Raw genomic sequence first — 125,395 nt, 5'->3', positions numbered from 1 at the left:
TATGCTGGCACAAATCGCATGAGAGTGATTTATTTATTTAGTTACATAGAGTGGATTCCTGGATGAAAATGATCAGTCTCATACTATCAGCTATCTATTCTTTCTCATTAGAGGCATACATATAAAAATGACAGAAATGAAACACTAAGGAATTAAAAACAATTAAAAAATAAAAATAAAACACAGCAACGGTAAAACAAGATATAGAAGGGACACACAGAGAGAAAATAGGGAAAAATAACTAAAGTGAAAAAGTAAACATTAATTGATTTTAATCAGAGAATTGGGAAAAATAAAAATAAACATTGGCTGCAGTAGAGTAAAAGACATTTAGAAGAATGCAAGTAATGAGCAATTCATGGAGGTGAAAACAAATTTCTAGTCTCTCAAGAATACAACTTTTCTCTTTCATATTTCTAGCAACCTGATTTTCCCAGTTGAAGACCTTATATTTATATTCATTTGATAAATGCATGTCCAACATTATGTTTGTGAAGGAAAGTTTTTGTTGCTATTTTTAGGTGGGGGAAAAAGATTATACAATTGTTTAAGCAGTTAGACACACACATCATGTATCTATTTTTTTTCTGTTTGTGTGATTGGTTTGATTTGGTTTGGTTTGACATGAAATGTGTGATCCCATCTATTGTGGTTTGTAAACAATACCTTATGATTTTATGTAGTATATTTTTACTCTATTCTGGTTTATTCAATAAGCCATGAAAAAAGCAATTATTTTCATAGGGCAATACTTGTGAATTCAGTCATTTCTTCACAAATGTGAAAGAAGATATTTGCGGCAGGAAATCTGATGGTAGATCTCTACACACACATGCATGTTCCACTTTCAAATATCTATATTCACATTTAACTCTTGGCAAGACACCAGTGAGACAAGTGATGTGAGACCAAAACATTTCTTATATCATTTGTCATAGTCAAATAAATGTACAAAAGCAAAACAAAAGAAAGTGATAATGTTTATTCAGTGTGAGTTAAAAAAACTTCACGCTGCCAGATAAAAATATATATAACACATATTTAATAGGAAAATGAACATAATAGATTTCATGAACACAATCACCACAGAGGCACTTTTAGAAGAACAGTACAATTATATAAGGCACAATCACAAAACCCATATCTTGCAATTGGACTGTCACTTTAGTTTTACAAAAGGCAAACATGACAATAATCGAGGAGCAAATGGCTCAACAACAGTTTTAGGACACAAGGTATTTCATTTAAAAAAATTAAATCTTATTTTGAATATTTTTTAAAATTTCCTTGAATGGCAACATATTACAGAAGAAAGTTTTAGGGAAGAGATGCTGGAAGGAACATTACATTTAGTCACTTATAAAATTTACTTAATGGAAAATTGTAATTTTTAATTGCACTGTTTAGAATTGCAAAGGCAACTGCCTTGTCTCTTGTGAATTCATTTTTGCAGAACAGTTTAAGTACATGAAGATTTCTCTTTCTTAGACTAAATATTTACTTTTATCACTTAAAAAATGGGTCTTCGGTTTTAGAAACCTGCTTCTTGATATGCTGTGGATACAAGGGAAAGGTTTTACCCAAGTTTTTCTTACGTTGTGGGCTGTGAGCACTTTCTTTGAACAGAGAAAAAGAGACTTGGCAGAAATTAAATGTGCTAGTTTCTTGGTACATATTTTGACCTATAGACATCCAAATCAGGATACCAGTATATAGTAGAAATGGCTTTTAAAATTATCATGTATATTTGACTTATAGTCAGAGTGTATGCATGTATATGTGAAGCACATAATTTGACTCCCTCAAGAACTGTTGGCTTCAATACTCTGCATAGGGATTTTGTTTGCTGTCCTTTCTAGGACTAGATGCACACTTCAACATAAAAAATGTTTGCACACTGACCCATCAAGACCTATCAAAATGATGATTCTGTAGTCAAATGGAGACCAGCATCCTGATCAAAAATATATAGACATAATCCCACTTGTTTTAAAATAAATTACAACAGCATACAGTATATTGTGCTTTTCTCACTCAATGAAAGTTTTAAAAACACATTTCTAATAATATTTTCCAAAGAATAGTCACTTATTAAAATATTATTTAAATTATGCCTTATGTTAATTGCCATTAATAGGTTATTCAGAAGAAATAATTGTTCTTAGTTTGAAAAGATAGGTCTATTCTGCCTTTTCTATGAACTTTCTGAAGACATCTAGCTAGTCAATTCACATCAAGAGACTGCTTGACCGAATGAGCCTTCTGGAGATCTAACAATTTATATGCATTTTTGCCTGTCAAGTGAACAAAATAGCTCAAAATCTACCATTGGACTAATAAACAATAGGACTATTTATTTTACATAAAATAAATCCTGAAAGTTGTGGAAAGGAGAACATTGGGATAATGTTTAACTGATCCAAGTAGGATAGATATTTCTAACCTATTTTATACTTGTTTCCAAAATTTCCATGAAGCTTTGCTGCAATATATAGTTTAAGAGTTCAATTACATTGCAAAGATAGTTGTCATGGTGACAAAATCGGGAACAAGAATTAATATCTTTGATGCTTCACATAAAAATCTTGGTAAGGAGGGGGAAATATCAGATTTAGTAATTAATATATCTCTTAATGAAGCTTAGGATCAATCCAATTGTAGCCTTCTGGATGAATGGCAATATCATGAGAAATGGCAACAATGACAAAATTTATACATAGTATTACTTACAATTACTCCTTACTGCCCTCCAAATTTTGTTCTCAGGTTGTGATATCACTGACTCCTGTTACAAACTGTAACCAATGTATGTTTGGTGATGTTATCCTCATTCCTATTCTACTTTGTTCCTCCTTCAGTTAGTTTCCAGGCTATATTTCTTCTCATCCTTTCCTTTCCTTATCCCTTACCCTTACCCCTTCCCTTCCCAGAGGCTATAATTTTCCAAACACTCTAGTTACTTTTTAACTCTTCTCCATTTATTTTCTCCCAATCATTAATTAGATTCTGCTTTTAAAATCTTATAAAATAAACAATACAACTGTGTGGATGTGCATGTTTCTTTGTTATGTTAGTTAAAAAATAGCAGGATGAAACAAACATTGGACTCTGTTTTTCTTAACTCTAACCCTTTAGAGGTTAGAGGATATCTTAAGTTATTTCTAAAGTCAAAGAACTGCCAGGAAGCAGGTTAGTTGGTTCTGCTCATCCCAAATAAAGCCCTGCTCTTCTAGCAGTTCTGAAAGATGAATTGCCTGGCTTCAGGGAAAGTGACAAAGAAGCTATCTTTAGATCCAGGTCAGCTTCTGATTTTGTTCTTTTCAAACAAGAAAAGAAGCCAAGCAGTTGATGAACTTTTGCCTTTGGTTTCCCCACATCAACCTTTTGTATTCTTTCTGTTCCTTGGATTCTTGCATTGGATTGCAATATAAATTACCATTGAAGTATTGGACCTGCTTCTGAGAAATATTATAAAAACATAGAGTTAGGAAGGCCAAAACTTCAATCGGTTCAGCCTTTTGCCTAAAGCAGGATCTTCCAGCAAAGCCCATAGATTAGATCACTTTATTCAATCCAAACTGTACATCCAAAACTAAGAGCTAAGGGTTTTTTTTTGTACAGAGTTTCATTTTCTATTTATTTATTAATTTCAGCTTTCACCCATCTCATAGAATGAGGAAGAAAATGACAAATAAAATGAATAACGAAATATATTCTCAATAATTGTCCACTATTTTAATGCATGGGTGGAGGCATTGTTGTGAGTGAATTTTTATAATGGCAGTCTCAGAGCTTAGCTACAAATGAAGCAGACTTCCTAAATACAATCCTATTTAATCATGAGAGTTATATCTGGGATCTATTTTTTCCTCAGTTCAGCTCCTGCCAAGAATTTAAAGGTTGCATTCTTACTCACACTCATATTCATTATAGGCAATTGCTTAATAAATGCACCCTTTGCCAACCTTGTGATGTCTTGATGTACACAAATGCCAGAATTTCCTACCACCATGTCTTCTCTTATGGCATTATAGAAGAACGAAAGGACAAACTGTAATAATCTTCAAGTAGTTTGTTCAAATTTAAAACCTTAGCAACTTGCAATAATTCTTTGGTAACTGAATGCTCTTTATTTTTATCCAAATTGATATTATAAGCAACCCCAAAATTATGTCTGCATACCAAACATGTGGGTTTCATTAATCAGTGACATCAACAGTTGTACATTTTACTACTCCTATCCCATGTCATTGGCAGACAGTAGGAAGTGCTCTGAGATAATAATGCTGTGATGTCATCACTAAAGCTGCGATGTTATTCCATTTGTTGCTTATGGTGAGTGTTTAACAGAGGGAAGAAAGAGGCACAAAACAATGCCAGGTTTTGTTAAAGTTTACTTTGATCCTTTCCTTTGCATTTTTTCTTGTTTATTTAAAATGATTTCAACCAATTAATCAATCAATCAGAATAGAACTGGAAGGCACCTTGAAGGTCTTCTAGTCCAGCCCTCTGTTCAAACAGGAAACCTACAGTGTTTCATACAAGTGACTGTCCAGTCTCTTCTTAAAAATCTCCAGTGATGAAGCATCCACAACATCTGGAGGTAACCTGTTTCACTGCTCAATTGTCCCCACTGTTAGGAAATTTCTTCTTAATTTCTCTCCATGATTAGTTTCCATCCATTGCTTCTTGCCCTGCCTTCAGGTGCTTTGGAAAATAAGTTGACCCCCCGTCCTCTTTGCGGCAGCTTCTTAATACTGGAATACTGCTATCATGTTCCCCTCTAGTCCTTCTTTTCTCTAGACTAGCCAAACCCAAATCCTGCAGCCATTCTTCATATGGTTTTGTCTCCAGGTTTTAATCATCTTAGTTGCTCTTCTTTGTACTTTTTCCAAAGTCTCAACACCTTTTTTGTAATATGGTGATCATAACTAGATGCAATATTCCAGCTGTGGCCTTACTAAGGCTTTATCAAGCAGTACTAATACTTCATGTGATTTTGATTCTATGTCTCTATTTATACAACCAAGGATTATATTAGGTTTTTTGGCTGCTGCCACACACTGTTGACTCATATTTAAGTGATTGTCTACTGGGACTTCAAGGTCCATCTCATGTAACTTTTACATTACATCATCTGTTACATGTAACATTGCATGTAACATATCTGGGAGAATCCTGTGTGAGAGACTTTGGAAAGCCTCTGCTAGTCAGAACATACTGTACCATGGGATAGCCCAGGCTCCTCCAGCCTGGCACTCTGCAGATAATTCTTGAAATTTCCAGATTTCAGCTATCTTCTAAAGTTACTGTTACTCCTCAAGCCATTAAAGAGCATAAGCCTATAAAAAGCTAAAGTGTTATTTTTATTACATGGTAACAGACAAGGCTTGTTCTTTTTTCATACTGAGAAGTAAACATGGGACCCAAACTAATCCTGACCTTTTATATCTACAACCAGCATGTTAAAACCACCTCACTGAAATTAAGAGGCTTCTGCCTTACTTCCACCCCCAAGTGAAAAATTGATTCTCTTAAATTTCTTGAGTCCTGATCTACACTATTACTTTTTATGAGAAAGACACTTGAGAAAAAAAGTGCTACTTATTAAATGAAGAGTTTAGTGTGACCCTGAGAAGGCAGACTTCTATTAAATACTGTATATATCAGTATGATGTCCACTTGTAGCATCTGATTTAAAAATACTAAACAGTGCAATTCCAAGTATCTTCATTCAGAATGAGATCCATTTCAATGAAATTGCCTTCTACAAAGTCTGCAGGCCCTCAGATGCAATCGTTTGAGAAGGGCAATCCAAGAAGAGTCAAATAGAAAGATGACAAATCTACTTTAGAGATTATATGTGCAAATCACATCATTGATATAAATCTATCTCTAGCAATATAACCCAAAACATTTTTTAAGAAATAAAATCAACTTCTCTCTTTCAACCCACTTAAATATTATCAAATGAGGAGTGAGCCAACAAATGATATTAAGAAATCCTTTCAATCTATAAAAATACATTAATGTCAGGTGGGAAATGAAGGGGATCTCATTCAAAAGCAGTTTGGAGGAAGCAGAAGACAGGGAAAAACATTCTAATACTATAGCTAAACATTTTTCAAAATTAAATCTCTTTATATCTGTCAATCCTTAAGCAAGATTTAGGCCTAATTATATTTTTAAGAAGGATATTAGAATCCTGAGAAAAGGTATTCAATTTTTTGAAAAGCCAACGTATCCATTTATCATATTTAAGAAAAAGAGAGTATGAAAGTTATTTCTTAAAAAGTTAGTGAAATCCTAGATAGCTGTTTCATAGGCCAGGTAGAGGTTCAAAAATTCTTCCATTTGCTCTTCACTGATCCTAAATAATGGGATTACTGATTAAGATATGCAAGTAATCCTCACTTAATCACCACAACTGATCCTGGAATTTCAGTTATAAGTTGTTGCAATTGTTAAGCGAGTTATCATGTCACCTAACTCAATTATGACATTTTTATTAAAGTCTCATAAAGTGAATCACTATAGTTATTAATCAGCAAAAACTCAGAAATCTGCAAAAACATCACAAACTGTGGTTATGTGACCACAGGACACTGCAAATGATCATATATGCATCTGATTACCACATGTGTGAAATGCAATCACATGACTGTATGTATGCACGTGTGTAGCAGTTATAATTTCAAAGACAGCTTGTAAGTAACATTTTTGGGTGTTTGCTTTTTGCTGCCAATATGACTCCCTTTAGGATCCAACTTCTGCCATGTCGATTTGCTGCACATTTGTGCTGCCATATTTTTTTTGAGCTGAATTTTTTCTTCAGCTCCTGAAGATAAATAAGCGGCAAAAAAATTATTTACTTGCTTCCTTCCCTTTCTCTACAATATTCTTCAGCCTGGTAGTCACTCATCAAGGTAACTAATTTGCAGATTTTGTCCCCCTCTTTCTAGACATGCAGTAAATTTAACAAATCAGATAGTTAAAGGGATTGAGATTGGAGGGCAGACAGAGAATTTAGTTTCAGCCTCTAATGGTGGGGGAAGAAAAATCAACAAGTTTATCCCAGGTTTTTTGCTTTCTTTCTTGAACAAATATAGATACCCAGGGCAGGATGAGGATGGGGATGGGGAGAGAGGCAGGAGATGCTGCAGAGTCTCTATGGTCAGACATAAGGGTGAATGAATAGCTCGAGGACTACCTGTAATTGGATTTCAGGCAACTATATTATTTTTATAGCAGCCAAATTGTGTAGTGCCTTTGGAAACAGATGTTGGACTCTATCACAATTTCCAAGACACCTTGAACTAATAGGCAGAATACAGATAATTGCAATCAACAGTCTAAATCAGGGGTCCCCAACCTTTGTAACCATGGCCTAGCTGGGAGTGGGGAGAGGGGAACCGGGCCACTTGAGTGGCAGGTCAGGGCACAGGCACACAGCTTGACTTGTGCAAGTAGCAGGCCAGCATACATGCACATATGTGCATAGCTTGACTTGTGCAAGTTGAGCTCTTTGTGTGTATGTGCGCAAATGTGTCATCCCGCTGCTCATGCAAGTCAAGCAGTATGAACACATGTGCCAGTTCCAATTAGGCCACAGCCCAGTAGTGGGCTGCAGCCCAGATGTTGAGGACCCCTAGTCTAAATGAGAAGGAAATGATTGTGTTAATGTATATAAATATGCAGACCAAATTGTATAGTTTCCTATTAGCATATCTGTTTTCAGTTTTGCACCAAGAGATCCTTTTTATAGGCAAAGAACCCAGCTGCAGCCACTGATGTAAAGAAAACAGAGAACCCCATCAATTTCAGTAGTCCAGGAACAGAAGGCAAGTTCCTTTCCCAAAATGTGGCAATTATTGGCAGGGCTGGCACATCCTGGATGGAAGAACATTCACAATTAATGGGGGTTATTTTTTTTTTCAAGATTGAGTGCCAGAAAACAACAAAACAGTTTTCTTATGTTAAATAATTACAGTTTTCTAATATTATTGGAGCAGGAATGATTAAAGTAGAGCGGTCCACATTTTTCAAGCAGAATACTACCCAGACTAATATATTAAGTCAGATCAGACCAGAGATTGGTTCCTACCAGTTCGGACTGGTTCGGGCGAATCGGCAGCAACCCAGGCATGTCATGCCCCCGAATTGATTCTCCAGGCAGCGTCATAGGCACCACCATCTTATTTTTTGCTTTTGCGCATGCACAGAACTGTTTTTATTGCACTGTGCATGTGCACGTGGTACGCACGTGATGCACACACAAGCAAACAGGCAGTAGTGCCTGTCGGAACCCACCCCCAGATCAGACCTGAGCATTTAAGGCCCCTGGAGCACATCTGGCTGTTTGAATGTCCCTATCTGGTCTGCATGAGATCAAACAGAAATTAGAAATCAAATGTAAATATGTGTATGTCATGCACATAACACAACTGCATTGCTTTTATTTTGAAGGTGACTGTTGGGTTTTTTTAAAAATTTACATAGGTGTGTCCGTGGGTGCCTATGGACCTTCACAGCCCTTTTGGTTCAGTCCTTTATCTTAGTTCCAGTTTCTCATGTGGCCTCTTGTGAAATTAATTGGCTACTTCAGGATTAGATGTTACTATTCTTCTGACTGCAAGTTTCATGTTTCAAGCAATTCTAAATATTTAAGGAGTTGTTGCAGATAATAATAAATGTGCATATGGAGAGAGAGAGAAAGGGAGGGAGAGAGAGAGAGATTTTCAATCACACTCCCAGACACCTTTAATCCTCAGAGGAATTCTGTTCTCCATTCCTGGGCTTTCAAAATACCATTAGGTGGCAACATGAACCAGATCTTTTCTGAGGTAGCACCTGCCCTGTGGAATGATGTTCATATTGTGCACAAGGCCAAGCACAGTAGTGTTGGCTTTCCCCAAGCAATGACCCTAATGAATGTTTGTTTTTTGTTTTTAATGTTGTGATTTATTCTTTTTCTAATTATTCCTTTTTCTTTTATTGCACTCTTATTCTTTGTTTTTATAATTCTGTAAAGTGATTTGGGATTTTAAAGATGTGCTATTAAATCAAAGGAGATAAATTTGTCCATTACTAGGTGAGAAATACTTTTCACAAATATGACAAATATGCATTTCACAGAAGAAATTCTAACAGAATGAAGGAATTGCATCTAAAGTAGATAATAGTAATGTAGATTAATTTTTCAAACCTTGCTCTTTAACAACAGGAAAAAGGACAATATTAAGAGGGACTTGGCAAATATTATATTATTTTAAACATGAAAAGGAATAAATGAAATTGAATGCTATGCTGTTAAAAATAAAAGAAAATTAGGAAATGGGTTGAAAACAAAATAATAACCACCAAATATAATTAGGCAAATCTATGATATGATGCCATATTTAAGATACTGCATCAGGATTGAGGTACACTATCTTAGGAATTCCAATCGCTATTGGGAAAAAATGTAGAAAGTTGTAAGAGCCATGGTGGCGCAGTGGTTAGAATGCAGTACTGCAAGCTACTTCTCCTGACTGCCAGCAGTTTGGTAGGCTCACCAGGCTCAAGGATGACTCAGCCTTTGATCTTTTTGAGGTGGATAAAATAAGGATTCAGATGGTTGGGGGCAATAGGCTGACTCTGTAAACTGCTTAGAGAGGGCTGTAAATTACTATGAAGCAGTATATAAGTCAAAGTACTTTTGCTAAGTGCTATAAGGATATGCAGCGATTTGGATCTGATCTTCAAAAGATGCTAAAGAGTAGAAGGGATGCCAATATAATGGCTGCCTATTCCTTTAAACAAGATCATATGGCAGATGCATGCAAGGTATCTAAAAATTATCCATGCCAGGATAGTGCATAGTGCAGAACATGATGTGAAGTGTTTCAGGCCTCATGTGAGCAACTTTGTTCTCTGTTAGATATTTTTTTTAGAATTCTGCATGATTCTAATATGGGTAGTCCTCAATGTATGACCACAATTGAGCCCAAAATTTATGTTGTTAAGTGAAATATTTGTTAAGTGAGTTTTGCCCCATTTTATGACATTTTTGCCAAAGTTGTTAAGTGAATCATTGCAGTTATACAATACAATACAATACAATATCAGAGTTGGAAGGGACCTTGGAGGTCTTCTAGTCCAACTCCCTGCCTAGGCAGGAAACCCTATACTGTTTCAGACAAATGGCTATCCAACATTTTCTTAAAGACTTCCAGTGTTGGGGCATTCACAACTTCTGGAGGCAAGCAGTTGATACGTTATTAACCTGTTTGCTAAGTCAGTCTTGCGTCCCCATTGATTTTGCTTGTCATAAGGTTGCAAAAGAGGATCATATGTCCCTGGGATGCTGCAATGGTCATAAGTATGACCATTGAGAGCCGAGGTGGCGCAGTGATTAGAGTGCAGCACTGCAGGCTACTTCAGCTGACTGTTAGCTGCAGTTCAGCTGTTCAAATCTCATTGGCTCAGGGTTGACTCAGCCTTCCATCCTTCTGTGGTGGGTAAAATGAGGACCCAGATTGTTGGGGGCAATATGCTAACTCTGTAAACCACTTAGAGAGGGCTAAAAGCCCTATGAAGCGGTATATAAGTCTAACTGGTATTGCTATTGCTAAGTATGAATCAGTTGGCAAGAATCTGAATTTTGAGCACATGATCATGAGGATGCTGCAAAGGTTGCAACTGCAAAAAACGACCAGAAGTCAGTTTTTTCAGTGCCATTGTAACTTCAAACAGTCACTAAATGAACTGTTGTAAGTTGAGTTAGAATGTCATCTAGCTCAATTTTATGACTTTTTATTAAAATCTCATAAAATGAGTCACCATATTTATTAATCAGCAAAAACTCAGAAATCTGCAAAAACATCACAAACTGTGGTTATGTGACCGCAGGACACTGAAATTGATCATATATGCAGCTGATTACCAAATGCGTGAAATGCAATCACATGATTGTATGTGTGTGTTGTGTGTAGCAGTCATAGATACAAGCTATTCAAAGATAGCTTGTTACATTTTTGGGTGTTTGCTTTTTGCTGCCAATCTGACTCCCCTTAGGACCCAACTTCTGCCATGGCCATTTGTGCTTCCATTTTTTTTCTTTTGAGCTGTTGTAAGTCGAGGACTACCTGTAAGGATTCTAAACAGTTTTTCATGGAAGCCTGAAAGTCAGGCTGCATCAGTGAATAATGAGAGAAGGTGCTGTGCTCACACAAGGTCCAAAAACCTACCTTCAAATCATGTTTGCATAACCATAATCTAAACACACTCATTGTGAAAAGTGTACTATAGCTTTTATTTATGTTGGAGGAGTGAAATCAAGCATTTATTTATTTATTTATTTATTTAAATCTGGGTGGCTTACAATATTAAACAATAAAATTTTACAAAACCTGTACACAATAGTATGTAAATACAGTGGTATCTTAGTACGCAACTGCTTCGAAACTCATCAAATTTGCTACTCAATCCATTTTGATGTGGAAATTTTGCTCAATACTTATCGTTTGTTTGGTATTCAACACACAAGCTAGAAATTGTTGGTGTCAGCTACCTTGTGACTCACTATATTATTCCTTATGGGAAAAATCTGGTACTCATCACACCTCCTGGAACCAATTAACAAGGAGTACCAAAGCACCACTGTAATAAAAAAAAGATAAATAAACAACCCTAAGTAAAGATAGGGAGGGAGCTGGATGAGGAGGGGAGAAGGTGGGATCTGTTATTAGTTTGTCAGCTATCTCCAATGTGGCAACCCCTCCTCATGGGAGCTCAAAGCCAGCTGACAGAGCCAGGTCTTAAGTTCTTGTGGAAGGTCATGTGGGATGGAGTTAACTTCACTTCAGGGGGTGTGAAAATCATATTTATTTACAAAAGCTATTCAGCAGGTCAAAATAATTGGTGGTTTTTACAATATGGGCTATCACAGCTATTGTTAAAGGCATATTGTGGTGAGATTTTAAATTGCATTCCTATAATTAACTTACTATACATGTAGTCCTTGACTTATGACTACAGTTGGGACTGGAACTTCCATCACTATGTGATGATGTCACGTTGTAGCTTTTAACAGTTGCTAAACAAATGGTCGTAAATCAAGGACTGCTTGTAGTTCATTTATTATGTTCAAAACAGAGTGAGAATAGCAATAGCAATAGCAATAGCAATAGCAATAGCAATAGCAATAGCAATAGCAACCAAACCATTCCTGTCCACAGCGTCCTTTCTCTAATTTTATGTATTGATTTCACATTTTCATCTACATCAAATAAAACATTGCATACTTACACGTGTCCCAAAGATGCTTCTTCAAGAGGCAACATTTTTTAAATGTTGTACGCTGCCCTGAGTCCTTTGGGAGAAGGATGGCATATAAATCCAATAAACAAACAAACAAACAAATTGGACTTTCTGGTTTTTCTTTGAAGATGTTTCGCTTCTCATCGAAGAAGCTTCTTCAGAGCTTCTGAGAGCTGAAGAAGCTTCTTAGATAGGAAATGAAACATCTTTAAAAAAACAGAAAATCCATTTGCCTCTTGAAATGCACCCTTTGGACAACCATGACCTGGATGACTGAGAATTTCCATAGACATACTTACATGTGATTCTGGTTCAGATTTCCATATTTCTCCTGAATATCTTCCCATCGACTGTAGTACCTGAAAAGAGGTGTTTTACGTCTTATATAAAAAGCAAGTGATCAAAAGCTTTTCCAATGGCCATTTTAAAAGATATTGTGCTTCTGGTCAAAGTTTGGAAATGATACATTATAGAGACTGTAAATATGCAAATATGCAAATCTTATTCACATAAATGGGAATTTTATAAAAGTGCAACTTCATTAAAAAAAAACAGTCAAGACAAGTCAGGTCAGATTCTTTTGCACAATTTTTTTCTCATCAACAAACATGAGATTAGATTCCTCATCCACATAGCAATCCATTCATTTTTAAAAATAGGCTGTTTTAAATGACTAATACAGAATAATGCAGCTTTATCTCCATTTCTAGTATTCAGTTTCATTTTCTCTTTTACATTGGAGATTTTTCCTTATCATCAGCATGCAAGTCATCCTATCACCATCAGAACTTTAGAGTCTTATTTAGCCAGACCAGGATATTCAGAGAGAGCTCAGTGAAACTGCCTCTTTTGATATTCTAATGCCTTTTTAAGAATTCTCTTTTTGCCATTTTCTGAGATTTATTTAAGTCCTAAATACACATATGACATCCAGCTTCTGTAAGTTTGGTTTTAGCTTTTCATATTCAATGCTTTTTGCTTGCTTTTGCCAAGCGCCAGGGAAATCAGGAGATTCAGGTAGTTCAAATGAGAAGAAAGATTTATTTATTGCATCATGACTAATGCTCTGTTTGACTCCTCCCTCAAGTTCAGCCTGGTCATCTTATATAGCTTGTTTTTATTACAAGCTTAATAAATAATTTATCTTTAAGTGGCAGTAATGCAAACCAACATGAGGATGCTTTGGGTTGGAAATCCATCCAAAGAATCATCATGAAAACCTAAGTAAAATTATTTGATGCAACAGACTCCCTACCTCTCTGGCTGCTCTTTCTCCAGCCTGAACAGCACCTTCCATGTAGCCACTCCATTCTGAAGCTGTTTCAGTACCTGCAAAGAAGATCTTCCCAACTGGCTTGCGAAGAATCCTTTGAAAGCAAGTGCAGATCATGAAATGCCAAGTGATACCTTTCTCTGATTATAAACAGTAAAAAATTATTCCTAACATTAGCATCTAAAAGCATCACCTATGACCTTTTATTTCTGATCAACTTGAAACTTGCTCCAGTATATTCAGGGCAAAATTAAATGTGGTATTAATTAAATGCAATAAACATGCACATTTCCCCAGGCCCTCGAAACTGTAATTTGCAACAGGGGAAAGAGTCTCTGTTGGCAGAAATAGAAACTTTTCTTTAATGCAGTAATATGTAGTGGGGATGATGCATTATAATACACAACCATGTTTTCCCTTACCCCACTTCGCCATCAATGAGCCTACTGAAAAACTGGCCAAAATAAATTCAGCTCTAGCCATTTCAGTGGAATTGAGATCTTGACAGCCCAAGCCCTATTTGTCATTTGTAAGGCTGTGAAGACCATTGATTTAGACATTCAGGACAGGAGGTTACCCTAGCTCTGTTGTTGATATGTTTTTATGATTGGAAGATGTTCTTTACCTGAGGCACCATGGATTATTGTTCTAATTGTTGGGTTTTAACCTTTGCATCTCACCCAGAGTTATTAGCGTGAGATAGATGGCCATATAATGAGTGGCCTTTCTCTGCTTTCTCTGCAATAAAGCAATATCAAGCCTATCAAGGTTTTGCTGTTATATAGTCCCTGAATATATTTTGCAGCCAAGCCTAGATTGGTGTGATAAGAAGCCAAGAGAATGAATTGCAGTCCTAGCTTCAAGAATTCTCTAAAGAAATCCATCAATTCCTGATTGAAGGAGGTGTAAATTTGGGCTTTTAGCTCTATCACCATCCTTTGATATATTGACGTGATTATTTGACTTCAAAGTACAGAAAGTTATATACTACAGTATTTATACAATTGCATTATATCTATAATTCTGTGTTTATAATAATATATTTTTTCAAATGTTTATTAGAATTAGTATTATCCTTTATAAGTAAGCCTTGACTTACAATAGTTCATTTAGTGACCATTCAAAGCTGCAATGGCACTGAAAAAAAATGAGTTATGACCGTTTTTCACACGACCATTATAGCATCTCCATGGTCATATGATCAAAATTTAGAAGTTGGCAACTGACTCATATTTATGGCAGTTGCAGTGTCCTGGAGTCATATGATCACCTTTTGTGACCTGCCAACAAGCAAAATCAAGGGGAAAGCCTCATTCAATTAACAACTGTGGCAAGAAAGGTCATAAAATGGGGCAAAATTCACTTAACAAAAGTTTTGCTTAGCAACAAAAATTTTGGGCTCAATTGTGGTCATAAGTTAAGGATTATCTGTTTTAAATACCGGTAGCCATAATATATTACTAAATTGTATTTTTAAAGTGTTAAAGTAAATTTTATTAAATACATGTCCAGAGACTAATCATGTTAAGCTTCATTAAAACTTTTAATTACATGTAAATGTAAACAAAATAAAACCATGTCGGGTTTTTTTGCTGGACCCAGTTATTACTTTTTGGATTTTTTTCAAAAGTATGTGGTGTGAAAGCTACATGTGCCCCAGTGGTAAGTTTCAAAATTTTTTAGAACCTATTCTAACCTATTCTGTGGCTTGTTTTGTGGGAGTGGCTCGGCGGTCATGTGACCAGGTGGGCATGGCCAACTTGGAAAATGAGGTGAAACTGTGGGGAAGCCTCTGCACAAGCCCGGGCGAGTGAGAACAAGTTCCCGCCATTATGAAGGCTCTGGGACGAGGGATGGAATCTTCACCATGGGACAGTAAAGCTCTGTCTGCCAGGGGCAGTAAGACCAAAGCCCATCTCCAAACTGGCCCTTTCTCCCTCTGAAGGTGAGGGACCCAGCTGCCCTGCTGCCTCTGGCTTCCTTCCAAGAGTCTCCGCTCTCCAGGACTGTAATTTGGCAGTGTGTGTGTGTGCACACGCCTATGTTTTCCATGGCGTGGAGCAACTCCAGAGCCCATCCGCGACCCGCCCCCATGGAAAACAATTGGAAACAAGGTGGCTGTGAAAGACAAGGGAGCATGACCTGCACGGCATGTACAAACAGCAAAAGAAGGAACAGGGGAGGAGTTCAGCTGTTTGAAAAGCCCCACATGGAACTCCTCTCCTGTTCCTTCTTTTGCTATTTGTACATGCCGCGCAGGGCGTGCTGCCTTGTCTTTCACAGATGTCTCATTTCCAATTGGGGCGGGGATCCATGGAGAGGGATGGAAAAGATGGATTCCCCCCCCCCCCCAATTGGAAACAAGGCAGCTGTCAAAGACAAGGGAGCGCAACCACATGGCTTGTTCAAACAGCAGAAGAAGGAACAGGAAGGGAGGATTCATTGGACAAGCCCATGCGCTGCTCTCTCCACTGACAGACTGGCTGAAACCCACCTCTGATGTGCCCCTCACATGGAAAAAGCTGTGCACAGTTTTGATAGGAATGTTTTTGCAGGCTGATGCTGCATGTAAACAGCTTTAATACTCTAAAAAGAATGATATTCAACTTGATTAAAAAAGAAAAAGGAAACATAACACTGATGATAAGGCTATCTATTTACTACCCAAACACTCGTATAAGGCTGAAAAAAATTATCCAAGAATAATTTATAAATAAGACTCAGTTATCTGATACATATATAAAATTTTAGAAAGAAAAGAAAACATAACAATAGACATGTACAATATCCAGAGATTATATCAGAGATATAATCACAGGACCGATTACAATTTATTAATAAAATGTTTTATTGGTGTTTATAGAAAACTGAGATAGTGGAAATATGGTGGAATTTGAGTTAATAATACTGTTTAAAGATAAAGAGAGGAAGAACCCCAACAAGTGGGCGGGGAAATAAGCACAAATTGGGGGAGAAAGTATTATATGTATTGATACATTAAAGAATATATTATAATTATAATGAACATGTTAAGGTTAGAAGTTGGAGGATAAAAAATATGTATTCGTAATTGTATTATTATTGTTAGCACTGTTTAAAAATGTATTGACCTAGTCATTACACTGTCCACAAAATATGTTGGCTGTTAAAGGAAAACTGCAAATAAAACATATACAACAAAAAACCTTTCTTTCTTTCTTTCTTTCTTTCTTTCTTTCTTTCTTTCTTTCTTTCTTCTCTTGTAGCTCATATTTTCTTTCTCTCTTTCTTTTTTCTTCCCTTAATTTCCTATTTTTATTCTTCTTTGTATTTTATAAATTGATAAAATAATGAAGTTATGATATAAAAAATCTTTTTCTATGAACTCAGGGAACACACGTGCGCTTTTCTGCTTTAGGGTGTGTTTTTCTGATGTTTTTCAGAGTACCATATTTTTTGGACTATAAGATGCACTTCTCTTCACACACACACCCCAAAAAAGTGGGTGGAAATGTATGTGCATCTTATAGACCGAATGTTGCCAAAACCCTGGCTACCCACCAGCTCTCACCCTTCAGCCTCTGCCTCCCAGCAATTTGCCTCCTTGCAGCAAACAGCAAACAGCCTGGTCCACATCAGCACAGCCTGATTCAGCATGAGCAGCTGATGGGTGGTTGGATCTGCCTCGCAGAATACCACCGATCAGCTATTCCAGGCTGCAGGGATCACCGTCACCCATCACCGCTGTTCCACCCATCGCCACTGCCACCTATCGCTGCCTCCATGTGCCCCACTTTCTGTCTCCACATGTCCATTTTTTTTTACCTCTGTGTACCATGTTTTCGGTGTCTGCACGTCATGTTTTCAGGCCATTCCAGGCAGCAGGGATCCCAGTCTCTGCCACCTATCACCACCCCCTGGAACAGGCTAAAAATGGGGTGCGTGGAGGCAGCGATGAGTGCCACCGGCATCAATGGATGGTGGGGAACAGCTGATCAGTGGTATTCCGGGAGGCAGATCCAACCATCAATCAGTTGCTTGTGCTAAATCAGGCTGTGCTGAAGCTGACCTGGCTGTTTGCTGCAAGGAGGCAAATTGTTGGGAGGCAGAGGCAGATTCTTTCTTATTGTTTTCCTCCCCAAAAGTTAGGTGCGTCTTATAATCTGAAAAATACAGTAATCTATCAATAAGGTTGAAGTCCTGCTGAACTCTGAAATTAGCTCCAAATCATTGCACAAGAAGGCTATACTTAACCTTTCATAAATGTTTCATGCATGACTTGCTGCAAAACATATCACTTTATGCAAAAATGATATAAAGCAAAATATTCTGTATATATGGCAAGAGTACAGAAACTTACCATGGCCATAAAAAACAATTATATTTATGTAGTCCCAATATAGTAGTTTTAGTGGTAAGTAAAATAGCAAAGGAATAAATGGATATAAAATCACTGAAATCCATCACTCTTACTGGATCAAGGCATTAAAAACAGTAAAGAATCTAGCAGTTTAATATATAATTAGTATTAATATTTAGTTCCAATAGTAAACCCATTATAAATATAGATTTTGAACTGAAAATTAATATACACTATTTTATAGGATGATACATAAATTTAAATAATTCCTAAATATATTTTCCAATTACAAATATCTTGATGCAGGGAGTATTTGTTATCTATATAGTGTATAGCTACAATTCTGGTAAAAATATTTAATTAATTGTGCAATTCTTTACACAATCACCAGAAGTTATATCTATGGAGCAAGTCTTTCATATTCTTCATTTACTCCTTAATCTTAACATTCCTACTTATGATTACCATACCTTCCATACTGAGTCATTATCCCAGGTGGAAAATAAGCTGTATAGCATCCTCCAGAATATTGCTCTTTACACCAGTTCTTCTCTTCATAGTGCACTGGCTATAAAATTGTCATTAACAAATAATAAAAGGAGACAAAAATAGATACTTTACAAAATAAATAGAACATTTTGAATTAACTAATTTCCCATGTCATTTCATTTCAAGGTGGCTGATTCAAAAGAATGTACTTTAATGAGTTGGGTGCATTTTCCTTGGTCTCTAATGGGCAATTCAGGCAGCCGTTCAAAGTAAGTGGAGCTTTCACCTAGGCATTTACAGGACTATTTTATTTTCAGTATTAAGATTTGGATATAAATAATGATGAAACTTGCTGAAACCAGAATGAACAAATCAAACTAGCTGCTTTGTCAAGAAAATTCCACCTTACACAGGAAATTCATTACTGAATATCCATCTGCTTCTCATACTTTAACTTTTTCTCACATGCCATTTTTAAAAATGTAATCATCTTTTTTTTAGAAAAGAAAAAAATGACTTCAGAACAGGTTCTACTGAAACTTACTTTTCTTCATATGAATATTCCCCACAAAACTATGTGAGGAAGCTGAATATTTATTCTATTATTAAAAACTTCATCTGCAAATCTTCTTATATTTTATATATATTGGATTTATATACTTCTTCATTTGCCTCTTTCCCCATTTCCAGATCTCTTGATGTATGTGAGTGGTTCAAGAATACCTATCAAAATTATCAACTGTTGTATTACTATTTTCATATTTTTGTAAGCTATTAATTTACAATGTTTAATTCTGAAGTGTATTAAATAATCTCTCACATTTTGAACTATAAAATAATATATGAACCTTCTTTGAATGTACACTTATCAGATTCCTCATTTACACAATTTACACAATTGGAGAAGACCCTAGAGATATTTTGACAGTAATAAATAATTATATTTGCCCTCACATTTGGCCTTTTGCTCACCTGGCCTATGACTGAAATCAATCATTATCTTGAAATTTAGCTTTAATTTGGCTTCTCCAATTGTAAACTCATATCTTAACATATCTGCTAAGGTTCATGAATTTTCAATGCTACTTAAAAAAAATCCTGATATATCAGAAATTAAGTTCTTACATGTAAGGCTTCTTGTGTTCCCAGCACCTTTGCATAGAGCTCACAGATTTGTGTTTTCCTGTGAAAGAAACATTAATGAGATATAACTTGCCTCTTTGAAATATCTTTTGTTTTTATTTTAACTCATCTTTTAAGATTTGCTAATGATTTGTGTTTGCAAGGATTAAGGCTATATTGTAGAAACTGCCTTCCACAGTCTTTTTTGTTGTTGTCAAAGCCAAGTCTCAGTAACCATGTGTGTGTGTGTGTGTGTGTGTGTGTGTGTATGTGTATATATGTATATACACACACACACACACACATACATACATACACATACTGTGTGTGTGTGTATGTGTGTATAAACAATGTCTGCAATTTGCATGTACTGTAGTTGTTAACTGGAATAGACATCAGAATTACAAACAGATCCTTGTATTTGCCTGGGACTTGGGATCATTGACAAAAATCTTACAAATGACCATTCAAAGACAAAAGATGAGGCATATGTCTTTCCCTACCAACAGCTGACCAGTGGGAGTTTCTATGTTCAAAAAGGATTTGACTTGTGCATCATAGGCTGCCTTTTAGCAAGAGTCATGTGCTTTCTACAAAGTAGTTCCACATATGGCTCTTTTTCAACTGCTTGCTCAAAAGAAATATTTTGTATCAATGCATGAAAACTGTAATCCCTATTTAGACAGATTTCCCAAATACTGTATGATTCTTGGGAGAGCAGGGTGGTCTAAACTATGCACGTGACATGGTTGTATGGTGCTGTTAAATATTATCAATAAATCCCCAGTCAGATAATTAATTATGCATCAGACCAAATATTTTTACTCTAGATGAGACAAAATGATCCACGGTCTGGTTTTAACTGCTAATCTTTTGAAATCACATGGTACCATGTGTGTGAGAGGGGGAGGGAGGGAAGGAAGGAGAGGGAAAGAGGGAGGGAGATTAAACCTCTCTTTACCAATAAAAATAGATACATATAAAGAAGTAATATTGACACTATAGGGAAAAAAAGAACTAATATTAAAATTATTGCTTTTTTCTTGTTTTCCGTGCCAAGCAAGAATTGAGAAAGATATGTTAATATGCTACTCTGTGAATAAATACCATGTAGAGATTTGAGGAGCTTGAAGCTATAAATGATTCTATCAAGAACAGAGATTCTCCTAAGGGTTTTACATAGCAGGTTGGTCATAGAGATGGGTCAGCCTCAATATAATCCATTGGAGAAGAAATTGGTGGTCCATTTCAATTTGTCAAGAAAACTCAATCAACATGTACAAGCAAGAGAAAATAGATAAGATACTAGAACAGGAGCACCTGAGGTCAGAAGATAGGTGCCAAACTACTGGACGAGAACAGATGACTGTGCTTGTAATGTAGCTGGATTAAAACAAAAACAACTTCTGCCTGTTGAATTGGCAAGAAAGAAATGGAAATTCTGATCTGCAAATGTATTTGTGTATTGATATATTGAATGTGAAAACCAAGAACCAAGGTTTGATGTTGTCAGAGCAGAAATCTATTCCTGGTGAAAGGTGGATTATGCAAGTTTGTAGCTCAATACTGAAAAAAGCACCATTATAGCAATAGGCAGTACAAATTGAAAAGTTGATAATAGCCTATTTGTCTAGGCTCAAAAAATTTTACTCCACCATCACAAAAGTAAATAGAGTAAAATGTACTACTCTAACATTAAAATAACTACCCCACAAAATATTTTTAAAAACCATATAAAGAGGGAGAAAAAAACAACATAAATACCTTTGAGTTTCAACGTCCACCTGTATAAAGTTATTTTCCCAGTATTCTGAAATGTCAGTAGGTGGGGAATGGTAAAGACCCTGAGGGTAAAATGTTTGAAATACCAAGTCTCCCATAGAGAAAACCTTAATGTGGAGATATGGTTTTGCAACTTTGATTTTTTGTGAAGCTGTCCAGATAGAATCATGATCTCCAACAAGCTAGAAAGTAAGAAAGGAACCTCTCCTTGGCTTTCCAATGAATGAAAATGGATTGGGGGGGGGATTCTCCCTCTTTTTTATTTCTAGAAATATAAACCATTAAGGGTTCATACCTTTCTTCCTTGGTGAGATTAATCAGTCTTCTACACTTTCGGGCAAGGATGAAACTGAAATTTAAAATAAAAATGGAAGAAATAAATATTATTTCTTCTACCATTTAATCATTTCAATGCAGGATCAATTTATGTCAGTTAAGTTTTAATTATTTTCTAAAACACATTTCTAAAATCTTCAGATTCCAATTAATAGCATATTTCCATATTGCAAAATATGAAGCAGTACTGGATTTTCAATCAATGCTTCCACATTTCTACAGAAGGGGATGTATTTTTTTCTCAATTAAAGGTGAAACCCATAAAAGCTGCACAAAGGCACTATATACAATTGCTAAATAAATATTGTCTGTTATTTGTAACCCACATATGGGTTACAACTTAGTTGGTGATTGTGCTGCAATTATTTTGATCTAGCCTTCTTATGATTTATTTTATTTTTTAATGGAAAACAAAAGAAAAAATAAGCTGTTTTATAAATTATTTAGTGCACATAGTAATATTCTTCATTTCTCTGCCACTTTAAATTAAGTTTGATGAAAAATAATCTGCTTTCAACAGAGAATATTTCAATAAAATATTCATGGATGTGGAAATATTTGAATCTCTTTGATCAAAGGATGGAAATATCTGTCCTTAATGGCTATGAAAAATATCCAGATGCAAATAAGTGTAGATAAACCAGATTCACAAAAGGAATTTGATTTGAAAGTAGCAGATTTGGTGGAGACTGAAAGAAATATGGATCTTATAGATCTTGAACTAACTGAGTGGATTGCCCATGCTTCTTTGAAGGTTCAGCCTGCATTCATTTATAACAGCAGAAAACTGACTGAGTGGATAAGTGGTAAAGGTTTAGGTTTCCCCCAGTGGTTGGATTCAGCCAGTTCGCACCACTTCAGGAGAACTGGTTGTTAACTTTCTGAGCAGTTTGGTGAACTGGTTGTTGAACGAAATCTTTAGGACAGAGAACTGGTTGTTAAATTATTTGAATCCCACCACTGGTTTCCCCTAAGAGGTTAGAAGAAGATTGAGGAATGGAGCTATCATACTTAATTGGAAAACTATTTCATCTGGACTTTTTTGGGTAGATAGATTGTACACCTGGAGAATAGACTTATTATAGTTAAACAATTGATAAAAGATGGTATTAAGAAACAAACATGGATATTTGATCCAAGACAAATCAGTGTTAACTGTTAAGATAATTTGGGATAGATAAGAGCCATGGTGGCACAGTGGTTAGAATGCAGTATTGTAGGCTAACTCTGCTCACTGCCAGGAGTTTGATCATGACCGGCTGAAGGTTGAATCAGCCTTTCCTCCTTCTGTGGTCAGAAATTGAGGGCCCAGATTATTGGGAGCAATATGCTGACTCTGTAAACCATTCAATGCAATAAAGCACTATGGGGCAGTATATAAATCCTAGTGTTATTGCTATAAGAAACCATGGTAAACTTTATATGAGTTGATTACAGTAACAGTTAGTTAACAGCGGGTTTTGAAATTTTAATCTTGCCCTTGTTATTGTTCTACGTTTGTCATTAATATAATAAATAGATGACAGGTTAATAATACACAAATAGAATTAGTAGCTTAAAAATGTTGGGAGCCTTTTTCATAAAGGGTGGGGAACTAATATTGTAGCAATATATTTACAATATTCAATTAGGGGGAATAATACGTGTATATATGTTAGTGTCTCTTTTTAAGACACCCTTTTTAATGTCTTTTTTGTTTTGTGTTTTTTCCTTTTATTTATTTTTTCTTGTTTGTTCCTGTTAAAAAATTTGGAGTTTTATATTTTAAATTTTTTTAATAAAATAAAAAATAACAAAACTACTGAGAAATTGCAAGACAGCTTTCAGTAAGGATTAAATATATGAACATTTATGCATTCTGTTTCAATATTTCTGTGTAACAAACATATTTTTACTTAAACATATAAAAAGTAAAGCATATAAGATCAAGACAATAATTATCCCTATTTAAAATCTATGAGACTTCTTCCTCTAGACACATTTTTACATCCTATTGTATATACTTTTATTGATGAATAGTCATGCACAAGTGTACAATATAGTTACAACGGTTACTCAAGACAGTTAATTCTCTTTTAGAGCCTACTTTTCACCCTTCATCTCTGAAGCAATTCTTACCCAATTATGGCTGGAAAGCTTCCATCAGGTTTAGTATCATCTAATGCCAACCCAATTGGGGCACCCTCATCTTCAATAATCATGGAACCACAATAATCTGGGGGAGGGAAAGAAAGGTCCATCCAGGTATTAGTATTTCTACTAGGTTTAGTGAATATGATACTCCTTTAATAAAAGCTCCCAAGTGCTTTATTACAATTATCATTGTGACAATAAGTAACATTTGGCATATCTGCAATTCTTTTGCAACAAAACAAATTACTGTAAATAGCACTATGAACTGTTAAGATAATCAGGAGTCGCTGCCTCATAGTATGATCTCACAAAGAACTGTTTCTCCATCATCCTAAAATCTACTCATATGTGGATACTGTGAGTTGAGCTCAGAATCATATAGGTGGTATAAATGATTTAGTCTTAGAATTATGCAGTGATAAAAACACTGGAGGATTATAAGAATGGCTTCATCATCACTGATTTTCTAAACATTACATTTCTATTATGCAACTGTGTTTTTCCTCTACAGTGCATCACAAACATTGTCAAAGATAAGGGGTACAACACCATCTTTAAAATATTCATCAATCTCAAGTAGGTCTCATTGAAATAATTGAAAATAAAAAAGAAAATAAATGACATGTATTTGTATGCATGTGTGTTTGTATATATGTGTGTGGGTTTTTATTAGTATTTTATGTTATTGACTCTGGCTGAATGATTTTACTATACATGGTCTGTTTTCCTATTTTTCTGTTCCTTGCTTGTTTTAAACTATTACTTAATTATTATTACAAACCACTTTTGAAAATGGCAAAATATTTGTCATTTATTTCAAGATCTTGTTAAATTAAAAAGTGAAAGAACTAGACAATAGTACATTGCAGGACAACTCTATATGTGCCCTCTTGAGTTTTTATACCTATGTAGTAGCACAAAGGTATACACAATATTATTTTCAATATATTTGCCCTAGGGATATATTTCAAAATTTTACACCAATGAAATATAGCATGAGATAAAGGCATGCTTTTGCGCACACAAATCTCTTGGAGAACTTCATAAAAGTAGGAACTGATGCGCTAAGCTGTAAATGCATCATCTTTTTGCCCTGCCCATTCAATTAACATGAAATACCTTTTTTCTTCCAAAATGCATCCTTGTAGTATACTATACACTTGATGACTGACCCCATAGGAATCCGATTAATCATCTGATTTCTCATTGAAGGCAAAGGTGGGTTAAAATGAATCTTCAAGCTAAGCACTGGAGGGATGGCACTAATAACATATTGGGCCTTTAAAAGAAACGCAAACAAAATAGTTGTTACATCACACAGCCACACTTCTGTGGCATGGAAATCCCAGTTATAACAGATCAAGAAAACTGAGTCCCATAATAATACACATTTGGGATGATTGAATTGGAATCTTTGGCTTGTTAACAAGATCTTGTCTTATCTTGATCTCATCTGATTGCTTGATATGCCTACTCAATTCACAAATAGCAACTCAGGGTGGCTCACATACAGTTAAGAAACAAAAAATATCTATGTCAAACACAGAAATACACAGTACAGTACTGTATAGCATAGCTAAGGCTAACCCCACATATTCCAAATTCAAAGCCATTACAGATCAAGTTCATCCAACAATGACCTAAAGGAAGCACTACTTTAAGTCTTCAAAGTCATATGGAAGGTCCACACAATTAGGTCCAACCACATCTCATACATTATGTGTCAAGGTATTGATTTAAGAGCTGACCAGTTGCTGCAATGATGCAATGATGTAATGATATGAATGAGTCAGCAAGGTTTTTTGGCTTATATCCCTTTAAAAGCCTGTATAATAAGAAGATGCCCTGTTAGGGCATCTCTCTTACTGTGTGTTTTTCCCTGCTGCAATTACTGATTGTTTGACCTCTGCCTATAGTGCATGTGTGTATAGTATATATTATTTTGTAGATAAGACCACTATTTTATAACAAACCTCTATTTGTTGTTATTGCTCCTGGGTTGTCTCACATAGCAAAGCTATGCACACTCTATCAGTATGCTGTTCCAAAGGGCAATTGCTGCAACAGTGAAGGCATCTTCCTAGGTCCTGCTAAGTGACATAAAAGAGCCCTGGTGGTGCAATGGTTAGAATGCAGAGTTGCAGGTAAACTCTGCTCACAGCCTGAAATTTGATCCGGATAGGGCTCAAAGTTGACTCAGACTTTATACATCTAGGTCAGTAAAATGAGGACCCAGATTGTTGGAGGCAATATGGAAATAATGCTTACACTGTAAGTTGCCCAGAGAATGCTATAAAGCACTATCAATTGGTATATAAGTCTAAATGCTATTGCTATAATTCTATAGAAAGAATCTGAAACAACCACCCTACAGAACATGTGGTATGGGCAAACTCCTATGGTTTCCACATACCATGAAACAATCTTCAATATATTATTTTTATGTTAATCACCATATTCTGCATGTCATACATTTTAATACAAATAAAGTATTTTTAATAATATTTGTTAGATTTAGCAAACATACACCTATTTATATTGAATTATAATCTTTCATTATTTATTTAATCAATAGTTTGATATTTTATGCCAGTCCCCATATTATTTAAGTATACTTAGTAATTTCATCATTCAAATTCTAATTTCCTCTCTTATTATTATTTATCCTTATTATATACAAATGTCTATTTTATTAATCCCCCCTCTCTAGTTTCCATCCTTTTTCTAACTTTAATTATGCCACTACTGTATTTAAACATATTCCCTTTTTAACCATCATCTCTTACCCACTTTAATACTTTAATTATTCATTTCTTAGCTTGCCTGCCATAATTCCTCTCTTATATCTTTATTCTTCTGGGGTTAAAATTTGAATAAAAAGAATTTTTTTCACCCAGTTCACCAAAGTCTGCACCTGCACTGTGCTTAGATGTTCATCTGCTTCCTCAGCTTCTTGGCAGCCATTTTAGACTGTCTCTTCTCCATGTCATGGCATAGAGGGGGAAAAGCCCTGGGGGTTCTGCAGGAGAGTTGCGATCTCCCCTGCAACCTCACAGAGCACCCCTCCTTAGCTTTGCCACCCCTATAAGGTGACTTTGACTCCTTTTGGAGCTCACAAACAAGGAGAAGCCAGCACAGAAATGGAGAGCTCATTCCATGTGACTGGTAATGCTGTGAAGCTCCACCCCTCTGGGTGTGGCCAGCTTGACACCTCTCACTGGGCATGGCTGACTGGGTGGGCATGGCCAACGTGATGCCACTCCCAACTGCTGACATGTTTCCTCTTTGTACTGGGTAGACCGGGCTGAAGCCACACCGGCCCAATGTTTCCTCTTTGCATTGGATAGACTGGGATGAAGCCATGCTGGCCTGATGTTCCCTGTTTGTATGCATGCCTGCTGGGATTGGGTAGACTGGGATGAAGTGATGCGGGGTGGCCCCTTACATTTTCCAGGACAGACCCGCAGGCCAGATCCAACCACATCATGGACCAGATCCATCCCGTGCGTCTTGTGTTAGACACCCCTGCAAAAGATGATCTCACAAAACAGCTTCATGTAGATATTAAATAGTAATGGAGAGAGGGTAGAACCCCAAGGAACTCCACAAAACAGGAGACTAGGATAAGATCTCTTTCTCCTATGCTATCAACACCTATTGTAACTGGCTCTGATAGGAGGAGATTCATCACAATATCTCATCTCCCTAACCCTAACTCCCAGTCCAGAAGGATATCATGATCAATAATACTGAATGCTGCTGAGAGATCAAGTAGTCCTGTCAAAGATCATCAATAAGTGTGATCAATGCTATTTTGGTACTATATCTCAGTCTGAAATTGATAGTAAAGGTTCCAGATAATCTGTTTCCTTGAGGAAAGCCTGGGTGGGGTGGGTGGAGCTGCAAACTGATCACTTCTAAACAACCTTTCTAAAAAGAGAGACACTTGATAAATATTGTTCAGTATTGTTGGTGTTTAGCCCAAAGACGAAGCTAGACATTCTCGGGGAGAAGAGACAGTGATTGATAATGCCGGTGTTGAATTACATACCAGCAAAGAAGGCTGACTCCGGAGCGAGGCTAGCAGCTACAGGAGAACTTCACAAAGCCTCCAGTGGCCATCTGCACACTGATGATGTCCCATCGGCTTGAAAGTACAGCCAAAAGCACTCCACATAGCTAAGAGGGGGAGGGAGTTGGGAGCACCAGATGGTGGCTTAGGGTTAGGGTGTGGATAGTGCTGGTAGGTGGAGGCTCCCAGTGCTGACTTTAAACTACTTCAAGTACTCGCTGTGTTCTAAGGCTCTGCCTTGTTACTGGATTTAAAAAAGCTTTTTGTTATTACCGAATCCTGGCTTTTTGTTCATCACACACAAGGCAGGCTTAGACCAGCCGAGAGTTGGATTCAGGGAGTGTCTCTTGAAAATGGGATGAGGCACTATCTATGGAGATTATCAATTATCCAGGTCATGGTTTGTGCCAAAGGTGTTTTTCCAAAAGGCAACTGGCTTTTCTTGTTTTTTTTCCTTGAAAACATTTTGCTTCTCATCCAAGAAGCTTCTTCTTGGATGAAAGAAGAAGCTTCCCCTTTCTGACTGAAAGATGGGGAATGGAAAGATGTATATTCTTTGCAGTCATCTTGTTGTATGAGCATTCAGAAGCATGCCTTCCTCATTTTCATTTTTATATTTGCCATTTTCCCAAGACAGATAAAAACCATGATTTATTCAAATTGATATGTTACTAACAAGTGTCTCAAGCCATAATTTCATGTTACTTTAGAAGGGTTCTTGTGTGGAACTATGATTTTTAAGTCCATAGTTTTATTGGTGCAAAGAAACTGGAGTTTATCAAAATAAGAAGCAAAAAACTTTAAGTTCTTATATTGGGACACTGCAGCTGTTTTTCCTCACAGTAACAATTTTTTGTGATTGGAATGCACCCAATTAATAGCTTTGCTTTTATAGAATGTGTGTAACACTTTCATTTCTTCTTTTCCTCATAAGAACAAAAACAAGGGTGCAGATCTTAAAATTCAAATATTTAAATTACCTCATATCTTTCATGGTCCAATGTTTCTACTATGACGTTTCCACCAGTCTGATCAACATACGTTACAGGCTTCTCTAATTTAACTCGTTTTCCCAGATATTCCATAATTTTTTCACTAATTTGTCCAGAGCCTCCAATGAACTTCCTCTCCTGGGAATAGAAGAAAATGTAAATAAAATAAGATAAAATGTAGGGTTTCACATTCTTCACACACTTACAGTTGTGTAATAATTTTGAAAGTAGTAACATGAATCATTTGGAAAGTATATTGGCATTAAGTACCCATTCTTAAAGGATTGAGGCAGTCATCTCTTTCAAAAGGAAACTACTTTCTTCATCTATTTGATCATGTAGAGCAAAGCAAATTGGTACTACATGCACATGCATGCAGTGACAACAAGAAAGCTTTCCAAAGGAGTTTCCTCAACCGTTCAAAGAAGCATATTTTGTGTTTTCTGCCAATTTGGTGTAATGGAACTAGGCTAGAAACAGGAAACTCTGAGTTATAATTCTATCTTAGGCAAAAACTACCCAGGTGATCTTAGACTAGTCACTCTCTGAAAAAGAAAAGACAATGGCAAATCCACTTCGCAAAATATTGCCAAGAAAGCTTGTCTAGGCAGTCACCAAGAATCAAGTCTGAATAAAAGCGCATGCACACACAAATGCAAATCCATTGCACAGCCATTCTCAGCAAGCTCAGGATAACATTTTTAAATAAAAAGGTTTTCTCAACTGCGAAGAAACATCAAGAATTGAACTACAGATCTTTAGAATGCAACATATGTGCTCAATCTATATACCACAACTTTTCAATTACTCCCCAGGCTCAACAAATAAATTGATTTTTGAAATAATGGAAACTCAGTTAATTACTCATGGGGCACCATGAGAGAACTTTTGTGCAAGAGTTGCACAGATTGAGAAGTCATGAGGGTCCAATGCATAACAGTGCAAAGAAATTAACAGTATACTCCACCTGGCCTCCATTGGTTGTTGAAAATATTCTGGCTGTACCTCCACACTGTTTAACATACCACAGGAACCAGAGAGCAGAAACCTCATGCGGCTCAGAGGTAACATCAACATTCACAAACAGAGTACCAAACCTCTTGGCAGCACTACATTCAAAACCAACACAAATAAATAATATTAAATCAAATGAAATACACGTTGTGTTGTCTACTAGTAGACAAAAAATAGTGTGCCTTTAAATCATTTTCCTTGGTTGAAGGAAATCACTACTGTTTATCTTACAACCAACAGATTGATTTATTTTTATCACTGCTTTTTTATTTAAAAATTCCTTTAATAAAACTAAAGTAAACAAAACTTATGAATACAAACTTTTAGAACAGAAAAAAACCACAGAAAACAATAAAAAACACTAATATATATGAGTCCCAGTCTCCATTTTTCCTCTCAGCTGTTTATTTATTAATAAAGTGGCGCCTTGGCTTTTTACTGCACATTTTGAAGTTTTTTTTTCTTTTAGTTTGATTCTTATTTTTCAAAGTTAATTGACTGGTTGAAGGCTCATTTAGTCTAACTCCTTCCTGAATTTTAATGTTAACTTTCTTTCATTGCTTTACTATTTTTGTGTTGGCTCTGAACTACTTTTGCTTTTCCTATTGGCAACTTTCTGAGTAGTAAAACTGACCAAATCTATACTGCATATCACTAAAGAATTTAACTCTTAAAATGTTCTGGTCTGGATTTTTTTTTTTAACTTTTTGATGGAACTTTTCCTGTTTTTTTCTTCACTTCTGCATTGTGAGAAATATCATTTCAATGTTCTCTACAACCATTTTGCTACAGTTCATTTATCCTTTTTGTCTTTGAAAGGAAGTGTTTTGTTTGTTTGTATAAGTTCAGGTACAAAAGAGTCTGCTTTATATTTAAAATGCAAATAATGCACCAGTTTAAGGTTAAAACCTGGTAGGCTATCTTTGCAGAATTTTTTTTTTTTTAAAAAGTTAAAATTGAAAACTGGTAAAAAGCTTGATGAAATTACCTGGGTTATGAGAGACACATGATATGGATTTTGTAATTTGCTAACTAACATAGTTACTTTGTGTAGAAAGTTAGTGCCCATCCCTCTCCTAGAAGAATGAAATACTTTGAGGAATATTAAAAAAGACAGGCTAAAATATTTTCCCTAAGAGAGAAATAAAAAATCTTAAGGGAGACAAAAACTCAGCCCCAGCTCCCTCCCCCCAGCAGATATTTTTTGCCCATTAAGAGAGACTGGGCCATCCTATCTATGAAACAAAAAAACCTTCAGCTCCAGGATGATGGGATTAAGACATGACCTTCCATGACATAATAGGATTAATCCACTAGCAGCAAAGGTCACCACAATGCACAATCTCCTAACAACATTGTATCACCCAGCAAACTTCAGCCAATAAAACACATGTTCTTATACAGGAACAGGAAGTTCAAGTTCAAAGCCAAGAGTGTTCAGCTGCACCAGAGAATCATGTGCTTGGTAGTTCTGCTTCATCATTAAACCATCTTTCCAATCAGCCTCCAGTGTCTTTCTCCCAGCTTGGAACTGAACCAGGTGAATATTTCTTCCAACATTTGCATTTTAATTTGATTTATTTTCTCTCTTTTAAAAAGATGTTCAGATTTCTTGGCTTTTAATATTACTAAACTGATAAACAAGTTGGAGAATAACTCCAGCTAAGAAAAGGTTTGTTAGTATAAATTGGGGTCTGGTTTATCTATTTGTAAGCTCCAAACCTTTTTCCTTACAATTTATCCTCCTTCTGATGTCAGACCTCATTTTAATAACGTGTGTAATATTATAAGATGCAAATATGTAACATGTTTCATTACATATAACTGATTTCCTATGCAAAGGGGAGCTTACTTTATCCTGTCCAATCAACTTTCCTCTTGCATTTTCTTTCTTATGTTAACTATAAAAAGGAGTGAAATATGGCGCTTGAGGTTCTCTCTCCTTTTTCATAGAAAGATCACACTTTATCAGGGTACCCTAATAAACTGCTTTTAAATGATATTCTGACTCGGTTGCTTATTGGGAAGTTAAACCAAGGCAGAACCAAGGGCCAGATTTGGCTATCAGTTTCAAACCAAACTTACACAAATGATGAACAATTTGGATTGGACTTTTCTGGGAGGATGGATCAATTTTGGAAAGCAAATTTATTATATTTAACCAAACTTCCAGCTGACATCAGACACAAGAAACAGGTCTCTGTGCTCCTGTGCTGAGTTCTCCCCATTGGTGGGCTCCAAAAGGAGCCAAAGCTGCCCTGTAGGGGTGGTTGTTATAATATAAGATTGAACACATAAAGGGGATTTAATAATTTAATAATTCAATGGATTTAATAATCCATTGAAGTGTGCATGCCCAAGATGGTGTCCTGTCGCGTTTGAGGAGAGCTTCGGGGAGATGAGGACCCGGATTGTTGTTGGGGGCAATATGCTGACTCTGTAAACCGCTTAGAGAGGGCTGAAAGCTCTATGAAGCGGTATATAAGTCTAACTGCTATTGCTATAGATGATTATCCTTTTTCGGGGCTTGCAGGGCATACCCTATCCCATCGTTGGTTCCAGGTCCAGCTATGAGAACTTCCTGGGACCTCGGGGATACCCTTGAGCTGCGATTTCCTGCCTCATAGCTGGAACGTCATGAGTGAAACGGCGCAGTTGGCGGTGAAAGGAGAATGAAGAGCATTGGCAGTTGCTGGCATGGATGTGGTCAGCGGCGGCAGCCGGACACCCGGCCTGGGGTCTCTGCAGCCGGCGTGGGTGTGGTCAGCAGCAGTGGCGGCGGGACACCCGGCTTGGGATTTCTGCAGCTGCCGCTCCCCACACCATGGTGTTATCCAGATTGCTTCCCCCCCTCCTCCTTGCTTATGGACATGATAAATTGGATCAGCGGGGAGTGGCTGAGGCAGCTGGCATGGATATTGGTGCCAGCAGAAGATGACTTTGGTAGTTGGCATGGGCGCGGTTGGAGTGGGGGGGGGTCCTTCGTTCTGGCCCCCTCCGGTATCACCGCCGTTGCCTGGGCCACTGTACTGTGTCATTTTGCCATTTGGCCCCTACTCTTGTGACAATATGGACTGGGTCAACGGAGTGCGGCCCTGGCGATGGATATGAGTGTAGCTGATGTGGACAGAGCTTAGCTGCTGGAGTTGTTGAAGTTGGAGCAGCCACTGCTGCCACTGCTTTCCTCATCGCCACCATTATTGGCCGCTTCACCACCTTGCAATTCATCATCTGCTGCAATTTTGACGTCTGGCCATTACTCTTACATATTGTCCTTAACACCGACCATTGTTATGATGGACATAAGCTTCCTGCTACCCCCTTGAACACTGTCAGTTGCCCCCCCCCCTGGACATGTCATCTCCTTGTTCCATCTCCCCCTGATGTCACCCCGTTTGGTTGATGCCACACTTTCCTCTATGTTATACTGCGACAGAACTTTATTCCCTTCGGGAACTCCCCCTTTCCTGGGGATGGTCTTCTTGCCTATCAAGACACTTCCTTAATGATAAATCTTTGGATCCCGAGAGGTGGCATGTGAAGAAGAGACTTCTTAAGGGTTTTTTACATGATTTTTTAAATCAAATTTTAAGGGTGGGTGGGAGGGTTGATTCAGATGGCTCAGACAGGCTTGTGTGGGAGTCTGCCAGGGCACAGGCCAGAGCTAACTAATAGGCACTGGTCAGGTGTGCTGGGAAGGGTTGGGATTACAGGGAGACATTAAGCCATTACATTGGGGGGTTCACCATCTCTACTGTTTGTGGGAGAGGCAGATATGGTGGGGGCCGAGGGCCAAATTATGTTCGGGGGATGCAGGTTTGCTGTTTAAGAGCGATCGCACATTCTGACCCTCATTTACGACCTCATACAAGAGGGTAGAGCAGATCTGGCGTGCATTATGGAGACCTGGTTGGGCCATGAGGGGGGTGTTCCCCTTGGTGAATTATGCCCACCAGGCTTCCAAGCATTTCACCAGCTGAGAGCCCAGCGTAGGGGCGGGGGGTGGCGGTGGTTATTAGGGAAAGTCTCAGACCTTAGGAGGTCACTGTGCCTCAGATAGGCGGGTGTGAGTCCCTTTTTGTGAAATGGGGCCTTGGAGTTCAGGTGGGCCTTTTTGTTATGTACCTGTCTCCCTGCTACATTTCATCAGCCCTGCCGGAACTGCTGTATGTGTTAGCTGAATTGGCAGTTGATTTCCCCAGGCTTATGATCCTGGGGGATTTCAATCTGCCTTCCATTGGCGAGACATCCAAGTCAGCTTGGGAGTTCATGGCTTCCATGATGTCTATGGACCAAACTCAGTTAATTCAAGACCCCACCCATAATGGGGGACACACGCTCGACCTGACTTTTGTCTCTGGCAGTGGATGAATGATCTAGATTTAGGGGATATTTCTATCCAACCCTTGTCATGGTCGGATCCTTTCCCTCATCAGGCTTGACTTCCATCCTGCTACGCCTCACCGCAGGGAGGTGGAACCGACTAGATGGTTCCACCCCAGGCACCTGATGGACCCTGAAAGGTTCCTAATGGAGCTTGGGACTTTTCCTGAATCTCTTGCTCACAACTCAACCGAAACCCTAGTGGAAGCCTGGGATAGGGCAGCCACTGGGGCCTTGGATCGTGTTGTGCCTTTGTGGCCTCTGACCCGGTGTCAATCCTGGGTAGCTTCCTGGTTTACCGAGGAGCTCCAGGAGATGAGAGTGGTTGGAGGGTCAGCTGATCCGAATCTGATTGAACACTAATAAGAATCCATATTAAATCCTACGTAGTGGTGATAAAAGCGGCAAAACGGCAATATTTTTCCACTCGTATTGCATCCGCAGATAACTGCCCAGCTGTCCTGTTTAGAGTGACCTGCTCCTTACTTAACCAAGGGACTGGGTTAAGACCCCTTGCAGGATAGGGCTGAAGAATTTGTTCAGTATCTGCAGGATAAAATCGCTCAGATCCAGACAGGCTTGGACTCTGACTGGGTAGATTCAGGTGAGTCGGCGGGGATGAATCTTATGGAGACCATCTGGGACCATCTGGGATGAGTTTGACCCTGTGACCCCCCAATAATTGGATGGTGGCATAACTGACTTTCCCAATGACTGGGAAAATCTGTTTTATCAGTAAACCATATGCTATACTTATATTTTCCAAGTTGAATTACTGCTCTGGGAACCTCTCTAATTTCAGTAGCCAATATTCAAGGCAAACATGGGCATGCCGCATTTCATAATTCTGGGAAGAATTAAGGGATGTAGTGGCATGGCGATGATGACATGAGATGAGTTGGACCTGACTGGGAAAGTTTTCTATTTGAGGTGATGGTAGTGTGCGCCTTTCTTTTTAAAAACCATGTTAAACTTATTTTAAACTTATGCAAAAGTTATGTGTGCTCTCTGCACAAGATAGTGGAGGACAAAATGGGATTTCAGATTTCCTCTGTAATTTAGAAGATGGAACAAAACTATGTCTCTCACCCTTATCTTAGGAACGCTCACTATAAACATAAGTATTAAATGCTACAAAGAACAAATGTAAATGTTAAGATTGATTTATTGTATCCAGTTTTGATTAATGTGGTATATTTGATGTAGAGTAAAGAGTTTGACAATCCAAACAACTGCACTGGGCAAAAGAAAATCAAAGAGATATAGTTAGTGCCTTCCATAAATTTAAGACTTCAGTTCTTATCACACTCAAAATATGGCTAAGGGCAATGAATTGTAAGTGCCATAGTCCAAAATATTTGAAAGCACCACTTTCCCTTCTGGGTCCATGCTATCTAAAGCATTAGCATCATTTTTGTCTAGGATTCAATGTAAACAGCTGCTAATTACTTTTAGAGATAGGTCTTCTGTTGAGGGCCACATTCCCTGGATGATATTTACTGGGAATCATGCCCACTGCTAGGAGAGGCCAGAGTACTAATATCCTATCAATCTGCTTTTTCTCTTGTTATTTGAGGCATATTTAAGGCACTTAAAACAACTTTAACATTGTTAAGTGGTTTACATGGGACAGAGGTTTTTCTCAATGGAGTTGTGGAATTGATTTCATTTTGAGATGAAAAATTGTTTATTTCATAACAAAGAACAATTATTTTATTTACAGGAGCATCAGGAGCCGAGGTGGCGCAGTGGTTAGAGTGCTGTACTGCAGCCACTTCAGCTGACTGTTATCTGCAGTTTGGCGGTTCAAATCTCACCGGCTCAGGGTTGACTCAGCCTTCCATCCTTCCGAGGTGGGTAAAATGAGGACCCAGACTGTGGGGGTGATATGCTGACTCTGTAAACCGCTTAGAGAGGGCTGAAAGCCCTATGAAGCGGTATATAAGTTGAACTGCTATTGCTATTGCTATTAATAGATTTTTTCTAGTAGCTTGACCATCAGCCTGTTCTTCCTACATTTATTATTTCTCATCATTTTGGATTTCTTTCAATTTGTTCCTCAAAATAGCTGATATCGGAATTGTTACTTCTTTGTTTCATACTATCTAGTACAATATATGTTTTAATAAATATAAAGAAAAACATTGTATCCTAGTTATTCTTTAAAGCATTAGCAGAAGTTTATAACAACGTAAGTCTTCACGTGCCAATTTGTGACAGGTTTTACAGAGTCCACAGTACTTACTTTTAAATAAGCAACTATAATTTGCTGCTAATGCAGACTTTTTTATTTTAGCATTGCTATATGAAACAACACCTTGCTGTTGGAGGCTCTTGTCAAGAGCTTTCCCAGAGCTTAATCTAGGCAAGATGATGATATTGATGATGATTTCCAAAGAAACTACTTTATGCAGATTTTGGCTTCAAAATGATCTCATGAAGAAAAATAATCACCTGCCTTAAATATCAGAAGGAGTATGTACAGTATGTATGTATGTATGCATAAAACTCTCTGTATTTTACAGATCTAAATACCTAAACTTTAGTGTGCAAATTATGTCATCAGACCATTTAATTGTAAAATAAAATCGACTGATTCATTTTCTATGAGGGATAGCATTATTTCTACCTAAGATTCTTTCTATCTTTCAAAATGAAATACTTGTTTTAGATACTATTATCTTCTATCGCATAGGCATGGTATACAATATAAAATTACTTCTCACTTCGTCCAGCACACTTTATCTAGCAACTGTTCCATGGTAATTTTGTCCCATTCCTCTGCACGTGGTGCTTTCCATGGAGCTTCATTAGGAATCTAGGAAAGGAAAGGACACACGTGAAAAGAAAAACCATAACACATAGATGATCATGCAACAGTTTAAAAACCAACCAATCTTTTTATTAGATTCCAAGGCTTTTTCCACAGACTACAACAATGGAATGATTGCTCTTCAAAATTAAAGACTTTCTTGAATTGTTTTAAATTGGTCAGCTTTTATAACAATTCTGTCACTTATGTTACAAGGTTTTAATAGAGGAAGGTATTTTGCTCTGGCCTGGTATAATAGATGAGTTGCATGAATGCATATTTTGAAGTTTTTGCTAACCAAAGATCACTCCTTGACCATGCAGCCTATTTCATAGAGTTGCTTTTTGTGGGGATAAAACAGGAAATTCTCACATAAATTATGAATATTTTAAATCTAATTAATTTAACTAATAAACTAAATAAATATTTGTTGTTTATCTAATGAAACATGACTTAGTACTATAAATAATAGTTTTGAAATTGGGCTGCTTAGGAAATTGGGCCTGGTTCATTCATGCTCTCATAAGTAAAAGAAAAATTGACCCCTTTTCCCCATGGATGGACAGAGGTATCTTGGAAGTAGAACAGGTGAATGGTAACAGACCTGCATTCTGGAGAACAGGCTGCTTTCCATAGTTCTGTTGATGTTCAAATTAAAAAAATAACTCCTCAGTAACTTTAAGATGTATAGACTTCAGCTTCCAGAATTCCCCAGCCAGCTTTTTGACTAAACAATTATATCCATATCTCAAGTTGCAATTTGTCCAAATCTTACCTCTTTCCCCATTTCATCCAGTGTCCTCCATAGATTGTTGTAGTCTAAATAAGTAATGGGATTCCATATTGGAGGGAAAGGCCCCTTGAAGGGATAAGATTTGCCCTATAAGGTCAATGAAAGAAAAAACAACTCAAAACCGATAGTTATTCCATCTAGCTACAATTAAAAGGTCCAGGAAATTATGTGAATCCTAATGCACATCATTTCCATTATACTTCTGCATGGACCAGAGTCATATTAGTGCTAAGAAGTTGTATTAGAATACTAAATGAGCAAAGAGAAAGCAGCAGAAACAGCAGAAGGATTGAAAGTCATGAAAATGGGATGTTGAAGAAGTTGCATTCTCTCTTTCTGTTCTACTTTCAACTCTGACTTAGCTGTTTTCCAAAATGTTAGGAAATCATCTGTCAGCGACCACATCCTATTGGTCATGATTTGTACCATCAGGTAGATTCAGCAACCACATTGATAGGAAGCCTACATGCCATCCACTTTTCTTACCCCAATCTCTTCACTATCCAATCCTGCCTTTTAAACTATATTTACTAGTACCAATATTTTGGCAATATCAAGAGTATAAGAGATTTATATTCTATCCAGATTAGTACCTGATGCTATAGGATTTGGTGGCTTTTGGGAAATCAAGGGTTAATTAAGAGAGTTTACACTTCTACATAAGAATACTTAAGAATTATTTTCCAATTTCAGATAAATCCAGGATTATTGGGAAAACCAACTGAAAAACATCAGAATGCTTATTCACTATTTAGAACATATAAGAAATGCTTATCACAGTCTAGAAATGTTCATAATAGTGATAAGCTATATAAGGTAATATATAAGGATTTTTGACCAGATTGGCCTTTTTGTTTCCATCAATGTAGCTTAATTGCTTTCTATTCTTGATATCATTGGATTTGGTTAGGCTGTTTTCATTTGATAAAATATCTGGCTAAATTGAAAAATTAATTAAAAATACAAGTTAAGCATGATAATCACATGTTAATAAATTGATCACAATATATATAATTGGATAGGAAATATTTTATGAGCCAGTGTTACATCTCAATTTATTTGGTATCTTTAATAATAATGTCTGATAGAAGATACACAGAATTGTGCAATAGTTCAGGTTTGAAAGAGGGATTCTCTCTTTTGGCATCTTTACTTGTATACTCAGGATTCTATAAACAGGGCAGTAAAATTGAAACCTTGGAGAGTCTTCAGAGCCCATAATGCCTAATGCCAGCTGGGTGATTTTGGGATAGTCAATCTCTTTCAGTCCAACACACCTTCCAGGTGTGGAAAAGGTAGAAGGAGGAAGGTATATCCACTGCCTTGACTTATTTATAAAAATAGCAAAAACAGGATAATAAATAGTAAATAACTAGTTTAAGAAATCTCTATGATAGTTAGACACTATCCAATAAAGAAGAGATTGAATTACAAATAGGTTTCATCTATTTTGGATAGTATGTCTCTAATTTAAATCTCTTTGGAATAAGGATATAAAAAGTGAGCATCTTTTTAAACTATTTTTGAAGATATAATTATTAATTACTTTCCCAACCCAAAAGAGCATGCAGTGGTGGGTTTCAAACATTTTTGGAACCTCTTCTGTAGGCGTGGCCTGCTTTGTAGGGTGGCTTGCCAGCCATTTGATGGGTGGGAGTGGCTTGCTGGCCATGTAACTGGGTTGGAGTGGCTTCCCAGCCATGTGACTGGGTGGGAGTGGCTTGGCAGTCATGTGACTGGATGGGAGTGGCTTGGCAGTCATTTGACCGGATGGGAGTGGCTTGGCAGTCATGTGACCAGGTGAAAGTGGTCAAGACGATGTCACTTAATTCTTTGCCCCAATGGATGATCTACAAAAAGATATAAAAAAGGAAATTTATTATTTTGCATATTTACTACGTAAATAGGATTAAAATAAATACACAAAACAATAAAAGAGCTACTTACAGAAGGAAGATGACTGTCCTTGCCAGTCTTCAATATCACTGACTCCAATGAATGGCCTGCACAAAGAAGAGACACAAAAATGAACTCTTTCATTGCATGCACTGCATTAGGATGAAACCAGCATACAAAATAATAGAAAAGGAAGATTACTGTCCTCTTGTGTGTTGAAATCACCCACTGACCACCTTGCTCCAATGAATGGCCTGCACAAAGAGATACAGAAAGGAAGACTTTAATTGCTTGCACTACTATATTAAGGATGAAACAAGCACACAAAGCAATAAAACAATTACTTACATAGGAAAGATGACTGTTCTAGCAGTCATACTCTGTTGCCTCTTCATCCTGTTAAATAATACTAACTGCAGAAGAAATAAAACAATATTGGACTCGATTGTGTTTGTAAGCTGAGGACTACACTACAGGTAACAGAAGGGACCTCTGTTTTCACCCAACAATGTACAGTCTTTTCAGGAAGGATGTCCCCCAACAAACAGGAAAGATATAGTTTTTTCATCTAAGAAGTTAACTCAAGAATGAACGTCATAGGTAGATTCACAGAGCAATAAAGATTTCTTTTTCTGAAATTTATTCCTCAGTTCAAAAAACAGGAATATATGAATTAGGTTCAGTACTTAAGACAGACCAAGTAGCTATTCAAGAGTTAGTGATGTCATGGTTAGAAGCAATGGTAAAGTAAGATATGGATTTAAAACCAGTAATATTTGGTTGGGCATTTCAAAGGGAATAAAATACATATTTAATTTTACACATGTTAACAGCTGCTGGAATTGTGTTTGCACAACAGTGGAAAAACAAAGATATGAAAATGAATGAATATTAGAACAATTGACAATTAAAATCAAGAAGACTTCGAATACTTTTTCACGTGAGATTTGTTTTATCAATTGCTAACTAACAGAAACAGAAATTAGAAATCTAAAAGTATAAAAAAACAATTATGTAAGGAAAGGTCACTAAAATGTATAAGGAAATATTATTAGTACTTGATCATTATTAATGTGTAGATAACTGTGGGACATTACACACACACACACACACACACACACACACACACACACACACTATGACAGTGCCAGGAAAACACCTAAAAATAACAATTTCCCCCCAAAAGACTGCAGGTGAAACCATTTTTTTCCCCTAACCTTAAGGACAGGAAAGACAAATACACTGGAATAAAAACCATCAAGGCATTGTGGGAAATTATAAAGGACAGGGCTAGGAAGCTCACCGAACCAGGAACCACAATTACCTAAACAACCAGGTATCACACAGAAACACACAAAATCTGGCAAAGCTGCCTTGCACCAACCTGGCCTGCCCATAGAAAAGCAGCCACTTTGAAACACATAATCCATGCACCAACCTGCACATTTAAAAGCAACATATTGCATCACAAATAAAACATTTGCAAAAAGGAATAACATGTCTTGTAATAAACATTCTATTAACAATAAATAAATAAAAATTCCCTAAAAATATTTTTAAAGATATTCTATAAATAATAAAAAATCCTTAAAAACCATTTAAAAATATTACATGTATACAATAAATTAAAATAAAACCATTAAAAATATTCTATACTAAGGTGACCAGATTTTCAGATTGGAAAAGAGGGACACCCTTGACCGGGGGGGGGGGGGGGGGGGGCCTTGATTAAAAAAAAATTTTTTTGTCAAAAGGTCACCCCAGGACACTGAAACCAGCATAAATACGAATCTGTTGCCAAACAAAATTTTGATCACGTGACCATGAGGATGCTGCAACGGTCGCTAAGTGTGAAAAATGGTCGCAACGGTCGCTAAGTGTGAAAAATGGTCATCAGTCACTTTTTTCAATGCCATTGTAACTTTGGTCACTAAATGTTTCCCCCCTCCTCGAGACTCCTCACTTAGCGACCATCAGAAATACGAATCTGTTGCCAAACATCAACATTTTGATCGCGTAACCATGAGGATGCCACAACGGTCGCTAAGTGTGAAAATGGTCGCTAAGTGTGAAAAATGGTCATCAGTCACTTTTTTCAATGCCATTGTATCTTCCTGATTATTAAAAGTGCAAATTCACTCAGTGTCAATCATGACTCCTGAGTCCATTTCAAAGTATTGTGCATAGAAATTTTTAAAATCGCTTGTTTCAATTTATTTTGGATAGAATCTTTTTTTAAATAGTCTAAGACAATTTTAAAAAAGAATCAACACAGAATACCACTATTTTAAAAAAATCATATGCACAATAAATAAAATATTATTTTAAAATACATTGAGCCTATACTCCTTACAGTAAATGACTCATCTGGAAACAAGCCAATAGCAGTTTTGTGCTTTAAAATTTACAGATTTTCCAAAATCAGCTTAAAGTCCAAATATTTAAAGACCACCCCCCTCAAAGCTATCTTACCAGAGCTTTAAATATCTTCTGGGGAGGCCCTGCTAGTAATCCCATTCATGACAAAGGTAGGGCTTTCTCAGGAGGAAGGTCTCAGCTGGTGCCCATCCTTTGGAAACCTCCTCCAGAGCAGGGAGCCCTAACCTGCTGTCCATTCAGGAAGGCTGTACAAATTATTCTGTCTTCTAGAATCTAGAGCCATTGGGATTTAATATGGTTTTATCACTGGATTTTCTTTTTATTGTTTTTGTGGAATTGTTACAATGATTTTATAATAATATAATTTTATTTGGCATTTTTGTTGCTGTAAACTGCTGAAAGCCCCTGATCGAATACAAATTATTTAATAATAAATTAGGAAATGTGTAGCTGTTTTCTACACATTGGTTTGTTTGAACAGCTGAAATCAAGCCTGTTCACCCAAGGCAATTCTAGAGTAACATGTGCTTCAGGACAACCTCCCTCTTAGACTGCTTTTTAAAAATGAATTATGCCTTGCTTTTCTATATTATCTTCACTGACACTGTTAGTTTTATTGTTTTCTTGAAGAGATATTTTATTATTCTTTTGTAAATCCTTTTGGATTTTTTCATGAAGAATTCCAGTATAAAAATAAAAAAACAACACCATAGAGTAAGCTATCTTTTTCAAATACACTTGCAGTGGCAACCTATTACATATTACCTGGCAAAAGAAATTAGTGTTTCTTAAAATCTCTCCTTGGAGTCCAGAGGGTCAGACCCAATCAAGGGTACTCAAAATTCAAATTTGCCAGCCTATGTTGAAATCCCATCAAACAATTGTGAGAATCCACAGTAGCAGTGAATACTTAGATTTCAATATTTAATGCAATACATATTGATAAATATAACCCATACAAACAAATACCATTTTGGGATCCTGAGAGAAATTTTTTAAAACAAAGACAGTAATATAGATTCAGGCGGCTAACACATACAACTGTAATGTTTTGAACATATTTTTCTCTCTACACTATACAGCCTTCTGATGCATGAAATGAAACTCTTACTCTTAACTCTATAGGCACACAATCTTTCCAGTAGTTCACATACTAGTTGGTAACATCTTAATTTGAGGCTTGATTGGAACATTATACAGTTATTGAAAGACAGTAAAATGGACATCAACAATCTCACACCCTGCTCAAAGTTGTGACAGCAAGTTTAAATTTTTGACCTTAACTATCAAGAAAAAAAACAATTTTAAAACTGGTATGTCAGTGACTTCTTAAAAGTCAGGATGCCTGGTCAAGATTAAATTGCAGGTAGATTTCTTATCACTTCCTAAAAAGAGAAAAATTCAGAACATAACAAATAAAAGGTTGTGAATTTCACAGATGAGACAGAAAACCACAAATGGGCAAATATGACCTACAAAGGCATGAATCTCCCATATTATGGGAATCCCATAAACCCTGCAGATGTTCATAATGAAATTATATTTAACTATTTGGGACAGAAAGACAACACAGACTATTTTTTTAAAAAATTCACCAATATCACACCATAAGATTCTTTATCTTTTCTTTGCAACAATTCCTAATGGCACAAGAAATCTCCATCAATATCTATCCCCAAGAAGAAAACTCTTCTTTAACAGCAAAATAATGTAGAAAAATTACAAACAATAACTCTTTTCAGCTTTATGCACCACCCCAGTAAACACAAATGTTTGATCAGAAAAAATATGTCCAAGATAGGAGCAATAAGCTATACACCATGATTTAGGAGTTTGATTTTTTTCAAAAATAAATGCTAAAATACTAAACTGTATATATGCACATTTAGGTAAATAGTGTTCTGTATACCCTCTCGGAGGCGGCGATGGATCCCAATCACGAATGGACACCGCCAGCAGATAACTTCCACGCGATTTAGGGGCTTTTGCCAGGCGGCGGGACCCCCGAAAGCGAGAGGAAATTGTCTGCAAGCGGCTGGCAGCGCCCCAACCTCTCCTCCTGCCGCGCGGATCCATTTTGATTCACGAACGGATTCCGCGGCGGTTCAGGGGCTTCTGCCGGGCGGCGGGACCCCCGGAAGTGAGAGAGGAAGTTCCGGAAGCGAGAGGCTGCCCCGGCGATCGATCCCAATCACGAACGGACGCCGCCCGCAGATAACTTTCCATAACTTTCCGGGCGGCGGGACCCCCGGAAGCGAGAGGATGTTCTGTGCGGGCGGCAGCCGCTGCGCCCATGCTCTCGGAGGCGGCGATCCCATTCACGAAGAGGCAGCTCTTCGTGGGCGCAGCGGCTGCCGCCCGCACAGAGTGAATTCAATTGGGATCGCCTGCGGCCGCGAGGACCCCTGCACAAATGGACTCCTCGCGGCCGCAGGCGATCCCAATTCACTCAGCCGGGGCGGGCAATTTCTGCACGAACGGACTACTCCTCGCGGCCGCAGGAGGAGAGGGAGGAGGAGGGGGCAGCCGAGCCGCCCGCACAGAGTGAATTCAATTGGGATCGCCTGCGGCCGCGAGGACTCCTACACGAACGGACTACTCCTCGCGGCCGCAGGAGAGGGAGGAGGAGGGGGCAGCCGAGCCGCCGGCACAGAGTGAATTCAATTGGGATCGCCTGCGGCCGCGAGGACTCCTGCACGAACGGAGTATTCCTCGCGGCCGCAGGCGATCCCAATTCACTCAGCCGGGGCGGGCAATTTCTGCACGAACGGACTACTCCTCGCGGCCGCAGGAGGAGAGGGAGGAGGAGGGGGCAGCCGAGCCGCCCGCACAGAGTGAATTCAATTGGGATCGCCTGCGGCCACGAGGACTCCTACACAAATGGACTACTCCTCGCGGCCGCAGGAGAGGGAGGAGGAGGGGGCAGCCGAGCCGCCCACACAGAGTGAATTCAATTGGGATCGCCTGCGGCCGCGAGGACTCCTGCACAAACAGAGTATTCCTCGCGGCCGCAGGCGATCCCAATTCACTCAGCCAAGGCGGGCAATTTCTGCACGAATTGCCCACCCCGGCTGAGTGAATTGGGATCGCCTGCGGCCACGAGGAATAGTCCGTTCGTGCAGAAATTGCCCGCCCCGGCTGAGTGAATTCAATTGGGATCGCCTGCGGCCGCGAGGACTCCTCACAGCCGCAGGCGATCCCAATTCACTCAGCCGGGGCGGGCAATTTCTGCACGAACGGACTACTCCTCGCGGCCGCAGGAGGACAGGGAGGAGGAGGGGGCAGCCGCCCACACGCGGTTCAGGGGCTTCTGCCGGGCGGCGGGAGCCCCTGAACCGCGTGGAACTTCTCTGCCGCGGGCAGCTGCAGCTGCCCCCACCCTCTCCTCCTGCCGCGGTGAGCGGAAAATTCGATTAGAATTAGATTACTCACCAGTCAGCACAGCTGCAACCTCTTTCGTCTTTTGTCGAAAGGAAATGGAGACACGCAAGCGTGCTGAAAATTTCCCATCCCAGCCAGCTCACTGATTGGCTGGAGTCCAGGCCAATCCAATCAGTGAGCGGCAGGCTGGGCTGGCTTAAATTTGTAGGTAGTAGGTAAAAGGCTAAAAGCACGCTTTTTTTGGCGCTCGCAGCTCCCGCCCATCAGCTGCTAGCTTGCTGGGCTGGCTCATCTGGTAGGATAGAGAACAGAACGATGAGCCAGCCCAGCAAGCTAGCAGCTGATGGGCGGGAGCTGCGAGCGCCAAAATAAGCGTGCCTTTTAAAAAGGCGGGCGGGACGCGGGAAAATGCATTGGAAAGCGGGTGTGTCCCGCCAAAAGCGGGACGTCTGGTCACCTTATTCTATACACAATAAATTAAAATAAATCATTTAAAAATATTCTATCCACAATACTTTTAAATGTATTGTGGATAGAATATTTTTAACTCGTTTTATTTAAAAGTATTGAGTATAGAATATTTTTAAATGGTTTATTTTAATTTATTGTTGATAGAATATTTTTAAATGGTTTATTTTAATTTATTGTTGATAGAATATTTTTAAATAGTCTAAGACAATTTAAAAAAAGATTCTACCAACAATAATTTAAAATAAAATCATTTTAAAGTATTCTAAACACAATAATTTAAAATAAAACCATTTTAAAGTATTCCACACACAATAATATAAAATAAAACCATTTTAAAGTATTCTACACACAATAATTTAAAATAAAACCAATTAAATGTATTCCACACACAATAAATTAAAATAAAACCACTTAAAAGTATTCTACACACAATAAATTAAAATAAACCTGTCAAGCCAGCCTCCCTCAGCAACCAAGAAAGAAACCACTTAACTCCATTTCGCAGAATTAAGAGTACTTTTACTGGTTATGAAAAGATAGCAGCTAAGCAAAGCAAGATCTGAGGCAAAAGCGCGCGAAATCATACATATCAATATGTGACCCAACCCCCTTCCCCTGGTAACCCCATCCCTAGTCCAATCTGCAAATCCCTTAGATGTCATGTGAGTTCCATCTTCAAAAAGCATCATCAGGTTGGTATGCAGGACAGTTGGCCTTGGCAGCTCCCATCACTATCTCCAGCATGCACAGTAAATGGTGAGAACAAAACTCCCTTTACACAATCTCTCCTGTAATTAAAACTTCCCTTCCCAAATACCAGGCTTCCCCCTTCCCATTTCAATGGCAGCCAAAAGCAAATAGCGAAACAGAGGCTGACAAAAGCATTTTAAAAAATTCTATACTCAATACTTTTAAATAAAATGATTTTAAAAAATTATATACAGAATAAATAAAATATTCTTTAAAAAAAACATTAAAAGCATGAAAGAAAAAAAACAGGTCACTTACCAGCAGGCAGAATCAGCAGCTCTCCAATGTGATGGATGCAGCAGGGAGCAGGAAGGCGACAAGGTAGCAGGTAAGCTGGACTGAAGGGAGAAGGGACAACTGGGTCAGCTAGGCCCACCGCCTGGCAGGCTTAGCCAGCCAGGCAAGGCTGGGGACTGGAGCAGGGGGTAGCAGGAAACCCCCTTTCGGCCATGTGGCGTACGGCAGCCCGCAGCTTTTGCAAGGGAAGGCCTTTAGGAAAGTCATGAGCTGGCGTACACTAGCCTCCCGCTGCTGTCGCCACCCACCCCCTTTCGGCCACACAGCGTACGCCAGCCCGTGGCTTTCGTGGGGGAAGGCCTGCAGGAGAGCCGCGAGCTGGCATACACTAGCCTCCCACTGCTGCCGCCCACCCCCTTTTGGCCATGTGGCATACGCCAGCCCACGGCTTTTGCAAGGGAAGGCCTGAAGGCCTTCCCATGTGAAAGCCTTGGGCTGGCATACGCTAGCTTCCTACCGCCGTCACCGCGCCCCTTTTGGCCATGCAGCATATGCCTAGCTGACCCGGTTGTCCCTTGAAGGCCATCCCTCACGAAAGCCGCGAGCTGGCGTACGCTAGCCTTCCTTCGCCGCCACCACCCACCCACTTTCAGCCATGCGGCATATGCCAGCCCATGGTTTTCGTGAGGGAAGGCCTTCCCACGTGAAAGCCGGGGGCTGGCGTATGCTAGCTTCCCACCACCATGCCCCTTTTGGCCACTCGGCATATGCCTAGCTGACCTGGTTGTCCCTTGAAGGCCTTACCTCATGAATGCCGTGAGCCATGTGGCATACACCAGCCCGTAGGGAGGACCCGATCAGCAAGAGTGATGCAACAGCTGCTCAGGAACAAGAAAGACTCTTTTAAAAAGAGAAAGACTCTTTTCAAAAGAAGAATTTTGGCCATTGGCGCCGTGCTTTTAAACGGGTGTTAGAAGGCCTTCCCTCATGAAAGCTGTAAATTGGCATATGCTAGCCTCCCGCCACTGCCACCGCCCCCCCCCTTGCACTTAGTTGGTTACCTGAGGGAAGCAGCAAGTTGCTGGAAGGCGAAGCAAAGCAAAGCAAAGCAAAGCAAAGCAAAGCAAAGCAAAGCAAAGCAAAGCAAAGCAAAGCAAAGCAAAGCAAAGCAAAGCAAAGCAAAGCAAAGCAAAGCAAAGCAAAGCAAAGCAAAGCAAAGCAAAGCAAAGCAAAGCAAAGCAAAGCAAAGCAAAGCAAAATGAGGATCCGATCAGCATGCATGATGCGACAGCTGTTCAGGAACAAGAAAGACTGTTTTCAAAAGAGAAAGACTCTTTTCAAAAGAGGAATGCTGGCCGTTGGTGCTTTTAAATGGGTGTTAGAGGCGGGCTGGTCGACTCCAGCCTGCTCACTGATTGGCTGGACTCCAGCCAATCAGTGAGCGGCGGGCTGGGCTAGTTTAGTGAGGACGGGCGCGGAAGCAAGTGAGCTGCAACGGAACAGCCGGGGCGAGTGAGCAACAGGTCCAGGGCACGCGTTCCGGAACTTACTTCCGGGTCCACCGGTGGAACCTCTTCTAATCGGTATGGTAGATTTAACGAACCTCTTCTACCGAACCGGTTAGAACCGGCAGGAACCCACCCCTGGATCAATGTCAAAAAGTCAAAACTTCCTAGACATACGACAGAGAAGAATCTTGGTTGCATTTTGTCAGCATGAGACTGCATTTCTCTCTTACATCATGACAGTTGAAACAGAATGCCGTGTGTGTTCTTGTCTCATGTTTCAACAGACTGTTTGCCCTGAGGTTCATGGCCTTGACACCGGTTGTTGGTGTTGACATAAGGGACAACTCTGCACTGAGGAGTATTGGCTTTCAGCTTATCTTTCACATGGGCATTTGTATACATTTGCAAGTTTATAGTATTTGCCAATGGAATCAGTGGCAGCATCTAGCCAGAGTCAATATTCTACAGGATTCAATAGATATTTATATCTCTTGAAGACATAGAGATATAATAAATACACATATACAGGCTCTTGTAATACTGATCCATGAATGCTTAATGAAAAATCTGATACCTGTCAAGTCTGATAAGGCCATTTGTAAACCTCTTAGAAACAATAGATTGCTTATTACAGAAGAATGAGAATATGTTCAAAACTACTGTTTCCCTGAAAATAAGTCATCCCCGAAAATATTGCAACACAGCAGCAGCCGTGAGGTGCTTGTTGCTTCCTGCACCTCAAAAATAATAAGACTTCCCTGAAAATAAGGCCAAGTGCTTCTTTCGATGGCCAAAAGAAAATAAGACCCTGTCTTATTTTTGGGGAAACACGATATATCATTGGAATTAATAATTTTCAGAGTTAATTTTGAAGAAGATTATTAAATTGGGATATTTAGAACAATTCAGCACAAAAAGAAGTGTCACAACATGAAAATAATATTGGTATTTATGAGTTTGATTAGAAAATATGGGAAAAGGTAAAATTTAGGAATTTTTAAATTTAAAAGCAGAACAAAAATAAATTCCCAGAAAAATAGTTTGCTGACATAATTAAGGAAACTTTCCATAAATTTATATTTCTCAGTGTAGCCAGTGGGTGGGTATTTCTCCAAAATGTTTGCTTTTACTAGAAAATTGAACTTTTAAATTATATCCTACCAGTGATGTGCGGTGAGGTTTATGGCTGGTGAGGCACTGACACAGTGGTGGATTTCAATTTTTTTTAGACTTGTGGACTTCAACTCCCAGAATTCCACAGCCAGGCATGCTCAGTTCCGATTTAAAGCGACAGCATTTGTTTTTCTCCTTTGCGAAAAAGTTACCTTCATTCTTTTTCTTCTCCCTCCCCCTCCTTCCTCCCTCTCTCCCTCCCTCCCCCTCTCTCAAACAGACACATGTACACAGAGAAGTTGGATTGGACTATCTCTCCTACCCCCTTCCCTCTCTCACTCACTCTCTCTCTCAAACAAACACAAACACAGAAGTTGGATTGGATATATTTTCCAATGGCTTGAAAGCAGCTCCTCTGCCATACCCCCCCATTCCCCTGCTGCAAATGGAAAATGCCTGAAATGCAATAAAGCCCACCCACCCACTCACCTCCTGCTTGCAGGCTGGGGTGAGAGAAGAGGCAGAGAAGCTGGAGGGGAGCCGATCTGAGCCTTTGATTGCAGGTGGAGCCACGTTGCCTTTTCAAACTTGTAATCAGTGAGGCTGGGCTTATATAGTTTTATCCAGCTGTGTGTGTGTGTGTGTGTGTGTGTGTGTGTGTGTGTGTGTGTGTTTTGAAAAGGTAACGTGGCTCTGCCTGCAATCAAACTACTCTTGGGGAGGGATCTACACTTGAGGATGAAGTTTGAATTCCTCTCCCCTCCTCAGACCTACACGTATCTTTTCCAGCTGTTTCAGGGAGGATTTCAACTCTGCTCTTGCCTCTCATCATGAAAAGAAAAAAAATGTAAAAGGAAAAAGGAAAAAGCTGAGGTCAGGCTGAGCTAGTTGCTGCACCGTGATAACTCTGCTTAACTGTTTTAAAAAGCCTCTAAAAAAGCACCCCCTACAGGAGGAGGCAGGAGAACGACGTGCCTCACCTACGTCATGAATTTTTAGGCTTTTAACCCTTGCTTAACTCTGCTCGAGTGATCATAAAATGCCTAAAGTCAGACTAGATGAGGCACGTCGTTCTCCTGCCTCCTCCTGTAGAGGGCACTTTTTAAGAGGCTTTTTTAAACAGTTAAGCAGAGTCATCCACGGTGACTCTGGCAGCAACCAACTCATCCTGACCTCAGCTCTTGCATTTTTCCTTTTACATTTTTTTTTCTTTTCATGATGACAGTGGTGAGGCTCTGCCTCCCCTGCCTCCCCTGACTGCACGTCTCTGTATCCTACTAAATTTTGCCTCTTATTTTTTGAGAGAGAGAAAATAGAAAAAATCACTATCAAACATAATTTTTGCTAATGAATTTTTGTGTGTAACACAGAGTGGTCTGAAAGCCACAAAATTGGTATTGTGCATTACTTATGGCTCCCTGAATTTTCTGAAAGCAATGCACATATGGGGTTCTCTCCCTGCATTTTATCCTTAAAAATGCACTATGGTTTGGACTGACAATTGGTGTTAGCTATGTTAGCTAACACAAAAATATTCATGACTAGAGGTCAACCGCTAAAAAGATTTGATAGGAGATACCTGCAAAAGAAATAGCCAACTGGCTAAACTATATATCATCCCAGCTGTGTCTATCTTTCAATCTTTATGCTAAATAAAATATTCTGCCTATTCTGACTTCCTGAAATAGTAAGAATTGAAGAAAACATTTGGAAATTATACAAATTGAAGAAAACAATTCAATCATATTTTTAGTCAAATGATTCTCATTAACCTTCAGAATACTTTCATATCTTGTTAATCTGAGTATTTAACAAACCATTCCAAATTATAAAATTTCAAAAATTATTAAAGCTTTGTGAGTCTCCCACATCATAAAAGAAGAAGTTAAGAAATGGTTGCTCTTACATTGACATGATGAATAAGATGCTCAACTTCATTCACTTTGTAAGTCTCTAGTCCTAACTCCTTAGACAGCCGTAAAACACGATTTTGTGTGGGTCCCACATATGCTCCTCCCAAGTCAACATACTTGACATGCTTATTCTGGTTGAGGGGGGAAAAATAGCATATTAGTAAATGAATATACATGTCCCTAACATGAATGGAAAGAAGAGAAATGTGTGTCAATGATAGTTTTTTGCATAATAATTACAATATATTTTTTTCCTGGTCAGAAAGGTAATCTTTTAAGGAATCTATATATACAACAAGGATAAGATCTTGGCTCAAAGAAGTCTGATCCAATTTTGATGAAATTGTTCATGCTTAAGGTAAAAGTAAAGGTTTCCCTTGCACATATGTGCAAGTCGTTCCTGACTCTAGGGGGCGGTGCTCATCTCTGTTTCAAAGCCGAAGAGCCAGCACTGTCCAAAGACATCTCCATGGTCATGTGACCGCCATGACTAAACACTGAAGGTGAACAGAAAGTTGTTACCTTCCCACCAAGCATGGTTCCTACTTTTCTATTTGCATTTTTACATGCTTTCAAAACTGCTAAGTTGGCAGAAGCTGGGACAAGTAACGGGAGCTCATGCTGTTACGTGGCGCTAGGGATTCGAACCGCCGAATTGCCAATCTTTCTGATCGACAAGCTCAGCATCTTAGCCCTGAGCCACCGCATCCCTGAGTTCATGCTTGGGTATGGTTAATTTTTATTCATTTGTTTGTTTAACCGGTGTTTATAATTATCCACTCAGCATATGTTTAAGAGTAGCATATCTTGTTTAAAAAACAAAAACAAATCCATAAGATTACATCATAAAAAGATAAAAAACATAAATCATTCAGAGATATATAATCACATAAATTATTGGGGGGGGTGGAATTCATCCAACGTCGCATCTTTCTCAAACTCAATGTTGTAATAAGAATCATTCTTTAATGCCTCCCTAAAGGTTTTCAGAATTACTGCCAGGTAGATTTCAAGGGATATGTTGTTCCATAGGGAAGGAACAACAACAACGAAAGCACATCTTCTGAATACTGCCAGTAAGATAGCCTATATGGTAGGCCCTAGAGCAGAGGTATCAAACTCAAGGCCCGGAGGCCGGATCCAGTCTGTGGGGTACTTAGATCTGGTCCATGGGCCGCCCTGGAAAAAGCAAACGACTGGCTTCTGCCAGCAAAAAATGGAGCTTGGGAGGGCTACATGCGGAACTCTGGAGCTTCATTTTCACTGGCAGAGGGTTGCAGGAGGCCGTTGCAGTTAAAAACAGAACTCGGGAGCCCGTTTTCTCTGGCAGAGCACTTGGGCCATTACAGGAGCCTTCAACATGAGTGATGTCAAGCTGGCCATACCCACCCTGGCCATGCCCATCCCTGCCCCCCGAAGTCAAACACAACCCTGAACTCAATGAAATTGAGTTTGACACCCCTGCCCTAGAGCATACCGACTCTTTATAGGTCTTATTGGGCAGATAGAAAGGATTGAGACAGAGAGTTCTGCAAATAGCCTGGCTCTATACCATGAAGATTTTCATAAGTAAGACCAGCACCTAGGAGTGAACTGGTAACCAGTGTGACTTATGAATTAGAACAGCAGTCACTAACTTTTGTGGCTTGGTGAGTGGGGGAGGGGAACCGGGTTGGTATGCACACACATACATACGCAGCTCAACTGCAAGTCGAGCTGCATGTGCATGTGCGCAGGTCCACCACTTGTGCAAGTTGAGCATCGTGTTGCTTCAGCCCACCACTCACATGGTCCAGTTGTGAATAGGCCATGGCCAAGTAGTGGCCCATGGCCTGGAGATTGGGGACCCATGAATTATAAGAGTTACATTGGGATAGTAAGAAGTGCCAATAACTATTCATGCCACTGTATCCTGGAACAACTGAAATTCCCAAAGGGTCATCAAGGGCATTTCCATTAACAAAAATCCAATCATAAAGTGACTAAGGCATGAGTGGCTGTCAGCAGGGCTTCCTGATTAAAGGAGCAGATGCAACTTGAACATAACACACAGATATCTACGTTTTCACATTGTATAATGGAAAATTACACAGACACAGAAAGACACACACACACACACATAGTACTTACTCTTACTGTGTAAGTTCTGCCTCCAACCCTGTCTTGGGCTTCTAAGACTACAACATCCAGTCCTGAGTCATATAATAACTTGGCTGCAGATAAACCTAAACAACAAGAAAAAGCTTCATTGCACAATGCTACAAAAATTTTCATAGCAAGTTTTGCAATAAATAAGCTACAAATAAAAATGTGAAAAATAATTCTTTAGCATTAAATTAAGAATATAAGACCAAAATCTTAGACAACGGCTAAGATTCCAAATTCTACTTTATTCTAGTTTTAGTTGATAGAATCTTGAGGGCTTAGCAAATGAGACTTTTATTATGTAACCGCCTACTTTAGTAATGAAGATTTAAATCAGATTTTCAGAATTTTGTCCTTCCATTTCTTTTCACTTTCACTTTTTTCTCTTTAGTGCATTTTGATAAGTATTGTATGAACTGTCCCTTCTGAAGCATGCTATAAATTTGATATTGTTCCAAGAGCTACAGGAATAAAGTTGGATTCAAAGGACATATTAAAATGTCTAACAATTTGAATATTTAACATCAAGAACATAATTAATTATTGTAAGTGTGAAGTACAGAACATCTAATATTTAAGCTAGTGATTTTCAGTAATGCTAATATACCTTACAATTCCACAGGGATCACCCAAGAACTCACAGCTTTTCTGGGCTTACTATCTATGGGAGGAGATGGTCTTTTTCCCAATTTGGAACGACAAGCCAGAAAAGGAGTTCAAAGGAAAAAGGCTTGAGAAAGGTAGAAATAAAAAAGAGATCGACAGGTGATACTGCTGATATTGATGGGAATCTGTGATGGTAACTCCACTTTCCTGAAGCTGCCTAATAAGATACCATGCTTTCATTGTAGAAAATGTAACTTTATAATAAATCCAATGTAACATTTTCTACAGAACCATTTTTGTCAATGTCTGCACTTTAGGTAAAGATAAAGGTTTCCCCTGACCAGTTATCTCCAACTTGACACTAACAAATGGTGTTACAAGGACTGTTCTTGGGGCTGTCAAAATTATCTGTGCTGCCACACTCTGCACCAGCTGTAGCTTCCAAATGTTTTTCAAGGGTAGCCCCATATAGAGCATTTTACAATAGTCCAACCATTAGATGACTAGAGACTGAATAACTGAACATAGGGAGTCCTGATCCAGGAAAGGCTGCAATTGGCACATAATACAAAGTTGTACAAAGGCTCTCCTAATTGCAACTGCCACTTGTTCCTCAAACAGGAGTTGCAAGTCCAGGAGAACCCCCAAATTGTGGATGGAGTCTTTGTGGGGCAGCATCCAGAGTCAAAGATGACAAGTTCCAGATCCCGGAGACCCACATACCCAGAGCTATTTGGCCTTGCCAGGGTTTAGCCAGAACCTGTTGTCACCCTACCAGGCCCCCATAGCCTCTAGGCATTGAGAGAGTATGGCCATAGCATCACTTGGGTCATTAAACGTGGAAATATAGAGTTTACTTTCAATATTCTCTCTAGTTCCTCCTTCAGGGTTCCTCCAAGGGTCGTGCAGTCAGGGAAGGCAGGGGAGGCAGAGCCTCACCACTGTCATCATGAAAAGAAAAAAAATGTAAAAGGAAAAAGGCTGAGGTAGTTGCTGCCAGAGTTACAGTGTCTGACTCTGCTTAGTGCTTAACTGTTTAAAAAAGCCTCTAAAAAGTGCCCTCTACAGGAGGAGGTGGGAGAACCACGTGCCTCATTTAGTCTGACTTTATGATCACTCGAACAGAGTTAATCAAGGATTAAAAGCCAAAAAAATCCTTATGTAGATGAGGCACCTGGTTCTCTTGCCTCCTGCTATAGAGGGCATTTTTTTAGAGGCTTTTTTAAACAGTTAAGCAGAGTCATCCATTGGGGACTCTGGCAGCAGCTAACCCAGCCTGACCTCAGCAGCTCTTGCCTTTTTCCTTTTATATTTTTACATTTTCATGATAGCAAGCAAGAGCAGAGTTGAAATCCTCTGTGATTGTGAAACAGCTGGAAAAGGCATGTGGGTCAGAGGGAGGGGGAGGAATTCAAAATTAATGTAATTTGTAAGTAATTGTAAGTAATTTGTGTGTGTGTGTGTGTGTGCGTGCGTGCGTGCATGCGTTTGTTTCTTCACTCAGAGGGAAGGGGGTAGGAGAGGCAGGGAGGGCAGCCCGCCAGCTTTCTTTTTCTGTGTCAGGGCAGTGTTTGTTTCTTCACTCAGAGGGAAGGAAGTAGGAGAGGCAGGGAGGGTAGCCCGCCAGCTTTCTTTCTCTGTGTCGGGGCAGCCTGCCAGCAGAGGCGAGTCTTTTACCCACCTCTGCTGGCGGGTAGCCGCTTTCTTTATTTTGCCGCAAAAGAAAGATAGCGACTTTTGCCGGCCCCACCGCTATGTTTGACTCCAACGGACATAGCGGCGGGGCGGCCAAAAACTACTTTCTTTCTTAAAAGAAGGTGGGACGCCTCATGTCAGGCATAGCGGCAGGGCGGGCAAAAGCTGCTTTCTTTTTTAAAAGAGGGCGGGATGCCTCTATGTCGGACATAGCGGTGTGGCAGCCAAAAGCCGCTTTCAAGAAAGCAGCTTTTGCCCACCCCGCCGCTATGTCCGACATAGAGGCAGGACGCCTCTATGTTGGACATAGCGGCGGGGTGGGCAAAAGCCTTTTTCTTTCTTTTTGTCTCACCAGCCATAAACCTCACTGCATGTCACTGGTTCCTCCTAGTATTTTTCTAGCTTCTCATACTCCTTCTTCCTGATGTTGCATAGCTATATCTATCTCTGTACTATCTTCTGGTCCTTGTCTACTACCACAATGTTTAGTTGATTAGCTGTCTATCCATCTGGATGTCCCACAAGATCTTAGCCCTGTTATTCACCACAACCGTCTGTGGCATCTGCATTTGGGAGGGTTTAGCTCAGGAGTGTCAAATTCACGGGCAGCGGGCTGGATGCATCACACACTGGCCACACCCACCCCATTTTAGCAAATGCGGGGGGGGGAGTCATGATACATCACGTGACATCAACATGACGACACAAGTTTGACACCCCTAGTCTAGCTCATATCCTGTGCGGATATTCCTGTACCCAATGCTAGCTTGGTTGTGCTTTCGGTGTATGTTATTCCTGTCTGCAAATTACACCTTGCCACTATGTGTTGAACTGTCTCTGAGCCTCTTTGCACAGTCTGCACCTTGGGTCCTGTTTAATGTGGTAGACCCCTGCCATGCTTCAAGATCCGAGGGCCGTGTGAGGGGGTGAGCTCCCATTCTTGCCCCCACTCTTGCTCACCTAGTAGTTCAAAAGCATGTAAATGTGAATAGATAAATAGTATAACACTTCAGTGGAAAGTTAACAGCCTGGCCACATGACCACAGAAATGTGGTCACTGGCTCCCTTGGCTCAGAAACAGAGATGAACATCAGCCTCTAAAGTCCTGATCCTGGAAATGTTTTGGACTGTCTCTGAGGCCTCTTTGCACAGTCCTGTGCATCTTGGGTCCTATTTAATGTGGTAGACCCCAGCTTCTATGGACTCGGTGTTCAGTGCCTGCTAATGGACCTGGTGCTAATTCAATCTAAAATCCAAGTAATTCTGTGGTTCTTAGTGCCCACTGAGCAAAGATCCTGTTCCAACATATTTAGTGAGGAATCAACAACATAATGACAATTATATAAACAAACATATGCACTTTCAAGTATCATGCATTTTAATCAGGAAAATGAGTTTCATTTTGTTCTATGAAAAGGGGAAATATTTATTTATTTATATTTCTTACATTTCTAAATGTATATTTCCTATTTCTAAATTGCCCATCTCCCTAAAATGGCCTTCTACCACCAGCACTTCATATTTACTTGAATTCTGGTAGAAAACGTGCCTTCCGTACATTTAGTATCTCCATTTCTCTTTGTTTATTTTATGAATAAAAATGCTTTGAACTTTGCCAGCAGAAAAAAAGAAAATATATATTTATAAATGCAAATAGGAATAGAGCATTCCCAAACCATAAATTCTGCTAATCCTGATCTAAGATAATCTCTGAATTACCAAAATTTACTGGCAAAATGAAAAAACAAAAATAAGCAAGAAGTTAATGAGGTCCTATTTAATTGTTTGAAATGATGATTTATGATGTAGCTTAAAGCATAGTAAAACAGAATGTTGAATGAAATATTGTACATTGTGACATTTTGGTAGCTTTAACTTTGATTTTTCCAAGACAAATATTAAACAAATTCCACAAATTGATAAGCATAGATTTTAGGGCACAACAATTTTTTTCTTTTTTTATTATGTTGGTTTATAACTTGATATATTATACTGTTTCAGTGCAGTGATATTTATATAATACAATTAAAGATTATTAATGTTTATTTAGATAGCTTAGACTACTGAGAAGAAAGAAGAGAAAAAAGTTGTTCTATCAATAATAATTACAATTTCACATGTCAATATTACAAGCATAAAATTATTTGGCTTGTTTATACAAAGTTGAATATAACATTGAAAAAAGAACCACTATGACTAGGGTGACCAGACGTCCCACTTTTGGCGGGACAGCCACGCCTTTTCATGAATTTTCCCGCGTCCCGCACGGTTCTTAAAAACACACACTTTTTTTGGCGCTCGCAGCTCCCTCGCTCCCCCGCCCATCAGCTGCTAGCTCGCTGGGCTGGCTCATCATTCCATTCTATCCTACAAATTTAAGCCAGCCCAGCCTGCCGCTCACTGATTGGATTGGCCTGGACTCCAGCCAATCAGTGAGCTGGCTGGGATGGAAAATTTTCAGCACGCCGCGTGCTGAAAATTTTCCATCCCAACCAGTTCACTGATTGGCTGGAGTCCACTTAGCTTAGCATGCCTGCGCGAGTCTCCATTTCATTTCGTTTTTTGGTTGCAGCTGCGCTTACTCACTGGTGAGTAATCATGTTATAGATTGGTACCAGTGGGAATCGGGAGGCGCTATGGGGAGGAGACAGGCCTCCTCTCCTCCTTCTCCCTGTTTGCGGAGTTCATTTCATCTCCTCGCGTCACAGCCAGCCCCTGTGCTGCATCACCATGGGCGGCAGAAGCTCCGGAACCGAGCGGTTCTCTGCGTGAGCTGCCGCCACCGCCCGCCCCCACCCATCAGCTGCTAGCTCGCTGGGCTGGCTACTGTAGCGTGTGAGCGGGCGGATGGGCGGGGAACGAGTGAGCCGCTCATTCGTTCCCCTGCCCATCAGCTGCTAGCTCGTTGGGCTGGCTACTGTAGCGTGTGAGCAGGCAGATGAGTGGGGAACGAGTGAGCCGCTCATTCGTTCCCCTGCTAGCTCGTTGGGCTGGCTACTGTAGCGTTTGAGCGGGTGGATGGGCGGGGAACGAGTGAGCCGCTCATTCGTTCCCCTGCCCATCAGCTGCTAGCTCGTTGGGCTGGCTACTATAGCGTGTGAGAGAGCGGATGAGTGGGGAACGAGTGAGCCACTCATTCGTTCCCCTGCCCATCAGCTGCTAGGTCGCTGGGCTGGCTACTGTAGCGTGTGAGCGGGAGGATGGACGGGGAACGAGTGAGCCGCTCATTCGTTCCCCTGCCCATCAGCTGCTAGCTCGTTGGGCTGGCTACTGTAGCGTGTGAGTGGGCGGATGAGTGGGGAACGAGTGAGCCGCTCATTCGTTCCCCTGCCCATCAGCTGCTAGGTCGCTGGGCTGGCTACTGTAGCGTGTGAGCGGGCGGATGGACGGGGAACGAGTGAGCCACTCATTCGTTCCCCTGCCCATCAGCTGCTAGCTCGCTGGGCTGGCTACTGTAGCGTGTGAGCGGGCGGATGGACGGGGAACGAGTGAGCTGCTCATTCGTTCCCCTGCCCATCCGCTGCTAGCTCGTTGGGCTGGCTACTGTAGCGTGTGAGTGGGCGGATGGACGGGGAACGAGTGAGCTGCTCATTCGTTCCCCTGCCCATCAGCTGCTGGCTCGCATGGGCTGGGTAACCTAGTTAGAACTTATTTGGAGTCTGGCAGCGCGTGGCTGTATCGTAAAAGGTCTGAGGGAGAGCTCATTGTCCGTGGGAAAATCGTCGGGGCAAATTCTGTTTATGCGGTGGTTTCGAGATGCGCAGAAGTAGGGAAGGGAGGGAGGGCAGCGCTAATGGATGTTCTTTCTCCGTCGCGATCTCCTCTTTTGATCTGTGACCACGAGCCGTTCCTATTGGCCGTTTCTGTATCTAAGTTAAGAGAGACCGGAGATCGCGGGGTTTCTTGTATGCTGCTAGGAGAGACAGAAGCCCAGAAGAGCCGGGCCTGCCTTCTCGCTATCCGTCACCAGGGATGGGGACAGCCCTCCGCTAGACTTGTTGCCAAACTGGACGGGGAAAGGGGAAAGCTGTTCCCACCAGCCGAAGTCAGAACCATGCTGTGACCAAAGTTTGGAGAAAAATGGTGTGTGTGTGTGTGTGTGTGTGTGTGTTTGATTGAGCGAGGGACCTGGTAAGGGAACTACGCCTATTTAGAAAAGGTAAATTATTGCAAACATGATCAGTCGAAGATAAGTATGGGGACAGGTTGGGTGGTAGAAAGAAAGTGATAAAAGAGTGGGAGAGAGGAAGAAAAAAGAGGGGAGAGAGACAGAAAGAGACAGAGAAGGAGAGAGAATGTGACAGAAGAGTGGGAAAGAAGGAGAGAGAAAGAAAGAAAGGGTAAGAGAGAGAGAAAGAGACAAAGAGGAGAGAAAAGGGAGAAGGAGAGAAAAAGTGATAGAAGAATGGAAAAGGAGGAGAAAGATAAGAGAGACTGAGAGAAAGAGAAAAAGAGAGAGAGAAGGGAGAAGGAGAGAGAAAGTGACAGAAGAATGGAAAAGAAGGAGAGAGAAAGAGAAGAGAGACAAAGAGAAAGAGGATGAGAGACAGAAAGAGACAAAGAGGAGAGAGAAGGGAGAAAGAAAGAGGGAGTGTATGAGGGTGGGAGATTTCCTAAACCCCATTGAATCCAGAAAAGGGAAGAGAGAAATAAAGAGGGAGTGTGTGAGGTGGGGGGATTTCCTAAACCCCATTGAATCCAGAGGAGGGAAGAGAGAAAGAAAGAGGGAGTGTATGAGGGTGGGAGATTTCCTAAACCCCATTGAATCCAGAGGAGGGAAGAGAGAAAGAAAGAGGGAGTGTGTGCACAGGAGTGAGGATTTTCTAAAAATCCCATTGAATCCAGAGGAGGGAAGAGAGAAAGAAAGAGGGAGTGTGTGAGGTGGGGAGATTTCCTAAACCCCATTGAATCCAGAGGAGGGAAGAGAGAAAGAAAGAGGGAGTGTATGAGGGTGGGAGATTTCCTAAACCCCATTGAATCCAGTGGAGGGAAGAGAGAAAGAAAGAGGGAGTGTGTGCACAGGAGTGGGGATTTTCTAAAAATCCCATTGAATCCAGAGGAGGGAAGAGAGAAAGAAAGAGGGAGTGTGTGCACAGGAGTGGGGATTTTCTAAAAATCCCATTGAATCCAGAGGAGGGGAGAGAGAATGAAAGAGGGAGTGTGTGCACAGGAGTGGGGATTTTCTAAAAATCCCATTGAATCCAGAGGAGGGAAGAGAGAAAGAAAGAGGGAGTGTGTGCACAGGAGTGGGGATTTTCTAAAAATCCCATTGAATCCAGAGGAGGGAAGAGAGAAAGAAAGAGGGAGTGTGTGCACATGAGTGGGGATTTTCTAAAAATCCCATTGAATCCAGAGGAGGGAAGAGAGAAAGAAAGAGGGAGTGTGTGCACAGGAGTGGGGATTTTCTAAAAATCCCATTGAATCCAGAGGAGGGAAGAGAGAAAGAAAGAGGGAGTGTGTGCACAGGAGTGGGGATTTTCTAAAAATCCCATTGAATCCAGTGGAGGGAAGAGAGAAAGAAAGAGGGAGTGTGTGCACAGGAGTGGGGATTTCCTAAACCCCATTGAATCCAGAGGAGGGAAGAGAGAAAGAAAGAGGGAGTCTGTGAGGTGGGGGGATTTCCTAAACCCCATTGAATCCAGAGGAGGAGTGTGTTTGTATTTGTGTGTGTGTGTGTGTGTGTGTGTGAGAGAGAGAGAGAGAGAGAGAGAGAGAGAGAGACTATCACTGTGTTGTAGCTTATGATTCTTGATGAATGTATTGTATTTTATTTTATTTATGTACACCGAAGACAAATTCCTTGTGTGTCCAATCACACTTGGGTAATAAACTATTGTACTCTACTCTACTCTACTCATTTCTATTTCAATTCTAATAAGGAGTTTAGCTTCTCTCTTGAAAATGTAAGCTAGCATAATGCAAGGTAGCTTTAGCTTTCAAACAGTTCATTTAGTGACCAAAGTTACAACGGCCGATGACCATTTTTCACACTTAGTGACCATTTTTCACACTTAGCGACCGTTGAAGCATCCTCATGGTCACGTGATCAAAATTTTGATGTTTGGCAACAGATTCATATTTATGATGCTTTCAGTGCCTTGTGTGACCTTTTGACAAAATATAAAATTTTTAATCAAGCCCCCCCCCCCCCCCCCCAGTCAATGGTGTCCCTCTTTACCAATCTGAAAATCTGGTCACCTTAACTATGACTCATATAAAGTATTTGCTGTATAACAGAGGTTTTTAAGCAGATTACTTAATATTAATGACTTCATCGTATTACTACTTAGTGTTTGTGCTTGTGTGTTAATGAAAGGGGGGGAATAGATAATGAAGCAAATTTAACAAGATTTAACGTACCAAAAAGAGAAAGAAAAAAAAGGATAGCAACATTTAGATGGAGGATAAGGCTAATGATTCAAGCTTCCATAAGTAACTATGGCAACCTGTTTTCAGACAGATTCCCCTTGGAAGATTACATTAGAAGAGATTGACATTGTAAGGGCTTTACAGAGCTGCAGAGCTTGTTCCCGTTCTCATAGGAATTTGTATTAAATTTATGTGTGATTAAAATGTCAGCAGCCATGACTAAGGATTTCATTTATCAGAACATTCAACCTTAATATTATTATAAAACATGATAGATGGAAAAGTAAAATAAGAAAAAAGTTAAATTCTCCCATATCTGACTCAATTGTATAATTCAATAAATATATGTTTTGACTGTACACATGGAATCAAAGAAAACATTTTTGAGGAGGAAATAGGATTTGTTTCATGAAATAATTAGATATGCTGATAAAGACATTTCTTTCATTCTGCTATCACATTTATTCACATTTGAACATATGCAAAATGCTGGCTAAAATTCATTTCTGGTTAAACTTTTTAAATCAGTTAATCCTTGTCCACAAATTCGGTTCCTCTTAGAAAAAAAAAGCAGAGCTTCATATGGTCTATTTTGGGTTTTTTTACTCAATTATTTACAATGCTTAGGATCTGACAGGGGCTTTACAGTAGGTCCAGCAGCTATTCTGGACTTATTTCTTATTTCTCACCACTACCTATGGGGCAGATCCTTTTCTTTTCCTAAGTGTTTGTATATCATTCCTTCTGTTTATTACAGAAGAGCATTTAATCTCACCATCTTAATCTTTTACCATCAGTATTCTGGAATGGGGCTAGAGTAATTTTCTCTTCCAAAGCTAAATCTATTCTATGTAGAAGATGTCACTCTATCAATAACCCATGTTTTGTTGAACCATTCATGGCATTCTGAATTAATACCACCCTTCCTTGTAAATCACTCCATCTGTTGTATTGGAAGATAATACATTTTCCAATTAACTGATAAATTCTTAAAAAAACATTTTAAAGGTAGGAAAAAGTTATAAGAGTTAGAAGGAATACAAGGAAACTCTGGGGAATAATTAAATTCTGATAGATTATTTCCAAATTAGAACAGAAATAGCTATGCATTTATTTTATTATTTTATTATATCTTTTGTTGTTTGATATTTTGTAAAAAACTTCTATGATCTATTAGCATAAATAAAATTATATTGACTCCTTAAACATTAAAAGAAAGTATTAAATTAAATACAATAGTTGAAGGGTAACTTTAAGCTTAAGGTGACCAGACGTCCCGATTTCAGCGGGACAGTCATGATTTATAACAATTTGTCCCGTGTCCCGGGGCATTTTAAAAATGTCCCGATTTTCTGGCTTCATGTTGAAAGCCCAGTGGATTTGCTTAAGAAATCCTAACTGGGGCAAGACAAAAGACACTCTGTCTAACCCTCTCTCTCTGTCTCAGTACTTTCATTGAAGATATTAAAACTTTAAAGCAAGAAAACGGACACACACACCCGCCCCTTTTACTCACTTTTATAAGAAAAGATGACCCAGTGCCATAGAGCTCCAGGAAATAGTTTGGCTAGAATAGCAATTGTTCCTTCCTGGATTTCCCGGATGGGAGGGGCACGGAAGTTGGAGGTCGGCTCGTGTGGGAAAAAATGGTGGCTCCTCATTTTTCTTTGAAAAATATTTCCCTAGGACTATTTAACCATTTTTATTTGCTCAGTTCTTTGTATATCTATATCATTCTGGATTGACTTGGAATGTCTGCCTGCTGGTAAGTGAGCTGGGTTTTTTTCTTTTATATTTTTAATGCATTTTAAAATAATATTTTATTTATTGTGCATAGGATTTTTTAAAATAGTATTATTCTGTGTGGATTTAAGTTAAGAACTCCCTGTTATTAAGCTTTCTTCAATTAATCTCTGAGTAGATTCCCACCAACTTCAAGATCCAAAGGGCACATCTTGGAAGCTACACCTTTGCTTAGTTTATAGATGATGCCTTTCCTTAAATATGAAAATAAATACATTTATTGTTCAAATGTGTACATCTCAATAGAAATGACTCTCAGGGGTGTACAACATTCCACTAAAATAACAATATAAAACAGTAATTACAAAAACAGGAGCAACTGTTATGAAAATTATTATTAAAAAATAAAGAATAAAAATGGAGTTATTAAGTATATTAATTGCAGCAACCACAATACAATACCTCGGTCCTTCTTTTCATTAAATATTATACAGAGCAACAAACATTTTCATACAACGCAAAAATAGTATTGTAATATTTTTTTTATTTCAAAATAACTACAATTTACAAATATAAATTGTAACTGTTGCCAAACATCAACATTTTGATCATGTGACCATGAGGATGCTGCAATGGTCGCTAAGTGTGAAAATGGTTGTTAAGTGTGAAAAATGGTCATCAGTCACTTTTTTCAATGCCATTGTAACTTTGGTCACTATACCACCTTTCTTGCCACAGTTCTTAAGTGAATAACTGCAGCTGGTATTTTGTATTTTGGATAGAATCTTTTTTTTAAAATTTGTCTAAGACAATTTAAAAAAAGATTCTATCCAAAATAAATTGAAGTGAAACCATTTTTAAAAATGCTATGCATAATACTTTGAAATATATTGTGCATAGAATTTTTAAAAATAGTTTTACTTCAATTTATTCTATGTGGAATAGTTTGAAATGTTTTACTTCAATTTATTTATATATATTTATATAGGAAATAATATTTCCTATATTGGGAATAATTCCATCCTAGACAGATTCTTTTCCATTAGTCAACTTCCTAAGAAAAAATGTTTCCCAACTCAGATTCAGAATGTTAATTCCTAAGAAAATAGAGATAATCCATCTTCCTTAAAAAGTTTAAAGGCCCAGAACAGCTTCAAACATTTTACTGAAGTGAAGAAAAGCACTTGTTCAGAAACTGTAAAACAGTTCATGCACATTTTAGACTCTTGGGAAATAGGTTTGCATTCTCTCATATGAGATTTATGCAATCATATATAAGGGAATTGTACAAGTTCAGCTAAGTGTACCTTAAATATATCTGGGAAAGAAAAACAGGTAACATTTGCATTTCTTCTGTCCTTTAAAGCAACTCTTACTTACAGGATAACAACTAATTTTATTTGTTTAATGTTCAACAAAGTATTAGAAACAATTATAAGTTTTAAAATCTTAGAGAAGAGCTAATTCTCCAGATTATTTTTATTCACAGGATTTCAATTAATATCCATTAATATGCTTATTAAAGTATGTACTGCTTTTTCTAAACAATAAAATAAATCATAACTGGAGGTGGGTTGCTCCTGATTTGGCCCAGATCGGACAAACCGGTAGTAGTGGTGGCGAGAGCACGGATGCGTCCTCAAGCGAACCGGAAGTAAAAAAATTTGCAACCCACTTCTGATCATGACAAAATAGAAGTGGGAAAAGCTAGGGCTTCAAAACTTTAGAAAAGGCTACTACAGGAGGATACGTTGTCAGCCTCTGTTTGCTTTTGGCTACCATTGAAATGGGGAGGGGAGGCATGGGATTTGGGTGAGGGAATTATTCTGTGCAGGAGTGACTGTTCTCACCATCTATTGCACATGCTGCAGAGTGAGGAGTTGTTGCCAAGGCCAACTGTCCGGCATACCAACCTGACGATGATTTTTGAAGATGTCTCCCACATGACACCTGTAGGGTGTTTGGATTGATGCCAAGGTAGGAGTAATTACTATGGCATTGGAAAATAAGGCAGCTGCATGGCTGGTGGCCCTGCATAATGCTGATTCCCCCCTGTTGAGAGACTATAATAGATTTATGGCCACCCTGAGGAAACACTTTGATGTTCCACTCACGGAGCACAAAGCAAGAATTAAGTTTAAAACTCTCACCCAGGGAAAGAGACCAGTTGCTGAATATATACAAGAATTTCGTAAATTATCAGTTTTTATGAGGGATTGGTCTGAAGAGGCATTGATGGATCATTTTATGGACGGGTTAAACAAAGAGATATACCAGAACTGTGTAAACAGGAGGGCCTCCTGCAGACTTGTATGAACTGGCTGCAGATGTGAAAATTGACTTAGCCAGAGATAATTACCGGGAGGATAGTGAAAGTGAGAAGACTATGCCTACCAAACCCCCCTCAGGAGCCCCTAAAGGAGGGAAAAGTGGGTCTGCAAGCAAATATAAGCCATTCATCTGTTTCCACTGCGGGAAGGAGGGGCACCGAGCAGCAAACTGCCACACCAAGATGGGAGAAAAATCTAGAGAAACCTCCCGGCAAGAGGAGGGAAACTGCCATGGAGGGGGAGGAACCAAATCCACAGTTCCGCCCTGCTCAGGGGAAAGAGGAATCACCCTTCTCGTCAGAGGAAAGCGAAAATGAATCTGACGATGAACGCCTGGTAAGTTCCCGATCGGGCCCCATGACTATCCCAGTTGAACTAAGGGTGCCCTCTACTGGTGCACAAGAAAAAATGCTGGCCCTTTTAGATTCGGGATGCACACGTTGCATTGTTAGTCCCAAAGTAGTGGAAAAATTGGGCTTAAAGCTAAAAACTCTAAAAGTCCTGATTGCTTTTTGCCAGTTGGATGGCTCAATCGCTGGGGGGAGCCCTGCTCATTTTGTAACTGAGCCAATAGACATGCAGATGGGAACTCACCAAGAGACAATAAGCTTTATTGTGGCACCAGGAATGGACCAGCCTCTTATATTAGGCTTGCCCTGACTGCATAAATGGAAGCTGCACATCAATTGGAGGGATGGTTACGCATCCTATCTGCTACACCCCCTGAGGGAGAGGGGGGGGTCAAACAGAGTAACGCTGACCCAAACCTAGCAGCCAGGAGGCAAGAAAAAATTGAGGGGGAGGAGAAAATCCCGAAAGAATATTGGGACCTAAAGGATGTTTTCAGTGAAAAATCATCTGCTAAATTACCCTCACACCGTGCCACTGACTGCAGCATTGATACTCTCCAGGGTTAAACTTCCAAAACCTCAGATTTATTCAATGACCCCCGGGGAAATGGATGAGTTAAGGAAGTTTATTGACAAAAATTTACAAAGGGGATTCATTGAGCCTGCTAGACCCCGAGTGGCTGCTCTGGTTTTGTTCAGAGAGAAGAAAGATGGCTCCTTTTGTCTGGTTGTTTGTCTTATAGTTAAGAACCTTAACGTGATCTGTGTTCAGAACCTCTATCCATTACCGTTAATGAAAGATATGCTGGCCCAATTGGGTAAAGGTAAGATTTTCACGAAATTAGACCTGCGAGAGGCCTATTACAGAGTCAGAATTAAAGAGGGAGATGAATGGAAAACTGTTTTCAACTGCCCTCTTGGTTGTTTTCAATTCCGGGTACTGCCATTTGGCCTGCAGGGGGCACCAGCTGTTTTCATGCAACTGATTAATGAGGTTTTTCATGACCACCTCTACAAAGGCGTGATGGTCTATCTTGATGACATCTAAAGAAACTCCAGGCAGCGGAACTGTATGCAAAATTGTCTAAATGTGGATTTCATCAGGAGAAAATTTATTACCTTGGGTATCGTATCTCCCTAATGGCATAGAGATGGACCCGGCAAAGGTCCAAGCTGTCACTGAATGGGTGCCCCTCCTCAGCCACAAACAGTTTTTTGGGGATTTGCCAATTTTTATTGTCAATTTATTCCCTCGTTCACCAGAATTGCCCTCCCTATTATGAACCTCCTAAAATCAAAGGGAGAGGCCAAACCTAGACTAGGGAAGCCATTGAATTGGACTATGGAGTGTCAAGTCGCATTTGAAAAACTAAAACAGCTGTTTGCAGCTGAACCAGTTTTAAAACACCCAGACATGGATTCGCCATTTGTGATCCAGGCGGATGCAAGTGATGTTGTGGTGGGGGCAGTTTTGTTGCAGGCAAATGCTGATGGAAAACTACAACCTTGCGCTTACACCTCTCTCTCGAAATCTGACTGAGACGGAGAGACGATGGGCTATATGGGAAAAGGAGGCTTTTCCAGTCAGGTGGGCTTTGATGACCTGCTGATATTTCCTGGAGGGGGCTAGACACCCTTTTGAGGCGTGGACTGATCACAAGAATTTGGAGGCACTAAAGACCCCTCGGAAGTTATCTCCTAAGCAGATGAGATGGACTCAACATTTCAACAGGTTCAACTTCACTTTAAAGTATATCCCAGGGGGAAAGAACTTTATGGCAGATGCTTTATCCCGACTCCCACAATACAACAGCTCAAAGCTTAACGTGGTTCACCCAGTCATCCCAGCAAAGTGCCTTGCTGCTCCGGTGGTCACCAGAAGCCAGAGCAATTCAAATTTTAAGGTCACAAAGGATCTCGTCTTCAAACTCAAGGAGGGCCTTGAATCCGATGAGTATTTTAAGCAAGTATTTTAATTCAAATGAGTGTACCATGAAAGATGGTCTAGCTTGGATAGGTGCTCAACTGTATGTTCCTGCTACCATTAGGACTCTGGTTCTGCAACGGGCCCATGATTCATGCATGGCTGGCCATTTTGGGTTTGTGAAAACCCTAAACCTCATTAAAAGGCAATTTTGGTGGCCATCGTTAAAGAAAGACATTGAGTCTTATGTGGCCAGTTGCCCCACATGCGCTGCTGCGAAACGGCCACCGGGAAAACCCCAGGGTCTGCTCCAAGGCGTGGCCCATCCTGAGGCTCCATGGAAGGAAATATCTATAGATTTCATTGTTGAATTACCAGAAAGTCAAGGGAATACTGTGATTTGGGTCATTACAGGCTTGTTTTCCAAACAGGTTCATTTTGTTCCTTGTTCCAAAATCCCGTCTACTAAAGCCTTGGCTAAATTGTTCATTACACATGTGTATCGTCTACATGGTATACCGGATCACATTATCTCTGATAGCGGGGTCCAATTCACCTCCTTATTTTGGAAGGAGTTTTTGAAGTTGATTGGCTTTGCCCAGGGGCTAAGCTCCACCCACCATCCTCAAACTAACAGAGCTTGTGAAAGGACTAATTCTGTTTTGGAACAGTACCTCCGATGTTTCATTAATTATCAGCAAGATAATTGGGTTGAGTTGTTACCTCATGCTGAAGTGGTCTACAACAACTCAGTGCACAGCAGCACGGGTTTTAGCCCGTTTAAAATTGTGTTTGGCCATGATTTTGTACCTATCCTGGAAGTACCACGAGAAAAGCCACAAGTCCTGTCCCTCTCCGAATGGAATGACCAACTCTGCAAAATCTGGCCTTTGGCATACCTGGCACTGGATGCTGCTCATCGAGCGCATAAGAAACAGGCCGATAAGAAGAGAATGAAACCAAGAGAATACAAGGTTGGAGATCGGATGTTTTTGTCTACCAAATTTCTCCAAACCACCCAAAAGTCTAAGAAACTGGGTCCTAAATACGTCCATCCATTTCCCGTTGTAAAGATTATTAACCCTGTATCAGTACGCCTGGAGCTGCCTAAGTACCATAACTGGGTTTACCCAGTGTTTCATGTCAACCTTTTGAAACCGGAACACACTTCCTCTTTGCAAGTTCCTCTACCTGCACCACCTGCCCCTCTTCTAATTGAGGGAGAGCAACATTTTGAGATTAAGGAGATTTTGGACTCTAGAAAACATAGAAATCGGATTCAGTATTTAGTCTCCTGGAAACATTTTCCCCCCCTCCCAATTTGAATGGGTCAATAGGTTCCATGTGCAGGCTCCTCAGCTTTTAAATTCTACTCTACCTACCCCGACAAGCCATGACTTCAATTGACTTTGACATTTCCCCCATTCCTTTTTTTTCTTGTTTTGTGCTGTTCGTCTGTTTGTCTGTTTATTTTCTGCATGGGTGATTTCCTTTCCTCACGGAGGGCCGGATGTCAGCCTCTGTTTGGCTGCTTGCTTTCGGCTGCCATTGAAACAGGGGAGGGGGGGCATAGTATTTGGGTGAGAGAATGTGCAGGAGTGACTGTAAAAAGGGAGTTGTTCTCACCATCTACTGCGCATGCTGCTGAGTGAGGAGTTGTCACCAAGGCCAACTGTCCAGCATACCAACCTGATGATTATTTTTGAAGATGTCTCCCACGTGACACCTGTAGGGTGTTTGGATTGGACTATGGGATGGGGTTACCAAGGGGAGGGGGTTGGGTCACATATTGATATCTATGATTACGCGCGCTTTTGCCTCAGATCTTGCTTTGCTTAGCTACTATCTACTCATAACCAGTAAAAGTTCTCTTAATTCTGCAAAATGGAGTTGAGTGGTTCCTTTATTGGTTACTGAGGGAAGCAGCCCTGACATAGGGGCTTCCTGAACTTCAGGAAACAGTGTGTTCCATAGGGCAGGGGCTGCACAGAAAAGGCATGCTTCTTAGCTCCCATTAGATGACAATATTTGGAGGAAGGAACTAGGAGCATGCCCACCCTATCTGATCTGGTAGGATGGATAGATTTCCTTAAGGAATCTGCCGATAATCTTGCTCTGTGCCACATATACATTCCCTTCCCTCCTTCCAGAAGGGAAAAAAGAAGAAAATAAAGAACCAAGAGTGGAAATGGGATACCTTTTTCCCCTATAAGCCACAGGTGGGGAACTATGGCCCTTTTTTGACTGGTAGACATCAAATTTCCATACTCCTAGGAGTATGCCTGGCTCAGGAATTCTAGAACTTAGTCCACAAATCATAAAAGGACCATAGTTCCCCATCCCTACTATAAGTTATGGAGAGATGAGAAGGTGAGAGATAAATGTATCAGAAATTCAAATCAATTCCCTCTGTGATCAAAACCAGATCTGGTTACATCTCTTATATGTAACCTTAACATCTGAGTTAAATGCTTCCTTGAAAGCAAGAGCATTATCTTTGCAGAGACACTAAAAATGTGATGCCTAATGGGAGAACAAAATAGGACAACCCTTTTTATTTGCAGATAAGACAGCCAATTCCCCAAAGCTGAGGGTTTTTTTTTCATAGCTCCAATGTCCATTGATTGCATTACACTGTCTGAGATTTGGATTTAATAACATTGAGATCATTAAAACTGTGGACACAATACAAATAATCAGATTACTGAAATTACTGCTACTGAGATATTGAACTTGACATTAGGCACCTTTATCTCCCTTCCTGTTAAATAACCAATTATGTTTTTGTTAATAAATGGCACCCGAATTATTCAATTTCACATTCCATTTCTCAATTTCCAATTTTTTTCTTTATGTACTTGGAAGTTGTACTGTCTTTATTTACAGGTAAATTGTTGCTTAAAGAGGAGGCAAGAGGGTGACAATAGATTTGGGATCAAAAAATAATTGTTCAAGAACCTCATGAATTTAATTATTAATTTAGTTCATCATCATTATATATGAAAAAGAACAGAAAGAATGAAAGTTTTCTACTTTTATCCATATGCTTGATGAGATAAACACTTCCCGTCATAGACATGGGGGGGGGGAAGAATAAGCATTTTTTGAAACCAATACCTTTTTTTGTTTTAGTTTATATCATTAATTTCTCTATCAATTCACCAGTTGCAAGAAGAAAGAATTGCAATGGAATCAGTCAACATTTTAGTTTCAGAAAATAATGCATGCATTTTTAATAGCTAATTTCAAACGTCAAAAATTGCAAAATTAGTCCAGGAAACATGTAGTTTGTACTTCTACATAGATGTACAAATTAAACTATGCATACACATATTGGGGGTTGAAAATGTAATGCAAGAATAGGAGTAGTTGAAGTGAAAAGCTTGCACAATGTCCCAAAGTTGCTTTTTCAAAAGGAAACTGGACTTTGTTGCCTTTTGAAGTCCAGTCCAGTTGCCTTTTAAAAAAGCACATTTGGAACAACTATGATCTGGATGGCTGAGAATCTCCATAGGCAGGGCAAGCCGCAGGTGGGTGGGCGGGGTGAGAGGGGGCGGGGTGGGTAGGGGTGGGGTCAGCCAGAGGTGGTATTTGCCAGTTGTCCGAACTAGTTAAAATTTCTGCTCCCGGTTCATTCAAATTGGTCTGAACCAGCTGAATCCCACCTCTGCCTTCATACTATTATTTTTTAAGTTGCTCAGTACTTCTACTATCTTTCTTTTTTTTCTTTTTTTTCTTTCATGGATGCCATGTTTTTTGGAACCTTGTTTAAACCAAGTTTGGCCTTTTAGGCTTCCTCCGCATGAGTAGGAATTCACTTTTTCAATAGTAAGAATTATATGTCATGGGCGGGGGGGGGGGCTTCAGGATTTTAGAGATGCTTAGGTAGGACATGGCCAAAAAAAGTTTGGGAACCACTGGGTTAAACCCTCACAGGGTAAATTACCTAGGATTTTCTTTGAGAAGACAGATAATCTAGCATTAATAGATTCATGGAGATATAAAAATGGAGATGCCAGAGAATATACCTTCTTCTGATATAATATGGATATCTAAAAATCTCGCAAATAAAATTGAAAGTGGACATTCTGCTTAAATCTTTCTCTGACCATAATCCGGTGCTTTTGGTTTTAAGAGGAAAGAGCTCGAGTTTTAGATGGAGATTAAATGAAGTTATTCTGCAAAAGGAAAGGATTGTAAAAAAACTGTAAAAGGAAACTGCAAGAATACTTTGAGAATATTTGGGAAAAGGTACAAGCTTAACAACAGTATGGAAGGCTAGTGAACCGGTTATGAGAGGCTATTTCATACAGTATAATCATTTAGAGAAGAAAAATCCCAGGAAAAAACATAAAGGATATTGGATGATATTAGACAGAAAGAAATTCAGTTGCAAAAGACACCTATGGATACTAACATTTTACACCATATTAAACTGTTATGGCAATAATTATCTATGTTAACTATACAGGAAATAGAAACAAAACTGGACTATGCCCAACAAAGACATTTTGAATTTGCTAACAAGCCAGGTAGATGATTAGCATATTAATTAAGAAAAGAAAGAGAAATGACAATAATTGGAAAAATTTGTGAAGGCAACAATGTAAGTAGACAATGAACTCATTAAAAAGTCCTTTCATAACTTTTACTCGAATTTGTATAAAAGACAGGAGAATGACACATTAAAAATAGATGAATACCGTTTAAAACAACAGTACGTAAACTAACACAAATCCAGAGACAATTTATGAATGATCCGAAAACTGCTTTTGAGATATCAGAAGCTATTTTAAAAAATGAGGCCAGGCAAAGCACCAGGCTCAGATGGCCTTACAAGCCAATACCCATAAGTGTTTTGAGGATGAACCACTAAAAGACACAATGAATAATACACTGCAGGGGCAAAATATACCCCAGAAATAGAAAGAATAAGATGACCAGACGTCCCGATTTCAGCGGGATGGTCACGGTTTATAACAATTTTTCCCTGTCCCGGGCCATTTTAAAAAAGTCTCGATTTTCTGGCTTCATGTTGAAAGCCCAGTGGATTTGCTTAAGAAATCCTAACCGGGGCAAGACAAAAGACACCCTGTCTAATCCCTCTCTCTGTCTCAGTACTTTCATTGAAGATATTAAAACTTTAAAGCAAGAAAACGGACCCCCCCCCAGCCCCTTTTATAAGAAAAAATGACCAAGTACCATAGAGCTCCAGGAAACACTTGGCTAGAGGGGCCGCCAGTGTTACTTCCTGGATTTTCTGGAGGGGAGGGGCATGGAGGTTGGAAGTCGGCTTGTGTGGAAGAAAAAATGGTGGCAAAAGTTTCTTTGAAAAATATTTCCCTGACTAATTTCACCATTTTAATTTGATCAGTTCTTTGTATTAACATCTACATCATTCTGGATTGACTTGTGCCTGCTGGTAAGTGAGCTGGGTTTTTTCTTTTCTTTTTCAATGTATTTTAAAATAATATTTTATGCATAGGATTTTTATGCATAGGAATCCTATGCATAGGATTTTTTAAAATAGCTTTATTCTGTGTGGATACTTTTTTAAAATTGTCTTAGACTAAAAAGATTCTATCCAAATTACAAAATACCAGCTGCAGTTATTCACTTAAGAATGGTGGCAAGAAAGGTGGTATAGTAACCAAAGTTACAATGGCATTGAAAAAAGTGACTGATGACCATTTTTCACACTTAGCGACCATTTTCACACTTAGCGACCATTGCAGCATCCTCATGGTCACGTGATCAAAATTTTGATGTTTGGCAACAGATTCGTATTTATGATGGTTTCAGTGTCCTGGGGTCATTTTAATTGCCTTTTGACAAAGGCAATTTGGGAAACCAGATTCACTTATGTTACTAACATATCAGCTGCAGTTATTCACTTAAGAACTGTGGCAAGAAAGGTGGTATAGTGACCAAAGTTACAATGGCATTGAAAAAAGTGACTGATGACCATTTTTCACACTTAGTGACCATTTTCACACTTAGCAACCATTGCAGCATCCTCATGGTCACGTGATCAAAATGTTGATGTTTGGCAAGAGTTACAATTCATATTTGTAAATTGTAGTTATGTTGAAATAAAAAAAATTACAATACTATTTTTGCGTTATATGAAAATTTGTGTTGCTCCGTATAAAATTTTTAATCAAGCAATAATCAATTATTTCGTCTGCAGAATCCCGCCCAGCCGCCCTGTTTAGGATAACCCGTTCCCTCCTGAAAGGGGAGGACACGGGGGATGCCTTACAGGGACGGGCTGAGGAATTTGTTCAGTTTCTGTCGGACAAAATCACTCAGATTTGGACAGACCTTGACTCCATTTGGACAGTACCAGCAGAGATGCCGAGGGAGGGTCTTGCTCAGATTTCTTGGAATGAGTTCCAGCTTGTCACCCCTGAGGAAGTGGACATGGGAGCGATGAGTGCCTCCATCTGTTTGCTGGACCCGTGTCCCTCCTGGCTGGTCTCGACCAGCAGGGAGGTAACACGAGGCTGGCTCCAGAGAATTACGAACTCGTCTTTGCAGGAGGGATCTTTTCCACAACCTCTGAAGGAGGCAGTGGTAAGACCCCTCCTCAAGAAGCCTTCTCTGGACCCAGCTATTCTTAAAAACTATCGTCCAGTCTCCAACCTCCCTTTTTTAGGGAAGATTGTTGAGAAGGTGGTGGCCTTTCAACTCTGATGGACCTTGGATGAAGCAGATTATCTAGACCCTTTTCAGTCTGGTTTCAGGCCCGGTTACTCCACCGAAACCGCTTTGGTCGCACTGACCGATGATCTCTGGCAGGCCAGGGATAGAGGACATTCCTCTATCCTAGTGCTCCTTGACCTCTCAGCGGCCTTCAATACCATCGACCATGGTATCCTTCTGCGACGGCTAGAGGAGGTGGGAGTGGGAGGCACCGTTCTACGGTGGTTCTCCTCTTACCTCTCCGACAGGTCGCAGTCGGTGTTGGTTGGTGGGCAGAGGTCGACCCCTAGGGCCCTTAATTATGGGGTGCCGCAGGGGTCGGTCTTGTTCCCACTCCTATTTAATATCTACATGAAGCCACTGGGTGAGATCATTCATCGGCACGGGATTAAATACCACCAGTACGCGGACGACACACAGTTGTATCTTTCCGCCCCGTGCCAACTCAGCGTAGCGGTGGAAGTGATGTGCCAGTGCCTGGAAGCTGTTAGGATCTGGATGGGAGTGAACAAACTCGCACTCAATCCTGACAAGACCGAGTGGCTGTGGATGTTGCCTCCTAAGGACAGCCCAGCAAGTCCGTCCCTAAGCCTGTGGGGAGAAAGTTTACTCCTCTCAGAGAGGGTCTGCAACTTGGGGGTCCTCCTGGATCCGCAGCTGACGTTAGAACATCATCTATCGGCTGTGACCAGGGGGACCTTTGCCCAGGTTCACCTGGTGCACCAGTTGCGGCCCTATTTGGACCGGGAGGCACTGCAAACAGTCACTCACGGCCTCGTCACCTCAAGACTGGATTACTGTAATGCACTCTACCTGGGGCTGCCCCTGAAAAGTGTTCGGAGACTACAATTAGTTCAGAATGCAGCCGCACGAGCGATACTGGGTGTACCAAGGTACACCCACACTACACCTATCCTCTGCGAGCTGCCCTGGCTCCCTATCGGTCTCAAGCACGATTCAAGGTGCTGGTTATTACCTTTAAAGCCCTACATGGCCTAGGACACGGATATCTATGAGACCGTCTTCTGCCGCACACCTCCCAACGACCGATAAGATTGCACAGGGTGGGCCTTCTCCAGGTGCCATCAGCTAGACAATGTCGGGGGGAGGGCCTTCTCTGTAGCTGCTCCGGCCCTATGGAATGAACTACCTCCAGAGATCCGCACCCTACCCACTCTCATGGCCTTCCGAAAGGCTATCAAAACCTGGCTATTCCGGCAGGCCTGGGGCTGTTGACCTCTTGACCGAGGTCCAGCCCTGATTAGACTGGGTGCATGTTGTGTTTCTTTTAATCCGCTTTCTTCTGTTTGTTTTTAACCCTTTTCTTAAAATTTATTTTCTGTAAGCCGCCCAGAGTCCTTCGGGATTGGGCGGCCTATAAATTTAATAAATCCAATCCAATCCACTTGGCCATATTGATTAATCATATTAATTAAAACCTTACTAGATTCCTGTGGTTGGGTTAATGTTATAACCAAATCATCCGCAAAAGCACATATTCTATATTCTTGATGCCTAATCTTGATTCCCTGTAAATCATCTGATCCCCATATTTTATTCAACAATAATTCCAGGGTTATGATGAACAGTAATGGTAAGGTGACCAGACGTCCCGATTTCGGTGGGACAGTCACGATTTATAACAATTTGTCCCGTGTCCCAGGGCGTTTTTAAAAAGTCCCAATTTTCTGGCTTCATCTTGAAAGACAAAAGACACTCTGACTAACCTCTCTCTCTCTGTGTCTCAGTACTTTCATTGAAGATATTAAAACTTTAAAGCAAGAAAACAGACACCCCCCCGGCCCCTTTTATAAGAAAAAATGAGTACCATAGAGCTCCAGGAAATGCTTGGCTAGAGGGGCCACCAGTGTTACTTCCTGGATTTTCTGGAGGGGAGGGGCATGGAGGTTGGAAGTCGGCTTGTGTGGAAGAAAAAATGGTGGCAAAAGTTTCTTTGAAAAATATTACAATTTTTGTAATATTTACAATTACAATATTACAATATTACAATATTACAATATTACAATATTACAATATTACAATATTACAATATTACAATATTACAATATTACAATATTACAATATTACAATATTACAATATTACAATATTACAATATTACAATATTACAATATTACAATATTACAATATTACAATATTACAATTACAAAAAAGTTACAATGGCATTGAAAAAAGTGACTGATGACCATTTTTCACACTTAGCGACCATTTTCACACTTAGCGACCCTTGCAGCATCCTCATGGTCACGTGATCAAAATTTTGATGTTTGGCAACAGATTCGTATTTATGATGATTTCAGTGTCCTGGGGGGTCATTTTAATTGCCTTTTGACAAAGGCAATTTGGGAAACCAGATTCACTTATGTTACTAACTTATCAGCTGCAGTTATTCATTTAAGAACTGTGGCAAGATAGGTGGTATAGTGACCAAAGTTACAATGGCATTGAAAAAAGTGACTGATGACCATTTTTCACACTTAGTGACCATTTTCACACTTAGAGACCATTGCAGCATCCTCATGGTCACGTGATCAAAATGTTGATGTTTGGCAAGAGTTACAATTCATATTTGTAAATTGTAGTTATGTTGAAATAAAAAAAATTACAATACTATTTTTGCGTTATATGAAAATTTGTGTTGCTCCATATAAAATTTTTAATCAAGCCCCTTCCCCCGCCGCCCCGGTCAAAGGTGTCCCTCTTTACTAATCTGAAAATCTGGTCACCTTAAGAAAGAAGCTAATATTGTGTTGCTCCCAAAGGTGGGTCAAGATGTTATAAAGACAAAGAACTATAGACCAATCTCATTACTAAATAAAGACTATAAACTTTTTGCTGCTCTTCTGGCAGAAAGACTAAAGAAGATTTTACAAGTCCATATACATGAAGACCAGCAAGCTTTCTGCTGAAAAGACAGCTAAGAGATATTGTGAGGGCTGTCCTAAATATTATTCAATATTTACAATATCAGCATGGAAACCGCTTTGGTCGCTCTGACCGATGATCTCTGGCGGGCCAGGGATAGAGGACATTCCTCTATCCTGGTGCTTCTTGACCTCTCAGCGGCCTTCGATACCATTGACCATGGTATCCTTCTGCGACGCCTAGGGGAGGTGGGAGTGAGATGCACCATTTTACGGTGTTTCTCCTCTTACCTCTCTGACAGGTCGCAGTCGGTGTTGGTCGGGGGCAAAGATCGACCCCTAGGCCCCTCAAATGTGGTGTGCCACAGGGTTCAGTCTTGTCCCCCCTCCTATTTAACATCTACATGAAGCCACTGGGTGAGATCATGTGACAGCATGGGGTAAAGTACCATCAATACGCAGACAATACTCAACTGTATCTTTCTGCCCCGTGCCAGCTCAGTGTAGCGGCGGACGTGATGTGCCAATGCCTGGAGGCTGTTAGGATCTGGATGGGGGTGAACAAACTTGTGCTCAATCCCGATAAGACTGAGTGGCTTTGGATGCTGCCCCCGAAGGACAGCTTAGACAGTCCATCCTTAACCCTGGGGGGTGAAAATTTACGCCCCTCAGAGAGGGTCCGCAATTTGGGGGTCCTCCTGGATTTGCAGCTGAAACTGGAGCATCATCTATCGGCTGTGACCAGGGGGGCCTTTGCCCAGGTTCGTCTGGTGCACCAATTGCGGCCCTATTTGGATCGGGAGCACTTCAAACGGTTACTCACGCCCTTGTCACCTCAAGGCTGGATTATTGCAACACGCTGTACATGGGGCTACCCTTGAAAAGTGTTCGGAGACTGCAGTTAGTCCAGAATGCGGCCACGCGAGCGATATTGGGTGCACCGAGGTACACGCACGTTACACCTGTCCTCCGCGAGCTGCACTGGCTACCAATTGGTCTCCGGACGCAATTCAAGGTGTTGGTTATCACCTTTAAAGCCCTACATGACTTAGGGCCAGAGTACCTTCGAGAGCGCCTACTGCCACATACCTCCCAGCGGCCAGTAAAATCCCACAGATTGGACCTCCTTCAGATGCCATCAGCCAGACAGTGTTGGCTGGCGGGGCCCCGGAGGAGAGCCTTCTCTGTGGCTGCTCCGACTCTTTGGAATCAGCTACCCCCAGAGATCCGGACCATACCCACTCTCATGGCCTTCAGGAAAGCTGTTCCGGCTCACTGTTGAGGTCCAGCCCCGAGTAGAATGAATGTATGAGGTGTTGAACCATTTTCTTTTGTTATGTGTTCGTTATGTGTCTTTTTTTCTCTTTATTTTTGTAAGCCGCCCGGAGTCCTTCAGGATTGGGCGGCATATAAATGTGGTTAATTAAATTAAATTTAAATTAAATAATGAAAAACAGCCTGCCTTAATTTTCTTAGATGCAGAGAACATCTTTGACAACCTGAATTGGGGCTGTATGTTTAAGGTGCTGGAAGAAATGGACTTTGGAGTGAATTTTATCCAAGGAATTAAAGCAATCGACACATCACAGAATGCAAAAATTGTTAGAAATGTTGATTTAACTAATTCATGTGAAATTCAAAAGGGTACAAGACAAGGATGCTCTTTGTCCCCTCTGCTGTTTATTTTGGTTTTGGAAGTTTTGAATAGAGGTATCAGACAAGATGACAAAATAAGGAGTATAAATATTAAGAAATAAGTTAATAAATTGAGGGCTTTCGTGGTGATCTGGTTATATTTCTCCAGAATCCAAAAAATAATATAGAATATTTGATGAGGAAATTGAATGAGTTTGTTGCTTTGGCAGGTTTCAAAATAAATAAACAGAAAACAACAATATTGATCAAGAATATCTCTTCTCGGGATAGTGATATATTGAATAAAAAGTTGGGTTTTAGGGTTGAGAAAAAAGTGAAATACTTAGGGGTTATGTTGACAAATACAAACATAAAACCAGGGGTGAAATCCAGCAGGTTCTGACAGGTTCTGGAGAACTGGTAGCAGAAATTTTGAGTAGTTCAGAGAACTGGTAGCGGAAATTTTGAATACAGTAGTTCAGAGAATCGCCAAATGGCACCTCCAGAGTGCAATGGGGATGGAGATTTTGCACTATCCTTCCCCTGCCACACACCCCAAACCACACTCACCAAGCCACACCACGCCCACCAAGCCACACCCACAGAACAGGTAGTAAAGAAATTTGAATTTCACCACTGCATAAAACTTCTCCACACTCCTCCAGGCCCAGCTTGCTGAGGAGGGGGGAGCATCTCTGATGTCTCCGCTTCCCCCCCCCCACTCCCTACGGCCCCAACCATCACTGCCCAGCTTCCTCAAAGGTGGCAGCTTGCATCTGGAGGTGCCAAACAGTGTGTTCTGCTGCGAAAGCCAGGTCAGGCCTCTCCACTGTCCAACTTGCCAATGGGGGCACTTCTGCCGGGCCAGCCACCTCCCTCCTGCTGGGCTTTTGTGCTCAGCATTCAGCCAGGGGAGGGAAGTGCTTTCCCACACTGTCCCCTTCTTTCTCTTGGCCCTGCCATCAAGGGAGGAAGAAGGCCAGGCTTGAGGGATGGCCCCTACCCCTCAAGTTCCAGCTCCACCATTCTCTCCCAGCCCTCTTTGATGGCAGCAACAGCAAATGTACTGCAACAAAGGCAGAATCCTGTTGTCATGCAAAGGCAAGTGCAGGGGCACTTTGCTCCCACACTAAGGCTCCACCCATCGCCACCGCCATAACAGGGGGACAGCTCTTTCATCACTCTGCTGCAACAGGGCCACAGGGAACTGCAGCAGAGGGGGTGAAAGAGCCACATTGAGGCTCTGTGTCATTATGGGCTTCAGGAGGTGGCGGGATCCTACCTCCCCCATTGTGAAGTGCTTGAGTGAAAAAGTTCACTCAATCAATTGCAACTTCACAAGATATTTTTCTTTCACAAGAAGTTGGAGTTGATTGAGTGAAACCCAATGAGAGCTGGGCTGGGGAGATGGCATGCTGGGCTGAGGAGAGGGCTCTGCATGCCACATCTGGCACACGTGCCATAGGTTTGCCATCACGGCTATATACGTTGACAGCAGCAAGTCTATTGTATGCACAAAAATGGAAGGACACTTTGATTCCTACTATGGATGAATGGTTGCAGAAGTTGATGGAGTTGGCTGAAATGGCAAAATTGACTACTTTGATTAAACAAAAGAACATAAGTACTTTTGTTTCCACATGGAGACTGCTTCTGAACTTCGTACTCAATGTGAAAAAGAACAAAACTCTGGCTTTGGGTTTTACCGAACAGACGGATAGATCTTTATAGAAATGTTTTGTTCATATTATTATGGAAACCCAAAAAGCTGTGATTTGATATTAATGCCTTATTTTACTGTAACAGAGAGAGTTGGAAGTCAATGCTTTTTCTTTTCCATTTCTATTCTCACTTCTCTTCCCCCTTTCCCCTCCCCCACCTCACTGCTCTTCTATTTATTTTTGTATTTTGTATTTTACAATACTCTGTAACTCAATAAAAAATACTTAAATGGGTAAGGGTGACTCCTGTTGTCCTCCCTTCGCAGTTGTCCTTCTTTCTGATGAACCATCTAAGCTTCGATGAGTTCCCCAGGCTCATAGCTTTCTCCGCCATATGACAGAGTTCACTTCTGGGTGAGTCTTAGCAGAGGTTTCACCCCAGCATTCAGCTTCCTCCTCGTCATTGCCTTGAGTAGACATTGTTTGCACAATCCCAACGGTAGGGCAGACGCCTCTCCAGGTTGACTATTTTTCAGATTCCACCTAATGTAAGTACCTGCCTCAGCTATCTTCTCAGGAAAACATGACTCTTGAAACAGACTCTTGAAATCGTATTTCAAAAGGAAGTTTTACAGAAAGAAGTGGTTGCAGATAAATCAAGCAGATTCTAATGATTCCCATTTGAAACATTAAGCTAATTTTCCCGGTTCAACCCCCACCCAGTGCCCCATGTCCACCAGTAGCCAATACGATGCCACAAAGATGTCATGAGAACTCTGAGTCGGAATAGCAATAGTAGATCATGTTTGGGTAACAGGCTGGAACTGGCTGGAAGGGAGTCCATCCTGGCAATCCAGTCCCCCTCTCTAATTCCCATGTGATTACAGCAAAAGCAAAAGCATTCAAAGCGTTCAACCCTTCAACCCAACCCTTCGGAATGGCAGCGTTCCAGCAGGGACATGACAGGCTCATTAATTTTTTTAAAGAGCTCTCTGGAAGCCCTGTTCAAGGGGAAAAAATGAAGTGAGTTGGTGATCAGGAGTGTCTAAATTATTTTCTGACTCATGATCATTCATATTGCTTCTACTGGAGGATGAGAATATACATCCTGCTAAAAAAACAATAAAAAAGGAGAGAGCAAGATAGAAAGATGGAGAGTGTGAATTCACCATAATACATCCAGTAATTTGATCTCATGCCTCAGAAAGTAGCTATATGGAAAAAAGATTGTGTAACTATCTGATAGTTCTTTAGCAGGAATTAAAATCTAATTAATCTTGATGTGTATAAGGTGTGCAAGCAATTACACTATGTGCACGAACTATTTGATCAGCTGCTTCACAGTGCTGTAAGCCAAGCAGACCTTATGTGACCTGTTTAAATCGTGTATAAATAGCAGCTGTGGGTAACAGGCTGGAAGATGCATGAAGGAAAGAAGTCCATCAGAAATTGTATAATATAATATAATAATGGATCTGTATCAGCAGATAGTAGCACCTTGTCTAAGTAGGCATGTTTAGTACTTGGGCATGTGCAGAGAATACCAGCATTGTAGGCTAGACTAATATTTTCCTATGTTAGCAACTTGAATATATGTAGACTTCAATTCCCAGAATTCCTGGGAAAGCATGAGCATACTGAAATTGAAGTCCAATATTAAATTGCCCAGGCTGAGAAGCACTGTGTCAGGCCTGCAGTCATATTCCTGTTAGGATCTTTGGCCTGCCACACTCTATTATTTTCCTATGCTGTTTCATTAGTGTGATAATTGGGAGGGGGAATAGTAAGGAGTAGACTGTGTTGTTGTCAAAATAAAACATTCCTTTCTAGAAGCCCAAGGTCATTCTTTGTCTCTGAACCTGACTGGAACTAGATGGGTGGAAATGTCAGCATGGCAGTGAAAGATTGGACCATGTGATTAACTTGTGGTTGTGGGGGCAAGATCATAAACTTTCAACTGGGTGAAAAACCCAGGAAGCTTTCAGATTCAGGTTTTCCACAGATGTACCAACATGTCTCTCTTAATAAATTGGAACTTTGAGGAAAGATCTGCCTTGAAATCTGATTTAATTTTGGATGATATTTGGAATGCTGACACACTGGTCTTCAATTAGAGTTTTCAAACTTTTTCAGGCTACAGAAAATGTTAAGTTTTTTTTTAAAGAGTTCTCTGGAAGCCCTGATCAAGAAAAAAAACCCTCATAATACAGTAGATAATTTGCTGCATTTAAATGGACTCCTTTGTTTCTTTTGGGGGGGGGCATTGGCCCTTTAGTTTCTCATTCAAAATGAGAACCCCATTCAAAATGGGGAGAGAAAAAGTGTAGTGGGACAATTTTCAGACAATACCAAGCTGGCAGGAATAGTTCCTGAACTTCCGGTTGGCCCGTTGGAGCCATTTTTCACTCTTCCCAGCCTCCGGAAGCTTTCCTGAAGCCTGGGGAGGGTGAAGAACGGCCCCAAAGGGCCAACTGGAAGTTCGAAAATGATCCATTTCCAGCTTCCGGAGGGCCTCCAGGGGGTCGGGGAGGCCGTTTTCGCCCTCCCCATGCTTCAGGAAAGCTTCCGGTGGCTGGGGAGGGGTAGTGCATGCATGCAGGGGGGGGTCATGTGTGCATGCGCAGGTGTGTAGGGAGGTTGAGTTGGCATGTGCACGCGATAGCATACATGCAATTTGGGCATGCCGTAAGAAAAAGGTTCACCATCACTGGTATAGGTGGTACCTGGCTCAATAATAGTAACTGTAATCTTGGAGTCATAGTGGACAATCACTTAAATATGAGCCAGCAGTGTGTTCCAGCTGCAAAAAAGCCAAAGCAATCCTAGAGTATATTAACAGGATAGAATCAAGATCACGTGAAGTGTTAATACCACTTTGTAAAGCCTTGGTAAGACCACACTTGGAATTCTGCAACCAGTCTTGGTCACCATCATTTAAAAAAGATGTTGATACTTCCGTCACCGATACTATCAGTTTGCCCAATTCCTCTGGGAATTTGGTATGTCTAGTTTAATGAAAAAAAGGACTAGAGGTGACATGATAGCAGTGTTCCAATATCTATAGGGTTGATATAAAGAAGAGAGTCAACCTATTCTCCAAAGTACCTGAAGGCAGGAAAAGAAGTAATAGTTGGAAATTAATGGAGAAAAGCAACTTAGAACTAAGGAGAAATTTCCTGACAGTTAGAACAATTAATCAGTAGAATAACTTGTCAGAGTTTGTTACAGCCTGTGCACACACAATACGTTTATAAAACTAACAGCCTGTGCACACAAACACACTTCCAGCCCATCTGCCTCTTCCCTCTTCCTGGATTCACTCAGACATTTTGAAAACTTACAGCCTATGCACACAGAAGATGTTTATAAAACTCACAGCCTGTGCACATGCACACACTCTTCCACACTTTTAAAAACATCTGAGTGAATCCAGGAAGAGGGAATAAACCTCATTTCTAGGTGTGAAATTTGCACACTGGCTCTTCCAATGACTTTAGCCTTATGGCCATTTGCCAAGGCTACTGCATTTCCAGCAGCTGGATCCATCCTGTAAAACAATTTAGAATTGTTTAGAATTGAATTGTTTGACTTTTCCCACTGTCTATGAACCATTTGTCTCTGCTATTGCAATAGCTAACTTTTGCCACAGCAACTTGTTCATCAGTGGATCGTCTTCCTTGCAAACTGTTTCTGTCTTGCAAATAGTTTCTTCCTTGCAAATAGCTTTTTCTTTGCAAACAGTCCTTCTTTAAATGTGTCTTTTCATCACAAAGGAAACACCTCTGTTGTTGCTGTTCTTTCTGCTTAGAATGACTTTGCTGGGTTGTAATCTGATCTCTTCTGCTGCTTCTGTCTTCTCCACAGACAGCCGGCCTCTGGTACTTTCCCTTGCTCTTCTACCTCTGCTCCTTGGGTTACCACTTCAGGAATTTCTCCTTGTGGCTTTTTCTAAAATGGCGCTTGTTCTCCACAGCAATCAAACAAGCCTTTAATGCCTCCATACACAATTCCTGCTCTGGTTTGCATTCAAATACTGTGGAAACAATGTCCCATGTTTTATCCAGACTGTTTAACACCAACAGCACACTCTGAGACTCAGGAATCTGCAACCCACATTGTTCTAACTCCACAAATAAAGTTTGCATTTGTACAAAATGCTGTTCCACAGATTCTCGTTGCAAACGAGCTCTGTAATTTTTTTGATAATTGTACAATATTGCATGCTGACACACTCACATGCACACTTCTTAACTTCAGCTAGACTTCATTTGCAGTCTTTAAATCTGCTACATTGAATTGTTCATCTTCTAAACTCAAGATGCTATAAGCCATTGCTTTATCATGCTGCCACTGATCTGCAGCTACTAAAGGTGCCTGGAGTGGATTAACAACAATATCCCAGAGTTCATTAGCCTTCAGGAAACATTACATCTTTAGAGGAGAGGAGAAAGGAGAGGGAAAGAAGAAAGGGAAAAGGGGAGGAAGAAATGGAGGGGAAGTAAGAGTAGGAGAGAAGGTAGGAAAGTGAAGAAGAGGGGAGGAGTGGGAGAGAGGAAGGAAAAGTAGAGAAGGGAAAGGAGAGGAGGAAAAAAGAAAGGAGAGAAGAAGGGAGGAAAGGAAGAAGTAGGGTTGTTGTAAAATAAGATGAATATATGGGATACTAGAAAATCAATCTCGGTTATATTTTTAACTTGTGGAGGAGAAAATTTGTTATAAATGTTAAAAAATAACACATATTATTAATAATAGTTATGAGATTGTATATTTGTGAATGAATGTATGTATGAGAAATAAAAATAAAAGACTTTTTTAAAAAGGAAACATTACATCTTTGCAGCCCAAATTATATAGTTCTTCTGTCCCAAATGAGGCACAGAGCTCTCCTTAAATTCAACAGCAACCATCCTGCAAGCTTTCACAGCTTTGTTCTCTTCTGCTTAAGCTGCCCCTCAGCTTAATTACAATTCAGTCTTTTTGTGTGCTCTGGGCCCATAACCTGTCAGAATTTGTTGCAAAAATCAAATCCAGAAAGCACACACAGATAACTGATTCAGCAGGATTCATAAGAACACGTGAATAAATGTACAATACCAACAGCAGATTGTTCCAATGTGGTAGAGAGGAGAGATTGTAAGCAGGTTCAAACACCAGGCAGGCTATACAGAGAATGAGTTTCTTTCAGTTTCAATTCAGCAGACGGACTAGACCAGATGTCTTTGCTAAGCCACGCCCAGGCTCCCTGCTGCATCCAGCAAATATTGTTTCAGTTTCTAAACAGTTCCCATTGGCTGACCCAGTTGCTATGCCTATTCATTGGCTGTTACCATTCATTGGCATTGTTACCATGTCTCCATTCCAGTTCATGAATATTCTGACATAACTTGCCTCCAGAAATTGTAAATGCTTTACACCAGAGGTTTTTAAGAAGAATTGAATAACCAATTGTCTGAAATGACATAGGGTTTCCTGCCTGAGCAGACGGTTAGACTAGAAGATCTCCAAGGTCCCTTTCAACTCTGTTATTCTGTTATTTTGTTATTCTGTCCTTATCTCCAATGTCAGGTTATTAAATGGTGTGACCCCTAGAACACTATTCCAGAGGCCATAGAATAGAACCATTAACTTCTTTCACTAAAATATTGTGCTATATTAAATATGACAGAAACTTTTTTATTCCAATATAAATTGGACATAGATGGTTTTTCAGTGGCAATGCCTGTCATGATTAGTTGTCATATGTCCTTCTTATTAGCATATGTTATCTTGAATCAGTATACAGCATCATTACTTGGGCAGAGGGAAGGTGAACTTGTAGCTGGTATGATCTATTTGGTTTAAAATGATCAAGGAATGAGAATTTGAAAAATATTGAGCACAAATCTTCATAGTGTTTGGAGCTCTGTAAATATTTCAGCTAGTCATCAAATTTGCCCACTAAATACTATAAATGGAAATAGTACAGAGTATATATATACTTTGGACTTCAGTAAAGTAATTGATAAGGTAGACCATAACCTACTACTAGATAAAATAGAAAAATGTGGGTTGGACAGCATCACCACCAGGTGGATTCGTAACTGGCTGACCAACCACACTCAACATGTAGTCCTCAATGGAACTGCAACTACATGGAGGGAAGTATGCAGTGGAGTACCCCAAGGCTCTGTTTTAGGCCCAGTCTTCAACATCTTCATCAAAGTTTTGGATGAGAGAATAAATGGGGAACTCATCAAATTTGCAGATGACACTAAGGTGACCAGATTTTCAGATTGGTAAAGAGGGACATCATTGACCGGGGTGGGGTGGGGGCACTTGATTAAAAATTTTATATTTTGTCAAAAGGTCACCCCAGGACACTGAAACCAGCATAAATACGAATCTGTTGCCAAACAAAATTTTGATCACATGACCATGAGAATGCTGCAATGGTCGCTAAGTGTGAAAAATGGTCACAACGGTCGCTAAGTGTTTAAAATGGTCATTAGTCACTTTTTTCAATGCCATTGTAACTTTGGTCACTAAATGTTTTCCCCCTCCTCAAGACACCTCACTTCTTCCTTCATTCCTCTTGCTTATCTACCTTCACCTTATCCGTCTTCTGCTCTTTCCCTCTCTTCCTTCCTTTCTCCTTCCATCCTCTCTTCTTTCCTCACTCACTCCCTTCCTCCTTTTTTCTTCCTTCCTCCTTCCATTCTTTCAGCTTCATTTCTTTTGCCTATCTACCTTCTCTGTCTTTCTGCTCTTTCCATTTCTCTCTTCCTCTTCGCTTCTGTTCCTTCCTCCTTCCATCCTTTCACCTTCCCTCCTTCCTATTTCTTCGTTCTTCCTTCCTTCTGCCTATCTACCTTCACCTTCTCTATCTTTCTGCTCTTTCCCTGTCTTCCCCTTTCCTCCCTCCCTCCCTTCTTTCCTTTCCTGTGTTGCTTCTTTGTGCAACACTTAACACCACGTATGATTGAAGTGTATTCTTTTTTAATGAATGAATTTGAAAAAGAAATGTTTCTCTTTGGTCAAGGATGTCTGTATGTGTGCAACACACACACACACACACACGCACCAGGAGCGTGAAATTAAACATTTTCCGAATGTTTGAGCCCAAAAGATTTCCCCATCACTGCTGTAACAGGTGAAGCCAGCTTTCCCTATGAATGCCGTTCTCACAACCACCTTGGCAAAACTGACCCTCAATCAGCAACACGGCTGGGACTTAGCTTGGACTGGCAAGCCTGCAAGTTGGAGGCTGGTGTGGTTGCTACCTTAGATCCACAATAGCACAGAGAACCCTGCTGGCCCATGCCAGGGCTGGCAAGATAGGTGTGCCCGCACCCCCCCACCTGCCACCTGACGGGGGAGGGGGGAGGTTTGGTTGCACGGTGCCCACCAGCCCAAAGCCCCACGTGCCTCCTCCGCCGGGGTGGGCACTGGGCAGCGGGTGTCCCTCTCTCTCTCTGAAGTGGGGAGGGCCGGGTTGGCACCAGCGGAGCTAGAGATGGTTCCTCCACCCCCGCCTTCCCTTGCCCGGCGTCCCCCGCCCCCAATTGGCGCTTGGCTGCTCCGCATCACCGCTTTGACAGGCGGGCACTGAGACGGGCGCAGGGCAGCGACGGGTGGAGCAACCTGGGCACCTCATCTTGCTCGCCTTCCTCCGCGCCTCCCGCCCGCCCAGGCAGGGGAGGGGGGTGGATCTGATCTCTCCCTGCCCCGCCACTCTGATGGTAAGTGGGGAGACCCCCCGAAGGGGACGAGGGTGGGGGTCTTTTTTCCTCAGCTGGCTCCCTCCCCTCTTCCAACGTCGGTGCTGCCTTGGCTGCGGGTCTCAAGTGCAGGCGAGGGAGACGCATTTGCAACCAGGCACCCGTGCTCCACTGCTGGGACAGGGGAAGCGGAGGACCCCTCGCCCCAAACCTTCCCCCTTGCTGGGCGAGGAGGCTGCAGGGAGGTTGCCTAGCGGCCAGACTGGACGCGCGGCCAGAAAAGGGCCGGAGCAGCTGCCGGTGCCAGTGGGGCAACGCGCGTGGTGGGAAGGTGGCCGTCCAGCCTGCTCTTTCTGGCGGTGGCTGCTCCTGCTCCTCCCTCCCTTCACACGGCTTCCTGCCTCCTGCCTCTCTTCTGGCCAGAGCAGCACCGCGCCCTGACAAGAGCCACCGCCGGCCCTGGCGGGGGCCCGGCACACCTCCTCCCCTGGACCCTGGCGGCGGCGCAGAGAACTTCCACTCGGAGCAACAGCCCGGAGCTTCTTCCGCCGCTGGCGGTGCCTGTGCTGCGGTGGGAAGCGACCATGCCTCGCGGACTCAAAAAGGCGGACTCTGGCTCTGGAAGAGGCAGAGGTAAAGAAGGCGGCGGTGGGGGGACCCGTAGCTCGCTGGGCATCTCCTCGCGGGACGGAACCCTCGCTTGCTCGCTCTCTCTCTCTCTCGCTGCCGCCCCATCCTGTGACTGCCACCATGGACAGGGAGGAGGTGGAGGTGGAGGAAGAAGAGGAGGAAGCGGTGGCCGAGCCGAATCCTTTTGAGAGGGGACGGGCGCGACCTGGGAGACACAGGGAAACTCCGCAAAGGGGGAGAAGGAGAGGAGGGCCGTTCTCCTCCCCCCAGCGCCTCCCGATTCCCACCATTACTCACCAGTTAAACTGCAGCAAGCAAAAAACGAAAGGAAATGGAGACTCGCGCGGCGTGCCGCATGCTTAAAGTTTTCCATCCCAGCCAGCTCACTGATTGGCTGGAGTCCAGGCCAATCAGTGATAGGCAGGCTGGGCTGGCTTAGATTTTTAGTGTAAATAGAATGGAACAAGCAAGCGAGCTAGCAGCTGATGGGCGGGGGAGCAAGTGAGCTGCGAGCGCCAAAATAAAGCAGGTTTTTTTTAGAACGGCCCGGGACACAGGAAAAATTATTGAAAGGCGTGCCTGTCCCGCCAGATGCGGGATGTCTGGTCATCTTAGATGACACCAAGCTGGCAGGAATAGCCAACACTCCAGAAGACAGGCTTAAGATACAGAAGGATCTTGACAAACTTGAACATTGGGCACTAGCTAATAAGATGAAATTCAATGGTGAAAAGAATACAGTTCTACATTTAGGCAAGAAAAACAAAATGGACAGATACAGTATAGGTGGTACCTTGCTCGGTAGTAGTAACTTATTACTTGAGGGACTGTCTCATCCCAGAGGGATTGGCCCATCCCACCTGTTCCAGGAGAGAAGATATGTCCCATCAGCCAAGATATTATAGCTGGCAGAGTCCAGGAATAGACCCTTCTCTGCCATCACTCCTGCCCTTTAGAAGATCTTGCCTCCCAGAGTGAGGTCAGCTCCAATCCTCCTGACCTGCTAGAATTCAAAGAGCTGTTCTGCCAATTGATACGGGGCTCCAATGGAGGGGGGGTGTCTTCACATAGGGTGTGGTTGATTGATTAATAGTAAATCCCACTTTTCCCTGAGCTCATCCTATCCCTCCCTCCCCATATTTTATTCAGGGTTGAGTATTTATTTTTATAGTATTTAATTTGTATTATGTATATATTTTGTATAGTTTTTATTCTTATAATATTATAAGCCACCCAGAGTTACCCTCCATTAAGATGGGAGGCCAATAAAATAAATACATAAATAAACTAACAAGCAAACAAATAATAATGGGGTGAAATTATTCTGAATAATCTTAATTCACCCTAGATAAGAAAGAATAAAAACATATTTAAAAATTGCTTTGTCTATTTCCCATTTATTTTGTGTTATCTTTATGTATAATATATAGGAAGAAGAAAAGCAATGGACACAGAAAAAGATATTATATATAATAATGTATATTCAAGTGGGTAATTAACATATTCATTGTACCCATTTATATAAGTGTTTTGAAAATCCCTAGTATCTTATAATCACATCACCATGCTTTAAAAAAAAAACCTTTGAGGTATTTCATAGATTTCGAAGCCAATATCAACCTTAGCAATTTTAAGATGTGTCAGATGCAATTCCTCTTTCCCACTAACTAGGATTAGGGGACTGGAGACTAAACATGAAGAACAGTTACAGGAACAGGGTATGTCTAGTTTAATGAAAAGAAGGACTAGGGGAGACATGATAGCAGTGTTCCAATATCTCAGGGGTTGCCACAAAGAAGAGGGAGTCAAACTATTCTCCAAGGCACCTGAGGGTAGAACAAGAAGCAATGGGTGGAAACTAACCAAGGAGAGAAGCAACTTAGAACTGAGGAGAAATTTCCTGACAGTTAGAACAATTAATCAGTGGAACAGCTTGCCTCCAGAAGTTGTGAATGCCCCAACATTGGAAGTCTTTAAGAAGATGTTGGATAGCCATTTGTCTGAAATGGTATAGGGTTTCCTGCCTAGGCAGGGAGTTGGACTAGAAGATCTCCAAGGTCCCTTCCAACTCTGCTATTGTACTGTATTGTATAGTGTCAGTTTGGGATTCTGGGAGTTGAAATCCGCTCATCTTAAAGTTGCTGTGCTTGAAAAACACTGCTTTAAATAATGTTCAGTTCTGCACAAAATTCTATTTGTCATGTTGAGTAAATATAAGGTTATCAACTTTGTGAAGCATTGCTAATAAAATCAAACCAGCCTTTGACCAGAAGATGTTGTGACATGCTCACAAAATATATTTATTCGCATGGCCCAATAAACTGATAAGAACACAACATTGTTTTCACCTTTCAAAGAGTCCAACTATTGCTAGACATTTTTTCCTAAGAAGACATAAATGACAGGAACTATGCTTAGCAATATTCAATTGACATATCTTTCCCAGCAAAAAAGACAAAGTGGTTAAAAGGGGCAGAAAAAAAGATTGTATTCTAGAAATATTTAAACAGAGAATAAGAGAACTGAGCTATTTATTCTTCATGGAAAATGATAGTACCCGCTGTTTTAAACAGTCAACATAAAACTCACATAATTTAGGCCCCTGTCAGTGATTTCATTTTTGTATGGGGACAAAAAGCAATTTGTGTCTTGAGTAAATGAAAACTTCATGCCACTAATCATTAAAAATTTCCATCACCTCTTGATTAATAGTCTTTTAAAGTGTATGTTACAACACAAAAATGATTATACTTCTTAAATACCAGCTGTATTAAGTTAATAAAAAGATTTGAGTGTAAAGAATTATTTTCTCAGGTTTTTCTCTGAAGAGTTCGTGGTAATCTACATGGTCTTCTCTTTTTTTTTTTCCTTAAGGGGAATCCTATCAGGGTTAGTTTCTGGAGAAAATATGGTGAACTGAAGATGTCTCCCTCAAAGTGTAGTCAATAAGTGTGATATAATGCAAGGAGCCAGTGGAACTGATGGGTGGTGGAGGGTAGAGAGCAAATTTATTCTACCAAATACACCTCTAAGGATTCTTTTATAACAAATACATGCTAGCGCACATTGGAGGCCAAAAGCCCTGGTAGACTTTGTGACACGCTATGCAGTAGGCAAGGGTCTCTATTCTGCTAACTGTAGCAGCCTGCCTCACCTGTGCCAGAAACAATCCAAAAGTAGACAGGCACCCACCCCTATGAGTCCAAGAAGATGTGTGTGCACTACTTGGGCAATGCTATGTGCATATTCTGGACAAATCGGAGGAATTCCACAGCTGAACTATACACATCGCAAAGATAGTTGCAACACCCCCACTCCCATGGACGAATGGAAAGACTGGTAGCATTGACTGACAGGATAGTTGCCTGATTTCCACTGGTTAAGAACCTAATAATGACCCTGGCAGGCATAGACATTGTTCTCTTAAATCACCTGTTGTGCATTACAATGCCTTCTGCTTTGCCTTTCCACCTATAAGCAAATTATGGGTTTGGATATTGTTGTTGGGTGAATCTTGGAAAATTAGATCATTTGCAGATTCAAAGGGGGGGAATGATGGGCTGGCTGCTAAAGCAAGGTCATGGCACACAGTTGAAAGTAAATCAGGAAGACTGTTATTTGGGGAGGTCTGTCTCACAAAAACAAATAATGCTTATCAACAAAAAATATGCATGTGTAAAGCATGTAGCAATTATGGGTAGTTAGAAAGCTGATAACAAGAATTAGACAACTTGCAGACTTCAGCTAAAAATTAGGAATAGAGATGGCCAGCAAAAAATGAAATGTGTATTAGATAATCCCTGGGGCATTCATTAGCCAAGGCTTAGGAATGGGATAGCTATAGACCAATAGAACGAATTGTAGAATTATTGCTAAAATGTTTATTAGATGATATTTCTTATTATCTCACCTTGTCCCACCTTCTCCTTTAGTGAAAATGTATAAAGCTTACTTAATCCTTTGTTCTTGGTTCTTGGTCTTTTGACCAGGAACACTTTTCCTTGGAGTACTCCAATAAAAAGCAATCAGAAAACCTGCACCTCATGTCTGGCGTCCATCATTGGCTTCGGCACCAGGCTCAGACCCAAATTGGGGACAACAGAACCTTCTTGGAACCTCTCTAGATAAGGAGAGGATGAGAGATCACTTCATTTGCTCCAGATGGCTGCTCTTCATCAGGAGATGGCAGGACACCAGTTTTCCATAGGAGACGGGAGGTGAAAAGATCAACCATCTTGCTCACAACTCCAACATTCACAAGCCTCTTTTTATAATTGCTTTCAGAAATTGCCTGATAACCATAATAAAACTATTTAAGACTTTCAAAATATTAACTTTGAAAAGTCTTTGTTGGGGTAAGTTTATCTTCAACTCTGAACAAAAGAAAAATTAATTATAAGCCTAAAAAATTAAGAAATAGCAAAAAGCTAAATATGTTTTGATCAAAGTTATAATAAATTAAGAGTCCAGATGAATTTGGAATATTTATATTAAACATAATTTTGAAATTATATAAAATAAATAACTTCTCATAGGAAACAGAGTTATATGGCTACCCAGGATATTTTATAACAAGGTAAATCATTTTATGATTTATGATTTTTAAAAACTTGATACTACGGTATATGGAATTAAGATTCCAAGCAAGAAAAAAAATAAAAGTTTGCTGTCAAGTCAGTTACTTAAAAATGACACATGGAATAATGAGTTCCATGAAGACTAAGGACAAAAATCCCCAAATAACTTTAATATATAGATTTCATAAATACAGTATATCACAGAAGTGAGTACACCCCTCTTACATTTGTAAATACTTAAGTATATCTTTTAATGTGTCAACCTGAAGAAATGAACCTTAGCTACAATGTAAAATAGTGTCATTTCTTCAGTGTTGTCACATGAATACTTAAATATTTACAAATATGAGGGAGTGTACTCACTTCTGTGATATACTGTAAATTACAACAAACACAATTAATATTGGTTGTCAATTTTCTTTTAATAGACCTTTGCCTCTTAATCAGGGTTCCTGATAATTTTTTTTTTACTGATAGATTCTATGGCCTGAAAAAGTTGAAAGCCACAGAATTAAACTATGCTGGGAGATGGTGATAGGACTGCGGCCATCAGGTAAGCTTTGGCATTAGGGACTCAATTGCTTCTACAATTGTTTCAATTGTACTGTACTAAATCTCAAGAATTACAGCATACCTATGGTTACAATTTATTCATTGGTGTTTAACTATGAACTATGATCCAACAATAAGTGGGTTTAAACAACCCATGATAGCTTATTGTTTAAATTCAGCTTAATAGACAATCTCTATCAGCGGTGGGTTTCTGCCGGTGTTACTGCCAGTTCTGTGTGTGCACAATTTGTGTGAGTTCAATCCTAGGTAGTAGCAGATATTTCTCTCTCTGGACACAATGAGTAATATCTGCTGCAAACTTTGCATTAGCAACAGGAAGGGCATCCGGTCAGTAACATTCAGCTCTGTTGCCCCAACTCCACCCAGATGTAAGAGATTATGGGGTCATTAAAAGACACAAACACAAAAACTGAATGTGTATGTATATATGTATGCACCCACATTCATCTCAAACAGCCTTCTGTCCTGCAAAAGTGCTACTTGGCAACCCAGAATTCCCAACCAGCTAGCTCACTAGTCTAATGACTGGAAATGCTGAGAATTACTATTATTATTGAAAGTAGTGAATATTGGCCTAGACTTAAATCATAGCATAATAGGAGTTAAAATCAGCAGAACAGAACTTATGAGTAAGCAATTCAGCTTTGTCATGCGAGTCAACATGTTGAATTAGTTTCACAATAACTTCAACAGTCTTTCAAAAAGTTAATGCTGTGCAGAAAAATAAATATACCAGTTCTCATATAAGTCAATGAAAGAATATTGTTTTTGACATGTCTTGTTGAAAGAAAGAATGTCAATCAGCTTTCCCAGGAGAGTGATATCTTTTTCCATTCATTAGTTTCAAGTGGCACTGGAAAGCATATCATTGTTCTCTGGTTCATTGTATAGGTAGTTTCCCAACATGACCACTTTTTGACCAAATTTCAGTGCTAAGTAGGCAGTGTTAAATGAGTCATGTCCAATTTTATGATCCTTTGCTACATTGTTAAGCAAATCCTGTGGTTGACCTGGGCATCCTGCAACTGTCATGAATACGACCGATTGCCAAGCATCCAATTTTGATCATGTGATTGTGGGAATGTTACGCAGTTGTAAGTATGAGGATACATTATAAGCAACTTTTTTCGGTATTATGTAAATTTGATGTCACTTAATTGATGAATTTAAGTCAAGGACTACCTGTAAAATTTCTCCTGGAAAACAAGTTGAAAAGGCAGCCAAGCTTATATCATAGTGTTTTATGTTTGTTCCAAAAGGAAAATTGTTAGTTTTATTTAATTTGTCTCACATTCTTCATTATGTTATTTACATTATAGTATACTGTTTATGCAAAATGTTGCATTTAAATCTACAGCAATAATGTCTTCTTGATAATTTCTAAATAGTGCTTGGACTTCTAGCATTATTGTTAAATAATGTCAACTGAGCATGAGGCCATCACTGAAAACTTGAATCACCCCAGATGAACGAGAACTTTGCAAAACATTTTTCTAAATAATCTGTGGCAGATGCACAAATTTAATATCCAATCACTTGGCTGCATGAGATGCAATGAATTCATCAATAATAGGATATATGTAGTATTTTTTTTCTTCAATAGGAAATATAACTTGTAATACAGGGGTATCAACTCAAGGCTGTGGGCCAGTTCTGGCCCATGATGTGGTTAGATCTGGCCCATGCCCCCTGCTGGAAACATTGAAGGATCTAAGGCTGACCATGTTCTGGCCCAGATGGCTGCCACAAGCTGTAGATCAGCGCCATGCCCACCAGTAGTGCCTCCATGGCCCGCTCACCAGACTGAATTCATAGCACATAAGTGCTACCCTATCACCGGGACTGCCCTTGCATGGAAAAGCCATGGCTGCTGGCAATCTCTCCCCCTCCCCTCATCTCTTCCTGAGCCGGAGAGGGAGAAAGGAAGGAGATGGGAATGAGAAGGAGGAAGGGAAGGGAGGGAGGAGGGAGGGAGGGAAAAAAGGAAGGAAGGAAGGAAGGAAGGAAGGAAGGAAGGAAGGAAGGAAGGAAGGGATGAGGATAAGAATGAGAAGAGCTCACTTGAAAACAGCACTTGTTGAAAAATTTGCCTGCACATACCAATGGAAATGATATGTGAATGCTGGTCTTTCAAACACGAGGATAGACAAATGATTGCCATTAGAAACATTTCCATTGATTTATATTAGGCTGTCCTCTATTTTCAAGCAAATATGCCATCAATTATATTCAAAACCATGTAATCTTATCCCAAGTTTCATCTATCAATAGCAAAGATTCAATCTCTCACAGCTGTGTGTGTCAGAATATGCAGGCAGATTAGCCAGCTAATAGCACAGCAAGGAGGGTGGAGAAGGTGACTGGGAAGAGAAGCTTGCTTTTAACCTAACCAGAAATGCAGAGGGAGGGAGGGAGGGAGGAAGGAAGGAAGGAAGGAAAAAGATGTGAATGAGAAAGAGGGAGGGAGAAAGGAGATGGGAATAAGAAGGACAGAGGGAGGGAAATGGGAAGGAGGGGGGAGAGGGATAGGGAAAAGAAGTGGAGAGGGAGGGAGGTTTGAGGGAAGTCTTGTCTTAGCACTTGGCCACCAGCAGCCCTGCTGCCCTTTTGTCATCCACTGATCTCTCCTCCTGGTGGTCTCCCATCCTATCACTAAGGATGCATTGGTTACAAAGCTGGATCTCCCCGCATGGAGTGGGAATGGGCCTCCCTCTGATCCACACACTTTGCCCTTTTGCACCCACCATGAGCAACCTGGCCGAGGAGAGTGAGCACAGCAGGAGCAGCCTCAAGGAGGTAAGCATAGCTGGGCAGCCCCTCAGGGAAGCAGGGCTGGACTGGGCTGTGGGGTCATGGAGCCCCAGGAGCTTGAGGGCTGGACTAGGCACTTGCCCTCTACTGCCCAGGGCTCCATGTCAGTCCTGGAAGCCATCTTTTGCTGCCACATTTAATGCCTGGGAAAATTGTAGGGGGATTGCAAGGAGTGCTGGAGGATTAGCCATAACAACATTCCTTTCTCTGAGAGTCAAGGGCATTCAGCCTGCACCTGGATGGGAGTGTTTGGGAGGTTGTCTCCAGTTGGGATGGTGAATTGATTGGACCATGTGATGGACTTGTCGATGCAGGGGATGGATCTTTGACTTTCTTTTGGGTGGGGAAAACCCGGGACTCTCAGATTCAGGTTATCCCAGATGTGCATCTCTAATAAAATGGAATTTTGAGGAACTTCAGCCTCAGAGTTCTTTTGTTGGGGGTGTTACTTGGAACCTTGACACTCAGAGAACCCATACTGCCATCTGGGGTCCTCTGCATGGCCTGAGAGGGACGGTTAGGCTCCTCTAGTGGACTCGGCATTGTCGCTCACCCTGGTCTCACCTTCCTCTGCTGGAGACCTTCGGACACCCCCACCTGCCTTGCTTTGCCCCCCACAGTAGGCAGAGGGTGATGCTGCTTTGTATGGAAGCATGGAGGAGAAAGTTTGCAGGAAGCTGTTTCCTCCAAGTCCAACTTCTGCCTTGACAGATCTCTGGAGAGAAGGAGGGGATGGCGAGGGAACTGTATGAGGGAAGGCTGTCCCAACAAGCCAGCATCCTTATGTCACATGATTGGAAATGGTAATTCCCTTTCAAGAAGGGGCAGCCTCCCTTGTTCAGGACCAGGGAGCACTGCTCCCCTGCCTCCTCCTCTTGCTCTCCAGAGATCTGTTAAAACAGAAATTGGGCTCAGAGGAAACTTCTTCCTGCAAACTTTCTCTTCCGCGCTTCCACACACAGCAGTGCAGAGGTGGGTTGCTCCCAGTTCGGCCCGGATCGGGCAAACTGGTAGTGGCAGTGGCGGGAGGCTCTGCCTACCCACCCACCCGGATGCTTCTGGGCATACACAGAAATGTCGCGCACACACACACGCAAGCACGAGTGAACCAGTAGCACTGGCATTTGCAACCCACCCGTGCAGCAATGCTGACCTCCGCCTCTTGCTTTGCTGGGAGGGGGCACCAGACAGGGAAATGCCAATGATGTCTGGGATTTGGAGAAGAATGTTTCCTTTGGCATGCTGTGCACATGTGCCCACACTCACAGAAACCATTCCAAGCTTTCATTTTTTCATTTCATTTTTTTCATTTATTTGGGATTTATAGGCCACCCTTTTCCCTGAGGGGACTCAGGGGCTTACATTCATAGGAAAAGGGGGGTGCAATATAAAGACATAAACAATATGTGAATAAAATAAACAGTAAAAACACAACTTTCATTCAACACTCAACACTCGGGCGGGGTGAATTAGAAACTTATCCCCAGGCCTGACGGGATAGCCAGGTCTTAAGGCTGTGCGGAAGGTCTGGACGGTGGTGAGGGTGCGAATCTCGACGGGGAGGCGTTCCACAGGGTCGGAGCTGCTACTGAAAAGGCTCTCCTCCGCGTAGTCGCCAGTCGGCATTGACTGGCGGATGGAATTCGGAGGAGGCCCAATCTGTGCGATCTAATTGGTCGGAGGGAGGTAATCGGCAGGAGGCGGTCTCTCAAGTACTCAGATCCACTACCATGGAGGGCTTTAAAGGTGGTAAGTAATACCCTGAAGCGCACCCGGAGATCGACAGGTAGCCAGTGCAGCTCGCGGAAGATAGGTGTTATGTGGGCGAACCGCGGTGCGCCCACTATCACTCGCGCGGCTGCATTCTGGGCTAACTGCAGTCGCCGAATGCACTTCAAGGGCAGCCCCATGTAGAGCACATTGCAGTATTCCAGCCTAGAGATCACAAGGGCTCGAGTGACTGTTGCGAGGGCCTCCCGGTTCAGGTAGGGTCGCAACTGGCGGACCAGGCGAACCTGGGCAAATGCCCCCCTGGTCACAGCCGACAAATGATGGTCGAAAGTCAGCTGTGGGTCCAGGAGGACTCCCAAGTTGCGAACCCTATCTGAGGGGTGTAAAATTTGACCCCCCCAGCCTGAGCGATGGAACACTGGCCAAATTGTTGGGAGGGAAACACAACAGCCACTCAGTCTTGTCTGGGTTGAGTACCAGTTTGTTAACACTCATCCAGTTCTTAACGGCCTCAAGGCCCCGGTTCATCACGTCCACCGCTTCATTGAGTTGGCACGGGGCGGACAGATACAATTGAGTATCGTCCGCGTATTGATGGTATTTTATCCCGTGCCTCCGAATGATCTCGCCCAGCGGTTTCATGTATATGTTAAATAGTAGGGGGGATAAGACCGAACCCTGTGGCACCCCATATGTTAGGGGCCTCAGGGACGATCTCTGCCCCCCGACCAACACCGACTGCGACCTGTCCGAAAGGTAGGAGGAGAACCACTGCAAAACAGTGCCTCCCACCCCCACCTCCCGCAGTCGTCGCAGAAAGATACCATGGTCGATGGTATCGAAAGCCGCTGAGAGGTCAAGGAGAACCAGGATGGACGCATGGCCTCCATCTCTGGCTCTCCAGAGATCATCGGTCAATGCGACCAAAGCGGTTTCTGTGCTGTAACCAGGTCTGAAGCCGGACTGGAAGGGGTCAAGGTAACTAGCTTCCTCCAAGGACCGTTGAAGCTGGAAGGCCACCACCTTCTCGACAACCTTCCCAACAAAGGGGAGGTTGGAGACTGGACAGTAATTGTTAAAAACGGCTGGATCCAAGGATGGTTTCTTCAGGAGGGGTCTCACCACCGCCGTTTTAAGCGCGGCGGGGAAGTGCCCCTCCCGAAGGGAGGCGGTCACAACCGCCTGGATCCAGCCGCGTGTCACCTCACTGCTCTTGGCAACCAGCCAGGAGGGACACGGGTCCAGTATACAGGTGGAGGCACTCACAGCTCGTATGGCCTTGTCCACATCCCCAGAGGTAACATCCTGAAACTCATCCCAGAGATGGTTTGCCAAGTAATCTCCCTGTGACTCGGCTGGATCTGCAGAGGTGGAGTCCAAGTCCGACCGAAACCGAGCAACTTTGTCCGCTAAGAACTGGGCATACTCCTCAGCCTTACCCTGTAGGGGGTCCCCCACGTCCCTCCTATTTAGGAGGGAGCGGGTAATCCTAAACAGGGCGGCTGGGCGGGACTCAGCGGACGCAACCAAGGTGGCAATATGTGTTCTTTTAGCTGCCCTCAATGCCCTGATGTATTCCTTAGTGCATGTTGTCAAAAGTGCTCGGTTCGATTCGGACTTATCGGACCTCCACAAGTGCTCTAGGCGTCTCCTCCGGCACTTCTTCTCCCGGAGCTCCTCGGTGAACCAAGGAGGCCTCGGGATCGGCCGACCTGGAGGGGCTGTAGTGGCGCAATCCGGTCGAGAGACTCCGATGCCGCCGAGTACCAGGCAGCAACCAGAGTCTCCGCCGAACTGTGGGCGAGAGTATCAGGAATAACCCCAAGCTCCGTCTGGAACCTCAAGGGACCATAAGTCGCCTGGGGCGGAACCACCTGGTCGGTTCCTCCTCCCTACGGTGGGGGTTTGGCCTCCGGAAGTCAAGCCTCAGTAGGCAGTGGTCTGACCACGACAGGGGTATGATCTCATTACCCCTCAGACCAAGATCACAAATCCACTGCTCCGAGAGGAATACGAGGTCGAGCATGTGACCCGCTGAGTGGGTTGGGCCCCGAATTAGCTGGGTCAAGCCCATGGCTGTCATGGAGGCCATGAACTCCTGCGCTCCATCAGAGTGTTCACCGAGCGAAGGCAAATTAAAGTCCCCCAGAACCATAAGCCTGGGGAACTCAATTGCCAGCTCGGCTACTGACTCAAGGAGCGAGGGGAGGGCTGCTGCAACGCAGTTGGGAGGCAGGTACGTTAGCAGCAAACCCACTTGACCCTTGAGGTCCAACTTCACCAGCAGGGCCTCACACCCGACAAGCTCCGGAGCAGGGATCCTACGAGGTGCTAAAGACTCCCGGATAACAATAGCCACACCACCACCCCTTCCCTGGGCTCTCGGCTGATGATGCACCTGAAATCCTTCTGGGCACAGCTCTACGAGGGGGACTCCTCCCTCTGGGCCCAGCCAGGTTTCAGTAATACATGCCAGGTCTGCCCTCTCGTCAAAAATTAAGTCCCGGACGAGGGGAGCCTTGTGAACAACAGACCTGGCATTTAGCAACAACAGCCTGAGACCAGGGTCCTGACTACTCGCGCCATGGCCTCGGAGTGGGACTCATAGGGCCGGAAGGAGGGATCTCTGTGATGTAGCGAGCCCTCCTTCCCCAGTAATGGCCAGCCCTAAAGTCCCCGCCATATCTGCCCTCCCTGTTACGACCGCAATACTCTGACCCACTCCCGTGGCAGTAGTCCCCCCAACCACCCCGGTGACCCCCGCATTCCCCAGCAGGCCCTCCGAGTCAGGCATAATCATTCACTCACCCAAGCAATCCCCACGTTAAAGTTAAAACAGAAAAATACGATAATTGCAATAAAAGTGGGAGCATTCACTCGATTACAAGCATACACATACATATCCCATGCTAAGGCAGAAGGAAGGAGAGAAAAGAAAAGAAAGAATTTGTTTAAAAAAGAAATAGAAATGCGCAGCTTTTAAATTAAGATTGCGAGTTCAAGGAGAGTCACATAGCTCTCAACAGATGGTTCTGCAGCTGATAGTAAGCTTAGAGACCAAGCTTAGAGACTTTTATCCACATCTGAGCTTACAAAGTGCCAATCATGCCTGGGCTTAGAGAGAAGGCCCTATCTTTCCTCTGTGGATAAATGTCCCCGAACTTGGCTGCCAGAAGTTTGGCAAGGCAAGGAGCTGGTGGGGCACCGATTTGTCCCCATGTCAAGTTAGTTGGTGTGACTTGTTCCATCCCGACCCAAATTGCTTATGAAATAAACCTCTGAATTTTAAAGTAAGATTTTGTTGCCAGCCACGCTCAGTGAGCGGCATCAAGCCAACCAGCCACCCCCACCCATCCAAACCCACCTAGTCATGGTGACCTGGTTATTGGCCCTTTGAGGGCAACCATAATGCTGATCTGGCACTCAATGAAATTGAGGTTGACACTCCTACTGTAACGATACCACATAATCAAGTCTATTGATTTTAATTCCTATCTTTCATTTCAATGATATTTAAGGATAGTGAGCAATTATTAATCTAATTTTTTCTCTAAATTGCAAGCTGTATCAACGTTAGTTAGCACTTTGATTATTGTCCCCTTTCCCTTCAATTTCATCCGATTCTTGGATACTGCTTTGACAAATCCCTGCATTTTCTTTGCAAGATTTCAGAAGTGGTTTTCCTTTGTTTCCTTCCTAGGATGAGAGAAAGTGACTGGTCCAAGATTAAACAGCTAGCTTTCTGCCTAAACAGAACTAGAATTCACAATCTCTTGGTTTCTAGTTTGATGCCTAAGCGTCTATGTTAAACTAAAGTGTTATGTGTGTATAAAGGCAGACCAGCAGTATATTAGCTTGCACAAGAAATATACATACTGTTTATGCGCAGAAATTCCCATCATAAATTTCTTTGTTTCACATTATTTTAATGGATGTAGACAGAGGGGACCAACAAATCAATCTAGAGAAGTAAAAACCTGAAATTGCAGAATTGTGCAATAACATCACACTATCCAATTCATTCTTCAATACTGATTTGCAAAACAAGACAGCAGCAAAGCCAGATGAAAAAAAAACAATCAGCATTTCTGTAAGGACTGATGCACTCAATACATATAGTTTGGCAGAGAATCACAACAGAGCAGAATAAAATTCATGGATAATCAATACTATGGAGGCATGTATGATGGAGAGATGAGTTGTATTTTAAATCAACACATGGGAAATGGGTTCAGAATAGGACTTATATGTTCATAACTATGAACATGACTTCTCAACTAAATCAGATATGAGACTAATGCTATAATGTCAGGCACTTCAAACTTTACATATTGATACGTTTTGATTGAAAGAGCAGACTAGGATAAAAGAAAGCAGGTTCAAATTCTCTCTTAAATAAACAACTCACTGTGTTATTGTGCAAATTAAATAAAAAAGTCTGCTACTCTGATCTCCATGAGAAGAAAAATCGGATAAAAGGCTTGTTTGACTTCCATCTGCTACTTAATAATCTGACATTGTTCCGTTGCTAGCCAACCAAAACATTTTTTTAAAATTTTAACTCTTGAGTTAACATTAAGAGACATTATTACAGAAGGTTTCAAATCTAATCTAAATCTTTATTGTTGGTTGAGCATTTGTTCATTAGTTGTTCACTAGTTGTTCATTATCAAACAATGTCATATTAATGCCCTATAAATTTTCTTTAATGAATAAGAAATGCTTATCTAATGGTTTCCACAAAATATAATATTTTAGCTAACCCATATTATTATAACACCTGAGAAGTATGCCAACATGAACAATCAATTGTACATTTTTTGCAGCATCTTTCCATAGAAGCATAAGTATTTTATTGAATTAATTGGCTAACTTATAACAACTAATGCCAAAATAGTAAATCCTCCACTTTTGCTACATATTGCAGTTGTTCAGCATAAATCTCTTAACCATGAAATAAACAAAATACAAGACTAGCAAAAAATTTAACTTGCAAGCTAACTTGCAAGAATCTTTTTCCAATGTGGTGCTCTCCAAATGTGGTGTCCTCCAAATGTTGATTGGGAATGTTGGGAAATCCCAGAAAGCCCTAGGATTGCGGATATCAGCATATACGGTTAGCCATTTCTAAGATAAATATTCTGGACATTTGCCAATTGCACAGCAGAAATACACCCAATGTAGCTTTTTTTATTGTATAGCCATGAAGGAGAAAATGATTTCTACCTGTTATATGTTTCAGGTATAGAAATCCAAGCCAACAAGGTAGTGCAGAATGCTACTTAGTTAAGTAAATAACAATCAAGAATTTATAGAGCATCTTTATAAAGGTAGTCAGATCTGAATAATTAATCAAACATAAACTTGCCAGCAATTATTACAATTCAAAAGAAAGGAAGAATAACAGTGATTGCAGAATTGATAGAAATCAATTACATTCTTCTTCTTACGGCATATCTGTCATTGAACATTAGCGATCATGTTGGCAATCCTATTTTGTCAACAACCGCATGAAAAATGCTGCTGAGTTTTGTCCAAACCAGTCCCTTAGGTTTTGGAGCCATGATGTTCTTCTCTGCCTGGACCTCATTTGTCTTCAATCTTTCCCTGGAGGATTAAGTGAAGGATGTCGTATTTTCTGCGTGTCACATTGCATGTCAAAAATATTCTAACTTTCACTTTTTTATGGTTTTGATGATTTACCTTGGCTTTCCTAGACGGATTATCACTTCCTCATTTCTGATTTTGTCAACCCAGCTTATGTGTAACAGCCACCTGTAAATTCACATTTCAAATGCTTCTAGTTTCTTCAAGTGGTTTTCTGTCAGAGACCAAATCAGTACTCCATAGAGCAGGATAGAAAAGATGTAACATCTGAAAAGCCTGATTTTCAGACTTAAGCTTATGTTGTGACTGCAGAAGACCTTTTTCATTTTGAAGAATGCTGTTCGAGCTTTCTCTATCCTTGTCTTCACTGATCATGTCCGAGCTTTCATGTAAATTAAAACCGAGGTATGTGCTCCTTTCAACTTTTTCTAGTGGGATTCCTTCCAAATTTATCAGTGGTAAATCAATGGGTTGTTTGCTGACGGCCATGATCTTGGTTTTTGAGGTGTTAAGCTTCAAGCCACATTTTTCAGATATTTCTGAGACTTGATGAGGAATTGAAGGTCTTCATGCTTACTGGAAAGCAGAACTGTATATCAGCATATCTTAAATTGTTGATCTGAACACCATTTACTTTGAGGTCAGAATCAATGTTTTCCAGTGCTTCGTTGAAAATTGACTCAGAGTAGATATTAAACAACAGCAGAGGCAGAATACAGCCCTGTTTGACCCCTCTTCATATTTCTGCATCATCTGAGTACTTTTGGCCTAGTCTCACATTTGCTACCTGATGCCAATATAGATTCTTTATGATTTGGATGTCTTTGTCATCTAGTCCCACTTGTTTCAGAATTTGTAATAGTTTGCTGTATCTTATTTTATCAAATGCTTTTTCAAAATTGATGAAGCACATGTAAACACTTAGATTGCACCGTTAAATCAGTTTGGAAATTGACAGTGCCATCATAAGTGTGTCCATCTCAGAAGTCATTCCCACTGAATTCATTTATCAATGTGGAGTGGGGGATAGGTATATATGCTTATCATTTATTTTAGAGTATTTTGATGCCAACCACACCTTAGATCTATGTACTCTAAAAATGAAAGAGGTACAATTAAAGCAGATGGGTAAGGCAAGATGAAATACTTAAAACAAACAAGCATAGTTTGAGCCCTCTCCTAATATGTAATGCTTCAATCCCAGGGATAAGTTGTTCTACAATCTAGATCCACCGTGAAAAAAACAAGATTAACCAGAATCTCAAATAAATCCAGGGAAGGACTTGCAAAAGATGCCCTAATGGCTGAACGAAACCCCAGACTGAAAGATTTATAGATAAACTTTCTGTCTTTGTTTTTTTATTTGGGATTACAATCTCACAATTCTTTTGCATAATCAGGATTCAGGACCAGCCATTACTTTTTATTAGCAGATGGGAGGTGACCCCATTCAGCTGCCTCCTGAGGCAGAATGAAAGAATGGGGTCACTTCCCATATTCTAATTAAAAAAAAGATTTGTCTGGGATGTTTCTGAATCCTGATTATTACAAAGGAATTGTGAGCAAAGGGTGGGACTCTAATCTCAAAAAAAACCAAAACAGAGTGCTTGTAACTCTTTCAACAGAGGCCTGATATATTCCAGCCACTGGACTTTTTATTCTATGTCTACTTTTTTCACCAAATGAAAGTAAAGATTTAGAAGCATTTTTGTAATTTCCATTGACCCTTCTGCTATATTTATCCATTTACTTATTTTGTCATCACTGGAATAATGCGCCACTAGCATGAAAAACACAAAACTAAAGGGAAACTTAGTGTCTATGATCCAGCTTTGCGGGTGAAGAAGAGGATGGCTTGCACTCTCATACAAACTCAAAGGCATTGAAGTACTGGTTCCACTAACTCTACTAGACCAAATAAAGACATGAAGCCCAAGAGTCTGGAACAAAGGGCGGTCCTACCAGCCTAGATGTTCATGGTTTATGGTTAGTATCTAGAGCTCAGATGGATAGCATTTATAAAATAGGATTTGCGGGTGGGGGTGGAGATGTACAGTACAAGCAAATATACTTGTAACTTTGGCCTTAGTTTTGCCAGCACATAGTATGTAGTAGATACGTTAGAAATGTTGAGACGTTGAACCTAAACTGCCTGGCGGATTAGGTGCACCGAATTTAGGAAGGGCTCAAATGCACCAACTTGAAACAAATCATTCCCGTTTTAATCTTTCCTACTGCACGGTGATTCAATTCCGGATTCATTGCCAGCTGACAAAGGAGTTCTTGGTGAGAAGGCTGAGGAAAAGAAGCGTGACCAACAACAGTCTCCGCCTGCCACTCCAGAAGAGAATGGCGTTCAGCTGTGCGCCAGGAGAAAGAGCAGGGCACGGCGCTCACAGCTGGCCAGTGGCCTCTCTCATGCTAGCGAGACTTCATTTCCTCCCCTCCACACTCCGAAATCTTTTAAATCTTTTTAAAATCTTTTAAAAATCCTTTCAGCCTTCTGCCGAAAAGAACCACAATCCAATTCTGCCAACCTTGGGCCCGATGCCCCAGAATAGTCCGACGCCCAGTCTTCTGTTCACCAGCGCCTGTCTCGGGAGTATCTGCAGCCCGCTCTCCCGCTGACTTACCTGAGATGCCTCCTCCGATCACGATCACGTCGCACTTGTGGTCGCTGCTCATGATGGCTGGCCACCGTCTCCAACTGTAGCTGTTCCTGCAATCGCAGAGGTTCCTCGCCGACTGCCACCCGGACACAGCGACAGGGGCAGCCGTTTGTAATGAGCAACACACCGCTTTCGTTAGCTCAACGGGAGACTCCGCCCGCTGCTGGCAAAGGGCGGCCAAGTCTGTGGCTCAGCCAGTGAGCCTCACCTGAGCGGACGGGGCGCTCAAGGATTCGCCCCTGTGGTTCCCCAGCGGCAGGAATATAGCCGCTGCTTAAGGCCGGAATCACCAGGTAGGAAATCAGTAAATGAAGTCGATTGGAGAAGTAGATAACGTGAAGGCTTCACCTGTTGAATGCCCTGGTGCTGTTCAAGGCAGAAATAAGTACTTAAATACTTCCTAAAGGAATAATGTGTCTGATACCACTGGACTGAGTCTTGCCCAAAAGTACAGTGTAGAGATCCAGTCTCTTATGCTTTTGTTATATATTATATATATATATATATATATATAATATATACACACACACACACACACACACACACACACACACACCAGTGATCCATGCATAGCTTTCCTTCACAATAAGCCTGTCAGTCCAATTTCTATCCAGTTATTTTTGCTGTTATTTTATTTTATGTACTTCTACTGAAATCCAATTGGCATTCAGCTTCATTTCAATGCATTCATACTGAACGTAAGCATTCTTTACAATACAATGAGTACTTAGCTTGACTTGACTCTCATGAAAGCAGTGGATTGATATATGGGATGTTAATTTATATTTAAAAATGGCTTTCCCAATATATAGTTTGGAATATATATTTCAGTGTTTAATGTAGTAAGCATTGATTTTAAATCCTAATATATAATTGCAAAATAATAATGGAAACAGTCACCTAATTTCCAGAAAATTTAAATAGGAACAACCATAATCCAAATATTACCCATTGAACCCACAAAAAATTACCCTTTGGTTTTCTAATTTATATTTGATTTGTTGTTACTATTATTGGTTCTTTGCCTAGCCCTAGACAGCCAGATGTTTAGACTGGATTTTGCATTTTTATCCACCTATCAAATTTTTCTAAGGATCTGGGATAGGCAGATGTTGATGTTTGCTGGACACACTCATTTTTTTTCTAAAGGCAGGATATAATTGATACTGAAGATACCAACATTGGCAATTGCATTATTGAGAGTGATTTTCATCTGCAGACCTAAAGCATCTGGGCTAAATTCTTGCTTCTTTTCCATTTCTAGATTTTTGCATTTTGCTCAATTAATTATTCTGATAAACTTGCATGCTCATTTGTGACCATTTGGATAGCCACCATCCTCATTTTGGATTTTGGAAGATGCAATGCCCCATGCAAATTTACTTCTAGGTTTAAAAAAAAAACAGAGGATAGGATTAGATAGTTATGCATGAGCTGCAACGTTCAAAATTAAATAATTTTGGAAAATTTCAAAACTTTTGTCAGGAGAGCAATGTGATAATAATACAGATTACTAGAGTTGTAAATTACCTAATTCAGGAATCATTTTAATTTTTCAAAATTCTGATATTTGTTTGGAGGCAGCTGGATAATCTGGGTGGAATTTCCAGTTAAAGGAAAGAAAGATTAATTATCAGCAGGAAGAATATATACCCCAAAACCCTTATAACAGGATCTTCATCATCATTGGACCCCAAAGCCTGGTAAAATACTCACTAAGATCTTCAACAGTTTCCTGAACATTATCAGAGTGAGAACTGTCAAAGTCTCTGAAAGCATATGTTCCATAAGGCAGGTGCCAGGTGTCATAAAATATTCTGATTAAAAAAAAGGGAAACCACAAGCAATAAATCTTACTTTAAGATTCAGAGGTTTATTTCACAAGCAATTTGGAACATGAATAGCCAACATAGCAATGCAATTTCATAACAAACATATATGATTAAACCATTGCAATGGGGTCCAATGATATATAGCGAGTCCTGCAAGGACTGCAGGACACCATTCTTATCTCAAGTCACATTTCTTATACCTTCTTTTTTACTGACATACACATTCCGTAGTTTCACTTCCTTGTTCTTTCCTACTTTCTTACTGACCATCACTTTTTGTAAACATCCATGTATATTTGAAGCTCTCAGCTATTTTACTTTCAGTTCCTCATTTCCCACCAGCTCTTCCTGCTCTAAATATTCATACAATTACCTACTTTGCAGAAAATGCAGCACACAAGTCATTTCAGGTACTGAGGATTTAATAGCTGCCAGCTGATGTAAGGTTGTAAGCTGTAATTTGTAAGCTGATGCAATGAGGATGATTCAGCTGAGGTATCTATATATATACACGGTAAGTGGCCATTAGAAAGCATCTCTCTCTCTCCCCCCCCCCTCTCTCTCCCTCTTCCCCCCTCTCTCTCAACTGTATAAAGGCTCTATGTGCTGTGTACTCTGTTTTGCTCCTGGGTTTATCTCATATTAATAGTCATGCTGCCAAAATTCTTACAAGTCACCACATTAGAAATATGTCTGATACATTTTGCAATTATGTTAGTTTAAAATTTTGATTCAGTGAGGCTTGCAAGACTACTCCTAGACCTTATTACCTGCAACTTTCCAATGGAAAGTCCAATGGTGCTCCCTGTTCCTGCATAAGGGAGACTGCTCTTCTTGAAAGGGAATCCCCATTTCCAATTGTGTCTGGAAAGGTGTCTGGCTTGTTCAGGCAGCCTTCCCTCATGCAGTTGCCTGACCACCTCCTCTTCCTCTCCAGAGATCTCTCAAAGGCAGAAGTCAAACTTGGAGGAAACTGCAGCAGTCATCCTCTGCCTCCTGTGGGGGGCCAGGCAAGGCTGGAAGGGGGGATCCAGAAGTCTCCAGCAGAGGAAGGTGAGTCCAGGATAAGCACCAAAGCCTAGTCCACCAGAGGAGCTTTGCTTTCCCCCTTAGGCCATGTAGAATACTCCCTAATGGCAGCGTGGACTGCCCGGAGCCCTGGGCATGGAGAGCAAGTGGCCAGCCCAGCTCCTTGGGCACTGGGACCCCACTGCCCAGCACAAGCCCTACTTCCCCAAGGGGTTACCTGGCTGTGCTTACCTCCTCCTCAAGGCTGCTGCTGTGCTTGCTCTCCTTGGCCAGTTGCTCATGGTGGGTGCGGAAGGGAAAAGTTCATGGGTCACAGGGAGACTCATTTTCTCTCCATGTGAGGACCCAGATTTGCAACCAAAGCATCCTCAGTGATAGGATGGGAGACCACCAGGGGGAGGCTAGCAGGGCAGCAGGGCTGCTGGTGGCCAAATGCTAAGGCAGACTCAGACCCTCCCTCCCTCTTTCCAATCTCCTTCCTTCCTTCCCCTCCACTGCTCAGGGCTCCAGGCAGCCAACACCACCTTCTGGGTGTCCTCTGCATCACCTGAGAGGGACAGCGAGGCTCCTCTGGTAGGCTAGGCTTTGGCACCCATCCTAGTCTCACCTTCCTGCTGGAGACCTCCAGATCCCCCTTCCGGGCTTGACTGGCTCTCCCACAAGAGGCAGAGGATGATACTGCTGTCTGTGGAAGTCTGGAGGAGAATGTTTGCAGGAAGCAGTTTCCTCCAAGTCCAACTTCTGCCTTGACAGATCTCTGGAGAGGAGGAGGGGATGGCGAGGGAACTGTGTGAGGGAAGGCTGTCCCAACAAGCCAGCATCCTTATGTAGCATGATTGGAAATGGGGATTTCCTTTCAAGAAGGGGCAGCCTCCCTCATGCAGAACCATGCAGAACCAGGGAGCACTCCTCCTTTTGTTCTCCAGAGATATGTCAAGGCAGAAGTGGAACTCAGAGGAAACTGCTACCTACATTTTTTTCCCTCTGCACTTCTACATGCAGCAGTTTTGCTGGGGACACCAGGCAGGGAAATGCCAATGATGTCATGGACTGGGAGAAGAATCTCTCTCTCTCCTCTCCTCTCTCTCTCTCTCTCTCTCTCTCTCTCTCTCTCTCTCTCTCTCTCTCTCCTCCTCCCTCCCTCCCTCCCTCCCTCTCCCTCCCTCCCTCGCACGCACGCACACACACACACACACAGAGCTTGGATACATTTATCCACATCTGCACTTACAAACTGCCAATCATTCCTGGGCTTGGGGAGAAGACTCTCTACTTCCTCTATGGATAAAAGTCCCCATACTTGGAATGTGCATGCGTGTGTATGTGTGCACATGCACGCACTTGCCTGCCAGAAGTTTGGGGAGGCAAGAAGCTTGTGGGGCACTTAATTGTCCTCACTTCAAGTTAGCCAGTGTAATTTGTTCTGTCCTGACTCAGCCATCCAGAGTGAGGCGTGCCCAGTGAGCAGCGTAGAGCCAGCCACGCCCACCTGGCGAAACTTACCTAGTTGCAGTGACCCAGCTACTAGACCTTTGAGGGCAGCAACAATAATGCTTATCGAGCCCTCATTGAAATTGAGTCTGACACCACAGATCTATATTTATATTCCATCAGAAGCAGATAGTTTTCTTTCCAGAAGAAAGTTTGAAACATAATAAACCTTTTTTCACCTATATGGAAAGGCTGAGCTGATGTATCATGGTAAGAGAAGCGGGGGAAAAATATTCTGATATTCTTGCATATTCTTCAAAGCATGTGGGAATCCTAAAGAGCTCCCAAAGAAGTCCATTTAACTTCTTCAAGTTACGTTTGCAGACAGAAGGCTCCCAATTTTTTATTATATTCTCCAGATGGTGACCTGTTCATAATTTAGTGTCACCACAAACACTGCAATGAAATATAAATCTGCAGTGACATGGATGGATAATATACTGTTCTGTATATTTAGATGACAATAATATATATTTAGTTCTCTTTTGCGCTCTCTCTCGCTCTCTCCCTCCCTCCCTCCTGAAAACAAATTGCCATCATCTCTCAAGCATTTTCAGATCTGCCTTAATATAAGAAATAGGCAAGCCACAGACCTTACTTTGTTATCAGCTGCTCTGGTGCTTAACAACTATCTATTCCACTCCAAAGCATCCATTCATAGGGTTGCTTCTTGCATTATCTTTTAAAGATACAAATACTCGTTTTCTTTTTTTTTAATTGAAAATTTTGAAAAAAAACCTTTTACAAATGTTTACCTCCCTCCCTCAACCCTCCGCACCCAAACCACACACCCCCAACCCTCCCCCCCCCGACTTCCCAGAACCAATACGGGTATTAAATCTTTAACAAAGATGTTCTAAGATAAACTTAAAAAAAAGTTAGTATCATCTTTCATTTGAGCTTAACTCCTCTTTGCTAGGCCAGCCCTAAACCATATTATATCATTGTTTCTCTTCAGTCATAACTATCTGGATTTCTTAGTCCCATATTATTTTGAGTATAGTCATCCATCTTTCTCCATTCCAGTTTATATCTCTCATTTGAGTGATCCTGAGATACGCTGATATTTTAGCCATCTCTGCTAAGTTTGTTACTTTTAATGTCCATTCTTGAATAGTATGCAAATCTTCCTTCTTCCAGTATTGCGCCACCAACAGTCTTGCTGCGGTTATTAAATGCAAATCAAGTTATTCTCTATAACTGTACAATCAGTAATTATACCTAACAAGAATAGCTGAGGGGTAAACTTTATCCTTTTTTAAAGAACATTTGCATAATCCACCATATTTTTATCCAAAATGCTTTTACCTTTTTACAAGTCCACCATATATGATAGTATGTAGCATCGGACAATCACATCTCCAGCATTTAGGTTGTAAATTTGGATACATACAGGCTAGTTTTTTAGGATCTAAATGCCATCTATAAAACATCTTATAAAAGTTTTCTCTCAAATTTTGGGCTTGTGTAAATTTTACATTTCTTACCCATATTTTTCCCATGTATCCAACATTATTGGTTCTTCAAAATTTTGTGCCCACTTTATCATACAGTCTTTAACTAATTCTGTTTCCGAATCCATTTCTATTAATACATTATATAATCTATATAAGGGCAGTGAGTCGTTACAACAATGTGTGCTGGGACTGGGCGGCTGGTCTTCTGCCGCCGCCACAGTTCTTCTAGGCCTCCGCCCTCCTTCTTTCTTGGTGCGGCCTTCTTTTGCTTTGTTGTTGCCGCTGTGGGGCTTTTGCACTGCCTGATACTTTGCTGATACTTTGCTGCCTGACATTTTGCTCGTTTTTACTACAACCAGTGCGGCCGGCACCATCTGCTGCTCCCTCAGGGGTACCATCTTCGATAGCGCCACTTTTGGGTCAACGATGAGAAGCGGGGGGAGCAAAGCCGTGAACTTACTACCTTTTTCAAACTGGCGCCTACCCCCCCTGCAACCGCTCCAGCCATTTTAGACTCTGGGCCCTTGGGCCCCTTTTGCACTTTCCGGACTTACAAGAGGGAAGAGGGATTGAGGAACTCTCCCTCCTTCATCATCATCAGTTCCGACCTCCGAATCTGCTTGTGCGGAATTTTAAGATCTGCGCAATTTTCTGTTGATGGAGTATGTATGGTGTGAATGACGATGAATGAACCCACTTAATTTAATTAATTTTATACTATTGTACCATTGTATTTTTGTATGTTTTTAAATGACCATAGTGGGGTATGTATGAGAGAGTGACTGTGTGTATACATGAGAGGACCAAGAGCGCAGCCTGGTGCCTCCTCCACTGAGTGCATAAGCAGAAGTGGAAGGGGGCCAGGGCCTACTCTCGTCCTAGAATGAATGATAGATGCGGCCTGCCAGGAAAAGCGGGGGCCATGGGAGAGGGGGGCTTTCTACGGGGATGGGGGCGGGTCGGAGCATCCCGGTCATGATTGGGAGGGGCAGGTATGGCGGGTTTTAGGTATTGCATGGATGGAAACGCAGGAGCCATGGATAGCCAGAAAGATGGTCTTTATTGTTACAGAAGTAAGATGACACGCCCAGTATTTAGTAATTGTAACAATCACATTAACCAATCAGGGGCCGGGTACTGCTGATGCAGTACCTCGGCCAATCAGGGAAAATTAGCTGTTAGGGAAGGCTAGCAACATTCCTAGCCAATCAGGGAGCAGCAGAGCTGTTGCCAGCCCTTTTGAAAGTTTCAGAATACATAACACCCCTTCCCCCCAGATCTGCACATGCTTGGCTAAGGAGCATGCGCAGACGACCTCAGACCAGGCCTCTTCATTGTAGATGGACTTGGAGAGGTGGTGACTGTTTGATGGGGGGGGACACATAGGATCATAACAAGGAGCTTTGAACGTTCCAGAACATTGTAAGAACATTAACTCATTTTAATCAGTTTGTCTGTGTGTTACATTTGCGTGTGTGTGTGACCTTTTAGAACTAAGATTACCCAGAAGCAATTCAATTCTGCTTTGTTATTACGAAGAAATCACAAGGATCAAGCCCCAGGAGCATTCTGAGATCTGTAGTTTAGAGAAGATTGTATGACAACTCCATTTTTCACTTCTCCTTTCCCCCAGTTAATTCACATTTCAAGCACAGTTAAAACTTCTCCTTTCCCCCAGTTAATTCACATTTCATGTACAGTTAAATTCATTCTACATTTCCTCTGCATACTCTATTTTAGACTTCAAATTTACATTACCCCATTTTAGCAAATTTCTCATTCCCCTTTCCCCCTTGTTCTACGCATGCCCACAAACCCCATTGAAAACCCTCCGATCCTGGGCTGTAAGCCACACGGAGGAGTCCAGAGAAAAAAAATCTATTGGAGGTCCGTTGAGCGGAGGCAACCTCTGAAGCGGAGACCGGCCCTGAAGGCGGCTCGCAGGTGGCTTCGGGAGGCGTTCTTGCGTCTGGAATTGGACCGGTGAGGCGCGGTGGCCGCAGCGGCAGCGTCAGAACCCTCGTTGAAAACAGGCGAGGTCTGTGAGCGGGAAACCGGAGCGGGGAGCAGCGGCAAGGCTGAGCAGGCAGGTGGCCTTGGGAGGCTGGAGGCTCGCGCAGGAAGGCGGCAGCGGAGGCCTGGAGGCGTAGATGGCAAGGCACACGAACTTTTGAAATTTTGGGAGGAGTAGAGACGCGCAGGTGGCCAGGCTTCGTTGGGAGAGAACGGCGGCCCTGGGTTAGGAGCGTTGAGCGCGGCCGGCTCGGGAGGCGGAGGCGGATGAGATCCGGCAGGGCAGGCTGCGCAGGCGGTGAGGCCGCAGAGGCCGCGGCGGCTTGAACTCGGCTGGCCTGGAGCTCCTCGAACTTCTCGTTGGGAGGCAGGCGGAGTAGCGGGTGGCTCCAGCAGCTGAGAGGGGAGGCCGGCAGTAGAGGGAGGAGGCAGGCAGGCGGCGGAGGCAAGGCGTTGAGCTCTTCGCGGCAGGAAGGGTTGGCTCGAACGGGAAACAGCAGGCGGCTTCTGAGCGGAAGGTTAGGGTTGCTCTGTGGTAGGCAGACTTCGCAGGCAGGCTAAGTGGCCAGATCACGAAGCAGTTTGTGCTATCGGGACAGCTGGCTGGATCCGTGAGGTGCACGGAAAACCCAACGGCTTCAGGCCCAGACAGTTCCGGCCGAGGTTGGCTTCCACAGACTGCGGCTCATCCTCGGAGTAGGCATAGACCGGGGTCTGTTGCTCGTCCTCTGAGTTGGTGTAAATTGAAGCTTCTCGTTGGCTGGATACTGCTGTAGCTGGGCGCATGCTGGCCTTGGGTTCCAGCAGGTCCTTCACGGGCTCTTCTCCGCGGTTGAGCCTCGCGGTCCATTGCTCGTCCTTGCGCATCGGCGGCGCTCCGTCCGAGGTGAGTGCGGAACACCCCCTCGGGTGAGCCAAGGTGGCGCAGTGGTTAAATGCAGCACTGCAGGCTACTGCTAGATCAGCAGGTCAGCGGTTCAAATCTCACCGGCTCAGGGTTGACTCAGCCTTCCATCCTTCCGAGGTGGGTAAAATGAGGACCCAGATTGTTGGGGGCAATATGCTGACTCTCTGTAAACCGCTTAGAGAGGCCTGAAAGGCCTATGAAGCGGTATATAAGTCTACTGCTATTGCTATTGCTCGGGCAGACGGAGGCCGCGTCTGATCGATGCCAAGTTGGCGGAGACGCTGGCAGGCTCCAACGGCGGTGGCTATGGCTGCTGCTGCTGCTGGAAGATAGCCTCTGGAGTTGTGTGAAGGTAGCTCGGGTAGCCTCTGGAGTTGTGCGAGGTAGAGGTGGCTGCGACTGGCTGTTTTTTCTTGTTCCAGGCCCCGCGGGAATCGCGTATCCCACCTTCGTCGCCAGTTTTAAGTATTGCATGGATGGAAACGCAGGAGCCATGGATAGCCAGAAAGATGGTCTTTATTGTTACAGAAGTAAGATGACAGCGATTCCATGGTTTCACAAAACACGCCCAGTATTTATAGTAATTGTAACAATCACATTAACCAATCAGGGGCCGGGTACTGCTGATGCAGTACCTCGGCCAATCAGGGAAAATTAGCTGTTAGGGAAGGCTAGCAACAGCCTCTGCTGCGTCCTAGCCAATTAGGGAGCAGCAGAGCTGTTGCCAGCCCTTTTGAAAGTTTCAGAATACATAACAGCAGGAGCTATAGGGCTAGCCATTACCAGGGAAGAAGGGCTCGCTACGTCACAGTGATCCCTTGTTCCGGGCCTGCAAGCTCAACTCAAGGACGTGGTGGCAAGAGAAGCCAGGGCCCTGGTCTCAGGTTGTTGCTGCTAAATGCCAGGTCTGTGATTCATAAAGCTCCCCTCATCTGGGACTTAATACTTGACGAGGGGGCAGACCTGGCATGTATTACTGAAACCTGACTGGGCCATGAGGGAGGAGTCCCCTCTCAGAAATGTGCCCAGAAGGCTTCCAGGTACTCCACCAACCATGACACCAGAAAAAGGGGTGGGGGAGTGGCAGCTATTATCCGAGGATTATTAGTTCCTCGCAGGATCCCTGCTCCAGAGATTGTGGGGTGTGAGTCTCTTCTCTTGAAGTTGGACCTAGGGGTTCATGTGGGCTTGCTTTCGACGTACCTACCTCCCAGCTGCGTCACAACAGCCCTGCCTGCGCTCCTGGAGTCAGTAGCCGGGTTGGTGGTTGAGTTCCTCAGACTGATAGTACTGGGGGACTTCAACCTGCCATTTCTAGGCGAACGCTCTGATGAGGCTCAGAAGTTCATGGCTTCCATGACAACCATGGACTTGACCCAGGTAATTCAGGGTCCGACTCATAGAGCGGGACACACGCTCGACCTAGTGTTTCTCTCGGGGCAGTGGAGATGTGATCTTCACGGTCAGATCACTTCCTGTTGAGGCTTGATTTTCGGAAGCTACTCCCCCACTGCAGGGAGGTGGAACTGATTAAATGGTTCTGCCCCAGGCACCTGATGGACCCGCTCGGATTTCAGAAGGAGCTTGGAGAGATACCTGACTCGCTTGCCCACAATCCGACAGAGTCCTTGGTCGCCGCCTGGAATATAGCGGCGATTGAGGCGCTAGACCGGATTGCGCCTTTGCGGCCTCTCCGCGGCAGTGGATCCAAGAGGGGGCCTTGGTTTACTGAGGAACTCCAGGAGATGAAGCACCAAAAGAGACGCCTAGAGTGACACTGGAGGGCTAGCAACTCCGAATCCGACCGAACACTATTAAGAGCCTTTATTAGGACTTATTTAGTGGCAATACGGGTGGCAAAATGTGCACATTTTTCCACTCTTATTGCGTCTGCAGAATCCCGCCCATCCGCCCTGTTTAGGATAACCCGTTCCCTCCTGAAAGAGGAGGACACGGGGGATGCCTTACAGGGACGGGCTGAGGAATTTGTTCAGTTTCTGTCGGACAAAATCACTCAGATTTGGACAGACCTTGACTCCATTTGGACAGTACCAGCAGAGATGCCGAAGGAGGTCTTGCTCAGATTTCTTGGAATGAGTTTCAGCTTGTCACCCCCTGAGGAAGTGGACAAGGCCATGGGAGCGATGAGTGCCTCCATCTGTTTGCTGGACCCGTGTCCCTCCTGGCTGGTCTCGACCAGCAGGGAGGTAACACGAGGCTGGCTCCAGAGAATTACGAACTCGTCTTTGCAGGAGGGATCTTTTCCACAACCTCTGAAGGAGGCAGTGGTAAGACCCCTCCTCAAGAAGCCTTCTCTGGACCCAGCTATTCTTAAAAACTATCGTCCAGTCTCCAACCTCCCTTTTTAGGGAAGGTTGTTGAGAAGGTGGTGGCCTTTCAACTCCGACGGACCTTGGATGAAGCAGATTATCTAGACCCTTTTCAGTCTGGTTTCAGGCCCGGTTACTCCACCAAAACCGCTTTGGTCGCACTGACCGATGATCTCTGGCAGGCCAGGGATAGAGGACATTCCTCTATCCTATGCTCCTTGACCTCTCAGCGGCCTTCGATACCATCGACCATGGTATCCTTCTGCGACGGCTAGAGGAGGTGGGAGTGGGAGGCACCGTTCTACGGTGGTTCTCCTCTTACCTCTCCGACAGGTCACAGTTGGTGTTGGTTGGTGGGCAGAGGTCGACCCCTAGGGCCCTTAATTATGGGGTGCCGCAGGGGTCGGTCCTTGTTCCCACTCCTATTAATATCTACATGAAGCCACTGGGTGAGATCATTCATCGGCACGGGATTAATACCACCAGTACGCGGACGACACACAGTTGTATCTTTCCGCCCCGTGCCAACTCAGCGTAGCGGTGGAAGTGATGTGCCAGTGCCTGGAAGCTGTTAGGATCTGGATGGGAGTGAACAAAACTCGCACTCAATCCTGACAAGACCGAGTGGCTTGTGGATGTTGCTTCCTAAGGACCGCCCAGCAAGTCCGTCCCTAAGCCTGTGGGGAGAAAATTTACTCCCCTCCGAGAGGGTCCGCAACTTGGGGGGTCCTCCTGGATCCGCAGGCTGACGTTAGAACATCATCTATCGGCTGTGACCAGGGGGGCCTTTGCCCAGGTTCGCCTGGTGCACCAGTTGCGGCCCTATTGGACCGGGAGGCACTGCAAACAGTCACTCACGGCCTCGTCACCTCAACACTGGATTACTGTAATGCGCTCTACCTGGGGCTGCCCTGAAAAGTGTTCGGAGACTACAATTAGTTCAGAATGCAGCCGCGCGAGCGATACTGGGTGTACCAAGGTACACCCACACGACACCTATCCTCTGTGAGCTGCCCTGGCTCCCTATCGGTCTCAAGCACAATTCAAGGTGCTGGTTATTACCTTTAAAGCCCTACATGGCCTAGGACCCGGATATCTATGAGAACCGTCTTCTGCTGCACACCTCCCAACGACCGATAAGATTGCACAAGGTGGGCCTTCTCCAGGTGCCATCAGCTAGACAATGTCGGCTGGTGGCGCCACGGGGAGGGCCTTCTCTGTAGCTGCTCCGGCCCTATGGAATGAACTACCTCCAGAGATCCGCACCCTACCCACTCTCATGGCCTTCCGAAAGGCTATCAAAACCTGGCTATTCCGGCAGGCCTGGGCCTGTTGACCTCTTGACCGAGGTCCAGCCCTGATTAGACTGGGGTGCATGTTGTGTTTCTTTTAATCCGCTTTCTTCTGTTTGTTTTTAACCCTTTTCTTAAAATTTATTTTCTGTAAGCCGCCCAGAGTCCTTCGGGATTGGGCGGCCTATAAATTTAATAAATCCAATCCAATCCAATCCACTTGGCCATATTGATTAATCATATTCATTAAAACCTTACTAGATTCCTGTGGTTGGGTTAATGTTATAACCAAATCATCCGCAAAAGCACATATTCTATATTCTTGATGCCTAATCTTGATTCCCTGTAAATCATCTGATCCCGTATTTTATTCAACAATAATTCCAGGGTATGATGAATAGTAATGGTAAGGTGACCAGACGTCCCGATTTCGGTGGGACAGTCACGATTTATAACAATTTGTCCCGTGTCCCGGGGCGTTTTTAAAAAGTCCCAATTTTCTGGCTTCATCTTGAAAGACAAAAGACACTCTGTCTAACCTCTCTCTGTGTGTGTCTCAGTACTTTCATTGAAGATATTAAAACATTAAAGCAAGAAAACAGACTCCCCCGCGCCCCTTTTACCTCATTTTATAAGAAAAAATGACCAAGTACCATAGAGCCCCTGGAAACGCTTGGCTAGAGAAGCCGCGAGTGTTCCTTCCTGGATTTCCCGGAGGGGAGGGGCACGGAGGTTGGAGGTCAGCTCGTGTGCAAAAAATGGTGGCAAAGTTTCTTTGAAAAATATTTCCCTGACTAATTTCACCATTTTAATTTGCTCAGTTCTTTGTATTAACAACTACTTCATTCTGGATTGACTTGGAGTGCTCACTTGTGCCGGCTGGTAAGTGAGCTGGGTTTTTTTCTTTTCTTTTTAATGTATCTTAAAATATATTTTATTTATTGTGCATAAGATTTTTTAAAATAGTTTTATTCTGTGTGGATTTTTTTAAAATTGTCTTAGACTATTTTAAAAAAGATCTATCCAAATAAATTGAAGTGAAACTATTTTAAAATTCTATGCACAATACTTTGAAATGTTTTACTTCAATTTATTCTGTGTGGATTCTTTTTTAAATTGTCTTAGACTATTTAAAAAAGATTCTATCCAAAATTCAAAATACCAACTGCAGTTATTCACTTAAGAACAGTGGCAAGAAAGGTGGTATAATGCGCTTAGTGACCAAAGTTACAATGGCATTGAAAAAAAGTGACTGATGACCATTTTTCACACTTAGCGACCATTTTCACACTTAGTGATCGTTGCAGCATCCTCATGGTCACGCGATCAAAATTTGATGTTTGGCAACAAGTTCGTATTTATAAGTTAGGTTATAGGTTTATTTCATTTATATGCCGCCCTATCCCGGAGGGATTCAGGTGGCTAACAAACCCAGGGGAGGGGGTAATACAACAAGGCAAAAAAAACAGGATACAGAGAAATTTAAAAACAATCAACAGTCACACAATTCGAGCGGGGAAGGGAACTCATCACCACAGGCCTGCCAGAACAGCCAGGTTTCACGGCTTTTAGGGAAAGCCTGAAGGGAGGTGAGGGTCCGGATCTCCTGGGGAGTTCTTCAAAGGGGCCGGAGCAGCCACAGAGAAGGCCCTCCTCCGGGTGGTCGCCAATACGACATTGGCCGGTGGATGAATCCAGAGGAGCCTAATCTGTGGGATCTGATGGGTCTTTGGGAGGGTAATTGGCAGCAGGGGGTCTCTCAAGTACCCAGGTCCAATACCATGAAGGGCTTATAGTGACGACTAGCACCTTGAAGCGTATCCGGAGACCAATAGGGAGCCAGTGCAGCTCGCGGAGGGTAGGTGTAACGTGGGTGTACCGAGGTGCACCCACAATCGCTCGCGCGGCTGCATTCTGGACAAGCTGAAGCCTCCGAATGCTCTTCAAGGGCTGCCCCATGTAGAGCGCATTGCAGTAGTCCAGTCTTGAGGTCACAGGGGCATGAGTGACTGTTGTGAGAGCCTCCCGGTTCAGGTAGAGATTCAATTGGTGCACCAGGCAAACCTGGGCAAATGCCCCCCTGGTCACAGTCGACAGATGATGTTCTAAAGTCAGCTGTGGATCCAGGAGGACTCCCAAATTGTGAACCCTGTCTGAGGGGCGTAGAATTTCACCCCCCAGTCTGAGAGATGGAATACCTAGCCAATTATTGGAGGGAAACACAGAAGCCACTCGGTCTTGTCAGGATTGAGTGCAAGCTTGTTTACCCCATCCAGACCCTAACAGCCTCCAGGCACTGACACATCACATCAACCGCTTCACTGAGTTGGCATGGGGCGGACAGATACAACTGTGTATCGTCCGCATACTGGTGATATTTTATCCCGTGCCGCCGAATGATCTCACCCAATGGCTTCATGTAGATGTTAAACAGGAGGGGGGACAGGACCGAACCCTGTGGCACCCCGTATTTCAGGGGCCTAGGGGTCGACCTCTGCCCTCCAACCAACACCGACTGCGACCTGTCTGAGAGGTAAGAGGAGAACCACCGAAGAACGGTGCCTCCCACCCCCACCTCTGGTAACTGCCGCAGAATGATACCATGGTCAATGGTATCGAAGGCCGCTGAGAGGTCAAGAAGCACTAGGATGGAGGCATGACCCCCGTCCCTGGCTCTCCAGAGATCATTTGGTCAGTGCGACCAAAGCAGTTTCCATGCTGTAGCCAGGCCTGAATCCAGACTGAAAGGGATCTAGATAATCGGTTTCATCCAAGGACCGCCGGAGCTGAGAGGCCACCACTTTCTCAACAACCTTCCCAACAAATGGGAGGTTGGAGACTGGATGATAGTTATTTAAAATGGCTGGATCTAGAGATGGCTTCTTCAGGAGGGGTCTCACCACCGCTGTCTTTAATAGAGGGGGAAAGAAGCCCTCCCAAAGGGAGGCGTTAACTATCGCCTGGATCCAGCCCCGTGTCACCTCCCTGCTGTTCGCGACCAGCCAGGAGGGGCACGGGTCCAGTGCACACGTGGAGGCACCGCTCCCATGGCCTTGTCCACTTCCTCAGGAATAACAAGTTGAAAATCAATCCAAAGATGTTGCTCAAGACCCACTCCCGGTACCTCAGCTGGCTCTGTGCAATTGGAGTCCAGGTCTGTCCGAAGCCGAGCAACTTTATCCGCGAGAAATTGGACGAATTCCTCAGCTCTACCTCGTAAAGGATTGCTTGTATCCCTCCCATTCAGCAGGGAGCGGGTTATCCTGAACAAGGCGGCTGGGCTGGTTTCAGTGTCCTGGGGTCATATAATCATCTTTTGACAAAGTCAAATAGGGAAAACAGATTCACTTATGTTACTAACTTATCAGCTGCAGTTATTCACTTAAGAACTGTGGCAAGAAAGGTGGTATAATGGGCTTGGTGACCAAAGTTACAATGGCATTGAAAAAAGTGACTGATGACCATTTTTTACACGTAGAGACCATGTTCACACTTAGCGACCTTTGCAGAATCCACATGGTCACACGATCAAAATTTTGATGTTTGGCAACAGATTCGTATTTATGATGGTTTCTGTGTCCTGGGGTCATATAATGACCTTTTGACAAAGTCAAATGGGGAAACCAGATTCACTTATGCTGCTAACTTACCAGCTGCAGTTATTCACTTAAGAACTTTGGCAAGAAAGGTGGTATAGTGACCAAAGTTACAATGGCATTGAAAAAAGTGACTGATGACCATTTTTCACACTTAGCGACCATTTTCACACTTAGCAACCGTTGCAGCATCCTCATGGTCATGTGATCAAAATTTTGATGTTTGGCAACAGTTACGATTTATATTTGTATATTGTAGTTATGTTGAAATAAAAAAAAATACAATACTATTTTTGTGTTGTAAGAAATTTTTTGTTGCTCTGTATAAAATTTTTAATCAAGCCCCCCCCCCCCTCGGTCAAAGGTGTCCCTCTTTACCAATCTGAAAATCTGGTCACTTTAAGTATTGGGGATAGGGGAAAACCCTGCCTTGTACCTTTCTCGATTTTAAATGGGTCTTTTAAACTTCCATTGACTATAATTTGTGCTGTTTGTTCCTGATATATTGCTTTAATTGATTGTAAAAGTGCTCTCCTATTTGCATTTTTTGCATTATTTTCATTAAAAATTGCCAATTCACTCAATCAAAGGCTTTCTCGGCATCTAGAAATATAAACGCTGCAAGGATTTGATTATTCTTTCCCAAGTATTCCAGTATATTAACAATTTGTATTATATTACTTCTCATTTGTCTCCCTTGTATAAAACTGGTTTGATCATTATGAATCAATTGCTGAATAACCAACATTAACCTATTCACTAGTATTTTAGTGAAAATGTTATAATCTATGTTAAGTAATGATATAGGTCTGTAATTTTTTGGTTGACTAAGATCTTGATCTTCTTTAGGTATCAGGGATATGAAGGCTGTCTTCCAAGTGGGGGTACCTTCCCTTCCATTTGGATCTTATTAAATAGTTCCTTAAGGTGTTCTACCATTTCTAATTGTAAATTTTTGCAATAAGCCACTGTCAAACCATCTGTACCCGGTGCTTTCCCTACCTTTAGCTGTTTAATTACCTGGATAATTTCATCCAAAGTTATTGGTTGATTCAATCTCTCCCTCTGCTCATCTTTAACTATGGGTATTTTTTTCTTTATCCAGGTATCTATCTATATCTGAACCTTGTATTTTGTCATTCATATACAATCCTGTGAAAAATTCATGAAAGACCTTTTGAATCTCATCCTGTTAATACACTTCCTTCCCTTTATAATGTAATTTCGCTATATTGCAAGATTTCTGTTTCTTCCTAATCAGATATGCTAACCATCTACCAGATTTGTTTGCGTTACAAAAAGTATTATGTTTTGCATATAACAAATTAGTAGCCACCTGGTCTGACATCAGCATATTAAATTGCGCTCTTAATAAGGTGATTGCTTCTTTAATCTTCTTATCTCCTGGGTTTAATATTAACTCCTGTTCCCTCTTCCTGATTTCTTCCTCTAGTTCAGTTCTTTTCCCCCCCCTGTTTACTTCTATGTAACCTATTTAAATTTATTAGGACTCCTCGCATGTACGCTTTACTTACGTCCCAGACCATTTCCATAGATGTGCCCTTATTCATATTAAAAACAAAATATTCTCTTAACAATTTTTTACATTCATTAATATTTTT

At 41.6% G+C, this 125,395-nt stretch overlaps 1 protein-coding gene across 2 annotated transcripts; it reads right to left on the bottom strand.

Moving 5' to 3' along the window:
* Positions 1-5,294: 5,294 nt before the first annotated feature.
* LOC116510618 (amine oxidase [flavin-containing] B-like) lies at positions 5,295-107,975 on the bottom strand. 2 transcript variants are annotated; one of them, XM_032220238.1, is made up of 15 exons: positions 107,791-107,975; positions 53,619-53,713; positions 51,482-51,619; positions 37,823-37,927; positions 36,962-37,053; positions 29,806-29,947; positions 28,827-28,976; positions 24,894-25,053; positions 23,760-23,856; positions 21,601-21,654; positions 19,527-19,584; positions 18,383-18,480; positions 13,556-13,667; positions 12,600-12,659; positions 5,295-7,890 (listed from the first exon to the last, which is right to left on the bottom strand). In XM_032220238.1, the coding sequence occupies exons 1-15, from the start codon at positions 107,840-107,842 to the stop codon at positions 7,735-7,737; spliced, it is 1,569 nt and encodes a 522-aa protein (XP_032076129.1). In that variant the 5' UTR covers positions 107,843-107,975; the 3' UTR covers positions 5,295-7,734. The 2 variants fall into 2 exon arrangements, with proteins under 2 accessions (XP_032076129.1, XP_032076130.1); XM_032220239.1 differs by lacking the exons at positions 51,482-51,619; positions 53,619-53,713; positions 107,791-107,975 and adding an exon at positions 39,387-39,478.
* Positions 107,976-125,395: the final 17,420 nt, after the last annotated feature.

This window comes from Thamnophis elegans, chromosome 6, assembly GCF_009769535.1.
Source record: "Thamnophis elegans isolate rThaEle1 chromosome 6, rThaEle1.pri, whole genome shotgun sequence".
NCBI lineage: Eukaryota > Metazoa > Chordata > Lepidosauria > Squamata > Colubridae > Thamnophis > Thamnophis elegans.
This window is presented reverse-complemented; position numbering and strand designations above follow the sequence as displayed.

Coding starts and splice junctions, on each gene's coding strand:
- LOC116510618 (XM_032220238.1), bottom strand. CDS start 107,842: ATGAGCAGCGACCACAAGTGCGACGTGATCGTGATCGGAGGAGGCATC. Junction 23,857..24,893: donor TGCATTTTGGAAGAAAAAAG/GTATTTCATGTT, acceptor TCCCTCCCCCAG/ATTATTGTGGTTCCATGATT. Junction 13,668..18,382: donor ATAATGACTCAGTATGGAAG/GTATGGTAATCA, acceptor TTGCTTTCAAAG/GATTCTTCGCAAGCCAGTTG.